Here is a 138,833-nt window from a genome sequence, read left to right as displayed (position 1 = left end):
TAGTTCTTTTTGTTGTAGTGAAGAACTGGAAACCAAGGGGGTAAATGTCAATTCTGGATAGAATGAACTGATAACAGAGTGAAGTGAGCAGAGCAGAAGAATCATTTATGGAAGGAGAGCAACAGTAGAAAGAAAAACAACCTTGAAAGACTTAAGAATGATGTTTGGGGCAGCTAGGTGGTGCAGTGGATAGAGCACCGGCCCTGGAGTCAGGAGGACCTGAGTTCAAATCCGGCCTCAGACATGTAACACTTACTAGCTGTGTGACCCTGGGCAAGTCACTTAACCCCAATTGCCTCACCAAAAAAAAAAAAAAAAAGAATGATGGTCAATGCCATGATCAGAATGCAAAGGAGTCTATGATGAAGCATGTTATTCACCTCCTGATCAGTGAGCCAGAAGGAGACATTCAGTTTTGCATTCATGGATTGACTTTACTTGCTAACCTTAGTGGATAGATAGCTAGACCAGACCTGGAGTCACGAAACCTAAGTTTGAATCCAGCCTCAGACACTTATAAACTATGTGACCCTAAGCAAGACTCTTCATCTCTGCCCACTGCAGTTTCCTCATCTGTCAAATGAGGATAATAATAGTACTCACCTCCCAGGATTATGGTGAGGATCAAATGAGGTTAAATTTGAAAGGGCTTTATAAACCTTAAAGTGCTATACAAAGGTTATTATATTACCTTTTCCCCTTTTTATTGAGGAAGGGATTTGGTAGTGAGGAAGGACCTAGCAATAATAATGACCCCCAAAGTGAGAAAAGACACAAGAGAATTACTGAAGCATCTTTAAAAAATTGCACAGAAGGGTATTCCTACATTCCAGGCTTTGCAATACCATGAGCTATAGTTCCTCTGCCCTGATTAAAGACCTTATTTTTCCTAAAAAAAAAAATTGCACAGAAGGGAACACAAAGAAATTTAGAGAAAAACACAGATGAAGAGGTCAGCTTAGAAAGTCACATTTTGAATTTATTATATATTGAGCAGATATGGGCTTATTAATTTCACAATCCACCCTCATATTACTAGGCTTGTTCCCCCCAGGGCAAGGCTGCTGTTCTGCCTTATGTGCCTTTTAATTATTAATGAGCCGGAACTTAGTGTTCTTATACATCTCTCATTCTGGCTACTTTTGTTTTTAATTTTTAAATTTTAATTTATTTATCTTATTTTTTTCTGACTACATTTGAATGAGGATGAACATTCTGGGATACTGAGTTGGGAAGGGGGACACCCCAAGAACCCTGAGGGGCATTCTAATGCTATCATTCTCAGCCCAGATCCAGTGTGTTCCCTTTTATTGTGACTAGTTAACATTCCCCTAATATCATTTGACCCTTGCTTAGTGCTCAATATAATTTTGACCAGTTGATACCTACTCTATATCATTGATAGCCAATTAATATCAATTAGCTTTGACAAAGGTACTTTTAATGACAATTCAGTTTAATATGGCAAGAACTGAAGTGCAAAAATGTCCCCCTGAACTAGGATACACTCGTGCCTTTTCACTTTAGTCCCTGGGCAGTGTGTGATCACATGAAAAGTGGTTGCTGCAAAACATTCCTTCTACCTAGTTTACTGTGTGTGCAGCATAGCCAATGATAAATGAGCAAAACAGGGAGAATTAGCGATAACTATCTCTAATTGGGGTGGGGGGCAGCCAGGTGGTGTAGTGGGTAGAGCACCAGGCCTGGAGTCAGGAAGTTCTGAGTTCAAATGCAACCTCAGACACTAGCTGTGTGACCTTAGGCAAGTCACTTAACACTTAGTTGCCTCAGGAAATGGCAAACCATGCCAGTATCTTTGCCAAGAAAAACCCCATGGACCCCTTTTAAAAAATGATGAAACTGAGGTTTGGTTGACTTATCAGCATCACCAGGTTAGTGGCAGTGCCTAAACTCAGTCCTAGTGTCCCAACTCTAGTACCAGAACTCCATGGAGTCCATGGGGTCCATGGGGTCATGATGAGTCAGACATGACAAAATAACAATAGCATCTCTAATTGGGCAGAATGTTTCCTCTATTTCCCTTTTCATTCAAATTCCATGTTAATAAAACATTGAAGTGATTATGCAGTGAAAGTCTAGATATTTGTGCTGAAGGAAGAGACCTGGGGGAATGGATTAGCACAAAGATGTGGGGGGCTGGAGCAAAAATATAAATTTCACATTTTTATATTTTATCTGTATTTTATCTTATTTTATCTCAGGACTCAGGGCAGCAAGGAGTTAAAACATGCTTCTGAACTGAAAGGGCGAAAGCTGTAACTATCTCTTATGTGAAGAACAGCTCAGGTATTTGCTAACTTGAATATGTTCTAGGAGCCAATGGAGATGTTCAAGCTCACGTTTAAAAAACAAAAATGGCCAGGCATCCTTGGGGCATATGGGGATGAGCAATTCCAGTAGAATGCCACCTGTTGGCTAAAGCAGACATTGTACTCTCAGTTCATTCATATTCCTCTGCTAGAGCCCCAAGTGAACACATACCACGTGTGAGTGCTTGTCACATATAAAATGAAGTGGCTTGGATGGTTTTGAGAGTCCTTTTCAACACTAAGTGTAGGATGTTTGATCAGATCTGTTTATTAGGAAGATTAATGTGGCAGTGTTAAGTAGGACAATTTGGAGAATTCTAAGCTTTATCATGCCCTGCTGCTTCCCTACAAGCTGATTTTTAAAAGCCCAAAAGGACCTGCCTTCATTGCTGGTGGTGGTGGTAGTAGTAGTAGTAGTAGTAATATCTGACATTTATGTAATGTTGAAAGGTTTATAAAGTGCTTTATATAGATATAGATACAGATGATAGATTATTTCATTTAACCCTCACAACATCCTTATGAGGTATAACTAACTAGGCATTTTTTAGTAAATGAAATTATTTTTAAATTTTATGAATATATTGGATTTTCAAGAGTCTGATATTTTGTTGATGGGAACCAAGAGAGCCCTCAGTCAATTTCCCTAAAATAAATTGTACTAAAGGCCATTTTCTTGAAAACAATTTGCCTAAAACACCAAATATTGATGCTGGGAATGTGAACTTTATTTCTCTGGAAATGGGCAGCAATTAAAGGATATTAGATTTTGAATAAGAAGGCCTAGGGGGCAGCTAGGTGGCACAGTGGATAAAGCACCAGCCCTGGATTAAGGAGGACTTGAGTTCAGCTTCAGCCTCAGACACTTGACACTAGCTGTGTGACCCTGGGCAAGTCACTTAACCCTCATTACGCCGCAAAAAAAAAAAATTGAAATGCACGTACACACACAAAAAAAGAAAGAAGGCCTGCCACTTAATCACTACCAGTTTGACCTTAGTTAAGTCATTTGCCTTTTCTGGGAGGGACTTAGTTTCCTCCACCATAAAATAAGGGAGTTGGGTTAGCTGGTTCTCATGTCCCTTCCACTGCTAAATCTATGATTCTGTGGTTAGATCTTTGTCTTAGGAAGATTAATCTGGCAGTATTATATAGAAGGGATCAGAGAGGGGGAAAAACAGGAGAAAACAGTTGGATTATTGTGGTAGTTTAGTGGAGATGTTATAGGGTCATGGCAAAGGTGGGCGTTGGTGAGGATGGAGAAGTGGCACAGGTGAGATACTATAGAAACAGGAAGAAGTTAAGAGTTCTGGTACTGGGTGCAGCTAGATGGCACAGTGGATAAAGCACTGGCCCTGGATTCAGGAGGACCTGAGTTCAAATACAGCCTCAGACCCCTGACACTAGCTATGTGACCCTGGGCAAGTCACTTAACCCTCATTGCCCCACCAAAATTTTTTTTTTTAATTTTAAAAAATTAAAAAAAAAAGAGTTCTGGTACTAGAGTTGGGGCACTAGGACTGAGTTTAGGCGCTGCTACTAACCTGGTGATGCTGATAAGTCAACCAAACCTCAGTTTCATCATTTTTTAAAAGGGGAAAAATAATAACAATAACAATGCACTACCTACTTCACAGTTAATTTGTTTTACTTATTTATGTATTTATTCAATCATCCATTAATTAATTAATGAAATTTTTGGTGAGGGAAATGCTTTTTAAGGCTTTACAATGCTTTATAAATGTGGTTTGTTATTATTAGAATGGACTGGATTTAACTGTTTGGAGTCATCTTTTCAGCTAGGTGGCACAGTGAATAGAGTAGTAGGCTTAGGGTCAAGAAGACCTGAGTTAAATTTTGACCTCAGCCACTTATTACCTATATGACCCTGGGCAAGTCACTTAACCTTGCTCTGCCTTACTTTCCACAACTGTAAATAATAACAACACCTACCTTGCATGGTTGTTGTGAGGATCAAATGCGATAATATTTATAAAACCCTTAAAAGAATGCCTGGCACATACTAAGCACTTACATAAATGCTTATCACCTTTATTTCATTCCCACCTTTTGCTAATTCCTATTGAGCTCAATAGTCTCTTGTCCAATCAGTTAATGAAAAAGCATTTATTAAGCACCTTCTATGTGTTTGGCACTCTGTATCTTTTTAATAGGCATTAAGCTTGTATAGCTTTCCATTTGTCCTCTTCTTCCCTCCCTGTGTGTACACACTTTCTGCTTTTCTTATGTTATGCTCTCCTGTTCATATTTTCACTAGTAGGAATGCAGAATCAGAATATACATTTATACTGCCATTCTTTTTTTCTTTCTTTCTTTCTTTTTTTTTTTTTTTTAGGCAATGGGGGTTAAGTAACTTGCCCAGAGTCACACAGCTACTAAGTGTCAAGTGTCTGAGGCTGGATTTGAACCCAGGTACTCCCGAATCCAGGGCCGGTGCTTTAACCACTGCGCCATCTAGCTACTGTCTTTGCTGCCATTCTTAAGCATTTGTGCCTTAATATTAAGGATTAACAACATCATGGCATCATAGATTTAGAATTGGATTAGACCATAAGATTTTTTTTGGACTTGCACACTTGAAATGTCACAGAATCACAAAAGCTCAGAATTGGAGGGAAAAACAACCTGAAACCATACCTGAACAGGAATCTTTTCCATAACAGTGGTCATTTGGTTTCCTCTTAACAATCTGAAGTGAGGGAAGAGGCACTAAAAAGATCATGACCAGCAAGAATGTTAGACCAAATCAGATAAGATGAAATTGAATAAGGATTAATGTAAAGTCACATTTGGCTACCAAAAAAAATCAATTTCACAAGTGCAAAATGGGGAAGATGGCAGTTTTTCTGAAAAAGATCTTGGACTTTTAGTGCACTGCAAGATCAATATGAATCAACAGTAATATGTCACCCAAAAAAAGTCAATGTGATTTTAGACTAAAGAAGAAGGGGCAGCTGGGTGGTCTAGTAGTTAGAATACCAAGTTTGGAGTCAGGAAGACTCAGATTTCTGAGTACAAATCTGGCCTCAGACCCTTACTAGCTGTGTGACTCTGGCAAGTCACTTAACCCTGTTTGCCTCAGTTTCCTCATTTGTAAAATGAACTGACGAAGGAAATGGCAAACCACTCCAGTATCTTTGCCAAGAAAACTCCAAATGGGGTCAAGAAGAGTCAGATACAGCTAAAACGAATGACAAGAGAAAAAAGGCATAGTGCTTAAGATTAGAGAGGTGATGGTCCCACTCTGTACTCTGCTCTGGTCAGACCACATTTTAGACTATTATGTTCAGTACTGGGCATCGCATTTTAAAGAGGCTATTGATAATCAGGAAAGCATCCAGAGACATTGTCTTCAATGTTGAAAAGTCTTGAGTTCATGTCATATTGGGATTGGTTAAAGAAACTGGGGAGTGGGGGCAGCTAGGTGGCACAGTAGATAGAGCACTGGCCTTGGAGTCAGGAGTACCTGAGTTCAAATCCGGCCTAAGACACTTAACACTTACTAGCTGTGTGACCCTGGGCAAGTCACTTAACCCCAATTGCCTCACTAAAAAAAAAAAACAAAACAAAGAAAATGGGGAGTTTGGAGAAGAGAAAACTTGGGCTTGGGGAGGGGGAGATCAGAGATGTCTGCAAGGATCTGAAGTTCTCTTTTGTGGAAGAGGGATCAGACACAGAAGGTAGAAATAGGACTAATGGATTGAAGTTGTAAAAGCAAAAGTTTAGGTTTGATGTAGAGGAAAAAAACTTGCCTGTGTTTAGAGATAATCCAAAGTGGAATGACCCGTTTTGGAAAATAGAATTTTCCTTCACTGGAGATCTTTGAACAGAGGCTGAAGTGAGCATTTGTGGATTTCATTGAGATCTTCATTCAGGTACAGGGTAGGTTGAATGGCAGACAATGTCCCTTTCAGCTCCTAAATTCTGTGGTTCTGTGAAAATTCACCTCTTGAGCAAGCCAATTTCAGTTCTCACTTTATTTATTATTTATTTATTTTTATTTTTTAATATTTGAAATTTTATTTTCCAAATTTCATGTAAAATACAAATTTTGACATCAATTAAAAAAAACAACTTTGTGTTCCAAATTCTTTTTCTCCCTACCCTCCCTCCCAAGAACTCAAGCAATTCAATATAAGTAATACATGAACAGTCATGCAAAAATTTCCACATTAGCCAGGTTGTGAAAGAAAACAGACAAAAACAAAACTTCAGATAAAGGAACTAACAAAAATTATGCCATAACTTCTCTCTCTGTAGATGGATTGCATTTTTCATAAGACCTTCAGAGTTGTCTTGGATCATTGCATTGCTGAAAATAACCAAATAATTCACAGCAGATCATCTCACAATATTGCTGTTATTTTGTATACAGTACATTTCACTTTGCATCAGCTCATGCAGGTCCTTTCAGGTCTTTCTGATAGCATTCTGCTCACCATTTTTTTTATAATAAACTACATTTATATAGTACTTTTAAAGAGAGATTTCCTTATAATAAACCCATTAGGTTTATTATTGCAACAACAGTGATAGATAACATTTATAAAGTACTTATACTTGACAAAGAATTTTCTTCACCATAGCCCAGCAAAGTAAGTACCATATGTTTTACCATCATCATCAATCAATCATCACCCATCAATCCTCATCATCCTCAGACAATCCTCATTATTGTCAATCAATCTTCATCTTCTTCATTCAATCTTCATCAATCAGTCCTCCTCATCAATCAATCCTCATCTTCAATCATCATCTTACATTACTCTTGCCTCTGCTTCAAAATTTTTTCACAATGACTATGGTTAACTGTTTCCCTCCATCCTATTCCCTTCCCATGATATTTACTCTATTTTCTGTCTTCTTTTACCCTATCCCTCCTCAAGTGTTTTGCTTCTGACTGCACCTCCCCTGCTCTGCCCTCCCTTCTTTCACCCCTCCCTCCTTATCCCCTTCCCCTCTTACTTTCCTTCAGGGTTAGATAGATTACTTCACCCAATTGTGTGTGTATGTTATTCCCTCCTTGAGCCAACTCTGATGAGATTAAGGTCTTTGAGCCAATTCTGATGAGTGTAAGGCTCATTCACTACCCCATTCCTCCCCCATCTCTTTCTCCCCACTCCATAAACTCTTTCCTGCTTCTTTCATGTGAGATTTCACCCCATTCTACCTCTCCTCTTCCCCCTCCCCCAGTGCAATCATCTCCCCCCTCAATTTTACCCTAAAGAAGTCATCATGGGGCAGTTAGGTGACACAGTGGACCAAGTACCCACCCTGGACCCAAGAAGACCCAAGTCCAAATCTGGTCTCAGACACAAGACACTCACCAACCCCTCGACCCCAGGCATGCCACTCAACCCTAACCACCCCCACACAAAGATAAACAAAAAATAAATGCTTTACAGATAGCATCCCTTCATAATCAATTCCCATCTGTGCCCTCTGTCTAAATTTATTCCTATCATCTGCCCTAATACTCAGAAAGCTCATGTGAGTTAGATGTATCATCTTCCCATGTAGGAATGTAAACAGTTTAACCTTTTAACATCCCCCATGATTTCCTTTTCCTGCTTACCTTTTTATGCTTCTCTAGGATCTTGCATTTGGAAGTCAAATTTTCTATTCAGTTCAGGTCTTTTCATCACAAATACCTGAAAGTCCTCTTTTTCATTGAAGCCCTATTTTTTACCCTGAAAAGATTATATGCAGTTTTGCTGGGTAGGTGATTTTTGCTTATAATTCCAATTCCTTTGCCCTCTCAAATATCATATTCCATGCCCTCTGATCCTTTAATGTAGAAGCTGCTAGATCCTGTGCTATCCTGACTGTGGCTCCACAGTACTTGAATTGTTTCTTTCTGGCTGCTTACAATATTTTCTTGACCTGGAAGCTCTGGAATTTGGCTATAATATTCCTGGAAGTTTTCTTTTTTGGATCTCTTTCAGGAGGTGATTGGTGGATCCTTTCAATTTCTATTTTACCTTTTGCTTCTAGAATATCAGGGCAATATTCCCTGACAATCTCTTGGAAGATGATGTCTAAGCTCTTATTTTGATCATGGTTTTCAGGTAGTCCAATAATTTTCAAATTATCTCTCCTGGATCTATTTTCCAGGTCGGCAGTTTTCCCCAGAAGATATTTCACATTGACCTCTATTTTTTATGCATTTGGATTTGCTTTATGGAGTCTTGGTTTCTCATGAAGTCACTATCTTCCATTTATTGAATCTTAATTCTCAGGCAATTATTTTCTTCAGAGAGCTTTTCCATTTGGCTTTTCAAGCTGTTGACTTTTTTCTCATGATTTTCCTGTATCACTCTATTTTTTTCCTCTACCTCTCTTACTTTAATTTCAAAGTCCTTTTTGAGCACCTCAATGGCCTGAGACTAATTCATATTTTTCTTGGAAGCTTTGGATGTAGGAACCCTAATGTCTATCCTCTTCTGAGGGTGCACCTCAATCTTCCTTGTCACTAAAGAAACTTTCTTTGGTCCACATCTTTCTCTACTTTCTCATCTTGCACACCCATTTCTTGACTTCTAACTCCTTCTTAAAGTGGGGCCCTATTTCCAGGCTGCACTGTCCCAAGCTTCAGGGGATTCAAGGTGGTGCAATTTAAGGAGAAGCAGGTTCTCCACTCACTTGGACTGTACTTTGGTCTATAAACAATCCCAGCCCTACTTGCTAACTAAGCAGGCAACAAAAAGTTTCACTGGGTTAATAGCTCTGAAAAGCCTTGCACACCTCTCCCACCTGGGCCACCACTACTCAAGATTGGTTCCTGGTTCCCAGCAGCTGGAGTAGAACAACCAAATTCTACCTCAGCTCCAGCAGAAACCCCTGTAGTCTTCCACTCCTCCCCCCCCAACCATGGATAACTGTTCGGTCCTCTCACCAGACCATGAGCTTAGTTCCAGAAGATGCTGGCACAGCAGCTGATTCAGAAGCTCCAGGGGTAAATTTCTGTGGCGCAGCCTGCCTGGGGTTGGATCTGTGTTGTTGCAACCATGTGGTTGGGCTCCACTCCACCCCAGTATGGCAGACCCCTCCTGCCAAACTTCTAAGCTGTCTTTGGCTGGAAAATGATCTTAGCCTGTCCTTTTGTGGGTTCTGCTGCTCCAGGAATTGTTTTATGACTTTGTTTGGAGTTTTTTGGAGTAATTGTGTCAGGAGCTCTGAGCACTTACTCCCATTTCACTTCTAGGTCAGTTACAGTTGATTTTTTCCTCACATGAAACCTAAATGTACCTTTAATAGACTCTATTTTCCATCCACATAGACCTACTGGCTATTCTCTGAACACCATATTCCATCTCCCTTCTCAGCTCCTTTGCATCCTCTGTATCTATACTCCCTGGCCTCTTTCAAGATTCACCTCTGACAACGAACCTTTCCTAATGGCCAGCCCTGATTTTGAATGCTTTCTCCTCAAATTATCTTGTACTGCCAGTTTACATGGTTTCTCTCTCAAAAGAATATAAGCTTTTTGATGGCAGAGACTTTTTTTTCATTTTTGTTTCCTCAGTAGGTAGTAGAACACTTTCAACACAGAAGGTGCTTAAAATTCTTGTTATATTGAATCAGATTCTATAACTTTCATCCAGTTCCCCTAGTTATAATCTCAGAATTTCAGAGGTGGAAGAGAACTCACCTGGTCCAACCCATAACTGAAAAGGAATTCCCTGTATTATATAACTTTTTTTTTTTTTTTGCAGGGCAATGAGGGTTAAGTGTCAAGTGTCTGAGACCAGATTTGTACTCAGGTCCTCCTTAATCTAAGGCTGGTTCTTTATCCACTGCCCCTTACAATATAATTTAATAAGTGGTAATTGCTTGAAGATCACCTTTGAAGGGAGAACCCACTTTCTTGAGGCAGCACACCCCACTTTTGGATAACTGTTAGGAAATTATACCATATACCATATACCAAACAAATTTGCCTCTTTGCAACTTCTACTCATCACTCCTAGTATAGAAGAACAGATGTTTCACAAAAGGATTCGTATTTATTCCTCAAGTGAACCACACAAGAAGTCCTGTGAGTTAAAGTAGAGCAAAAACGTTTCCTGTTGTACCAACATGTAACTTGAAGCAATAAGAGTTTAAATAATTTCTCCAAGATCACAGTAAGCTGCAGTTAGGATTTGAACTCAGATCTTTTGACTTTTAATCTAATACTTTTTCATCATAATATATCTGCTAAGTTCTGGCCTGTGGCAAAGCAGGACAGATCCAGTTCCTTTCCCACATGGCAGCTGTCTTTGAGTATTTGAAATGCGCTCATACCCTTGTCTAAGTTTTTTCATCTCCAGAGCTAACATTCCCAGGCCTTTCAGCTCTTTGAATAACATAGTCTCTAGGTCCCTTGGCAAACTAACTCCTCTGTTCCAGTTTTTCAATGTCATTCTTACTATGACTTTTAGAGCATACTTTTGGGGGTGGGGCGGGGCAATGAAGGTTAAGTGACTTGCCCAGGGTCATACAACTAGTAAGTGAGTGTCTGAGGTTGGATTTAAACTCAGGTCCTCCTGAATCCAAGGCCAGGGCTTTATCCACTGTGCCACCTAGCTGCCCCCAAAAACTATATTCACTTGTTTACTAGAATACTTCAGCAAGGACTAGTTATCTATTTGTTTGTTTGTTTGTTTGGGTTTTTTTGGTGGGGCAATGAGGGTTAAGTGACTTGCCCACAGTCACACAGCTAGAAAGTATCAAGTGTCTGAGGCTGAATTTGAACTCAAGTCCTCCTGAATCCAGGACCATTGCTTTATACACTGAGCCACCTAGCTGCCCCTCAATGTCATTCTTAAAATGTCATGGTCAAGGGGCAGCTAGGTGGTGCAGTGGATAGAGCACTGGCCCTGGAGTCAGGAGGACCTGAGTTCGGGTCCAACTTCAGACACTTAACACTTACTAGCTGTGTGACCCTGGGCAAGTCACTTGACCCCAATTGCCTCACTAAAAAAAAATGTCATGGTCAAACTAAATGCCATATTACAGATGTGGTCTGAATGGATCATATGACAACAGGTCTATTACCTTTCTCATTGTGGAACTTCTGAATTTTGTTGTAGCCTAAGATTGCCTGACTTTTTTTTTTTTTTTTTTTGCTCTTAACTCATTGATTTTGCAGTCCACAGATGTCTCTTTTTCATACAAACTAACCATTCCTCATCTATTTTTGTACTTGGTAAGTTGATGTTTTGAGTCCAGGTGTAGAACTTTCTATTTATTCTTATTACATTTCGTTTTATTTGATTTAGGGTTATTGTTCTAGTCTGGCAAAATCTTTTGGAATCCTAACTTATCTGACATCTTAGTTGTCCACTTCGGTTTTGTGACACTTGCAAATTTGATAAGTATTCTATTTATGCCTTCATCCAGATCACTGATTATAATAATTTTTAACAGCAGAGTACCAAGGACAGCCCTGGGATTCTCCATTAGAGAATTCCCTCTAAGCAGAAATTGATTCCTTAATGGTTACTCTTTCTATCTGGTCATTCAATCAGGTCCTAATCAGTCTAATTGTATTATGACACTATTCTCTAGTTGATCCATAAAGATAATGGAAAAGACCTCTTTGGGTGCATACCTGGAATCTTGGTACACTATTTTTGCATATTTCCTTGACCTCCCAGTCAAAACAGGTCAAATAGTTAAAAAAGAAATGAGATTCATCTGGCTTGACCTCATTTTAACAGTCATAAGGCCTCTTAATTGACATCATTTCTCTTTCTAAATGTTTGCAGTTCAGTTCTTTAATAATGTTCTAGAATTTTTCTAGGAATCAGACTCAAGTTTCTGGCCTTTTATTTATAGACATTATTCTCATTAGAAAAAAAACAAGAAGTCTGTGGGGCAATGGGGGTTAAGTGACTTGCCCAGGGTCACACAGCTAGTAAGTGTCCAGTGTCTGAGGTCGGATTTGAACTCAGGTCCTCCTGAATCCAGGGCTGGTGCTTTATCTACTACACCACTGAGCTGCCCCCAACTTTAATTTTTAATAAGCATATTAGTTATAAAGCAAAATGCTATCAGGTCCCAGAATTGGGTAAAATGTTGGAGGAGGGCAGAGAGGGGATGAATCACGGAAAGATTAATAGAGGAGGAGGTGGCATTTGAGTTGTGATTTAAAGAGATAAAAAGGAGATTCCAGTCTCTGGAAACACCATGAACAAAAACAGAGGTGTTGGGTTGGTTTCATGGACAGAGTCTTTCCATTTGGCCAGAGTCTAGAGCATGTAGAGAGAAGTAATATGAGAGAAGGCTAGAAGGTGAATGACAGAAAATGGGCAAGCTTCAGTAGGGTGTGCTTGTTCAGTTGGCCTGTGGTATCATGTGAACTTCTTACTACTACTCCAGTGGACCCACTGTGAGCCAACCTCTTTCATTAGTGACAGTGAAGAACATGAATCATTTCTGTAGCAGATGTCAGTGAGGAGGATGTCTCTAAATGAGAATCTAAAGCTCTTGTAAACTTGCTCAAGTAGTTATGTTGGAACTAAAAGACAGCAGAGCCTCCCTAGTTCTGACAAAAGGAATTACAAAAAGAATTGGGAGGGAGAGAGAGGGAAGGGTTAAAAAAAGGGGGGGTTTAAGACAAGTAAGCAAAGGACTGACTTTGTAGAGGTACCCAATGATCTCTCTGTTTAATGAATTGATAAGAATGGTTTGTGGTTTAAGTATTAGAAATACTTAATAGGTGGCATAGTAGATAAAGTACTGGCCCTGGAGTCAGGAGGACTTGAGTTCAAATCCAGCGTCTGACACTAGCAATGTGACCCTGGGCAAGTCACTTAACCTTGATTGTCTCCCCCTCCCTGCCCCCCAATACAAATAAGGTATAATAGAGTATTATCAATAGACCTGATTTAAAGTCTCGGCTCTGATGCTTACCAGCTGATGACCTTGGGCAAATCAGTTTCTTCATGTATCAAATAAGGTCAGTAGATCCTACTTCACAAGGTTGTTAATAGTATTTAGATATAGAAAGGGATCTGCTAGTTATCAACCAGTCTAACCCACTCATTTTATAGACATAGAAACCAAGGCTCATGGAAGTTAAAGGACTTTCCCAAGGTCACATAATCTTGCAAGAAATTAAATCTTTGTCCTCTGATACCAAAATCCATTGCTCCCCGCCCCATCCTGTATACCACATTGCAATCAACCTAATGTATGTGGAGTGCTTTGTAACTCTGCACTGTTAGCCAAATGTAATTTATTATGATTATAATTTCCAAAATGCTTTAAAATTGTCCTCTCAAGCATTTTGTACATTGCCATTATATTAATTTGTACTGTCTTTTAATAGTCCTGCTCCAATGCTTCATCATGGCTTAGAGGTGACTGGGTTTTTCTCGGCTATGCCATGCAATATAAAAGCTCAGATATACAAGATCTAGGTGGAAAGGCTTCAAGTAGCAGTCTGTTGCTGGGCTTGTTATTCAATTCAGAAAGATTTGGTCACTAACAGGTTGACCACCATGTGAAGAATTTTTATTTTTAAAATTTTACTACAGCAGCTCTTGAAGATAGTCTAAGTCTAGAAGGGGTTTCAATTAGCACTGATGGGAGGGATACTCAAGGTGATAAAATCCCCAATCATTTAAGTATCCCAGTGAGTTGTCATTATTATTCAAAGATACCTATATTTATATCATTAAGCCCTTTACAGGTTACAAAGTATTTCCTTTTTTCTTCCTACCCAATTCTCAAAGATTGTTATCTTTTTTTTTTTTTTTTACCAAGACTCAGACAGGTAAAATGCCCAAGGCTACCTCACAATAACATGATGATGCAAATTAAGAAATGTCCTTTTGAAGTTAAGCAATAAAACAAAATTAACTTTCATTTTGCTGCCCACCTTTTTACAATTTGATATCAAACACATCACAATTTCTTTTTTTTCTCCTCAAATAGGACATTACTCTTAGCATTTTTCAAATTCTACAAGAGATACATTAGAAAAGTCCCAAAACAAACAAACAAAACAAACAAAAAGCCCCCCAGAAAAGGCTAAAAACAAGTGCGGAGGCAGACAGTAATGGACAAGGACTCACTCAGAAGATAAGACACCCACTCTTTGCGTGACTTTGTAGAAGATGTTTCTTATCCTCTGGTTTTCTATATCCTCACTTGAAAAATGAAAAAGGTGAGCTAAATGATCTCTAAGCCCTTTCCAACTCTATGATTCTAAATTCAGAGACTGTCTACTTGATCTCCTTTCATCCTTTCTTCTTCCCTACCCCTTCTTTGTAGTTCTAGATTACCCCCCCCCCCATGCCACTACCACCACTCTGGTGCAGGCCCTCATCACCTCAAGTCTGGACTATTGCAATAATAGCCTGTTGGTGGGTCTGTCTGCCACGATTCTCTGCAATCCATCTTTGATTCTGCTGCCTAAAGTGAAGGTTTGACCATGTCACTCTGATGCTCAACAAAACTCCAATAGCTCCCTATCACCTCCAGGATCAAATACAAAATTTGGTATCAAATGTCCTTCATAGTCTACTCCCTCTCTTTCTCTCTCTCTTTTTTTTTTGTGGGGCAACGAAGTGTTAAATGACTTGCCCAGGGTCACACAGCCAGTAAAGGTCAAATGTATGAAGCTGGATTTGAACGCAGATCCTCCTGAATCCTGGGCTGGTACTTCATCCACTGTGCCACCTAGCTGCTCCCATAATCTACTCTCAACCTCCCACCTTTCCAGTTTTTTTTTTTGTTGTTTTTTTTTACACTTTGTTGCTGACATTCAGTTGTGTCCAATTCTTTGTGATCCCATGGACCATATTGTCCTTGGGGTTTTCTTGGCAAACATACTGGGGTTATTTGCCATTTCCTTCTCTAGCAGATTAAAGCAAACAGAGATTAAGTGATTTGCCTAAGGTCACATAGCTAGTGAGTGTTTGAGGCTGGATTTGAACTCAGGTCCCCCTGACTCCAGGCCCAGCACTTTATCCACTGGGCTATCTAGCTGCCTCTCCTTTTACACCTTCAATGTATTCTTTGATACAGTGATACTGGCTTTGTCACCATTCCATGGACAAGACAATCTATCTCTGCCTACTGACTTCCCTTGCCTTCTTTCAAATTCCCATTAAAATCCCATTTTCTCCAAGAAGTCTTTTCCAGTCCCTCAATTTTCCATGCTTTCCTTCTGTTAATTATTTCCTATTTGTCCTGTTTATAGCTTGTTTGTACATATTTGTTACCTGTTGTCTCCCTCATTAGGTTGCAAGTTCCTTCAGTGCTTAGCATAGTGCTTGCAGCATAGTATTCACTTAAATGTTGATTGACTAGCTTGCTTTGTTTGATCTACAGTAGGCTACATACCTTTTCCGTCATTATTTCCCCATGGATATGACAGCATCAGTCTTTGAAGTACTATATAATTCTTGGAGGGAAACATTAAATCAATATATATTATTGATTGTGATTCTAAGACATTGCTAAATACTTAATTCTCCAGTAGGTTCAAGGATATTCTAGAAGACTCTAGACTAGTCCCATTTCTTTGTGGGATTACTTGAATAATAACTAGCATTTATATAGTGCTTTAAGGTTGGCAAAACATTTTACAAATATTATCTCATTGATGCTCACAATGCCACTGTACTATTATTATTATCCCCATTTACAAATGAGAAAACAGGCTGAGAGACAGTGACTTGGTGACACAGAAAGTGTTTGAGACTGGATTTAAACTTAGGTGTTTCTGTTTCCAATTCCAGTACTCTATCCACTGTTTTACCTGGTTATACTTTTTGCCCTGTTTGGAAAGCTGGTAGATAGTAAGGCATAATAGATAGCCAGACCTGGGGTGAAATCCCACCTCTGTCACATATTGATAGTGTGACCCTGGATAAGTCAATTCTTCTGTATTATTGTTCACTCATTTTCAGTTGTGTCCAACTCTTTGTGACCCCATTTGGGGTTTTCTTGGCAAAGATGCTGGAGTGGTTTGCCACTTCCTCCTCCAGCTCATTTTACAGTTGAGGAAACTGAGGTAAATAGGGTCAAGTGAATTGCCCAGGATCACATAGCAAGTATGAGCCTAAGGCCAGATTTGAACTCAGAAATCTGAGTCTGACCACAGGTCTGGCCTTCTATGTACCATGGTGCCACCTAGCAGCCCCAATTAACTTCTACTTGCTACTAGTCTACATTAGGAATTTTCTCACCCCTGGAGTTCACTATACTAGTGAAATCCCAATTCTCCTATTCAAAAGTGTAGTAGAAGCAATGGTTTTACTTAAGTCTAGAGGTTAACCTCACTCCACCTCATATCACCTGGATTGTCACTCTCTGCTTAGGGGTGGCAACCCATTCCTGTTTCCCAGTGTGTGGTGTGGTGAAAAGAGCACTAGCGCTCTCCCACTAACTCTCTGTGAGACCCCCCTAAGTAAGCCACTTCACCTTCTGGGCTTCAGTTTCTTCATTCTTATAAAAGGAAAATAGATTGCCAAAGGACTACTTCCTTCTAATGATCTATGATGGGGGTGGGTGAGGAGGGTTTCTTAGATTACTGTTACTTTTTGTTTTTCATTAATAGTTTAAAATTAATGTTTTTTTTTCATTGCTTCAAAACATCTTCTTCATACCACCATTCTGGAAAAAAAAAAGAAATACAAAAGCCTCTTAACAAATAGAAGTAGTAAAATAAAACAAATGTCCACATTGACAACTTCCAAAAATGTCTTATTCTGCATACTAGTGCATCTTCAACCTGTCATGAGCATGGGAACATTCTACATCATTGGTCTTTGGAATCATGGTTATTCATATCACTGATCAAGGTTCTTAAGTCTTTCAGAATTGTTCACTTTTACAATACTGAGGTACAGTATAAATTGTTTTCTTGGTTTTGTTTACTTCACTCTGCATCAGTTCATACAAGTCTTCTCAGACTTCTCTGAAACCAAAACTTCATTTCTTACAGCACAACACTATTTCATTACATTTATTATAACAGTAGTATATTTACTCTATTTAGATTCTGCTTCTTCCCAGATATGAGAATTTTATCCTATGGCTTTTGTTAAATAGACTAAAATAATTTATATTTGTTATAGATTAGCCCAACATGTCAACATAGCCCCAGACTGTTATACAATTAATATAGTCTCTGTTTATTCAATTTAGTCAGCATTTAAACACCTACTTTGTACAAGGTATATTACACCAACCTTTTTCCTTTCACTTTGCAACACAAATGTTGCATTGTCAATAAACGTTTATTAAATGCCTACTATGTTCCAGGGACTGTGGTAAGCAAGTCAAGAGTTTCACCTTTTTTCAAATCTTAAAACTGATGAATTTTGAGAGTATTCTTTAAGGGTATTCTACTCTTTAAAATGACTAAAAGCTCATGAGCCCCCATCAGTACATTAATGTTTAATGTTCAGACAATAGACAATTCAATCAAAGCAAAGGCTTTGAAGATGACATAAGAAGAACTGTACCTACAAAGCATTCCCCCATAAATGGGGAAGGGGGGGAAGGGTATACACAAATACACAGTGTCAATGTGAAGAGCTGCATAACTTTAAGTACATTGTTAGTGAAGCAAAGATATAAGGAACACAAGGTGGTCAAGGTAATTTAGTCAAGTATTGCAAGGCTCCTAATATCATCATCATCCTGCTCCCTTAATGTGTTTCAGCTTGGCAGTTTGCTCAGCTGGGCTCCCTGGACCTGATCTTTCTCCTGTCTGTCAGAGCTAATTCACTCTTTTTAAAAAATTTAAATTTAAATTTTTTTATTCATTGTTATTTTTTGCTAATTCACTCTTGAATTCATGGTTACATCTCCTCTTTACTACTTTTTAAGGGCCACCAAGGGTATAGCAAAGCTTCAGCCAGCCAATAGCAGACTGCTAATTCAATTAGGGAGAATTTGTGCCTTACATTTTCATTCCTCTGTGGCAAAATTCATGTATCTATCTAAGGAATATGGAGACTAAAACAGGGCTTTTGAGGTGGGTAGTCTATTGACATTATATCATGGGGACAGTTAACTTTGTAAAACACAGATGTCACTTCTATTTCCCTGATTAGTCTTTCTTTAAAATTCTAGGTAACCGATTACATAACTGATCACACTCAAGCACGTCTCAATCCTGTGTATATGCTTTTAACTGAAAACTGCTGTGAGAACTGTTCTCCCTTCCTTTCTTGCCCCACCCTTCTGACCCACTCACGTTCTTCTTTGTCGAGAAAGTATTTAATTTTTTATAAGCCTGAGTCATGGAGAGGATGGAAGAGGAACAGCTCTAGAAAGATGAATTGGAACCGAGCTTGCAAAAGTAAAATCCAGTTTCAAGTTGCATTAAAATGTGGCGCTCCAATTTCTTACCCCTTTTTCGTCTCCCCGCGCCTTACCCCCTTTTAGTATCCCTTGTTCCCGCCCCTTCTCTTCCCCCCTTCTCTTCCCCCCCCCCCGCCCCAGCCCCCGCCCCCGCCCCATTCCCATTCCCATTCCCATTCTCTCAGGGTTCCTCCACAGCATCTTACTCTGATTCAGCCATGCCAGTCTTCCCTTGCTCAGACCCGCCTGGCATCCTTTCGCCTGGCTCTCTCTCCTTTTCAGTCCCTCCTCTTCCTTCCCCCTCCCCTCCCCCTCCCCCGCCCGCGGGCGCCGGGCGGTCCTCAGCCGAGCCAGGAATCTGGCCAGCCCCCTGGCCAGCGGCGCTTTAGGCTTCAGCCTCTGGTGCCCTTCCCAAATCCTAATCGTCACCGCCCCCAGAAGCCAATGAGCTCGGGCCGGCTCACGCAGATATACACACGAGATAGTTTCCCCCCTTTTCTTTTCAGTCGCTTTAAAAAGCAAACGCTGTCCCGATTCCGAACGATTTGGAGTCTTGTCCTCTCCACGACTAGTCTTCCTCTCCCTCCTCCCTGGCGCGCTTGGCGCAAGCAGCTCCGCTCTTTGCAGGGGCCTCTCCTCCCTGAACCTCTGAGTTCCCGAAGCCTTGCCTCCCAGCCTGCCCAAGCCCCGGAGTGCGTCCCAGATACCCGCTCCGTGTCTCCGTCCAGCCGCTTCGCCGTGCCCCATCTCCTCGCTCTCCGCAGCGCTTGGCATCTTCCTCTTTGGGGCTGACCATGCCTACCCGCGGTTTAGGGGCTGCGCTGCTGCCCTTACTCCTGCTGCTGCTGCTGCCCCCAGTGCCCGGCGCCGCCCAGCTCTCCAGGAGCCGCTACGAGGCTAGCTCCATGGTCTGCCCGGAGCGCTGCGATCGCGCGCGCTGCCCCCCGTCGCCGGACGACTGCGAAGGCGGCAGCGTTCTGGACGCCTGCGGCTGCTGCCAGGTGTGCGGTGCCAAGGAGGGCGAGGGGTGCGGCGGGGGCGCGGGAGGCGAGGGCCCGTGCGGCGAGGGACTCCAGTGCGTGGTGCCCTTCGGGGTAGCGGCTTCGGCCACAGTAAGGAGACGCGCCCAGTCCGGGCTGTGCGTCTGTGCCAGCAGCGAGCCGGTGTGCGGCAGCGACGCCAAGACCTACGGAAACCTGTGCCAGCTGAAGGCAGCGAGCCGGCGTTCCGAGAAACTCGGGCAGCCTCCAGTCATCGTCATCCAGCGGGGCGCCTGTGGCCAAGGTGAGCACACGTCGGCCGACTCAGAGGAGGACCTACAGTGAGGAAGTAGGGGAGGGGAGACCTGCCTTCTTGTCGCCCCCTGTGGGGTTGGTCACCTGTGCTGTGTGAGGTTCCTGTTTGGGACCTTCGTGACCCTTTTATAGAAACTCAGGATTTGAGGCACTTATTTTCGTGGGATTTGCATATGCAGTTCAGTTTTCTTGGCTTTACAAATGAAGAAACTGAGACCCAGAGTGTGACTTGGTATAAAGGTACATAAATGTCAGAGTTTAGATTCAAACTCTGGTTCTCTGACTCCAGATCCAAGGCTCTTTCTTGCCTCTTCTTTATTATCAACTTACATTTGCATGGCACTTTACAGTTTCCCCAGGCCCCTTCTTACCTGTTATCTTATTTGGCAACCACGTTGGGAGGGTTCTAAGTCTCAGATGAGACTTCGAATTCCTGTGACTTGTCCCCTACAGTTTAGTGTAGAAGGCAGTACTAGACCCCAAATATCTGCTTCGGACTCCTAATGGAATGCTTTTCATCATTACTGAAAGGGAGCAGAAGCGTTAACTTTTGAATTGGTGCCTTGGCAGCCTATGCCAACCTCGGAGGCATCACCCTGGTACAGGGTAATGAGGAATGAAAGGAGATCAATGGGGCAGGCTCATGGAGGAATGTGGAGGGTAAAAGAACAATTAGAATTCCCATGTTTTCATTCAAAACGTTCCGCGCTCCAAAATTGAGCTCATTTTGATGGGGACACCAACTTGATAGTTGTAACAGTTTAACTGTAGAATCACTGTGTGCTTTTTTTGTTGTTTTGTTTTTATTACTTCTAAGTACCCAAAAAAGAAAAGGAAAAAAAAATAAACTGCTAATTTGAATGAGGGTTTCTGGTTTAGAATTGCAGATGTATGGAGAATTATGGAGAAGGGGTAGATTTGACTCCTTGTCTTCCGCCCCATTTTCAAAGCAATTTGAAACAAAACTTGGAGAAGAGATGTGGGGGTCTTTTAAGAATGGGGTGAGAAGGGAATTTGAGAAGAAAAAGAGTTTAGTTTCCAGGTGGCCCCTTAACATGAAGTGTTTCTTAGGGGTGGGGGGAGGATGTAAAGAAACCTCATGGAAAAAAAAAATCCCTAAGCAGCATAGAGCTGGCAAGCCCTCCCCTGAAACCAGATGTTTCTAAATGAATAAAACCTGCCAGTTTGAGTACAGTTTGGCAAGGACCTTCTTACTGTCACCTGGAGCCAGATTTGCTTGTATCAACTGTCAAGAAAGGGGGAGAGGAAAAGGAAAACCGAAGAGGAATTTGTCCAAATTTTCTTTTTAGGAACATAGATTGGTAGGGTAAATCAGAAATATTTTAACAGTGTGACATACTTGAGAAATCATCTTGAGATTGGGTTTTTGGACTTAAATCACTTCATAAGTGAGTGTAAACAGTTCTTGCCCTCAGGGAGTTTACAGTCTTGGGGAGCTAAGATGGACTCACATGAAAGAGCAACCCACCAATTTAGTGGGTAAACCAGTAGGGAATGGGTGGTACAGAAATTAAATACAATAGGAGTTTAGATGAGGGAGAGATCACTGGGGAGGGGGGGGAGTCAAAAGAGCGGTGGATTTGAAATCTGAAGACTAGGCTTCAATTCTTAGTTTTGAGCCTCAGTTTCTTAATTATAATAATAAAGATTTCTGTAGTTCTTTAAGATTTGCTCTCTAAGGTCTCTTCTACCATCACAAATCTATTTTAGGGGGAGAGTTTAGCTGAACTAGAAGGGAAGAAAAAAAAGGAAGGACTTTCCAGAGGCAAGGAACAGCATGGACAGAGGACTTTAAGTGGGAACTACAGTGAGTAGACTAGTTCAGTTGAGCAGAAAGTGCTGAGTTACATGGGGATAATTCATGAGACTTGAGTCTGGAAAGGTCTGCAGTTTGGATTGTGGATAGCCTTGAATTCCTGGCCAAGTAAAGACATTGGACTTCATCCTGTAGGCAGCAGGGAGTTATCAAAGATTTTTGAGCTGGGGAGTGACATAATGAAAGAGATGTTAAGGATGAATCTGGCAAAATACACAGAAGGGCTAGGGGTGGGGCGGTGGGGGGGGGGGCTTGGTAGGACCTGTGACCAGTCTGAAGGAAATAATAATAGTCTGAGTGTGAGGCAAATTTTTAAAAAGATATTTTTAGAGAGCAAGCCAACTGTCACTGTTTGTATTTTAACTGCTCAAAGGCCGTAGGAGTCTCAAGGTAACAACAGCAGTCAAGCTATTTCTAATTTATCCTCAGCTGGGAGTATTCACTTAACAAGCTTTGGAATTCACCAAGTTATTAACACTTGGAAGTAGAGAGCAGCCACTTGGTGACCTAATTGCCTTAGACAAACACTGGAGTTCTCTTCTGCCTGCAGCTTTGGAAAAGAGGTGTTACAGAGAGGCTGGAGAAGTGTGGGAGAGTCAGAAAGACTTAGAAGCCCCAGGTAGTTGTTGTCTAGACTTTAAGTTCCACAGAGGCAAGGATGTGTCTGCTGTCTCATATAGGCAGGAAGACAGGCAGGCATAGCCTGTTAATCGGTGAGATAAAACAGGAGATAATTGCTTCTCCAGGAGTAATGTGATAAGTGTACAGTCAGGCATCCCATTTGAGCTGGGCCTGGTTATCAAGTGGTAATTAGAGGTGTTCTTATGAAGTGATATTGATCAGGGCACTGTCATGCTGGGAATGTACTGAGAACAACAGTAATGACTGGTATTCATGTAGTGTTTTAAGGTTGGTGAAACATGACATACATTCTGGTGTTTGATCCTCTCAAAATTCAGGCAAAGTGGGCTTTGTTGATATTCACATAGTTTATTGATATTGAAGGTAGATTTTGAACCCAGTTTGTCTCAAACCCCCATCCAGTGCTCTTTCTCACTGGAGAATTGCTGCAGGGCCTGGCAAAATGTGTTCTACTTAGTCATTTAGTGGAAGCAACAAGATGATAGTGGAAAGGGGCTGGGACTTGGCATCAGAAGACTGGGGTTTGATTCCCAACCTTGCCAGGAATTCAGTTTGTAATCTTGGGGAAAAGTCACCTAGTCTTTCCTAGCCTTTTTTTTTTCTCATCAGTTAAAATGGGGATTAAAAATATCTTTGCTGGGGCAGCTAGGTGGCACAGTGGATAGAGCACCAGCCCTGGAGTCAGGAGTACCTGAGTTCAAATCCAGCCTCAGACACTTAACACTTACTAGCTGTGTGACCCTGGGCAAGTCACTTAACTCTAATTGCCTCACTAAAAAAAAACACCTTTGCTGCCTCCCTCACAGGGTTGTGAGGACCAAATGGGACATAAAATGTCAAGGGCTTTGTCACCACAAAATGCCAAACAAGTGTAAGCTTTATTATTAATTATTATGATAATTACCAAATTTCAGTAATTCTGGGAGATCAAAAAGAATTTTTTTCATTGGTTTTGGTACTCCCAGTCTTGCTATAATTTAGTAAATGATCTCTGAGAGTTCTTATAGCTAAAACAATTTATCACCTTGGGGTCAACCTATTGCTCAACTTTTCTTATAACTCACTGCCTTCTGGATTGCCCTGTGATCCAGTGAAATTGACTCCTTGCTGGACTTCAAACAGTATACTCCATCTCCCGAGTCCAGGAATTTTCACTGAATGTCCCCTTTGACTGGAATTCTCTCCCTTTGCATCTCAGTTTCCTGGTTTCTTTCAAGTCTGAGCTAAAATCCAAATTCTAACAAGAACTTTTCCCCAGTCTCTGTCTTTTTGGTGAGGCAATTAGGGTTAAGTGACTTGCCCAGTGTCACACAGCTAGTAAGTGTCAAGTGTCTGAGGCCGGAATTGAACTCATGTCCTCCTGAATCCAGAGCCAGTGCTCTATCCACTGTGCCACCTACTTGCCCCTCCCCAGTCTCTGTTAATGCTAGTGTCTCCTCTATAAGATGATCCCTAATTTATTCTGTCTGTATATATCTATATATCTTTGTAGATAGTGGTTTGCATGCTGTCTCCTCTATTAGACTGTGAGCTTCATGAGAACAGACTTTATTTTACCTTTCTTTGTATCATTAGCGCTTATTACAGTGCTGGGCACATGACAGGCATTTAATCAATGCTTATTGAGTTGACTCTGAATTTAGCTAGGTCAATCTCCCTGGCTTCTCCCTGGCTCCCTGGTAGGTGCTGTGAGAATTTATGCCCTGCTGGCATTGCCTTCGGGAAAGTTCAGGGTCACCTCCTTACCACAATGAGCCATCAGAGGAGGGCTTTAGTGAAGGATCATTGCTATTATTCTTAAAGGTTTGTTGAATGAGTCTGTTCCCCAGGTGATAGTAGCTGGAAGTAAACATATTGTAAAACCAGGAGAACTTCTCCTTACTTTTGAGATCAGCAGAAGAGCATTTATTAAGTGCCTACTATACTCCAGGCACTGTGGTAAGTGTTGGGGGATATAAAGAAAAGCACCCCCCCCCCAAACACCACACATAGTCCCTGCTATCAAGGATTAGTATAAAGCTTTGTCTTTCTTGTTTTCCTGTGTGTGGGCAAGTTTTGGTTTACTCTTAAAGGGAGAAGATAGTAAAGGCCACCCTTAATTTTTCCTTTACTATATTCTAAAAGGAATCAAAAAGAAAGGAGAGAAGAAGGAAAATATGAATCTAAATGTGAGAGACACACGGGGTGAAAAAGAAGGGAATAATGGGATAAGGAGGGTCTGAGATTTTGAACTGGAATTTGGAGCACCCAGGATAGATGATGAGTAGTGGGAAGAGAATTTCAGAGGAAATGATTCAGTTTAGTCTCTGGGTGCATAACTCATTGGGAAGAGCAGCCATGGTTGAAAGTATTCCGGAAAAAAGTAGAAGTATTGACCTTTTGGGGGGAATAGATTGTCCTGATCCATACACCTTAATGGACCCTCCTGTCTGTTGCTCAGTCTCAATATTAGAATTTTATAAATTAGTAATGGGCTTGAAAAAACCCCATCAAGTGACATCTACTTTGTTGCTTTCAAAATAGCTACATAAGTGCTCAAAATAACTATGTATTCAATAAGCATCATGAGCTAATTGTGGTCAGAACTAGTGGCAGAGCCAGGAATTGTGGGCTCGTTGACTCCTTTTTAGATTTATGTGATCCTAGACACCTCTGGGCTGCGAATTTGGTAAGTAAATTTTCCATGAGCTTATATTTCAAATGAATAAATAACTTTGATGCCCATGCTTGGTATTTTTTGTTTTTGGTGTGATATATAGTCTTGGTGGTGACTGGGATTTCTCTGAGGACTGATAAATAACAAGTTGGAATATTGACTGAAAAGTTGGGTCGTATGATAGAATTTCCAATATACTAGAAATAGTTTACTTCTGATGCTTTTCTTCTTCTTTCTTCTTCTTCTTCTTCTTCTTCTTCTTCTTCTTCTTCTTCTTCTTCTTCTTCTTCTTCTTCTTCTTCTTCTTCTTCTTCTTCTTCACAATTGGGGTTAAGTTACTTGCCCAAGGTCACACAGCTAGTGTTAAGTGTCTGAGGCTGGATTTGAACTCAGGTCCTCCTGACTCCAGGGCCAGTGCTCTATCCACTGCGCCACCTAGCGGCCCCGATGCTTTACTTCTGAGCAAACCTGCGATGTACTGATGAGGAATCATAGACTGACTCTCTCAAAGTGGCACATATCACCTAGATTGTGAGGAGCAGAGACCAGATTTGAACCCAGGTCTACTAATTATATCCAATATTCTGTCCATCATATCATGATATTTCTGTGTTATGGACTGAATTAAGTTTTTCTCCCCTCATTCAAACAGCTAGGTGGTGCAGTGGATAGAGTTCCAGGCCTAGAATCAGGAAGACCTGAGCTCAAATCTGACCTCAGACACTTACCACTTGTGTGATCCTGGGCAAGTCACTTAACCCTGTTTTCCTCAATTTCCTTATCTGTAAAATGAGCTAGAGAAGGAAATGGCAAACCACATCAGTATCTTTGCCAAGAAAACCACAAATGGAGTAACAAAGTATCAGACATGATTGAACAACAAAACCAAATTCAAATTACATATACATGTAATAAGATATAAATGTAAATGTTATAGATTTGTATAGATGCATATATAATATTGTCTTTATATTAATTACATTGCATTCTATCATACAGGTCACATGTTTATGTTTTGGGGAGGGGACAGGATCTAGTGAATAGAGAACTGGTCTTCATATCAGGAAGATCACATAGTGGCTGTATGACCGTAGGCAACTCTCTTAGACTTTAAATTGCAGGGAAGATGGCAGCAGGCATGGGTAGAAGCAGTTTTCTAGTCTAGGCGTTCTTTATGCTAATAAGATCCCAAGTCCAGTCCTAATCCCTATATTTTATAATTATCAATTTGTTTTGTTTTGTTTTGGGGGGGCAATGAGGGTTAAGTGACTTGCACAGGGGCACATAGCTAGTAAGTATCAAGTGTCTGAGGCTAGATTTAAACTCAGTCCCCCGGAATCCAGGGCTGGTACTTTATTCACTGCACCACCTAGCTGCCCCTAATCCCTATATTTTAGTGTTGTTGATGGTTGAAATAACATTCAACTTTGAGTGAATATGACTCATTTTCTGCCTGATTATGTTTTAAAAGATTCTTTGCTGGCAAGATAATTTTTGATTGACATTGAAGGTTCTATTATGCCCCATGTGTTATGGTGACCATATTTTCCAAAACACAGTCTGGACACATGGTCTGATTAAAGGATATTCCTTTTGGAAGGCCTCATTTAGAAGTACAGCGTATTTTCTTGGCATTGGGACTCTGTCTAAGAAATTTGGGTACTCCCTGTTTACAATAACAGGTTGGGAAGAGGACTGTAGCAGAAAAAACATTGGAGTGAAGTCAGGAGACATGAATCTCAAACCTATTTCTGCTAATTCCTAACTACATGGCCTTGGACAAGTCATTTCATCTTGATGAGCCCCTGCAGTTTACTTATCTATGGCATGGGACTAGATGGACTAAACACTACCTATGATTTATTCTAGCTGGAATGCTAAATTATTCTGAATCAGGATTCCAATTAAACAGACATGAATGGGACATGAATGAGAGGGAGAAATTCCCTTTTGGGTGGTGAATTGTGCTTTCTCTCCAATCAGAAATTGCTTTGCCTCCTGGGCCAGTTTCTCCAAAACTCTCTTTGCAGCTTCCTTCCTTGGTAATTAGTAAGATGTGGGTAACTTCTCCCTAAGTGAGTTGCTGGGGTAGTGCTGAAGTCTGACAGATCAGGGCTATTTGAGGAATATTTGAGATATTGAAACTATTTCTCTTTTTTATATTGATTGATTGATTGTTTTTTGTTTGTTTTTAATTTCTTTTTGAAACTTTCTTGTTGTTGTTGTTTTTTAGTGAGGCAATTGGAGTTAAGTATTAAGTGTCTGAGGCCAGATTTGAACTCAGGTATTCCTGACTCCAGGGCTGGTGCTCTATCCACTGCACCATCTAGCTGCCCCCTGAAACTATTTCTTAAAGAATCTTCCCTCCCCCTGACTCTTTATAGACAGTTCTGGGAGTTCAGATCTATTATGTTGATTAATAAAGATATATGACCAAGGCAGCCTTTGGAAACAGACAGGACCACCCTGTCAATTTAAGGTAACTGAAATTAGCTGTAGAACACAGTTATTTAAAAAAAGTAATCTCTTATTATAGAGTTCTAAATCAGGGGTTTGAGAATCTTTCTTTCTTTCTTTCTTTCTTTCTTTCTTTCTTTCTTTCTTTCTTTCTTTCTTTCTTTCTTTCTTTCTTTCTTTCTTTCTTTCTTTCTTTCTTTCTTTCTTTCTTTCTTTCTTTTCCTTCCTTCCTTCCTCCCTTCCCTCCTTCCTTCCTTCCTTCCCTCCCTCCTTTCTTCCCAATTTAAAAATTCTATTTATAAATTAAACTCATTTAGTTCTTATGTGCATATGCATACCACATTCCAGAACATATTTTCTTTTATATTGAATAATAGGACAGGGGGTTTACTCAAAGGTGGCTGGGGGTGGGGGGGTGGGGATGCAGACCAGAAAATGTCAGGAAATCTTGCCTTATGGTTCATGGGAGAACACAGAAATCAACATGAAGTCATAAGAATCATGATTCACTGGCGGTCTCCAGTTTACTGTTGGAGTCTCTGGCAATTTCCAAGTTTTACAATCATTAATTCCACAAGCATTTATTAAGCACCCACTGTTGTGACAGGCACTGTGCTAGGTGCTGGGGAGACAAATGCAAAGAATGAAATAATCCCTCCTCTGAAGGAATGATAATAACACTAATGATTTTTGGCCTTTATATAGCACTTAGATCTTTTCAAAACATTTGATAAATAGGATCTGAATTGATCCTCACAGTGACCCTGTAAAGTAGCTGTTATTATCATCCCCATTTTACAGATGAAGAAATTGAGGCTGAGTTAACATGGCTAGCATGTGTCTGAGATAGGATATGAACTCAAATCTTCCTGAGTCCAAGTCCAACACTCTCTGCTGTACCACCAGGCTGCCTATGAGGAACCTACATTCTAACCATAACTGATCAATGTGTCTTGTTTGGTCAGGACTTTGTGCATAATTTTTTGAGTTTGGGTAGCCCCTTTTCGCTTGGGCAACAAGGTTGTGTAGAGAAAACAGTGATCTGTTTATAATAAACTTCCTTTTCAGTTTTGTCATGAGGCTCATTGCATGGGGGAAGATATGATGTGAACTTCATTTTTCTAATATCCTCCAAGAGCTGAGTCATTTTTGTTCCATGTAAATTGGAGAACTTTCGGTAGGCTGCCAGTATATTAAATGGCTAATCAATTCGCAGTGGGGGAGGGGAGGTGATGCTTACAGAAATTCCTGCCAATTTTGATCCAACTGGAAAATGACTGCCATCTGGAGACCGTAGGAGTAGGCAGTAACATTCACCATTTCTTGGCAGCCAGGGAACCCCAAAGAGGACATCCTTATTCTATCACATCTCCCCAGTAGTAGATTCCCCTTGGCAAGGTGTGACAATAAGATGGGCAACATATGTGGTACCCTGTTGAGACTCCTACCGTGAAGCATATGTGAATCAAAAGGTTAAATTATAAAATTTTCCTGTTCTTGATGTGTCTGTCTTAGTGTCCTTGTTTTTTTTTCCTTCTTGATAGCATGAGGTTTAATAGCCCTTGATAGCTCTTTGCTTTGTTGATGTGTTCTTAGCTTGTCTCTCTTACAGATGTCCAACCTGTACAAAAGTCATATTAGAATTAACCAAGGTCATCCAAAAAGAGCCCTCCTCTCAAAAAAATTTATAATTCACTTATTACTGAGTAGCATGCTATAGAGTTTAGGACTCGGGAAATCTGGGATCCAATTTTAGCCTGGCTGACTTTGAGCAAGTCACTGTATTATGAGAGATTTGAATAAGAGAATCTCTAAGGTCCCTTTTTAGCTCCAAAGACCTGTGATCCAATGAAAAGTCCCTTCATTTGACAATAAGCTTTTGGTCGAGAATAAGTAGGGCCAAAGCCACAGACTTGTCAGCAAAAGAAGGAAGAGCATCATAGACATTATTTAGGAAGTTCCAACCTCAAAGTCCCTGAAGCTGTTTGCCTAGTGAGGGCTATGATTTTCCATGCAGCCTTTTTTTTTTTTTTTTTTTTTTTTAAAAGGAGCTGAAACAGCTTTTAAAAACTTTCTTGACCTGAAAGATTTGTAAAAAGCTACTGGTCTATGGGCCAACTCTGCCTTCCCTTCCCCCTCACCAAAAAAGTTCTAAGCACCAAAAAATGTCACTGAGCCGTAATTACAGTGTTAGGCTGGAGAAGAACAATCAGTACAGGAATTATAATGAATGTAATAAAGTTAGTGAATCAGGGCAGAAATGTTTCAAGTTCTACAACCTCATCAGCCTTTCTTTGGGACAAAATGACCAAGTTCTTCAGTCACTGAAAGCCGTGATGACTAATAAGAAAGCGGTCCTAAACTGCAGCAACTGGGAATAGGCTAAAAGTCACTCCACACTCAGTTTTTAAGTCATCTTCTCCAGTTTACAAGTCTTTCCAGTTAGTGGTTATTCTTGACTTGGGAAAGACAAAGTATGGTATGGTGATCTGCGGTAGTAAAAAGGCAAATCTTAACTGAATGATGCTTTGAAGAAGGGTAGGGTTTGAATAGAATCAGAGAGTGTTTAAGCTGGAAGGGATTCTTAAAGTCATTTAATCCCATCCCTTCATTTTACATTTGGGGATACTGAGGCCCAGAGAGTGCCTTGCCCAAGACTACACAAAACTAGTGAGTGGTGATGGTTGTTTGCCCTTTGTTTTTGAAGAGGACTAATGACATCATGAGTGATGTCTTGAATTACACATGAGTCGGATTTAAGTGAGGCAGAGTGGGCACAAAGTCATCAACCTTACTGTTTCTTCCAGAGTCATCAAAGTCCAGTGTCAGTCATGCCGTGAGTGGTAGAGGCAGGGGGAGAGCATATGTTTCATGGCTTCCTGTCTCCCATGGTTCCTTCTGTTACAACAATGCAGGCATAAGCTTATTCCAAACAAACTTTTACTAAATTCGATGGAAGAATATAGGACAACAGTTGTTTGTTTTATTTCCTCCCCCTTCTTTCCTTCTTGCATCATCTTTTCCCCCTGGGGCAATGAGGGTTAAGTGACTTGCCCAGGGTCATACAGCTAGCAAGTGTCAAGTGTCTGGGGCTGGATTTGAACTCAGGTCCTCCTGAATTCAGGGCCAGTGCTTTGTCCACTGCTCCACCTAGCTGCCCCCAAGACTTTTCAAGGAAGATAATGAATGTAGCATTAAAATGAGAATATTTTAGAGAAATGGGAATTATGCATCAGGTAGATAAAAATAACTGTTCTTTCACAATTTGTTAAATCACTGAATATTAGTGATGAATGAGAACTTCAACATTTTCTAAGCCAATTTATTTTAAATATTTGGAAACTAATGCCCAGAGAGGAGAAGCAACTTGCCTATGGTCACGCTAAGCATTAGAGTGTGACCTTGTGTGACTCCAGGCAAATCACTTAACTTCTATTTGCTTCAGTTTTCTCAACTATAAAATAGGGCTAATAACAGAACCTACCTCTCAGGATTGTTGTGAGGATCAAATAAGATTTGTAAAGCACTTAGCACAATGCTTGACACCTAGTAGGTGCTATGTAAGTGGTGATACCCTTCCCTTACTCTTTTTTTTTTTTTGCGGGGCAATGAGGGTTAAGTGACTTGCCCAAGGTCACACAGCTAGTGTCAAGTGTCTAAGACTGGATTTGAACTCAGGTTCTCCAGAATCCAGGGCCAGTGCTTTATCCACTGTGCCACCTAGCTGCACCCCCTTCCCTTACTCTTAGTGGCCGAACAGGTACTAGAATCCAGACCTTCTGACCCCTATTAGACTAAGAAGGTTGCTTCTGCTGCACCACCCTGGTTGTAATTGTTCCTGAGCTGATAACTTGAGCCAGAAATTATTTCTGGCATCTGCCTGCCTTTTGCTAATTTCCTCTTTCATTTTTTCTTCCCCAGAACCTCACTTTATTCCTTTCTAAATCTGTGTTTTCGGGGCAGCTAGGTGGCTCAGTGGATAAAGCACCGGCCCTGGATTCAGGAGTACCTGAGTTCAAATCTGGCCTCAGACACTTGACACTTACTAGCTGTGTGACCCTGGGCAAGTCACTTAACCCCCATTTCCGTGAAAAAAAAAAAACCACAGCAAACCCCCCCCCCCCCCAAAAACTAAATCTGTGTTTTCTTTGTCCTGAGAATATCTTATCAGTCAAACCATTCTCCTTCCACCTGTACCTCTCCTTAGCTTTGTACTAACTGGAGAGGCAGCATTGTGGGTGCAGGGATTAGGGGCAAATGACCCGGAGTTATCATTTACTGCCTTGGTGACCTTTAGCAAGTTCCTTTAGTCCCATAGCCTGTGCTTCCTCATTTGTAAAATTAATAGTTTGGATTAGATCAAGGGTTCCAAACATTTTCTTTTGTCTTAGACCCCTTTGAACATTTGGGGAACTCTTCTCAGAATAATTTTTAAATGCATAAAATAAAATGCACAAGATCAAAAAGGAAACCAATTATATATATATATTTTAGTGAGGCAATTGGGGTTAAGTGACTTGCCCAGGGTCACACAGCTAGTAAGTGTTAAGTGTCTGAGGCTGGATTTGAACTCAGGTCCTTCTGACTCCAGGGCTGGTGCTCTATCCACTGTGCCACCTAGCTGCCCCTCATATATATATATATATTTTAAAAAGACATAATTTATTTCTCATAAAAGTTCTCAGACCCCCTGAAATCTATCCACAAACCTTTGGATTAGCCAGCTCAGAAGCCTGTGCTTCTGCTATGTATAAGGCATTAATGTGAGAACTGGGCATTTTCCAGCATCACCCAGTTCTCATTATATGCCATTCTTCACAGCACACCCTGCTCTTCCTAGTTTCTCCCAACCCCACTTGATCTGGACCTCGTTCCTTCACACAAGTCACTGATCCTTACTTCATCCAATCCCCTTGAGCAACTGATGTCTCTGGAGTTTCAGACATCCGGGCCACTTTGCCTAAGGAAAAAGAATTCCAGAGGGAGGCTGAATGATTTTGGCAGAGCAGTCTCACAACAAGGAGTAGCCAGAGCAGGAAGACTGCTTAGCTGAGAAATCTGGGAAGGTCAGGAACTGAGCCAGATGCTTATCAAGGGGAAAGTTGATAGTGTTTTTGTGAACTGAGCTTTCAGCTGTTTCCCTGAAGATAATAATAGATACATCATGTTTGACTTTTGGTGGAGATTTTTTAAGTTTATGGGCAGACTTGATTTGAAAACTTTAAAAAATATTAACTAGGTCAGAAAAGACTGTTAGATCAAAAACCAGCAACCCCCATCAAATGCCTCCAATCACCCCAATGAGAAGGATATTGGAAGAGGGCCTGACTTTAATTCTGGCTCTTGTTCTGTCCAAGTCTCTGTGACTTTGGGCAAGTGTGTTAATATCTCTTAGCCTCAGTTCTTTCCTCTGTGACTTGGGGATAATGGCACCTACTCTATCTACCTCTCAGGATTGTTGTGTGGATCAATTGTAATCTCTGCAAACCCTTTTGGAATCATAGACTGACGATTCAAGTTAGACAGTATGGTAACATGCCTTTGGGTATTTAAGCATCAAGGTAATGAATAAAACTGAATGAATGAAAAAGCATTTATTTATGTACTCTGGGCAGGAACTGTGCTTAGGGCTGGGGATACAAATAGAACTAGTGTGATGGTCCTTGCTCCCAAGGACGTTACACTTAAACTTGGGGGAGACATAAGATAAGAGATAAGATAAAAGAAAGCTCAGCTGTATGGAGGCTGGTAAGTCCAAAGACAGGGTGGTTGGCAAGACCTAGCACTCTATAGTTTACATAAGTATGTCACATGAGGGTGAGCCAGGCCAGCTGACCTGAAGGCAAAAAGTCCTGGTGGTCCTCCATCTGACTGGAGCAAGAAGAATGGGTCACTCCCATTTCATTTGTTTGATTTGTTTGTGGAAAAGAGGCTGTTAATCTACTTTCTTATTGGCCTGGGAGAAATAACTAAAAAAAGGCAGTTTGGAAGGGAGGAAACTTTGGACCCAGAGGTCCCTCATTATTTTCTGAACCCCAATATTACAGCGAGCCACCCAATTAACTTTCCCCATATTAAATTTGGCCCCTATACTTGCAAGAAGTCAAGCAGTCTAAATAGGTTCTGGGTGACTACGGGAAGAGATGAGGGAAAAGCACCCACTTTGTGGCTGGGAAAGTCAAGGCACTAAAAAAATAGATTTGAACTGTGGCTCTGACACTGGTGTGTAGAGGTTTGTTCTCTGTCTGCCCACATTGCCGCTAGTTATATTGATTCCAAGCTTTATTCTCAGTCTTTTCTGCTGAGCTTTTTAGGTCCTATTTCAGCTGCCTCATGTTCTTCTTTGTTTAAAGTTTGGGCAGAGTCCCAAATAAAGTATTCTCTTACATCACCAAGTAAATGAGAGAGGGATTCACAGTCAAGTCCTATAGCTTGGCATGTGGCACATTTCCCTCTCAGTAAGTGTGCTAAGCTGTCGGTGTGACAGGATCAGAGAGAAAGGGGCATCCAGTACCACTTGGAGAGCTTAATAGGGGTGGAAATAGAGACCACTTTTCTCTCCTCTCTTTTCCCTTTAAGCCATTGTATAGGGGTTACCAAAACCCCCTCCAAACAGCAAACAAACAAGTCACCTTCAATTTCCTTCTGACCAAAGTGGGTCGTAGGTAGGACCAGAACAGAGTGGTCATCTTCAGCTTAGTTTGAAAGATCTGGCTAAAGGCTACTGCTGAGAGAACTTTCCCTTCAATTCCAGACATGTATTAAATATTTCTTATGTGCTGAAAGGTATCTTTCCCCCTTGATCCTTTAATGCTTGGATTCGTGGCCTTTGGCATGAGGAGAGCAGGGCTCTTTCAGTACTTGACCCACATCTTTGGAATTCTCCAGCTATTGTCCTAGGTGAAACATTCCTGCCTGGTCCAGAGGCCCTGTTTTGGCCATTCCCTCCCCAGCTCCCCAGCTCCCCACCCCCAATTACCATGCAGCACTGATTAGGATGGAGGCTGGTTTCCTGGACTCACTTCTGTTTTTGTTTCTTTCCCTGCCCCAGACTGTTTTGGGGCCAGACTTTGAATTGCAGCCATTTTTTTTTTACCAGTTTCCTTGGAATTTACGTCGTGGGGCGGACGGATCGCAGCCACTCTAGTTAAAAATGAGGCAGAATGAGTCTTGTGGGATGTATCTATTGACCCGTTATTTCTGTAGCACATCGGATGAGTATTCCCCGCCCCGCTCCTTTTCCCAGAACAGGAGTTTTTGCACAGAGCACAATGCTGTCCGCACTTCACACCTCATTATTTCCAGTGACAAATTTAAATCTATTTCTTCTTTGAGTCCCAGACTCTGTTTCCTGAGATGTGACCCATAGGGAGAGGGTGGTCAAAGCTCACAGGAGGAGGAGTTCTAGGCCAAACAACAGGTTCTATGTGCATCCAAGTCATTCATTTCTCCCAAAATAGCCCATTTTAAATGTGACTTTCCTGGTTCATCATTTTCTCTTCCTCCCCCTCCCCTCATCCGATCTGGCTTTCTCTCCTTTGGCTTCTCACAATAATTCTTGTATTTAAGCACGGAATCCCACAAAACAGGCTTTTCTTTTAGTAAACATCATCTTTGCTCTCACTGAATATGCCCCATTGCTTCTCTCTACCAGCTGCACAGTTATCTTATAAAAGGGGCTAGTGTCAGGTTGAAGTTAACATTCTAACCACTGTCCCTATTGTTCATGCATAGCCTAACTTCCTCCTAGCTGCCTGACCTCTGACCGCCTGCTTTGCATCCAGGAGGTCCATCTGCACCTCCACCTCTCCTCAGCTCCTTTCTTCATTCCCAGTTTCTCTTCCCTTCTCTCTCCTTTCCTCTTCTCCATTTCTCTCCTGTTTTCTTCATCCTCATCCCTTTTTATCCTCTGTAGTTCAAGCCTTAGTCTACTAGTGACACAGGCATTTCTTTGACCTATTAGGTCTAAGAAGGTTTCAGATCTATAGTTTGGTTCTATTTCTTGGCTTTCCCAGTCACAAAGGGGGTGCTTTTCCCTCATCCCCTCCCGTAGTCACCCAGGACACATTTAGGCTTCTTGATGGCTCACAATGCCAAGGGGAGGCATTATGGTTTAGTGAGAAGTGGAGTGAGCTTTGAATCAGGAAATCTGAGTCCTCATAGTAAGGTAATCAATGATGGTAGTAATAATAGGTAATAATAGGTAGTAATCAATGATGGTGTTGAACAAACTAACTTGTGAGAAACCCCAGGAAGTTATATCCCTCAGAACCGAAGTTTTCTGTAAACCAAGCAGGTTGAATTAGAGGATCTGAGACCTTGAGAATGACTGAATGGTAGAACTGGGAGGAACCTAAAAGACCAGCTCATTTAGGGGCGAGAAACCTGAGGTCCAGTCAAGGAAGGTCAGAGAGCCAGGAAGTGGCAGGGTTGGGACAAGAGTCCTCTTTTTTTGACGCCAAGTCCAGTGCTTTCTGGACTCTTTCTACTATACCACATTGTTTAGTGAATCTCTGTTGAATGAATGAACTGAGGACAAAGATGGCCTGTTTACAAGCCCGGTGTAATGGAAAGAACACTAGACTTGGAGTCTAGAGGCCTTGGAATTCTAGTCTCAGGCTTGCCACTTGCTCTATGACTTTCAAAAAACCATTTTAGCTTCAAAAACTTTGGGTTTCTCATCAGCATAGTGGGGTTAATAATATATGCACTGTACTGCCTGTGTCTCACAGGGCCATTATATAAATTAGACAATACATACATTTATGTAATGCGTTGCAACTATAAAACCATTAACTTGAATTATATTCCTGGAAGAGTTGTAGAATATACTATCAAAGGGATAGTTAATGGACATCTAGAGATAGAAATGCTAATTATAAAAGGGGCAGCTAGGTGTTGCAGTGGATAGAGTGCTGGGCCTGGAGTCGGGAATATTCCTCTTCCTGAGTTCAAATCTGGCCTCAAGATACCAGCTGTGTGACCCATGGCAAGTCACTTCATCTTGTTTGCCTCATCTGTAAAATGGAGAAGGAAATGGCAAACCACTCTGGTATCTCTGCCAGAAAAACCCTCAAATGGGGTTACAAAGAGTTGGACGTGACTGAAATGACCAAACAACAATCATAAAAGAGCCGCCATGAAGAACTGGTCACACAAGCCTAATCTTTTATTTTTTTTTGATGGGTAAGCCTCAGGAGTACAGTAGAATTTAAAGAGATTTTAGCAAAGCACTTGACAAGTCTTTCATGCTCTGTATTTGGGGAAAAAGTTGAGATAGAGGCTAGATCAGAGGTTCTTAACTTTAAGGTCTTTTTGTGTGTGTGTGTGGGGGGGCAATGAGAGTTAAGTGACTTGCCCAGGGTCACACAGCTAGTAAGTGACAAGTGTCTGAGGTTGGATTTGAACTCAGGTCCTCCTGAATCCAGGGCTGATGCTTTATCTACTGTGCCACCTAGCTGCCCGGTAACTTCAAGGTCTTTTAGAAAATATTTAGATAACTATATTGTAATATGACTAGTTTGGTTTGTATTTTATCTTGTGCATGTAAAACAATGTTCCAAGTTCCACAGGGTACCTAGACTTCATCCGACTGCCGGAAGAGTCCATAATACCTCAAAGAGGTTAAGAACCCTGGGCTAGGTGATAGCATAGTTTGGTGGAACTGGTTGGATAACCCAGACCCAAAGTGTAGTCATTAATGGTTTGACATCAATTTAGAACTAAGTTGCTAAGTGAGTGCCCCAGAAATATGTCATTGATCCTGTAATGTTTAAAATTTTTATTACTGAATTGGCTAGAGGTATGTATTCCATGCTTATAAACTTGCGGATGACATGAAGCTAGGAGAGATAGGTAAGCTTGTGTTGGGTGACACAATCAATCACAAATCCCCAAAGATCTCAAAAAGCTAGAATGTTGGGTCAAATATGATATAATGAAATTTAATAAGAATAAACTATTTATAAAAAGTAGGGAAGGCATGGTGAAAGAGGAGTTATTTTGAAGAAGATCTGAGTGACTTAGTGGACTCCAAGTTCTATATGTCCTGTAGTGTGATATAACAACTAAAGCTAAATCTATTGAAATTGGGTCCCACTGAGGGAGGCATAGTGCCCTGGACTAGTTCTCTGTACTTGCCTTCATTAGACCACATCTGATGTATTGTTTCTAGTTTTAGGTACCATATTTTAAGAAAGACATTCACAAGTGGGAGAATTTCTAGAGATGGGAAGCCAGGATTGTCAAGAATCCTGAAGTCACAGCCACGTGAGGAGGATTTGTTAAAAAACAAACTGGTTACATTTCACCTGAAGGACCAAAGACTTGAGGATAGATAATCTCTCTTTTCAATTTTTTTTTTTGGTGGGGCAATGTAGGTTAAGTGACTTGCCCAGGGTCACACAGCTAGTAAATGTTAAGTGTCTGAGGCCGGATTTGAACTCAGGTACTCCTGAATCCAGGGCCAGTGCTTTATCCACTGTGCCACCTAGCTGCCCCACTTTTCAATTGTTTTAAGGGCTATCATATGGAAAAGTGTTAGTCATGTCTAACTTCAGAAAGCACAAGTATAGGAGAAATAGATAGGGGCAGTTTCTGGCTCCATATGAGGAAAAAAAATCCTTTGGAGCTCTCCAGAGTGGGCTGCCACAGGAGATAGGTGAGTCTCTTCTCAGTGGAGGTCTTAATGTAAGAACTATAAGTAGTTAGAGAAGATATGGATAGAGAAGATTCTTGTTTAGGTATGAACTGGACTAGGTAGATGGTCTCTGACTTATCTTCTAACTCTTAGAGTCTCTGATTAATAATAATAATAATAATAATAATAATAATAATAATAATAATAATAAAATGATGATAACTAGGGGCAGCTAGGTGGCACAGTGGATAAAGCACCGGCCCTGGAGTCAGGACCTGAGTTCAAATCTTGCCTCAGACACATGATACTTACTAGCTGTGTGACCCTGGGCAAGTCACTTAACCCTCATTGCCCTGCAAAAAAAAATGACAATAACTAGCATTTACATGGTACTTTACATATGTTAACTCATTTGGTCGTACAAGAACCCTGTAAGATAGATGCTATTATTATTCCCATTTTACACATTAGGAAACTGAGGTACAGAGAGATCAAGTGACTAGGCCAGGGTCACACAACCATTGAGTGTGTGGGGTAGACTTCACACTCAGGTCTGGGCCTGAACTAGTACAGTTGTGTGAATAGAGAAGGGGATGACTGTGAGGAATGAGAAAAAACACTGGATTTAGCAGCAAAGAAATCATCAGTGGCCTTGGAGAAGGCAAGTTTAATAAACTGGAATGGACAGAAGCCCAAATGGAAGGGGAGAAGAGAAATGAGTGGGAGGTGGTTAAATGGAGTAAAGGAGTGTGGCCAGATTTTTTGCTGTTTGGCTGTGAAAGGAAGGAGAGATATCGGACAAGAGCCAGAGGGGATACTAGGGTCAAGGGAAAGGCTTCTTTTTCTTCCTTTTTAAGAAAAGATTAGGGAGACCCAGACATGTTTAAGAACTGGAAAAGAATTCAGTGGATAAAATGAGGTTAAAAATTAGGTCCCCACAGGGAGAGGGGATCTGGGATTGAGTGCAGGTTGAAATTGAATTGTCCACAGTAAACATTCCTTCAGATGTCTGCCACACTTAGGGAGTGCATAGGCCACCCTAGATTTCCCAGATGGTTCCCTGTGACATGTCGAGCAATTCAAATGGAGTGCTACCCTCTCTAGGACAAGCAAGTACTTTTAAAAGAAATCAAAGAAACTGAGGGCCCAAAACAGTGTGGGATTTCCAAGAAGGAATGAAAACTTCAGGTGATTGCTTGGGACTTTTAGACCTAGGGGTTGTTAACTTTTTTGGCAGTTTAGAGAAGCCTATGGACTCCTCAGAATAATGTTAATAGGATTACAAAGTGAAAACATCCTTTTTAAGGACAAGCTATCTGGACCCATCAGAATAAAGTTTGACATTTTTTATAACTCAATAATATTTTATTTCATTCGTACATCACTTTATGTATGTTCCCCAACTGATGGGCAACTGCTTTAGTTCTCATTCTTTTTTTTTTTTTTAAACTGGGCAATGAGGGTTTAGTGACTTGCCCAGGGTCACATGGCTAGTAAGTGTCGTGTCTGAGGCTGAATTTGAACTCAGGTCCTCCTGAGTCCAGGGCTGGTGCTTTATCCACTGTGCCACCTTTAGTTCTCACTCTGCCACAGAACAGTACTGCTCAAACTAATTTGCTTCACATGGAGACCTTTCTTTTATCTTTCACCTTGAAAAAGTTCACTATCTTTGGGGAAGGAAGGGAATATTCATTTCTATAGTGCTTACTATGTGCCAGGCACTGTGCATTTATCACTTTTACAAATGTCTCATTTGATCCTCATCAACCCTGTGAAGGAGGCGCTATTATTATCAACCCCATTTTACAGTTGAGGAAATTGAGGCAAAAAGAGGCGAAGTGACTTCCCAGGGTCACCTGGCTAATGTTTGAGGTCAGATTCAAAGTCAGGTCTTCTTGACACCAGGGCCAGCAATCTCTTCCTTGGGACAGGGACGCCTCTTCTTTCAGTCAAACAAATCTTTTTTTTTTCCCTCAGAACAAAGCTTTTTAAACTGTCGGGGTAGCAAAAATTTGGTTGTAAATGTTTGATTTGTATACCTGCTTTATATATCTTTCTACCCGAGGACATGTAGGAATTTCTTGGGTGAAAAGGGGTTGTGAGTAAAAAAATTTTAAGAAGTCCTGTTCTAGGAATTGCTATTGAAATGCAAATGTTATTAGTTAGCTTAGTGATATTGTGAAGAGATGGAGAATTAAAAGAATTAGTATGTTAGGAATGATCGTGACATAGTTGAAAGCACTGGATTAGGAGATTTGGGTTTTAGTACTGATGTTGAAACTACTTAGAACTGGAACCAACCAGTCAATCAATAAATTTATTAACTGCCTGTTATGTATCAGGCACTGTGCTAAATTCTGGAGATACAAAAAGAGGCAAAATATAATCTCTGCCCTGACAGAGCCTACAGTCTAATAAATGAGAAAGCCATTTTACTTTAGGGCTTCCCTCTCTTCTTCATCTGTAAAATGAAGGGGTTGGACTAGATTATTACTAAAATACTTATTCTGAAATCCAATTATGGGCTAGACCCTACTAATGGAGGCCAGCTAGTCTAGATCAGGGGAAGATGGCAGAGTGGCACCAAGATCTTGAAATAGAAAGGAAGGGGCGGGATTTGAAAAGAAGAGGTAGAGGAGCAAGATCCAAGATGGTGACTCAAAAGTGCATAGAGTAGCATCACCCAAGGATCGAAGTCTGTGTCCTAGCCTGGGAAAAGTAGGTGGTGGGAAGTCAGGATTTCATGGGGTTGGTGCCAGGGATACCAGGTGGGTTGGTCAGGGAACAGGCTATGATGTCAAAGTGGTTTGGATCAGAAGCTAAAAGAGTGGACTTGGGACCCAAACAGGAAAGAACCTTGAGGGAGTCTTGAGTGATGACAGGGAGCAACTGGCTATTTAGTACTTTTAAACCTGAGCAATCATCTGTGGCAGGAGTGATGTGACAGAGCTTTGAACCCCAGGTAAGAACACCGTATCTGTTTTTCAACTTTCTATTGCCAGTAACCCAGATTCCTTCAAAAGCCATCCATTGGGGGTGTAATGGAAAGCAATATAAAAACAAGTCAGCAGGAGTGGGAAAAGACAGACAATACAGATTTTTAAACATCCTCCCTAAAAATGTTGAGGGGGGTAGATAGGTGGAACAGTGGATGGAGTACCGGGGGCCTGTAGTCAGGATTATCTTCCTGAGTTCAAATCTGGCCTCAGACACTTACTAGCTATGTGACCTTGGGCAAATAACTTAACCCCATTTGACTCAGTTTCCTCAGTTATAAAATGAGCTGGAGAAGGTAAGGCAAACCACTCCAGTATCTTTGCTAAGAAAACCCCGCATGGAGAGTCAAACATGATTGAAAAAGACTGAACAACAACAAAAAGGTTGAGTACTTAGAAATATCTGTGGGCTAGGCAATTAAGAGATAATTGACAATTTAGAGAGCAGTTTCATGCTAGTGAGGTAAGAGTCTACTATGTAAAGCTGGGGAAGTGAGTAAAAAGAGATGATGGGGAGACAAGGATTATAGATGGCTTTTTTTTTTTTTGCAGGGCAATGAGGGTTAAGTGACTGACCCAGGGTCACACAGCTAGTAAGTGTCAAGTGTCTGAGGTCAGATTTGAACTCGGGTCCTCCTGAATCCAGGGCCAGTGCTTTATCCACCGTGTCATCTAGCTTTGCTCAAAGACTACCCCCGCCTTGGGGCAATGAAGGTTAAGTGACTTGCCCAGGGTCACACAGCTAGTTAGTGTCAAGTGTCTGACGATGGATTTGAACTTAGGTCCTTCTGAGTCCAGGGCCAGTGCTTTTATCCGCTGTACCACCTAGATGCCCCCTATAGATGGCTTTTTAAAAGGAGTCTGTGACTGTAAAAGGGAAGATTGATTGGGATAGAGGTAGGGTCTGCTAAGTGTTTTTTTAATGATGTTGAGACCTGGGCAAGTTAGTAGGAAGCAGAGGAATAAATAGTTAAAGACGATGATTATAGAGGGAGGGGACAATTTAGGGGTTGATATGCCTAAAGGAATAGGAGAGAATGGGATCAGGGGAAAGCAGAGAGGGATATAATCAGACAGAAATATACTTTTTTTTTTTTCACGTGGCAATGGGGATTAAGTGACTTGCCCAGAGTCACACAGCTAGTAAGTGTCAAGTGTCTGAGGCCGGACTTGAACTCAGGAACTCCTGAATCCAGGGCCGGTGCTTTATCCACTGTGCCACCTAGCTGCCTCCCAGACAGAAATATAAAGCACCAAATTGTCCCTCTTCCTTACTTCATGCTGCTCTTCCAACTCTTTACTTCATTCTGTAATACTTGCAAAGACTTGTTATTACATCAATGTGGGGACTTCCTCCACACTATAACAGATCATCTTCATAGGTTGCCTTGGCCAAAAATCTTTATTTGGAATCTGACCTTTTGTGGATATGTTCTAATCTGGAGGCCACCCTTCTTGCCTTGGAGTAAAAGTACAGTGTGTGTGTGTGTGTGTGTGTATGTGCATCTTTTATTTCTTCCAGAAGTACAAATTATTTCCTGATTGTCACACCACTGATTGCTTTTTCTTTATGTGCAGAATGCTTTGGGTCTCAGTCTTAATGTGAGTCAATTTAGAAGGGTAACAAAAATATTCCTCATAAAACTCCAGGGATAGGAGGCTCGTCCCTAGGATTGGCATTAATGAATTTATGTCATTGACTGATCATTTATAATGAAAAGAGAGAATCCTCAGTGCTTTCCTCAAAGTGAAAGCTAGCAATTAGTGAATTCAAAAGACTTAGACAATGTGGGAGGCTTCTCTTATGTTGGATCCTTTGAGCTCTCCCTAGCAGTGGGGAGTTTATAAATCAGTAACCATAAACATATGTTTATGTGGTACATGATGAGAGTTTTCCTTCTCCAGAATGTGACTTGTCTCAGTTGCTGCTGAATGTTTTGCCATAGAGAAAATCGTTAGATGCTTTCTATTAATAAGAATGACAACGCTCGTCTTTTTTCCTGGATTCGGAATCATCTTAGCTATGAATCATTTAATATTTTATCATCTCTTTGTTCTGTAGGTACTTACTGTGGCACCTTGCTGGATTCATGGTCTTACTGTTTCAGCTACTTCTTTCTTTGCTTTAGGTTGCAACCCATCTATACTTCATCCCAGTCTATGCATGTTCTTCGGTTAGAAATATTAAGATCTCCCCAATCTTCCTTTATGTTCCTCCAACAAGATACTTCATCTCCCAGGTCCACACCTTTTCACTTGTCTGTCCCCCATTCCTGTAATACTCTCCCCTCTGCCTCTAGGTTTCCCTCAATCTCAACTAAAATCTCACTTGCTATAGGAAGCCTTTTCCAGTCACTCTAATTGCTGACTCTGAAATTGCCTTCCATCTGCCTTATCTTATATTCATCCTGTATATGCATAGTTGTTTTCATGTTGTTTCCCTCCTTCTCCTCTGAGCTCCTTGAAGGAAGGTACTGTTTTTGCCATTCTTTGTGTCCCTGGCATATTACAAAGTGCTTGGAAAGTAGCAAGTGCTTGTCAACCAACCAACTGACACTAGAGTCCTTCTCTGTGGCTACCAGTGTGACACCTGGCCTGTCTAGCCATTGTCCCTCACGTTTTTTTTGGTGGGGCAATGATGGTTAAGTGACTTGCCCAGGGTCACACAGCTAGTTAAGTGTCAAGTGTCTGAGGCTGGATTTGAATTCAGGTCCTCCTGAATCCAGGGTGGGTGCTTTATCCACTGCGCCACTTGATTGCCCTTCTCCCTCACTTTTGCTACCTAGCCAGCACATTTCATTTTCAGATCATATGTTATCTTTATTGACTTTGATAGCATTTTTCACCTTCAGGTTGTAATGACACCACCTACTGGAGACTTGCTATAGGAAAGCTCCACCATGAGGAGAATGCCTCAGAGGGCAAGGCCATGCAGCTTTTCCTTGGCGTCAGGAAGTAACCTTTGCGCATGGGTACTGTCTATCAAGGCTACCAGCCAATCAACTTGAGGAGCCTCCCATTTTCTGGGAGGGGACAGGAAGGAGGAAGGAGGGCCTGCCTGGAGAAGTCTGTATCTTTTTGGTTCCTGACTTCATGGTGGTGGTGGTGGCAGCTGCAGGGGCAGAGGACTTCACAGGAAAATTGAGGAAAGATAGGATTGCCATGCTGTTGGAATTCTGCTCTCAATCTTTTTCTTTCTGTCTTTCAATAAACCCTTAAAAACCTAAACTCGTTTTATCAGTGATTTTAGTCAGTTTCCCTCAAAACTGGGGGAACAGATTAGAACCTACATTTAGAATCTTAAATTACACAAGGTTATCTAGGGACACTTAGTGATTTTGTGTGGTTTTGGAACATTCAGAAGATACAGCTTATGCCCTCCAGTTGAATGTTTCATTTATAATTACATGATGTGGTATTAGCTTGGTTCTAATCAAAAAGGCAGAGGAAAAATGAGGCTCTCTCTTCACAGAGATAACTTAATCACCAAAGTGTTCCTTTTTGGCCACCACATCCCTCTGTGTTTTTCTGTATTGGAAAGAGCAGGAACTGTTCTTCCTTTTTATATTTGTACTTCAGCACTTGGCACAGTGTTGGACACATAGTAAACTCTTAACAAATGCCTTTTCATTCATTTCTTCATGGAGGATTCCTTCTCCCTCCCTTTAAAAAAACACTAGGTTTCTACTGTCTTCATGGATGGAGAAGGTAAACTTTGTTTCTCTGCTTTAAAAACTACTCCAGTTACTAACACTTACAAGTTATGGTTGGAGCGCTCTTTAGGTCTGGTTATTTTTATTATTATGCTCTAAAACTAAGGTTCTTAACATTTTCTCTAATGTAGCCTACTTTCCTCTCTGCCTGCCCTGCACAGTCATGGGGAAACTAAAGGACTCTGCTTCAAAGTAATGTTTTTAAATGCATAAAATGATAAAATACATTATAAGGGAAACCAATGATATAGAAATGCAGTTATCCAAAGATTTTTTAAAAAGTTCACCAATTCATGACTAAGAATCTCTGATCCAAAGTAGTGATGATGATAGCTGCCATTTCATTTTCTGCTTTGCAGAATATTTTCTTGCACAACTCTATAAGATAGATGAGAAAAAGAAACTGGAGCTCAGGAAAGGTTACTTACTGACATACAAGTTGCTAGCAAATAAATAGTAGGGCCTGTTTAGGGACCCCGGTCTTCTGACTCCAGACACCCAACCACTGTTCTTTTCATCTTATCATAAATTGATAGTAATGGTAATGAAAGATAATTTTTCCTGTACACAAGGGGAGGAAGGCATCATAAGTATTTTTTTTTTAGCCCAGAGCAAATAGAAATACATCTGCCATGCTGCTTCCCTATAAAAGACATTGGCAACCTAGGCAAAGTGCTTAAAGGCAGGGCAAGAGACGGTGTGGGCTGCCAAAGTGACTTTCTGAAGGCACACGGTCTGATTATGCAATACTCCAACTCAATAAACTCCAGGTTCCCTGTTACCTCTGAGTCAAATACAAACCCTTATGCTTTTTAAAGCCTTTAACAACTCAATTCCAACCTACATTTTTAGCCTGTCTCCCCTTTTTGTTCTTACTAGTCTATTCAAATCAGCCTTCTTCTTTTTTTTTTTGTGGGTCAATGAGGGTTAAGTGACTTGCCCAGGGTCACACAGTTAGTTAAGTGTCAAGTGTCTGAGGCTAGATTTGAACTCGGGTCCTCTTGAATCCAGGGCCTATGCTTTACTTCTTTTTGTTTATCACCCACGCAGAGCAGGCCATCTCTGGCTCTGTCCCTTCCTTTGTCCAGGTTGCCTCCGATGCCTGGAAGGTGCTTATTCCTCTTAGAATCTCTAGTTTCTTTCAAATCACAGCACAAGAGCTACCTTCTGTATGAGGCAGGGTTATAGTTCTGGCATGGTTATCTATCCTTGTGGAGATGCCTGCTAGGTGGCTGGAATGACAAGACTGAAAATTTTTTTTTGGGGGGGTGCTCAGGGCTAAAGATAAGGACACAAGAGTCAGTTGTGTAGAGGTGATCCTTGAAGCCCTCTCCATTCACCACCCCTGAACCCCTAGCATGGGCTCAGACACAGGATACCACAATTCTTTTGACACAGTTTGCCAAAGGGAAAACAACCAACAGAACACCCAAACCCACACAAGACATGCATCCAGGGTGCCCTGACATGCCTCCAAGCCACGTCTGACTTGCTCCTTTGTTCTCTCCACCCAGGTCTTTCTGTAGACCCCAGAATTGGAGTGGCCGCCTTTGTCCAAAGATACTGCAATGGCATTCACTCTGTCTGCTTCCCTTAACTCCTGGAACCATGGGCAGAGAAGCCAGTGTGAGCTGAGCTGCCTCAGCTGAGCTGCCTCACCTCAGCTGCTCTCTGGAGTCAGGACATGGTGGTGGAAAGCTTGCCAGGGCAGTTTCCAGTGCCTGGTTCCCTTTCTTCTTTCCTACCTCCAAGCCTTGCCCTGTTCCTCCTCGCCTCCCCCCACCCCCCACACTGTCCAGACCCAAGATGAGGAAACTGAAGTCTGGAGACATTAATTGACTCGTCTTCCTCTTCAGCTTTAGGAAGTTTATTTTAGACAAACACTTATGAGTTCAGTCACCATCACTCTGAGCCCCCAGTTAGGAAAATTCCTAGCATGTAGGCAGAGGTTGGGCTTTCTGCCTAACTTTGCATTTCTATCTATCTCTAGTTCATCCCTAGCCTCTTTGTGGTTAAGGGAAGATTCAATTTACTGGAAACACTGGAGCAATGAAACAGCCAATTCTGGTGTAGTGTCTGTGGATAGACAGACACTAGCAAGGGAAGATGAGGAAAGAGGAGACCTTCTCTTGGACCCTAGCCTGGGTCCTGGGATTGGAGATTCTGGTAGAGCCAGTGATCTTCTTTGATATCTCCCTTCTCTGCCACATCCCAGTCCTATGTTTTTGCTCCTTAAAGGTGTGCCAGAAAGTCACAAGCTCTAACTTCTTTCATTCCTCCTCCTCCTTCTAGCTAACTTCATAGAGTTAGGACCCATACAGGACCCAGAGGAAATATCCAAATCCTCCAGCTTGTTGGAATTTAGACTTCCTTTCTCTTCATCCAATGGCTTTCAGAGTCTTCTTTCACATTTAATTTAAGGTCATTTCATTGATTGATATGTATTCTCACCTTACAGTTAAGTTATCAGAGCTAAAATGAAGGGGGTGGGGAGGGAATTGCTTTCAACCCCACCCTTAAACACATAAGCATTGTCCATGGAGTAGCCATCAAACACCACAAATGACATCGTTTCTGTAAAAAAGCCTTTTCCCTTCATTCCAAATGATTTCCAAATAAGTCAAACTGCTTCGACCTTGTATTTTGTTATTAATTTTGTTTGGTCCTGAAAAGTCAGTAAATTTCCTTTTCTCAGTTCATTGACATTATGCTTTATCATCTGCTTGATAATGCCTCTGCCAATTTTTAGCAGCTGCCATATTCAGTTGTTTTTTTTTTAAATTTATGGTTAGGCCATTGAAAGTTTTATCATTTAGACTTTTTGTTGTGTTTCACTATTATTCCTTTTGGTTATAATTTAACATTATCATGCTCAATATGGAATTATACACAGAACTGTGCTGATCCAGTTCAAACAGGTTCTTGAGAGCTGGTCATTAAATGTTCATTTATGCCTCAGAAATCATCAAATGCTACAAATCAGGTCTTCATTCATTCATTCATTCACTCTCTTTTGATTTTCTAGACTTAAGAAAGTGATGGAGAAAATGCTAAAAATTCAGATTAAACTTAAAAGTGTATCCTGGGTACATTCCCGCCCATCCCCCAAAAGTTGGTTGTTTAACATTTACCAGCATATGCATGCATCATATCCTGTAAGGAGGTGGAGTGGAAGATAAATACAGGAGTAGAATCTTAGGGTGTTAGACTTGTCTTTAACCTTAGAGATCATCTAGTCCCAACTCCATGAGGAAAATGAGAACCACATTTTGGCTTGGGGTACTTACTGACCTTCTTAGGGAATTAGGAGCTGAGCTTAGCTAAGACTGGAGAGCCCATACTGGCTCTCCAATTACGGCTACATTTCCCAGTTAGAGTTAATTTAATGGATTTGGGTTAGGGTAGCAAGGGGGAACTGTGGATAGAACATTGGCCTTGGAGCTCTGAGTTAAAATAAATGCTTGTTAAACAGAAAAAGGGCAGCTATGTGGCACAGTGGATAGAGTGCTGTACCTGGAATCAGGAAGACTCAGATTTCTGAGTTAAAATCTAGCCTCAGACACTTACTAGCAGTGTGACTCTGGGCAAGTCACTTAATCCTGTTTGCCTCAGTTTCCTCATCTGTAGAATGAGCTGGAGAAGGAAATGGCAAACCATTCCAGTATCTTTGCCAAGAAAACCCCAAATGGGGTCATGAAAAGTCGGACAATACTAATCAACTAAACAACAATAACAATAAATGGATTCGGAGTAGTGAGTAGTGGGGAGTTGAGGAATCACCTCAGTTTGAAATAAAGCTCTTATGTATGCTTCTGGAAACATGTTCCAGGCTATTTTCTTTTTCTTTCTTTCTTTTTTTTTTTGGTGAGGCAATTGGGGTTAAGTGACTTGCCCAGGGTCACACAGCTAGTAAGTGTTAAGTGTCTGAGACTGGATTTGAACTCAGGACCTCCTGAATCCAGGGCCAGTGCTCTATCCACTGCACCACCTACCTGCCCCTATAAGGAATGAAAAACTCCTTTGAAACTATCATTTGTGTGTGAGAATTTCCATCCAATGTTGTGTCTTTTTTTTTTTTTTTTGCGGGGCAATGGGGTTTAAGTGACTTGCCCAGGGTCACACAGCTAGTAAGTGTTAAGTGTCTGAGGCTGGATTTGAACTCAGGTCCTCCTGAATCCAGGGCCGGTGCTTTATCCACTGAGCCACCTAGCCACCTCCAGGCTATTTTCTTATTGCTATGTCCCTTCCAACTATGAATTCTACAAACTTAAGAATTCCCTTCTGCCCTGCACTCCCGCACCAGTCTTTTTGTCCCCTATGTTGGATTCTAGTGTGGCAGTTTTACAAGTGTTAATATGGAAACACACACACACACACACACACACACACACAATGTGAAGTGTTTTAACTCATTCCTCAGGCAGAGAGGTCTGGATGTTGGAAGGAAGTGGTTATTGTAGATGTCTATCACAGAATTCCCCAAACCCTAGACCTCTGCTAGCCTTCTTTGGCCTTAGTGGATGGAGTTAAACCTTCTTCCCTCTTTTCCCTAAGGAAACAGAGCCTAAGTAAGCATCTAATGTACTTGCTTACAAATTTCTCTGGTGTAATGTTTTTCAAAGCTTGTGTACAGAAGGAATATTTCCATTCCCTTTATTTATATTGCCCTCCAACAGGCGAACCTAAGCAGCTTGCAGATGGGATAAATGGAAATACCTGGAAACAGAGACAGAGAGGAAATCGAGTCAGTCACAAGGAGCAAATGTGGTAGAATTGCTGGTTTCCTGCGGCTCATTCATCTTCCTCTTTCTATTTCATCTGGCTAATGAATTGTGAGCAGCAGGGGACCAGAAGTCAGGAAACTTGCATGACCTTGGCTAAATCTCTCACTGTTCCCAGCCTCTTTTCCCATCTTTAAAATGGGAGCAAAAATATTCACTCTGCCTATATTTCAGTGGTCTTTGAAATGTAAAGTCAGCTAATGTGAAGTACTTTGAAAGGATAAAAAGTATCACTTTGATTTTAAATGCTTATATTAATTAAACTTTTTTTGTAGAACTTACCTTTCATGTTTTTTTTTCCCCTTGGTTGGGTGTCGGGGGGAGGAGATGAGGAATATACTTTTCAAAAAGGGACTTTCAAAAGTAAAACAAAAAATCGATCCCCACATCTCTACTAGCCAAAGCTGTGAAAAAGAGACCTGTTTTTGTTCATAAAGTCAGGCAAGTGTTGTCTTGCTGAGGGAAGGTAAACTAAAAGGAGATAGCACTTGGGCTCCTGAGAGATGCTGGAGATGGCTCTTTCCCCAAAGCAAGGAAGATGGATGCTGTGGACTCAGGCCACAGAGCTTTCCACAAAGACTCTTTGAGGAAACAATTCCCTACAAATGTTGCTCTGTTGCTGGAAGGAACTACTGATGTGCAGCTGGGATGACTCAGCAGCATTCCCAGATGTCCAGAAGTTTTGTAGGTATTTCAGCAGTTCACTTCATAGCTGCTCACAGCACAGCAGTAGGAGCAGTGATATGTGGGTGATTGAAATGCATCTAGTAGCAGAACAGCCTACCCTTTCCTCTCTCACCTGAATTAAAGTGATTGTGAAATTAAGAGGCTCCCTGGGAGGTAGGTAGGTGTCTTTCTGTAGTAAGATGAAAATGTGGGGTCCTGAGGCAGCTAGGTGGAGCAATGGATAAAGCACTGGCCCTGGATTCAGGAGGACCTGAGTTTAAATCTGACGTCAGACACTTGATACTAGCTGTGTGACCCTGGGCAAGTCACTTAACCCTCATTGCCCTGCAACAACAACAAAAAAAAAAAAAAAGAAAGAAAAAAAGAAAACGTGGGGTCTTTAGCACCTTTTTCAAATTTTAATTTATTTTTTCCCCCTGATTTTTCTTTGTTCTTTAGTTGTGTCTGATTCTTTGTGCGCCCCATTTGTGGTTTTCTTGGCAAAGATACTAGAGTGGTTTGTCATTTCCTTCTCTAACTCATTTTACAGACAAGTAAACTGAGGCAAACAGGGTTAAGTGACTTGCTCAGGATCACACAGCTAGTAAGTGTCTAAGGCCAGATTTAAACTCAGAAATCTGAGTCTTCCTGATTCCAGGTACAGCACTCTATCCACTGTGCCACATAGCTGCCCTTTTTCTGTTTAACAAGCATTTATTTTCTTTCTCTTCCTTTCTCCTCTTCTCACAATGACCCACTAACAAAAGAAAAAAAAAGGGAAGCTTTTGTAACAAATATGCATAGTCAAACAAAACAAATCCAATCCTTAGTATTTTAAAATATTTAGGGACAAACTGTGAAGACTCCACCCTCCTTACCTTCTCTCTCTCAATTTTCTTGATCAGTTTTCAATTGATTATAATCCTTTTCACAGAAATTTATAATAAAGTGAACGCTGTAGTGATTTGTAGTGGGCAATGAGACAAGGCCCCTTCAATGGTGTCTGGTGTGTTGATTTTCCCAAGGGGCAGAACCACAGAGCTCCAAAGGGCTCTTTTAGAGAAAGCTGAGGAAAAAAAAGCCAGGGTGGATGAGATGGGGTGGGTACAGAGACAGTAATAACCAGTTTGTGTTAAGTCAGAGGTCCAGGGAATAGACTGAGTGAAGGGTCTTAAGAGTCCAAGTGAGATAAAGAAGAATCCAGAATGTATTGATCAGGTCTAGAAGAGCTACTATCAAAGCCTAGAGGGATCGATGGAGAAAACAAAACAATGTCTAAGGGACATCAGTAACTTGAGAAAAAAACCCAGTGCCATTTCTTTTAAAAAAAATACCTTTTTGTTGATATAGTTGGGTTTTTTATATCACCATAGTTTCCTCCAGTATCTCTCTCTTCCCCCTTTCAGAGAATCATCTCATGTAACAAAAAGTATTTTTTAAAGACAAAACTCCCCAAAAAACAAAAAAAAGAAAGGGAAAAAACCCAGTAAATAGAAAAAGTTCAAAACCCTGCAATGTCTGTATCACCCGTGGACAGAAGTCCATGGGGGTACACTGGAGTGCTGAAGGGAAAATGATGTGACTCTTGCAAAGACCAAATTGGGGGCAGGGGAGCATTAAAGGCAATAATAGAATAAAAGTAGAAGCTTGCGGTTAGATAAAATGGCAGGTCTGGGGTTGAAATTTGCTATTTGTAGGCAAGTTACTTAGCCTCACTGGGCCTCCATTTCTAGTTCTAAATCTATGATCTTAGAGATTTCCAATTAAATTAGATCAAACAAACAGTAAGGGACAAGATGCTGCTTGGGGTACTCAAGACAAAAGAAGAGAGACACTCCCTATCTTTAAGGATTTTCTATTTTGCTGGCCAATAGATTGAGATTTATTTGTATGACTTGGTGGGATGTATAATAAACAGAAAGCATTAGGAGTTTGAGAGAAGAGGTATATAATTATGTTTATTATTGTAGAAGGAGTGATATATAATACTAAACATTCTCATTTTAGAGATGAGAAAATTGAAACTCAAGAGCTTAACTAATGGAAACGGCAGTGCCTACATATATGTTTATATGAGTGTAATGCATAGTATACACATATTATGTATAACATATATAATAATAGCTAAAATTTATGTAGTGGTTTAATGTTTGAAAAGCAATTTACAAACATTAACTCAAATGACAGCCCTGGGAGGTAGGTGCTATTTTATCCACATTTTACAGATGAAGGAAGTGAGGCAGGCAGAAATTAAGTGACTTACACAGGGTCATACATCTAGGATGAAACTGGATTTGAGCTTGAGTCTTCCTGATTTCAGGTCTAGTGGTCTGTCCAACGTGCCACTTAACTGCCTGGGTGTGAATGTATACAAACACATATATAGTTTCTGGCTTGAATTAATAATTTGCTTTTTTTTTTGTCTGTATGGAGATAGTCTGGGTTAAGTGACTTGCCCAAGTGTCTGAGATCAGATTTGAACTCTGGTCTTCTGGACTCCAGGGCCAGCACTCTATCCACTGTGCCACCTAGCTACCCCAATTTACTTATTTTCTATAAAGCATACATCATCTTCTTGGAATCATATCAGAAGCATCACTGGCTTCCACCAGCCTTCTGCTTATTTCTAGCTTATTTCTTTTCAGTGGTCGGAGGGAGTGGGTGAGGATAGGGGCCACAACAGGTGTTTTGTTTTGCCCAAGGGAGACAACAAAAATTTGAAAGTTACAGGAAGCACCAAGGAGAGTAGATGGTCATAACTGTAGGTGACAGTTGCTTGTGGGAACCCCAGGAATCACATTCTTGTGGAGAAATGATAGAGAAGAAAGAAGCCAGGAACAGCAGTTAAATTGAATAGATTTTGTTACTGTATCAGAGTAGGATTCATTCCTCGAGAGCTGGAAAGGAACCTATTTCTGTTAAGAAGATTCTTCGGGGTATTGTGCTTAGAAGTACAAAAGATTTTTTTCCCCTCTTTGGGAATTTCAAAGACCTCAGCTGGTATTTTTGGCTGCTTATATATAACCCTTGTCTTGGGGCAGCCAAAGCACAGAGTTGTTATGTGTGTCTCTTTCCATTTCTGTTCCCAGGGCAGGAAGATCCCAACAGCTTGCGCCATAAATACAATTTTATCGCAGATGTCGTGGAGAAGATTGCTCCTGCCGTGGTTCACATCGAATTGTTTCGCAAGTATAGCGAGCATTGCATTTTTTATATTTCCACAGGGGCTTCCATTCAACACACACACTTCAGTTAAGAGAAGGTTATAACTGAGTTACTTTTGAGATAAGTGAAATACTTAAACTGTCATGACACATCCATTATATATACACGCATATATGTACGTGTATAAATATATTATACATGTATACACATATACATATCCTTAAAGGAAGACAGATAAGGGTTTTTCAACGAGGAACCTTTCCTATGTGATCTATCTAAAAAGACCCATTGTGAGGGCAGTTAGGTGGCACAGCGGATAGAGCACCAGCCCTGGATTCAGGAGGACCTGAATTCAAATCCGGTCTCAGACACTTGACACTTACTAGCTGTGTGACCTTGGGCAAGCCACTTAACCCCAATTGCCTCACCAAAAAAAAAAAAAAAAGAAAGAAAGAAAAGAAAATGACCCACTGTTCTAGATTTTTTTTCCTGATAAATTTCAAATATTTTCATCCCTGGAAATGTCCCTATAGCTTTTATCACATGAGATTTTGCTTTGATACATTAAAACACTGGCATAAAATTAGGTTGCTAGATGTCGAAATATTTAAAGTCACAATTATAGGAAATGTGTTGAAGGGCTAAGAAGTTCATGTGTTGGGTGGTGTGCTTTAAGGCTTTGTGGGTATAGCTGTTTGCTCTGTGTTGCAGGCTCCCGTTTTCTAAGAGAGAAATCCCAGTGGCCAGTGGATCTGGATTCATTGTGTCTGAAGATGGCCTGATTGTTACCAATGCCCATGTAGTTACCAATAAGCATCGGGTTAAAGTAGAGTTGAAGAATGGGGCGACTTATGAAGCCAAAATCAAGGATGTTGATGAAAAGACAGACATTGCATTAATTAAAATTGACTACCAGGTGAGTCACCTAACCTGTATCAGGCACATAATGCCTTTCTTTTGAAAAAGGGAGGTGAAGAGGTTTGCGGAAGGGGCTTTCTGCTGTCTTGCTGGTGACATTGCCCACAGCGCCCCTTTTCACAATTCTATATGAATTGTTTAATGAGCTGCCACGCTCAAGAAAGTCATCAGTTGCTGGCCAATTTGCTTTGGTGGGTTGGTCATTGGGCAGCAGACTTGGTGCATTTCTCAGACCATCCTCGAAGCCTTTCTAGCTTGGTCAAACCTCTGCTAGTTCGCACTTCGCTGCCGTAGCTCTTTTGAATTCAGGGTTGTCTCCATCTCACAATGAGTTATTGGTTTAGTACCCTGGTATAGCTGGAGTTTCTGAAAACCATTGTAAGGTCTATTAGTTTACAGACATTGGCAAATGAGGTATCTAGCTTTGCAATCAGGTTACGTGAAAGCCAGCTATTTTTATTATAGTCGAAATCCCCTTGTAATCTTATTTAACTGTTGATTTGTTTAGTAGACTTTAATCAGCCCCTGCCTTGAAGGATCACAAATTCTGAATTGGTGGAGTCCATCTTGCGGAATAAGCAGAAAGAACAGTGACTTGGTGATCAGGAGACCTAGGTTCCCAACTCTAAGTCTTCCGCTGTCCTTTCTAGGACTCAGTTTCTTCATCTGTAGAATGAGGAATTTGGACTGGATGACCTTCCAGCTCTGTCAGGCTGGGGTTCTGTGACATGATGTGTTTGTGGCATGCTTGTGTATCCAGAGAAAGTATGTGCAGGTCTGGGTTCTGTATCAAATGAGAAATTAGGCACTTGATAGTAATAGCATTTATATAGTATCTACTATACTGTACTAAATACTTCACAAATATTTTCTCATTTGATCATAACAACCCTATTATTATCCTTGTTTCACAGTTGAGGAAACTGAGGTTAAATGACTTGCCCAAGGTCACAAAGCTAGTGTCTGAAGCAGCATTTGAGAGTAAGTCTTCCAATCCCAAAGGACTAATGATGAAACATACTATCCACCTCCAAAGAACTGATATTGATTGAACACAGAGTGAAGCATGCTATTTTTCACTTTCGCTTTTTTCTTTTATTCATTTTCTTATACAAAATGACTAATATGTTAATTAATGTTTTACGTAATTGCACATGTATAAACCCATACTTAATTGCTTACCACCTCAGGGAGGGGGGAGAAGAGGGAGGGAGGGAGGGATGAAATTTGGAACTTAAAACTATAAATAAAAATGTTTATTATTAAAAAAAAGTAAGTCTTCCTGACTCCAGGAAAGATGGAGATCACTGCCCAGGGAAATTATAGTCAGAGGTTAGTAAGGGGCTCTAAAAGCCCATCCTTCTACTTGTATTCAGACTTACCCTGGATATAGCAGCAGTCGTGTCTAAAACATTCAGGAGTATGCAGGCCTTTTTAGTCTTTGCTGTAAAAAATGATATTGGAAAGATTTCCCTCTAGAAATGACATAATGGGCTGTGTTTTTTCAAAAGTTAAAATCCTACTTGAATTATGTATCTTTTAAAAAAGAATATTTCATTTTTCCCAAATGCATGTAAAACAGTTTTTAACATTCATTAAAATTTTTTTGAGTTCCAAATTCTCTCCTTGCCTCCCTCCCTTTTCCTCTTCCAGAGAGCACAAGCAACTTGACATAGGTTATACATATGTAATCATACAAAATGTATTACTACATTAGTCATGTTCTGAAAGAAAAAAGAGACCAAAAAAAAAAAAAACAAACCCCATGAAAAAAGGATGCTTTGATCTGCATTCAGACTCTCTCAGTTTTTTCCTCTGGAAGTGGATAGCATTTTTCATTATGACTCCTTTGGAATTGTCTTGGATCATTGTATTCCTGAGAAGAGCTAAGTCATCGAATCGTGTATCTTGAGTTTTTTGTTGTATTTACCTTAAAGAACTGTATAGATGTGAACTGCTGTTATTTGTAAATGTTGCTGTTTCAGCAGATTGGCAAGAGACACGCATATTATGCCCAGTTTTTAAAAAGAAACAGAAACGTGTCTCAAGCAGATTCATTCTTTCTGTCATTTTCTTACCACTAGAGTGGGATAGTGATCTGGCTGGCATAGGCCCATAGATGCCTCTCAGCAAAAGCAAACTGCCTGTGAAGTTGCTTCTAATTAGTGGGGAGATTATCACCCCATATAATCTATATTTTGTACATGTTGTATCTCCCTGGATGGAATGTCAGATTCTTAAAAACAGGAATGCTTTAAATTTTATTCTTGTGTTCTGCAGAGCCTGGAACATAGCAGGAATATATAAATGTTTGTTGATTGAGTGGGTGGCAATAATTTGTAGTAACACTGATAGATAGCATTCATATTAGACCTGAAGACTTTCAAAGTAATTTTCATATATTATCTCATTCAATCCTCCCTACCATGCAAGACAGGTAATATGATCACCCCCATTCTAAAGATGAGGAAGCTAGGACTGAGGGAGGTCAAGTAAATTATCCTAGGTAGTTAGGTGGCACAGTGGATAGAGCGCCTGGCCTGAAGTCACGAATACTCATCTTCTTGAGTTCAAATCGGGTCTTAGACACTTATTAGCTATGTGACCCTGGGCAAGTCACTTAACCCTGTTTGCCTCTGTTTGCTCATCTGTAAGATGAGCTAGAGAAGAACATGACAAATCAATATCTTTGCCAAGAAAACCCCAAATGGCATCATGAAGAATTGGACATGATGGCAAATGACTGAACAAAAAAGTATCCGAGGCTAGATTTGAACTCATGCTTTCCTGTTTAAGGCCAATACTTTATCTGTCAGGTTGTCACTGATTAGTTTTGATTAGCATTGATGTATTTTCTGCTTCTTCCCATCATGGGGAAATAAAATACTGGCCTTTACTCATCTGGTTTTGGGTCATTAAAGATGGTTGTTAGTGGGAGCAGATATCATACTAAATTGTTAAGCATCTATCTTATTGATTTCTTTCTACTTAATCAGAATTAGATTAAGAATCACTTTTTTTGTGAGGAGGGGTCCCCATCTGTGATTACATTGGTGGTGGCAAATTCCTGTGAAGACCACCCCTATTGCAACTGTTTTTCTAATATACATGTGTATGTGCTTAATATATAATATAGTATACATATATACTCATATATTAGTATATGCATATGTATATGTGTCTATATATATCATATATAGACACACACACACATATATTATATTTACGCTTAAAGATTGTCAGAGGCACTAAGAGGTGAAGTGACTTGCCTAGGATCACACAGCCATTATGTGTCAAAAGTAAAACTTGATTCCAATCTTTCTGACTCCAAGGCAGAGTTTTCTGTGCAAGGCACCATGATGCCTCTCAAGAACTGGTCAGTCCTGATAGTCCCAGAGCATCCAGATCTAGAATACCATCTTTAAAATATTAATTAACATTTTTATTAAATCTGTTTTATGTGCATTCTATTAGGCTCTGAGGAAGGAAGGTGGTAGTTTCAGTCAACCAATCTATAAGCATTTATTAATTCCTAACTAGTATGAGGCCCTGTATGAAATTCTGGGGAGAGGGAGAGATTAAATAATCTATCATCTTCCTATTAGTCTTCTCATATCTTTTTTTTTTTTTTAGTGAGGCGATTGGGGTTAAGTGACTTGCCCAGGGTCACATAGCTACTAAGTGTTAAGTGTCTGAGGCTGGATTTGAACTCAGGTCCTCCTGACTCCAGGGCTGGTGTTGTATCCACTGCTCCACCTAGCTGCCCCCATATCTTTTTTTTTTAATTTTTTTTAGTGAGGCAATTGGGGTTAAGTGACTTGCCCAAGATCACACAGCTAGTAAGTGTTAAGTGTCTGAGGCTGGATTTGAACTCAGGTCCTCCTGACTCCAGGGCTGGTGCTCTATCCACTGTGCCACCTAGCTGCCCCCATATCTTTTTTTTTTTTTTTTTGCGGGGTAATGGGGGTTAAGTGACTTGCCCAGGGTCACACAGCTAGTAAGTGTCAAGTGTCTGAGGCCGGATTTGAACTCAGGTATTCCTGAATCCAGGGCCGGTGCTTTATCCACTGTGCTATCTAGCCGCCCCCGCCCCCATATCTTTTTAAAAAAGTGTTTATATTATAAACATTTACAGATTATTCCCACTTCCTGAGAGATTTCTTGTAACAAAGAAAATAGCTGAATAAAATTAATAATACATGATCTAATGTTAATAATAATAATGATAATTATAATGACCTTGTCTGAAAGAGCATAGAACATTTAACATCCTACTTCTTTATTAAAAAAATGACTGGAGGAGCAGCTAGGTGGCACAGTGGATAGAGCACCACCCCTGGATTCAGGAGGACCTGAGTTCAAATCCAGCCTCAGATACTTGACACTTACTAGCTGTGTGACCCTGGGCAAGTCACTTAACCCTCATTGCCCTGCAAAACAAAAACAAAAACAAAAAACAACCCAAAAACCCCTAGAAATCTATTTTCTCTCTCTCCCACTCCATTGTGGGGGAAAATCCCAAGTTTCTCATGACACAAATGCATAGCCAAACAAAACAAATTCCTCTGGTGGCTTTATTCAAATATCTATCTCTATCTCTCTATCTGTATATCTCATTTTGTACCCTAAAATCGTCACTTCTCTATAATGGATAGGATGTTTTATTATCTTCTCCATCTTGCCATTCATCCTTTTTTTTTTTTACCATAGTCATCTCCACTGCTAATCCATCTGCAATATTGTACACTATTTAAAATATTTTTGTACAATATTAAAAAGTGAGATGAGAAAAACTCTTCATGTAACCTCTTCATCCACTTTAGTTCTTAGTTAATTAGAATTTATAAAGCAACTACTATGTGCCTGACACTGTATTGGATGTTAGAGATACAAAGACAAATGGAGAAAGTCTTTCCCCTTAAGGAGCTCTCACTCCGTCAGGGGGAGCTAATACATGCCTCCCCGCCCCCACTCATATACACAAAATGAATCTAAGGTAGAAGTAGAGGGTGTGTGGTCCGAGCAGCTGCAGGGCTATGGAAGGGCTTCATGTAGGAGATGGAACTTTAGCTGAATCCTGCAGAAATAGAGGCATTCTCAGAGGCGGAGGTGAGGAGGGAGTGCATTCTATGGAGATGGAATGTCATGTCTGAAGAAGTGGGATGATTGGGCTGGAATGTAGGACTAAAGGGGAGGGATGCCTAATAAGCCTTGGAAAGGTGGGTTGGAGCCAGATTTTGAGGGGCTTTAGATGCCAGACATTCTTCCAGAGTCGGCCCAAACTCGGATGGAGCGTCTTTGAAACTCACTTAGAATGGATTCTAGGAGAATATTAGTGTGAGGTTTGCTCTGTAGGTCAAGGCATTGTGTTTTGTGGTTGCTGGGTGATAGTCAAGACCCCCATGATATGTTATGGTGACAGAGAGTGGCCGGCAGTGATGGATTTAATCCCTAGGCAATGGTGAGAGTTTTAGGAGAATCTCCCCACCCCGTCACTTGATAATGTACCTTGGAAGCTGGCCTTATGGTGTTTGGGATGAAGTAAAGATCAGAGAGTGAGTGTATTGAAGTTGGAAAAGTCAGTGTTTGGTTTGAGTGGTTGTAGGAGCAGAAAGATGGATTAGTTAGTGAGGAAACTCTGGGGGTGGCCAGTTAATGGGAGGGTTGAGTGACTATTCGTGGGAGTTGGAGAGGGATTACATGTCTATGGGTTTGATGAGGATCCCTGTGTAATTTGGTGGGAGTGTGTTTTGTGACTTTGTGTACCCCTGGAGCTGATTGTGTATTCAGAATGTGAATACACATACTGTAGGTATGTGGAAAGAGCGGCTTCTGACAGCAGGGGCATGTGCCTCCTGCTTATGTAATGGGTCAGAGAGGCTATTTGACCCAAGGTATTGATCCCAATCGTCCTAGTACTGGGACGGTGAGGCAGCAGAATGGATAGAGCACTGGGCTTGGAATCAGGAAGACTCCTCTTGCTGAGTTTGAATCTGATCTCAGGCATTTAATAACTGTGTGACCCATGGTAAATCATTTAATCGTGTTTGCCTCAGTTTCCTCATCTGTAAAATGAGCCAGAGAAATGGCAAGCCACTCTAGTATCTCTGCCAAGAAAACCCCCCAAAATGGGTTGCAAAGAGTCAGACATGACTAGAACAACTAAATAACAACAAAATTGATCCCAATACAATGATAACTTTATTTTTGAAGAAATGATCACAAAATACTGGTAGATGGTGTATATCTGATTGGCACAGTTCTGAGCACCTACTAGTCTCTGTATGTGAAAAGAGAGTGCTTGGTGGGGAAAGGATGAAAAATGCATGGATTTAGACAGTGAACATGAGAGTGTTTGTGAGAGGACCCATGTCCCGTGGAATTTTCTTGATGGGTTTGAAATTATTTCACATTATTTGTGGGACATGAGATCCCACCTTGATAAATAGGGATTGAGACCATACCCGTGACTTCGCTTCGTCTACCAAGTCAAGTCAACTTGAATTATGAAATGTGACTGCCTCTTTCAGTAACGGCATACAAAACAAACATAAGCAAAAGCCATGTCTGCAGTGCTGGGAATCCCTCAAGTCTTATCATCTCAAACTGTCACCTTGGCATATAAACTACTCTCCTGGGCAAGAGTAACGGAATTCAATTCAGCAACATTTTAAGTGCCTACTTTGTATAAGACTCAGCATTGGGGACTGGGATTACACAGAAGGAAATGGGAGCTAGTCTCAATAAACTTACATTCTATTGGGAAGGATAAAGCATATATACAGAGAAACAACAAAAAAAGTCATATTAGAAGGGATACAGCACCCTCACCTGGGGGAAAACAAGAAAGGCTTCCCATAGGAAGTGGCAGTGGCATTTAAGGTGGACCTTGAAGGGTCCAGGGTTTCTGGGAGGAAGAGATGATGAGGAGACACTGCATGCTGGGGCTTAGAGACAAGAGTTGGCTGGTCATGTTCAGGGAAAAGCTGGCAAATAGGCCTGTTTGACTGATGCCTAAGCGTGGGGAGGGGAATAATAGGAAATAAATGAAAAGATGGGTGGGAGCTAGATTTTGGAGGGCTTTAAATGTCAGGCTGAGGAGTTGGCATTTTTTCCAAGGAAGCAGGTCACCAGGGATGATTTCTGAGTAGGTTAGTGACATGGTCAGTCCCATGTATTTGGAAGCTATGTTTTAAGGATGGGTCAGAGAGGGGAGAGATCCCAAGTCTGGAGACCCGTTGGGAGGCTGTTTGTTGCACTAGTGCTAGGCAATAGGTGATGAGGGCCTGAAGTAATTTATCAGTCACTAGAAAAACAAATCCAGTGTATGTCCTTATTGATACCTGTTTTAACATCTCATTTCTGGAAAGTGAGCAAGCCTGTTTAGGAAGACACTGTTTATTCCAAAGGACCAGAAAAAATGATGCTGTAAATATGGTTTGCTTCACTTATCCAAGCTAACCACATCCTGTAAATCTAACCTGTGTGGTTGGTTGCAGATCAGTTTTTTTTTCAGTCTCCCTTCCCAGATGCATGAAGTAAGCAGTGTTTTTTTTAAATTAGCAGTATGTTTATGAACATACATGCAATCTACTTATTATAGGTCTTGTCCATTAAGAAATGTCTTTTCTGTATCTCTAGTGAGTTCCCTAACACTGTAGGCATCATAGGTAGTATCTTGACAACCACTTGCCAGGAATATTGTAGAGGAAATTTCCAAGTGGGAAGGAGTTAAAACTAAAATCAATCAAACAAATATTTATTAAGCACATACTAAGATTCAAAGACCAAAAAAGAAGCAAAATGATTCCTGCTTTTAAGGATTTTACTGTCTAGTCAGGGAGACAACATGCACATCCATGGGTGTGCACAAAAGAGACACCAGGTAATGGCTTTACACACCCCCTCCAGGTCAGTATTCTACTAATCTGGATTCTATTCTTGGGGCTGCTTGCTATGTGTTGGAGGGGGGAGACTTTTTCCAGTTTGAGGCCCAAGTGAAAACTCGATCCTGGTGTCTGCCCTGGCATGTTCTGAGAGGGCTTAGAAGAGCCCAGCCAGATGAGGCTTCATGTCATATTTCCGACCTGCCTCTTGCTACCCATAAATGTTTAGTCATTCCAGCAGCAGGCACGCTATTGACATGTGCTTCTGGTCCAAAAAAAAGGGTGCCTAAAATAATGTGGCTTTTCCAAATGGGATAGGAAATGAAAGAGGATATAGGCACCTACACAAAGGGCTACTTTCCACTGACTAAACTGATTTTCTGCTGATAGTGGTTGGGGGTAGGAAGGCCAAAAGACCTCATCCAGACTATTCCTTTTGTTCTCTTGCTTTGGTAATAGAATTTTCTTGATGGGCTTGATATTATTTCACATTCTTTGTGGGAAGTGAAACCCCACCTTGAGAAATAGGGATTGAGACCATACCTGTGACTTTACTTCCTCTACCAAGTCAAGTCAATACCTTCTCTGTCAGTTACAGTGTGAGAGAATTGCCAAGAGCAAGGTTCCAGAACCTAATATGTGTCAGAGGCAAGATTTGAACACAGCTCTTTCTGGCTTCCAGATCTGTCCATTATGCCACAGTACTCCATTAATAAATACAAGCATAAATGTATAGTGAGATGGACTATGCCAAATGGAAGATGGTGAATTGAGTAGGATTGTTTGGGTATTATCCTATTTAACAAACAATAAAAACAGATGAATTGTCTAGGGTGGCCCAAAAGCTAATAAATGATTGCTACTCTTGCTGTTCAGTCATGTCCAACTCTTTGTGGAGTTTTCTTGGCAGAGATACTGGAGTGGTTGGCCATTTCCTTCTCCAGCTCATTTTATAAATGAGGAAACCTAGACAAAACAGGGTTAAGTGACTTGTACAGGGTCACACAGCTAGTAAATATCTGAGGCTTGATTTGAACTCAGAACTTTCCTGACTCTAGGCCTGGTACTCTATCTACTGTCACCCAGCTGCCCAAGAAATGATTATACTCAGCAAAGAAATGTCTAGGGTAGATAAGGAGATTCACTTCTAAATCGTGCCCTGTGATGTGAGAAGCTGAGTCGAGGGACCCCTTAATATCAGCCAATTATTCAATAGTCAGTCAACAAGCTTTTATTAAGCATCTACTATATGTCAGGCACTGTGCTAAGTGCTGGGAATACACAGAAAGACCAAAACCAATGCCTGATCTCAAGGAGTTCCCGGTCTAGTGGGGGAGAATTAAGGATCATATGAACAGTAATGAGCCAAAAGTGGAAACTACAACATAGAGAAAACTCTTACTGGAAGACGGGGTCTGGATGATTGATGTGCTCTTCCCAGTTCCTCTCTCCTCCATTTCATTTATGCACACTGCGCTTCCAACAACTCCTCTTTGAGTTAGAGATGCATGATTGATCTTTATCACTGTGTGTGTGTGTTTGTGTGCGTGTGCATGTGTGCACCCACACTTTCCTATCTTGTCCTGTACTAATTTTTCTAAGCCCAAGTATCTGAGAAGAAGCTAATCTTTTGAAGCTGTTTACACTTGAGACTGATGTTCCGTTGCTGTCTGTCTTGTCTGGACTTGTGGAAGGAAACAGGATGTGTTTAAGCTCCTTCTGCTCGCCTTTAGTCACAGAATAGTCACCTTCCTCTCTTGGGCTAGGACGCGTCATTGACTGTGTGGAGCCAAGTCCTGCCTCAGGATACAAAACACATGCCCCTCTCATGCATCAGCGGACATGGATCCCGGGGCAGGATTTTGCCTAACTTTGAGAACTTGAGCTGCAGGAAGCAGAGACAGCATTTCTGGTGTGCATGTCAACATTTTAATGGGCAGCAGCTTTGAGAGCAAACAAGTTCATCTTCAAATACGCCTGCTTCCAAATGTGCCTAACAGGAACCACTTGTGGAATTGGCAGTTTATTAGCATTCATTCAAAGTCTTCCAGTGGAGAGCTTTCTTTTTGTTGTTGTTGTTGTTGTTGGTGGTGGTGGTGGTGGTAAGCCATTCAGGAGAGATTAAAAAAGTTGGAAAATGTGTTCCAAATGAACGGAGAGGCATTGTCCCCCCAGGGATGTAGTTCTGAAGTTCTAGGCAAGTTGTGAAGGAGATAGGGGGGGAAATTTAGTGCAGGGGTTTATAACCTTTTTTTTCATCATTGTTTCTCTGGGCTTTAAGTAAGCCTTCCTGCATCCCCTGTTCAAAACTAAAAGGAATAAATTCTAGATTTTGTTATCTATATGAACAAAAGAAACCTTCCAGTATCCCTATTTTATATGAAAGGAAATAAATTCTAGGGTTACCACACACATGAACACAAGATAAACCTTCTTCTACACCCATTCAATATGAAAGGAAATCAGTTTTAGAGTTTACCATGCATATGCATGTAAGAAATACAATAGAGATCAATTTTAATAGGGTATTGTAGTTATTTACCAAGTATTCCCTGTGCCTCCTTGACAAACTTCTCATACCCAATTGGAGGGAGGAGAGAGAATAATATGTACCTTCAGGTTGGGAACCAATGAGTTAGTGTAATTAGGATGGATTGTCTTACTCTGACTCAATGATTTACTAGGTGTTGGCTCCACTCAATTTTATTAAGTAATGTTGCTTTTAGGTAGGGAGCGGGTGCCCCATAAACGTTCTTCCCCTTTACCCTTGGAATGCATACCTCCTCAAGGACTCCATTGGACTTTCTAAACTCATCCATTTTAGAGGAGGAATTCTCAGGGCTGGTCTGCTTTAAACTTGGCAGTATCCAATCCAACCCCCTTGATTTTCAGAAGGGGAAACTGAGGTGCAGAGATGTGGAGACTCCCTCAAGGTCACACATTGAGAGAGGGGTAGATACTGGATTAGAACCATGGATTTCTGACTCTCATCCTGGTGTTCTTTCCATTACATGGCAGTCTTGAGGACTGATCAATGAGGTGGCTTTGCCCAGAAGTGCAACAAGATTCTTGGTGTTTGGTGGTTCCATGGCTCCCACAGGGTGGTGTAGTTTCCTGTGGGTATTCTGCCCAGGTGCCATCTCTGAGGAGATTAACGTTTGGAAAAGAGCTGGATTGAGACATGTGTACTTTTCTCTTGGTGCACATAAACCATGTCCCCTCCAGGTCCAGTGCCACCCGTAGTCTTGATTGAAGTGGCTGCTGAGAGGTAACCTCCGAGATGGAGTGTGGTAGGTTTTCAAAGGGTTGTCTCACTGCTGAGTCTACTGGCAGCAAAAATGTAGGTTGCCTCACCCAGGCACCGAATGTTGTGGGAGAAAAAGGAAAGTGAGTAAGGAAGGAGGAACAAAGAAAATCAAGGTAGATGAGAAGAAATGGAGGAACCTCTGCTATTTGACTTTATTGAAACAAATTATGTTTGTTAAATGGACTGGAGATGACTTATGACTAGTGCTCACCAATGAGAGTGGCTGTTAGGATTGACCCTCTGGAGAGATCACTAATGGTGCATATTGGCATGGGAGAAGGGGGAATGTGTTAATTTAAAGGGCTGAATTAGGATTTTCAGGGTATTGCTTATAATTATAACAACAATCTGGTAGATGGTACCTTAACCTTTCCCTGTAAATATGATTGAGCCATGTGGGGAGTAGGGAAACAATAATGACTGGACCCTCAAACTGAACAATCCAGAAGGCACCAGTAAATTCAGGCCCTCCCACCCTGAAATTTCAGATAGCATTCCTTTAACCTTTGCACTCACAAGGAAAATGTCTCTAGCCCCTCTGCTGAGTTTAACTGAAGTGAGAATCCTAAGGAAATTTGGCTTCTTATAGTGCCTTTCTAACTTCCCCTAAAGGAAATGCTTATTTCAGGTACGCTTATGGACATTAAATCATCCTCAGTTGCTCCTGTCTGCAAAGCACCAAATCTCCTGGTGCATTCATTGGTTAGGAAACACTTGGGCTTTAAACTACTCCATGATTTCACTGGTGTGGACACCCCCTTCTCTAATGCAGCTTACAACTTCTCTGGGTCTCTCATCTTGTGTGATTTTACTGCATGTGTTTTTGTAAATACTAGGGAGGATCTGCCCCATACTGGAGGGTTACTTTGGGGCATATGTACCAATGCAACACTACAGCATTCTGTTTTGTTTTGTCTTGTGTTTTTTTTTCCCCTTTTTTGGCAGGGCAATGAGGGTTAAGTGATTTGCCCAGGGTCACATAGCTAGTAAATGTCAAGTGCCTGAAAGTGGATTTGAACTCAGGTCCTACTAAATCCAGGGATAGTACTCTATCCACTGTGCCACCTAGCTGTCCCCTCTTATACCACTTCTTGAGGGATAGTTATTACCGGAAATATATGCTGGGGTCTTTCTGTTGCAATTTGGATCACTTATGTGCAGTAGCTAGAGTGTTAGGCCTGTAGTTAGGAAGACCTGAGTTCAAATCCAGTCTCAGACACTTAGTAGCTGTGTGACCTGTGACAAGTCACAGGCAACCTTTTTTTTAAGCTTCAGTTTCTTCATTTGTAAAATGGGGATAACAACAACAACAACAATAATAATAATACCTAAAACTCAGGGTTCTTGTGAGGATAAAATGAGATATTTGTGAAGGAGTTTGAAAACTTTAAAGCACTATATGAATTCTAAGTATTATTGTGATTGTGATTTTCAGCATACTGTTGAAACAGGTCTTGTTGAATCATTCTGTTGATGACCTAGGCGATTCTTGGATCTTTTTTGAGATGAGAATTCATTCATTCATTCATTCAATATTTGTTATATACATATGCAAAGCATTGAGAGGGCTACAAGGCTGAAGAAGACCAAATTCCCATCCCCATAAATATCTGGAATAACACTTAGAGGAGAATGGTGTAGACGAGATATCACTAGGAAATTGTATTCTGGAAAAAGAATTAGATTTGTTCTTCTTGGCCACAGAAGGCAGCAGGTAGGTAAATATTGGCTCACTACGAAGAAAAACTTCCTAACAATTAAGAGTTGTCTGTAAATGGAAAGTGCTGCCTCAGGGAGTAGTGAGTACTCCAGTCTTGGAAGTCTTCAAGTGGAGACTGAATGACTCTGTCAGGGGGCAGGAATTTGCTGAACTGAGGTCCTTTCTAACTAGACAAATTGATGATGAATTTTCCATGAAGAGAACGGCCTTGCTGTTGCCCAAGGGGCCATTCGCTCTTAAACCAGGCTCTCTACTCGTGTGTGGGCTTGTTCTTCCTGCTAGATGAGGGGAGGGAGGCCGGTGGTGATGGTGTTGCTTGCTCAGAAGCCCAGAGCTGTTGGTAGATATGGAAGGCCGACTGGAAGAAAGAGAGCAGTGCAGATGGATGGATGGATTGAAAACTGGGTGATGGTGTTTGGTTAAGTGTGACTCATCTAACAGCACACAGCACCGTCAGACTCCTCCTTCCTGAATTTTATTTTCAAAAGGAACTGATCAAGACGGGGAAGGGGGATGCACGCAGGAAATTATTTCTTAGTAGATTTCTAAAATCCATTGACATGTAATGGAAACATTTATATTCAGATCTGCTTCCCAGCTTCTCTAGAGTTGGTCAGGCAGGAACAAGAAGATGCTTTTCAGCAGGTTGCTTCTAACTGTTTTTGTTTTGGGTCTGTGTTTCTTGCCTTTTGACAATTCTTTCTCATTCCCTTATCTCATTTCATTTTCATTTTTAATCTCCCATGAGTTTTGCATGCCGTCTCTGTTATTCTTTGGAAACAGCTCCTAGTCAGTGATATTGTGAGTTGTTCAGCTCTTCCAAGGCCTGGATCTCCTGCAGTTATGGGCTTCAGAAAACTGTGCAGATGGAGTTGGGTTTCTTAGCATTTTTAGGGGGAGGGAATCAATATTTCATTAGATAATGTAAATCCAGACAGAGAGCAGAGGTGAAAACAGCTTTCAATGCTCTGAATAAGCCATTTGTCCAGAAGGTATAGGTTAACAAGGACTTGTTGGGGAGGGTTCTGAATGCAGTTTCTTTTGGAATGTGAAAATATTACAGTTCTCCTAAACTATCAAGACTGGAAACCCTCTTGTGTTCTCTGGCACCATTTAAATAACTTTGTTGATTATTAAAGGACATTCTTTGGCCATATTTCTTAATATGGTAATGCCTATTTTTCTCTTCCTCTCAGGCACCCTCTACTATCCAGTAAGATAAAATAAGGCCATTATTTATGGTTATGGCAAAGCTGTTCGAAGGAACTAGTAGAATTGCTATGTTGTAATAAAACCCTGATTTGTGTATTCTGCCCCCTGACCCTGGCCTCCAGAATGCCTCCTGTTCCTTTTCCTCTTCCATCAAGAATGATCATTTTATGTTGCTTTTCATAATCAACCCTGCTCTTGACTGGTGATAGATTCAGGCCACATCCTTTATGAGATTGCCTCACCAAGAGAGAAGATTTAGTCCTTCCTCCCAACTCTCCCTAATAGACATGAAAGTACTCTTTGTGAATCCTTTGACCATTTGAAAATAATTGTCTGTAACATGTAAAAATGGATTGGAAATTCACATCATGTAGGGCACTGGTGTGTATTTGGTGGAATTGGGTTTTTCTTCTTTTCCCTCTCTCTATCCCCTTTGTCAAACCCATTGCTTTGGACGAATTCCAGCCAAAGTCCAAATATTTTGAGACTAGGTTGTCACAGATCTCCAGGATCATAATAGTATTTATACTTAGGCAGTGTTTTCAGTTTCACATTGAGTTTTCTTCATTATAACCCTGGGAAGACAGGTAGCATGAAAATTATGAGCCCAATTTTATAGATAAGGCAACTGAGGCTCACATCCAAATATGTATCTCACGTCTTGCTTCTGATCCATCACCTCTTTGTCCAGAATTGGGCAGCACACTGCATCATCAGCTCTCTTGCATTGTGGTGGCTCATGTCGTTGGTCAGAGTTCTGAAATCTATTAAAATTGTTTTTATTTATAATTTTGTGGTCATTATGTTAATTGTTTTTCTGGTTCTGCTCTTTTTACTCGGCATCAATACATACAAGTCTTCCCAGGTTTTTTTTTTTTTTTTTTTAGTGAGGCAATTGGGGTTAAGTGACTTGCCCAGGGTCATACAGCTAGTAAGTGTTAAGTGTCTGAGGCTGGATTTGAACTCAGGTACTCCTGAATCCAGGGCCGGTGCTTTAACCACTGCGCCATCTAGCTGCCCCCTCTTCCCAGGTTTTTATGCCATCCATTTCACCTTTTTTTAAGAATACAATAGTATTGAATTATTTTCATATGCAATAATTTTTCAGCTATTTTACAATTTCTGGCACCCCCTTAATTTTCAGTTCTATCATATTCACATTTCTTTTTCTTTTTTGAGGGAGATGGGTGGGGCAATGATGGTTAAGTGACTCGCCCAGGGTCACACAGCTAGTAAGTGTCAATTGTCTGAGGTCACATTTGAATTCAGGTCCTCCTGAATCCAGGGCCGGTGCTTTATCTATTGCACCACCTAGCTGCCGCCCGCCCCCCCCCCACACTCTTAAGTTGGAATTCATCATATTTATGCGGGAGCTCACTGAAGACACTCAAAGGGCTTTAGCCCTACTGTAATTCTCAACTCCTCCTCCTTCACACTCCCTGCTCTCCCTAATATTTCACATTCTTTATCTCCCTTCCTCTATTCCTTTCCTATTTCTTCCCCCTCCTGCTTCCCTCTCTCTTCTCTCTCTGAAGAGAGGCCCAACTGACAAGACTGCCTCAGTGAGGGTGTTTAGTCTGAAGAAGAAAAGATTTAGAAGCGAGGCATGGTATCTGTCTTCAAGTGTTTGAAGGGCTTTCCTGTAGAAAGAGGGATCACACTTATTTTGTTTTGTCTCAGAGGGCAAAGGAGGAAGCACTGCAGATGGGCAGATTTGGGTCGACTAGAGGGAAAAACTTCCTGACAATTAGAACTGTCCGAAAGGAGGAAGATAGTTCACCTTACAAGGCAGCGGGGTCATCCCCACGCCAGGTCAATGTTTGCTGGAGATTTTGGTAATGGTGTTCTTGCTCAGGTTGTACTGGCTGGCCTCAGAAGTCCCTTCTAGCCCTGAGGCTTTTTGACTGGAGCATCACATCAGTAAAAAGAATGACGTTGAAGGGCTAATGTGTGGTGACAGACAAATGGTTTGGCTTTCTGTAAGTGTACATTTTTCCTTGTCTGAATGCCACAAAATATATACAGTCACTGGCTGTTAAGGTTTTATTTAGGAATATTTACATTTTATAGTTGAAACAGTAACAAGAAGGAACAATTTCAAATGCTAAGTCTTTCCCTCTGCTGCCCCCTCCTACACCACCACCATATTTTGGCATTTTAACAGGCCTGTAAGCATTTCTTCTTGGAATTTAAGGAGGAGACAAGCATTGCCAGAGCTTGTAGTCTGTGAATTGAGGGTCAGTTTCAGTCAGTCAGAATTTTTTTTCCCCTTCGGCACTCATTAAAAAAACAAAAAAACAACAAAACAAAACTTTCCTAAGGCATGTGTGCACAAACATGACTATATTATTTTGTCCATGGTATAAGCAGTTTTCTTTGTATATTTTTTTTAATTTAAAGAAAATGAAAGGCTAGCATAACTATTTCCAGAAGACATATTGAGTCACGCAGATAAACTGCAGCCAACTTGTGTAACTTTAGCCTTTGAAGCAAGCGTTAACCAACACAGGGCCCAGCTGGAAAACTGGGAACACTGAAAATGCAGGGCGACAGCCAACAGCTGGATGGGGTGCCTCCTTCCCCAGTGACCAAATGCAGATTCAGCAACAGCAGGGTTTTTTGTGACATAGGAGGACTTAGCATGAAAAAAAGTGACTTCAATTAGTGAAGGAAGACTTTGCCGGTTTTCCCCGTTGGCTGTTGGCTTACTCATTTTTCCATTTCCGTTTCCTTCTCTAGAACCTGGGCAGTGGAAGTTATCAGGGAAAGGTTCCATGAAGGGTAATAGGGAGGACTTGTAGGAATCCGAGTAAATTGAATTCTCGAAACATTATTCATCCCAGTAGGGGCTGAAATACTAATTGGTCCGTTGTACGATGTGGTCACCTCAGTTGATTTATTCATTTAATCAGTGGCTGCTGGATTTGGGGCAAATCTCCTCTTATCTCTTGAGGCTTCAGAAGTTGCTAGGGATCTTACTATGTTTGGGGAGTTGTACAAAAACATCGTTACTTTAAGACCTTTGATCCTACTTGAAATGCATTTAGATAAGGTCCCAAACGCATCATTTGTTAGGTTGTGCTAATGTGGCCAGATCTAGCTAAAGTATCCCCTGAAAGGTTTCTTTGGGGATAGGAGAGGATGAAGTCCTTGGGGCTAGGACCATGAACTTATAATACACTCATAGAGAGTTGGAAGAGACCTTACAGATTATCTAGTTCTACAACCTCATCGGCCCAGATTGAGAGATTTATCCAAGGCTGCAAATTCAGTGTTCCTGATTCCCAGCTGAAAGCTTTTTTCACTGTCATGTTCCTATAAAATTGGAGATGTTTTTTATGTTTCTGTTACTCTTCTCCAGCCTTCCCCACTCATAGCTGTAGCTTTATGAGTATCTTAGAGTAAGGGATAGGAGGAGGTATTGGATTTGTGATTTTATTGGCTTAAGAATTATCTAGGTGAAGAAATTACATTCTCTCTACTAATGCAGGTTGGTACTTTCACTGCAATTTATAGTCTTAGAGAATTGCCTAGAAGACTGAGAAGTTAAATGACTTGCCCAGGGCCACATAGCCCATATATGTCAGAATATACCCAGGTATTCCTTGTTAACCACTTCTCTCCTTGGAGCCATATTGCCTCTCTCCTACTTGCTTAGAGTAAACCTACATTTATTGTTTGTTTGTTTGTTTGTTTTTGGGTTTTTTTTGGCGGGGCAATGGGGGTTAAGTGACTTGCCCAGGGTCACACAGCTGGTAAGTTTCAAGTGTCTGAGGCCAGATTTGAACTCAGGTACTCCTGAATCCAGGGCCAGCGCTTTAACCACTGCACCATCTAGCTGCCCCCAGAGTAAACCTACATTTAAGTATTTCGTTGGGCCTATCTGACTTCAGTTGAAAGCTATGGAGAACAGGTTTTGGTATGTGCATAGAACAAATCCCCCTTAGTATCTGGAAGTAGAAATCATATTTTATTCTCTTCCCATTTACATTAAATCTGTCAGCTGTTCATGCTTCCCCAAAATCACTCAATCATCCCTCTCAGATCCCATCTTAGTTGTTATTAAACACGATATACAGTTATTAAGATATATATTGTTTCTGGGCAAAAGTTACCTTCATGTTAATGTTTATCTCTGAATTCACATGTAGATCCCTCTGTCCTTTATCTTTAGCCATAATCTTCCTTTATAATTTCATTTCCCTATTCTCTTTTCTAGGTCAACTCTAATAACCAGTCCTGAGTCCTTAGATTATAAAGGTTCTTAATGTAGGCTCTGTGAACTTAAAAAAAATCAATAACTGTGTTTTAATATAATTGGTTTCCTTTGTACTTCTGTTTTATTTTATGCATTTAAAAGCGTTATTCTGAGGAAGGTTCCATAGACTGCCAAAGATCATCCAGGCTTTATTTTAGAAATAAGTCACATCTCTGACCAAGAAAGGATCAGGAAGGGTAGCTTTCACAGCTTCCACTAAGCCACCAGGTACATTTTTAAGACTTTGTGTTTCTGGATCACAACCTGTTCTTGCCGAGAAGCTGGACCACTGTCACCCTCAGTCAATTTAAACCCTTGGCCACCATTGAATTCATAGGATCATAGAATCATAGATTTGGGAGGAATTTCACTGGCCACCTTGTCTAACCTATATATGAGCAAGAATGTCCTCTATAAGATGCCTGGTCAACCAGCCATTGGTTTAAGAGCCCTAGCCTTTAAGAAAGCCCTTGGGGTCCATCTGCATGGTAGACCTGCTGGTTCCTCTCTTTGACTGCTTGGAAGCTATCAGAGAGCATGATGAAGGTTAGTCACTCACCAATTTTTGATACAGTGTCAAAGGTCAAAAAAAAGAAAGAAAGAAAAAAGAAAATAACACTGGCTCTTAAGGAGCTTGAGAATAATATGGGTAGGTGAGACCAAAATTCAGCCACAGGATTTCTTAGTTTCAGAGGGCTTCTGAAACATTGATCTACTTGGTGGAATCATCCTTACAGAAATCTGTAGGGTCAGAGAAAGGGCAATATTTTTTTTCTAGGCTCCCAGCCTATATTTGTATACCCGGGCCTCTGCAGAGCCTTTGATCAAACCCACAGCCTTCAAACCCAAATCCTCACCTTCTCCCAGGTAACACTGAGTTGTCACTGCTTTCCATCAGCAACACATGGTTCCAACTGGCTGATCCTGTAATTCTACAGAGTATTTTCACATACTTCTTGATGGTATGGCCAGGGTCCATACCAGTCAGATACTACAGAGAGCAGCTATAATTACAACAAGAGAAGAATGATTGTAGAGTGAACCGATAATTTTCAGGAGAAAATTTTCAAGAAGAAGAGAGCAAGCAATAAAAGCCATTGGGGGCAGCTGAGTGGATAAAGCACTGGCCTTGGATTCAGAAGGACCTGAGTTCAAATCTGGCCTCAGACACTTGACATGTACTAGCTGTGTGACCCTGGGCAAGTCACTTAACCCTCATTGCCCCCACCAACAAAAACAACCAAACCAAACCAAAACAAAACATACTTGTTCCAAAGGAGCCTTGTTATTGGAAATTTTAAGTTTTAAATAACAGTTAGTGTTTGTGTCATCCTGTAAACTCTTTCAGAACAACTTCATGCTATTTCATCTTATTCTTGCAGCCATCTGCTGTAGAGTTATGTTCATTTTGTCTACTTGATGGATAAAGATAATGGGGATATTGTTAGGACCCCTTGACGGTGACATAGCTAAGCCTCAGAAAATGAGTAGGAAAGGCCAGAAGGAGTTGTCAAGAAGGTAGTAGAGGGTCATCATTGACAAGCTTTTGGTGTATTCTATCCCTAAGATCGTAAGTAGCTTATTGTTGTTGTCGTGTCTGACTCTGTGTGATCCCATGGGCTTCTTGGCAAAGATACTGGTATGGTTTGCCATTTTCTTCTCCAGTGGATTAAGGCAAACAGAGGTTAAAATAGAAAAGCCCATTATGTTTTCTGGGGGCACACACAACCTAGGAATATAGGGGAAAAGGCTTCTGGGTATCCAGGCTTTCCTGATATGCATCAATTCTTGCTCTTCCTGTTTCCAAAATGTGGAGTTCAACTATGGTTTAAATGAGCCAGACTAAATGATGGCCCAGAAACTTGGATTCTCCCTGCTTTTATCTGTTGGGAAAGATGACCTGAAGAGTAGGAAAGAGAGTAGTACCTTTCTTTGTCGAAGAGTAGGAAAGAGAGTAGTACCTTTCTTTGTCACAGTTCTTGCCTTAACACCCCACTTCTCCCCTCCTCTGACTTCCTGATTGTGGTAATAGACTCAGATTGGGCAAATGAACTGCCCCAAGTTATTTCATTTGGTCAGTCAGATTTCTCTAACTTCTTACCTCCCCAGCTGCCTTTTCTTAACTAGAATCTCAGGTTGATTTTCCTTCATTGATTGAATAAATATTTCCTAGTTAGATTAAGGTAAAGAGAAAAGTAGAGAGAACATACTGGGTAGAAACCCTGATGATTCTTTAAGATGCTGGGAATCACTAGGCAAATAGTAACTTAGACAGATACTGTGGGCCAGTGCTCTTGTTCCTAGGCATTATCTTACCAATGATATGGTCTAATTCTCTTTGTATCTTCCATTGCTCAGACAAACTCTATCTCTGCTTCAAGGCAATGATGCCAGTGATAGTTGTTATTGGTTCTGGTCTTGTGTGTGTGTGTGTGTGTGTGTGCTTGAGGGAAAGAATGAGAATGATTTGGGGGGATTGTTCTTAATGTATGCAATTAGAAAGCTGTAGTTTGATTACTTCCAATTTTTAAAATAAAAAAAATTCAATACAGTCCATTAAAACACTGTCACTGTTACTAATATCTTGGCATAAGATTGATTTCTTAGCTATAACTAACATTTGCTTATTATCATTGGAAATCACCAGAAAGATACGGTTATGCCTACTGTCTTGGTAATATCTGCATTTTTATTTCTTCACCCTCTTGGCAGAGTAGTGTTGTTTTTTTTTTTTTTTTTTAGTTTTAAGTCTCAGTCCACTCAAGACCCCTTTTGTGTATTGAAACCATTAAGAAAATCTGAATCAATGATCTGTGAGATACTTTGCTTGGTTTATTTAGATATGTGTGGAATGTTTTATCCATTCTCTTCAGACCCTTTTCCTTTGTCCCTATTAAAATGCGAATGAATATGATTTGTGAAAAATGAATGGAAAATTAAATTGCATAAAACTTCCTGTGTTAACGATTTCTCTGGCCAAATGTAAGCCAAGTGTTGGTGAGACTGTCTGAGTTACTATATATCCTTATAGGGCCTCTTCCTTTCTAATTATTTCGTTATGTGAGACATAGCCTTCATAGTTGACCTTTTCCCCTTTTTTGATGAGAGCCACTTCATATTAACTCTGCTGACTTGACTTCCTTTGCTTCTAAAACCTATGTTTTCTCTTCCCTTCAAATGCTTGAGGTAACTGGCTATGAATCTTATAGAGGGTAATCAACATGGCTGTTTAAGTAGTTTTGGTACTTTCTTATTCTTATCCTCAGAAATTAAAAAAAAATGATCCACAATATTAGGATATGACTTTATGATTTCTTTCTTTCCTTCCTTCCTTCCTTCCTTCTTTCTTTCTTTCTTTCTTTCTTTCTTTCTTTCTTTCTTTCTTTCTTTCTTTCTTTCTTTCTTTCTTTCTTTCTTTCTTTCTTTCTTTCTTTCTTCCTTCCTTCCTTCCTTCCTTCCTTCCTTCCTTCCTTCCTTCCTTCCTTCCTTCCTTCCTTCCTTCCTTCCTTCCTTCCTTCCTTCCTTCCTTCCTTCCTTCCTTCCTTCCTTCCTTCCTTCCTTCCTTCCTTCCTTCCTTCCTTCCTTCCTTCCTTCCTTCCTTCCTTCCTTCCTCCCTTCCTTCCTCCCTTCCTTCCTTCCTCCCTTCCTTCCTCCCTTCTTTCCCTTCTTTTCTTCTTGGCAATGAGGGTTAAGTGACTTGCCCAGGATCACAGAGCTAGTAAGTGTCAAGTGTCTGAGTTCGGATTTGAACTCAGGTCCTCCTGAATCTAGGGCCGGTGCTTTAACCACTGTGCCATCTAGCTGCCCCCGACTTTATGATTTCTAAAACATTAACACTGTGGCGAATAAAATTAAATGAGGTCCCCTATAATTGTTCCAAGTGTAAGGAAAATTAACAGGGGTTTATCATATATTTGCTACTTAGAAATTAGAGGCTACTTAGAAATTAGGGGCATTAAACATTTATTAAAGCATATTAAATATTAGTAAAAAGAGTGCACATGGCTCAGAAAGATAGGAAAGCCTACATACCTAGGATAGAGGGGAAAGAGATGGAGAAGAAAGAACATGCCAAGAGAGTGAGAGACCTCTCTTCAGGGCTTTTTAACCTGTCTCAGGTAGAGGTGAGTCACTCCACCTTGATCATGGCTAATTGGCTGGTAACATTCAAGTCCATTGATTGACATGACTTGAAGGTGGTCTTAAATTAGTTAACTTCCTTTAGATAGTTAGGAAGGTCGATTTACATTTCCTTTGAAATTCTCCTGACTGTGGGCTGGCCCTGCAAAAACAGCCATTTCCTCTGTGTGTGTGTGTGTGTGTGTGTGTGTGCTTTCTATGAGTCCTCAAAACCCCATTATTTTCTCACAACATGTACATTTTTTCATTTGATCCTTGCAACAACCTTGTGAGTTAGGGAGGGCATAAATCATTATATTCATTTTACAGATGAGGAAACTGAGGCTTAATGAGGTTATGACTTCATTCTAGAACTTCTAAGTGCAATGCTTTCTTTCTACTATGTACTCACTGTCTGGGGAAACAATTAGTAAGTTTCTTTTTAACCGGGACATTGGATAGAAGTACTCAATTGTATATCATTTTTTGTTTGTTTGTTTGTTTTTGGTGAGGCAGTTGGGGTTGAGTGACTTGCCCAGGGTCACACAGCCAGTAAGTGTTAAGTGTCTGAGGCAGGATTTGAACTCAGGTCCTCCTGACTCCAGGGCTGGTGCTCTATCCATTGCGCCACCTAGCTGCCCCTATTGTATATCATTTATAAGGAAGCAGTCTCTGGTAGGATAGTGGTCAGTAACTACAACCCACACAACCCAGTCCTACCTAAGATTTTTCTGCATTCTACTCTCTGAGTCCCACATCCCAGCACTGTTGGAGGTGACAGGCACCCTAAACCTACTGCTCTCACCAGCTATTAGGTGCACTTATTTCCTTTCTTTCTTTTTTTTTTTTTTGCGTGGGGCAATGGGGGTTAAGTGACTTGCCCAGGGTCACACAGCTAGTAAGTGTCAAGTGTCTGAGGCCGGATTTGAACTCAGGTACTCCTGACTCCAGGGCCGGTGCTTAATCCACTGCGCCACCTAGCCGTCCCCCACTTATTTCCTTTCATATGACAGTGGTGGGAACTCCATATCATTGAAGAAACTCTATGCAGTTGAAGGAGAATTGTCCCCAGCACAGGGGCACAGGTTCCAAATCCAACTGGACACTCCCTACCTGTGTTATCTTGGGAAAGTCACTTAATCTCCCTAGGCCTTAGTTTTCTCCTGTAAAATGAAAGGGTTAGAATTGATTGAGGGTTATTCAATTTTTTTTTCATCATGGATCTCTCTTTCCTGCTTTGGTGGTCTGGTGAAGCCCATGGACCCTTTTTCAGAATAATGCTTTTAAGTGCTTAAAATAAAATGCATAAGATCACAAAGGAAACCAGTTGCATGTTTTTTTTTTAACAATTAGAGTGAAATAAATACAATACAAACCATTTACAATGAAATAAATGTGTAATTTCCCCCCCCCCCCGCCCCCATCCAAGTTCATGGACTCTTTAAAATCTATATCTGTGGACTCTAGGTTACAAACTCTTGGACGAGATGGCCTCTGAGGTCTCTAATAATCCTAGACCTACTATTTTAGGTTCCTATGAGCTGCCTGAGATTGTTTATTTATGTAGATGGTATTAAGTTTAAGGAGTAATCCACGGATATATTGTTGATACCTTTTAGGAATTTATAGGCTGGGAGATGGCTCTGCTGTATGCTGCTCTGGAGAGAACATCCAGACGTTGGAACAAAACCAAATCTCAGTACAGAAATAGAGTCTAAGTGATTTTATGCTTCCAGGGTAGGAGCCAAAATTTTGCATGTAATTGCACTCACTATCCATATCGACATTTCATTCTTTTTTTAAAAAAAATTTTCCCCACTGAATAAAACATGTGTCTAGACATTTGCTGGAAAAAAATGCTAATTTCTCAAATAACAGTTTGGCTAGTTTATATATTATTGCCTTAAGCAGACAGGCCTGAGGTGAGGATTAAGACTAGAAAAGACCCTGGCTTTTATCCAATAGAGATGGATCCCAACACCATTGCTAGAGTCCTGCACATGCTACTTAACTAGGGCCAAGTTGGCCCCATAGTGGGCTATTACCTGGTGTAGTGGCCAACATAGATGCTGGCATCATCATCTTTCCCTCATTCTACGATGTCTTCAAGCCTGTAATGGGTTTTAAGGAAGAGAGGCGGATGATTCTGACACTTCCTTCACTTAATTCTTCTACTCCTATGGAAATAGACTAAATAGTTTTCATGTTAAAGGAACTGGCCCTGATCTCTCTCCATTGGCATAGGTTTGGATCAATGGTCTTTCTCAACTTGTTTGTGTGAGGATATTAGTTTGTAAGTTTTTATTCAGTTTGACAATATTAACTGACCAAACGCTATATGCCTAATACTGTATGAGTTGCTATATGAGAGCCAACTGTTACATCTTTAGTGTGAACATTACACTTTAGAAATCAGCAAATACCATAAATCAGGATTTGGTTTATGGTTTCATTGATTGTGTCTAGACTTAAGATACTGATGAAGAAAATGTTAATGCAGATTAAACTGAAAAGTGTGTCATGCATACTTTTAAAAGGCTGGTTGTTAACTATTTACCAGCACAATCTTGGTTGTAATACTAAAATGGATTTGGCAAATCATCAGTGTTTTTAATGATGAAGGAAAAAATTCATCCATACCTGCCCTTCCTGTATAACTTTTGGTTATGTCTTCCCATTAATTTGTCATACAGAATCCTCCCAGTGGTGGATTTCCTTTTATTCTCTTGATATTATGTGGACAGCAATGGAGCACATAAGAGTGTCCATTGGTCAGCTCTTGCCTTTGAGAAGCATTGTAAAAACTTTACTCAAGGACATATACCTGCAGAAGAGCAAGGTGGAATAATGGAGAGTAGGGGATAAAAGATGTATAGCCTGAATACTACCCTAGTATCTTTAATATATTTAGAGAACCTCTGGCATATTGGGTAGTTAGCTATTTAATGTTTGGTTAAATAATCCTTTTTATTGGGGTGAATGCTCCCTTCACTAGTTCAGACTACCACCTATCCATGCCTTTTATCCTGTGCAGGTCTTACTCTTGCTGTAAATTCTCTACAGAAGGAGTATAATTCCAAAACATTTTTACATACATGCTTTATTTAGAGAGACAGTGCAGAGTGGAGGGAAGAGCATTGTCCTCTGGAGTAAGGATCTCAATAATGATTATAACAGGGATCATAGCCAAGATTTATAGAGCTCTAATGTTTGCAGACCATTGTAGGTCCATCATTTCATTTGATTCTCCTGATAACTTTATGAGGTAGGTGCCATTATTTTCATTTCTATTTTATAGATAAGGAAAATGAGGCGGGGAGATTGAATGATATGGGAAGGGCAGGCAAGGAGGTAGGATTCCAGCTCGCATCTCCCTGACTCCAAGTCCAGAGCTCTCTCCACCTTACCACCTAACTGTGTCACCATCCCTGATCTGTAGCTGGAGCTCAGGGCTTGCTGTTATGTCTACCATCACTTCTCAAATCTTTGCTCTGAAAGGAGTGGTTCATTGCTGATGGTTGGAATCTGCTGCTCCTCTTCCCTTCATCCCCTAACTCCTAAAAGTTTCTAGCCACCTTTACTTTCCAGCCAGTCTCAGGCCCTCAAAACCCAGTGGCTTACTGAGGAGGGCTCATTCCAAGAAGCAGGAGGCTGTGCACACATTTACAAGTCCTCTATCTAACAAAGTGCTGCACTGACTCCTAACCTGCTGTGATTGCTGGAGAAAGTCATTCCTTGGCAGGAGTTACTGGCCCCCGTCCATTGTAAATATTCAGTTTTAAGAAATCTCTGGAGTGCCATTGGACTCGAATGATCTTCAAGAGCACATCAGACTATGTAGGGAATGTTGTGTGTGCTTGCACTTCTGGGGAGGTGGGAAGTACCCAGATGGCAATTTCTCTCTGTTGGGAAGGAACATGTTGTATAAACTTGGGATTTTCATTGATGAACCCCCGGCTGACATTGGGAGCATTCCATGGGTATTGGTTCATTGAGCATTCTTGGCAGTCATTCCATGGGTAATGGTTCTCACCCATTTTTTCTGTTCTGAATGTAGAGTAGGCAACACAGTGTGGTGAAAAAACCAACCCCCAACGATACTGGGTTTGTTAGTGAAGGGGACCTGGGTTTGAATTGCCTGCCCCCTACTCACTCACTACCTATTTGACTTTTGGCCAATGCACTTGACCTGTACGTCCTTCACTTTCCTCATCTGTAGAATGAGGAAAGTCCTTCCAGCTCTAACTCCTGTGATCTCCTGTGGAAGTTAATCCTCCTACTTCTCCAGCAGTTTTTATTCCTTGAATTTATTGTTTTTCTCCATGTCCTTCCCTTCCCTTCCCTTCCCTATTGTGTCCTTTGTTATGCCTTTCTTTTGATTAACCATATCCGCAGTGCTTAGCCCAGTGCCTGGCATGTCATAGGAGCTTTTTGGATTATTCCTTTCCCCCAGCTACCTCTCTGGGGGTTGGCCTTCTTGCCCAGCTTTTGCTGGGGCTAGGAGATCAGTCTTTTTTTCTGAGGTCGATGAGCGTAGAACAGACATTTGCTGAGCGCCAGTTGGCCTAAAGGTCTGGGACAAACCTCCCCCTTTTGGAAAACATCTTTATTCAGGCAGCTGCTTGATTTAATTAACTGAGTAAAGAGTGAAATCACTCAGGAGACTTTGGCTCAGGACCGGGGACAAGGATGAAGTTGTCCTCAGGTGTTCTTGTGCTCTCCTCTTAAGGCTGCAGCATATTCTCTTCTGTCAGGGAGAATTGATACTCGCTTCCCTCCTTAAAATAAGCAATAAACTCAGATTGTGGGGGAATGGTTTTATTTTGTCCTGTTTCACACGTAAAAATAGTTATTTGTAGGTCACGGATATGTCTTGCCTTTATGGAGATATTTAGCAGAGTCCCAGGTCCTTTGGTGGGTCAGCCATCCCAGACTGGGGAGTAGCAAAATCAGACATTATTTGGATACTTTATACAACTATCTCCACTGTGGTGTTGTCAATAAAGGGAGAAAACTAGAAAATCCCACCACTTTTTTTCCTTTTTCTTTTTTTAGGTCTTATCTGTAAGTAAGTTGGGACCCAAATTGGGGTAGGGGAACAGCTAGTGATTTGGGCCCCTTTTCTGCTCAACTATGCAATGATTTTCTTTGAGAAGGAGAAAAAGTAAACTAGTTTGACATTGGCTATGAGCTTAATCATCTCAAGCCCAGTTGAATTCACCCAATAGCACAGAGTGATGTTATTAATAAGGGTATGATTCTATCACTTGGCACCTTTGCCAGACAGACACCTGAAACAGTGAGACTTTATTCATGTTCTCATCACTTGCCTTGATCGCTGATGGATGATGGATAAATGGTTAGGGGACTGGGATTTGGGAAACCCTAACAAGCTCTAAATCTGCCTTTCCCCCCAGGGGTAGAGTCTGATGATTCCTTGTTCCATGCTTAATCACAAATCCCTCTTGCTCACTTTTCCTTGACAAAGATGTGAAATCCATTGTCTTTTTGCCTTGTCTCCTTAAATCTCCCCTGGCCCTGAAACAACCTTAGCAAGTGTGTATTAATCATTTCAAGATGCTATCAGAAACAGAAATGCACTATAGCCCTTAGACATTTTCCTTGGCAGGCAGAATACAAATATTCATGTGTTTTATAATAGCCTATGATTTATTGGGTACATCTTGTGGAAAAGGAAGTTGGATCCCCCTAGGATTGTGTACCTCTCCTGGAAAACATAGGGAATATGGTTACCATTTGCAACTGCCAGAAATGCCTAGTATGGATGGACCCAGTGGCCTGCCACCCGCTCTGTGCAGCATGATATCTAGGAGTGTGGTCCTTGGGTAGCGTGCCTTGTTTTTAGAGGAAATGCATTTGCTGTTTTATAAAAAGAAAAATGATTGTTTACAGGGAAAGCTGCCAGTCCTCCTTCTTGGTCGATCCTCAGAACTGAGGCCTGGAGAGTTTGTGGTTGCAATTGGAAGTCCATTTTCACTTCAAAATACAGTGACTACTGGGATCGTTAGTACCACCCAGCGAGGAGGGAAAGAACTAGGGCTCCGGAATTCAGACATGGACTACATTCAGACAGACGCCATCATCAATGTAAGTGTTGGTTCTTGTTCTCCTGATCCTGGGTAAGCCAGTGGGGCCTGAGTTTGTTAGGATGACATTGCTTTTTTTGGGGAAAAAAAGGAGGGGGTGGGGGAAGGATTAGGAGTTCAGAGTACCTGCTCTTGAATCTTGGGTTCAAATCCCAACTCTTCTACTTATTTACTTGTGTGACACTGGGCAAATCACTCCAGTTCAAGGGGTGTGTCATGGATCCTTTTGACAATTTGTTGAAGCCTGTGCATCTCTTCTCAGAATAAGATTTTTAAAGAATAACATAAAATAGGATTACAAAGGTAAATAATTATATTGTTATCAAAATGTTAAAAAAACAAAACAAAACAAAATCCTGAAAGATCTTGAGTTAAGAACCCCTGCTCAGGTTCCTCATCTATATAATGAAGAAATTAAGCTAGTTTTCTTCTAATATTTCTCACAATTCAAAATTTATAAGGTGAAATCAATCATTTTAGGAAATGGTTAAGTTTATCAACATTTTTTTTAAACCTTTGAAGAAGTCACCAAGGGCATTCAGCGTAGACCATCAGTTGAACTGTAAAGTTGTTTATTTAAAAGTGACCACATCATTTACTAGTTATGGGCAGATTTCATCTTGTGGAATCTTCCTGGTCTTTGATGGCAAGGGTTCGAATGTATATAACACTTTAAATTGTTAAAGCAAGAGCACTTTTCACATGATCAATCTTTTTGAGGTAGAGCAAGTATTACAGATAAGGAAAATGAGTCTTGCAGAAGTGAAGTGGCTTGCCCAGGGTCATACTGCTGGTTAGTGTTGGAACAAATACAACAACAATAAAGTCTGACAGAGAACTTTATGGATATTATCCCCTTTGGTTCTTACAATGTCCTCATGAGACTCAGCTCGAAACAGTTTGGTGGAATGAAGAGAGAGGTACCTTGGAATTAGTAAGTAAGTTAGTAAAGGGTAAATTCCCAACACTGACACATACTGACTCTCTGTCTTGGGGCAAGTCATATAACTTCCCAGTGCCTCCAAAGAACTTTCCAAGACTTTAAGCTGCAGAGAAGAAATGCTGACCTGCACTGATATTTCTTCTCCAAGAACTCCCTATATCAAAGAAATCACAAGTCTAGTCCTACCCGCCCTCAACAAAGACAAAACACCCCCAAAGTGCCTTGACATAACCCTGTGAAGAAGGTCCTACAAATATTATTTCCTCCATTTGACAGATAAGGAAACTGAGGCACAGAGAGTTTAAGAAAGTTTCTTATGGTTCTTTAACTAGTGTCACAGGCTCAGTTTGAACTAAAGTCTACCTACTTCCAAGACCTGCTTTTCCCACTAAATACCATGTTAACTCACAAACTCAGGTATCCCCTCACTCAAAGTCTATTGTACTTTTTAGGAAGACTTTAGCCCTTCAATACTCCTCAGAGTTCCTCCCAAATAATTGGTAATGTTATTTTTACAGCATTCTGGAGAGAGGCCAAAGTAACCCCCATTTTTGCCAGTTACTGGCAAGTTCTGAACCTCCTGGAGGCAGTTTTCTTTTATTTTTTCCTCCAAAATGTGATCACTCTTTTCCTAATAGACACAGCATGAAGCTTTGACCCAACCTATTAGACTTGTCTTGCTAGAATGAGGCCAGAGACTTTCGTGTGTTTTTTTCCAAGCAAACTTTAAGAAATCATATTTTCCCCCTTCAAATGTCTCCTTGTAGGATTGGTTTTCTGAAAGCCATTTTTCATTTTGGACCAATTTCTAAGAAACACGACGCACTCTTAGGCACTCTTAATTTCTAACCAGCAGGCTCTATTCCCAAGCTTTCCTGACATCAGGGTTGTTGAGACATGAAGTCATGGAAATAAAATGGAGCCAGGTTAACTCTGTGCTCCCACGGCAGGGCAAAGGTAAAACAAATGAGTGCTCTTCACATTTTAAATAAAGTAGCATCTTATTTCCTTCTAGAAAGTGGGGAAAAATTGTGTTTGTTACTTCATTGGGTAGACTCTTGAACTTTGTTAGTTTTCAAAAGTGACCTGAACCTTTCCATTTTCTTTCAGCTAGGAGTTAGATGATTGACAAGGTCTAAGTCTCAGGAAAGCACCATAGCTCATATTTGAGCCAAGTCAGTAATGAATCTGGGTTTTGTACACTGAAAACTACCAGGCTCCAGATGCATAGGGCAGACTGTGAGTGTGTTGACGGAAGTAATCCTAATCCTTTAATTTTTGTTTATTTCAGTATGGAAACTCGGGAGGCCCCTTAGTAAACCTGGTAAGTCTTTTTAAAAAAATATTAATTTTATAATTTTGTTTAGCACTTGATAAACATTCTTTTTTTTTTTTAAAGTAATGAGATTTGCCAAAGAAGTTTGTGAAATTTCAGTTAGTAGGAACTCTGTGAGCATACTTGGTCCTGACTGTTTGTTGGTCATTATGAATTGACACAGACAGCTAGGTGATGCGGTTGGGATAATCTGAAATCAAATCTCAGATGTTTATTAGTTCTGTGACCCTGGGCAAGTCACTTAATCTCTCTTTGCCTCTGTTAGTCCATTTTATGAATGGAAATAACAGTCGTCCTTACCGTCTAGAGGCAGGTTGAGAGGACAAAACAGATATCTATAAAGCACTTTGCAAAATTTAAAGTACTATGCAATTGCTAGCTATCATTATTACTAAATTCTCTGGACAAATCACCACTACTTTATTCCTTCAACAAACATTTATTGAGTGCTTATGGTATACAGAACATTGTGCTAGGCAATAGACTGATATAGAATTTAGATGATACATGCTCTCATGTCTCATGGAACTTACAATCTTGGAGGGGGATATGATAAAATGGCAATAAGTATAAAATATTACACAGTGATGTATATCATATTTTACATGACGTTACATAAGAAGCACACTGCTGTAATGGATAGAAAACCTGCCTAAAAGCTAGGAAGAGTTGGGTTTGAATTTAACTTCTGACATTGTACTATATGACCTTGAGCAAGTCACTTAACCTCTGTCTGCCTCAATGTCCTCATCTGTAAAATGGGGATAAAAATAGCACCCACCTCCCAGGGTGGTTGTGTGCATCAAATGAGATGCTATTTATAAAGCACCTAGCACATTTCCTGGCACACAGTGATTGCTTTGAGTTGTTTCTCTAGAAGTTGTGATAGATCTGAAGTCACTGTCCACACACACTCTTGTGCTCAGTGACCCTGAAGACCAGGAACTGAAGCTAGGACTGAAGCCCATGGAAAAGAATCACAGAATTTCAGAGTTAGAAGGGACGTCTCTGATAAGCTTGGCCACAGGTGTCAGACACATGGCCCGCAGACTGCAGACTGTATTCCTGCCCACAACACCCCTGAGTGTGGCATAGCCAGATTAAAATGTAATTGAGAAATGCTTAATGAAATAAATAAAAACATAATAGAACTCAGATAATGTTAATATGTGGTTTTCTAGGTCAAACTGTGGCCCACAGGGATCTTTACATACAGTCTAGTGGCCCTCATTTCTATTTGAGTTTGATACCAATGATCTTGGACATCCTTTACCTGACAAAGAATTTTCTCTATTCTGTACCTGACAAGGAGGCCTTGAGCCTTTGTTGTCAGACCTCCAGGTAGGAGAAAATCAATACCTCTCAAGAAAGTTCATTCTTCTTTTGGAGAGCTCTTAAGTCAAGTCAACAAGCATTTATTAAATACCTACTATGTACCATGTGCAGGGGCAGCTAGGTGACACAGTGGATAGAGTGCTGGGTCTGGAGTTAGGAAGACTCATCTTCTTCGGTTCAAATGTGGCCTCAGATACTTCCGAGCTCTGTGACCGTGGGCAAGTCACTTAACCCTCTTTGCCTCAATTTCCTTTTCTATAAAATGATCTAGAAAGAAAATGACAAATCACTCCAGTATCTTTGTCAAGAAAACCCCAAATGGTGTCACGGACATGACTGAAAAATGACTGAAAAACCTCATGCACTCTGCTAAGTACTAGGGATACAATGAAAGGCAAAAAGCCAGACTTTGCCCCTAAGGAACTCTGTACTGTTAGGAAGTTTTCCCTTAATATAGAGCCAGCCAGTTTGTCTCTTTGCAACATCTCCCCATTGCTGTTATATCTTGCCTTCTTTTCTGCAATGGAACAAGCCTATTCCCTTATTGATATGACTCCTAAAAAGATATGTCTTTTCTTCTTCTTCTTCTTCTTCGTTAATTCTTTTTCTTTTCCTTTTTTTTTCGGGGCAATGAGGGCTAAGTGACTTGCCCAGGGTCACACAGCTAGGAAATGTAAATGGCTGAGGTCAGATTTAAACTCAGGTCCTCCTGAATCCAGGGCCAGAGCTTTATCCACTGTGCCACCTAGCTGTCCCCCATTCATTCTTTCACTTGATCCTCCTAGGATGACATTGAAGCCTTTCACCAATCCTGATTGACCTTTTCTGGACATTCCTTAGTTTAGGATTAACCTCTCTAAAATTTGTAAAGCTAACAAGTCCACATGGATTAAAACTATAACCCTGGTCTCATCCATGAGTTAATTGGCCTCAGATAAGGAATTAATTGTCCAAGGACCCAGAGAAATCTCAAATGTCCATAAGTCTTTATGACCAAAGGTGATTGAATGTTAAATCTGGAATGGATTTTAGAGATCACATGGTTTAATTACCTTTTTTTGTTGTTGTTGTTGTGAGGCAGTTGGAGTTAAGTGACTTGCCCAGGGTTACACAGCTAGTAAGTGTTAAGTGTCTGAGGTCGGATTTGAACTCAGGTCCTCCTGACTCCAGGGCCAGTGCTCTATCCACTGTGCCACCTAGCTGCCCCTTAATTACCTCTTTTTAAAAAGGGAATGGAGGTCCAGAGAGGTTTGTCTCTAATCTGAAGTCGCAGCATAACATAAGTGAATAATGGAACCAGGACTAGATAGAGTCTAGTTTTCTAACTCCTAATTTACTGTTGTTTTTTTTTTCCCCAGTATTTTAAAGACCTTAAGTTCCCTTATGGAATTTCCATTTTAAAAACAAAAGTTTGCCAATTGTGGTTTCTGAAGTTAGCAGTTTGCCTTTGTAACCCCATGTCTGAAAAACATTAATCAATTTAGTGGCATATCTCCTGCCCCTCCATTGGGGAAAAATGAAGAAAAACTATTGTAATAAATATGTATAGTTAAGCAAAATACATTTCTCTCACTCTGTCAAGGAGGTGGGTGGCAAGCAGTCTTCAATATCATCCTCTGCAATCATGGTTGGCCATCATTGGTCATCTTTATGGTTGGATAGAGTTCTTAAATCTTTTAAAGTTTTTTGTCTTTGTGATATTATTGTATCAACCTTGCTTCTGGTTCTGCAAAGACAAGACTGCAAATCTCTGACCTCAAGGAACTTACATTCTAACAGAGAGATAACATGGACACATTGAAGCATATAAAAACATAGACGCAGGGCAGCTAGGTGGCGCAGTGGATAAAGCACCGACCCTAGATTCAGGAGGACCTGAGTTCAAATCCGGCCTCAGACACTTGACACTTACTAGCTGTGTGACCCTGGGTAAGTCACTTAACCCTCATTGCCTCACCAAAAAAAAAAAACCAACAAACCAACATATACACACACAAACATATCTGAATTAAATAAATTATATTTTTATGGGGGTACCAGTTGGGAGGAAGCAGTGGAGCATTTAAGGTGCAATAAAGGAGGTGCCCCTAGAACCGAACTGTTTAGGAAACTAGGAATTCTAAGAAGTGGAAGTGAAATGAGAGTATATTCCAGGCACTGAGGACCCTGAGCAAAGGCCAAGGAGATAGATGTCAGAATGTGTATGAGGAACAGCAAGAAGGCCAGGTAGAGTACATGAAAGGGAATGATGTATAAGTCTGGAAAAGTAGGTTGGAGGCAGGTCATGAAAAGATTTTAAGTGCTTAACGAGCATGTGTATTTGACCCTAGGAGTAATAGGGAGCCATTGAAGTTTATTGAACAAGGGAGTGGTAAAATCAGGTATGTGCTTTAGGAATATCACTTTTTTAGTCATGTGGAGGATGGATTGATGGGTGGAAAAACTCAAGGTACGCAGACAAATTAGGAGGCTATTATAGTCTAGTCAAGAAGTGATAAGAGCCTAAACAAAGTGGTGGACATGTGAATGCAATCTAGGGGATGGATACAAGAGATGTTGTGGAAACCGAAATGGATGTGGTAACTGGCTATTCGGGAAAAGGGAGGGTAAAAACTAAAGGTTGTGAAACTGGATGAACAGTATATTGGGAAACCTTCCTCAGAAATAGAGATGTTCAGCACCTGCCCTCTTACCTTTCTGGTCTTCTTACACCTGATTCCCCAACACATACTCTTTGATCCAGTGACACTGATCTCCTGGCTGTTCCACAACCAAGACACTCCATTTCTAGGCTCTGGGCATTTTCTCTGGCCGTCCAGGAAAACACTCCCACCTCTTCAACTACTGACCTCCTGGGCTTCCTTTAAACCCCAAATAAAATCCCACTTTCTACAGGAAGTCTTCCTTAATACCTCTTATTTCAAGTGCCCTCTCTTAATTATGTCCTATTTATATAGCTTGCTTTGTACATATTTGTTTCCATGTTGTCTTCCTGTTAGATTGTAAGCTCCTTCAGGGTAGAGGCTGTCTTTTGCCTCTTTTTGTTTCCCCAGTGCTTAGAACAGTACCTGGCTTGTAGTAAGCACTTAATAAATATTTATTGAATGAATGAATGAATGAATGAAAAAGTGGTGAGTTTTGGGGAAAATATAATGAGTTAATGTTTGGAGATATTGAATCTGAGAGTCCTATAGTTCATCCAGTTTGAAATGTCCAAAAGGTAATTGGTTATGTGGGACTGGACTTCAGAAAAGAAAGGGAGGTACCATTTAATATGTTGGAGTTATAAATCAATAGTTGAATTACTTCCTTCTATTTAACTTCTGCCAGCCAGAACTGACCTAATACATTCTTTGAGGTTACTAGCAACAATTTTCCATTTTCTCTTTTTTTTTAAAAAAGTACATTTAGTAAACTACTTATTTTTCTATTTCAGGATGGTGAAGTGATTGGAATTAATACTTTGAAAGTGACAGCTGGGATCTCCTTTGCAATCCCATCTGATAAAATTAAGAAGTTCTTAACTGAGTCCCATGACAGACAGGCTAAAGGTATGATATCAGCAAGACACTCTTGGAGAGCCAATGTAGAGCCTGAGGTCAGAGCCCCAGCCTCCCTTGCATGAATCACAGTTGTTGTCAACATCATGGTACCTTTCACATACACTGTTGCCCAACCTCTTAGTAAACCCTGTAGAACCCTCTGGACCTAACTTCAAAACAGAGAATATGGTGCCAGGGCACTGACCTGTTCTCTGTGAACAACTAACCAGGATTGTTTTATATTTTACCTTTTGCTTTCATAGGAAAAGCTGTCACCAAGAAGAAATACATTGGAATTCGAATGATGTCACTTACATCTAGGTGAATAAACAGGCTTTTGTTTTATTTTATTTTATTTTTAAATAACACTGAGAGTTAACTTCAAAGTTCACGGTGGTATCCCTGAATGCCAGTGAAACTTTGTCTGAATTTCCCTAAATGTGTAAGACTGATGATGATATATCATATAATAATAATAATAATTCACATTTATGTAGCACTTTGAACTTTTACCAGCTACTTCCTTCACAATAAGCCTGTATGGTAGGTGGTACAAATAGTATTAACCCCATTTATACAGATGAGGAAACTGAGGCACCAGAAGGTTACATGACATCTCTATAACCAGAAGTATCAGCACCAGTTCTCAAATAAAGTTCTGATTTCAAAACCCACTGCTCTTTCCATGACCTCATGTTGTCTAATATTCTAAAAGCATTTCTTTAAAATGGGATCTTTTCCATAGTGAGAGCACATTCATTGTTCAATGGGAATTGTCACAAAGCTGCTCTTAAGAATCTCAGGGCTTCTCAGTATCACATTCAAATAAGGACATCTTAGCAGTGAGATGAGGGACCAGAAATGCTTGGCCAGGTGTTTAAACTGGCTCTCATATTTTTGTGACTTATTCTTTCAGCCAAAAGAATTTTGCCTCATCCTTTAAAAGCCAGAACTATATAGCAGTTCGGTTTTCCCTGATTTTTGTTCTCTCTTGTTAATTGCATTGAAACATACATCCCTGGAAAACTCAGAACACAGTTTTTCTCACTCCAAGCAGAATGCTTTGCCTTTCAGATATTAAGTTTTGCAGAGTGAAGTATGTGGGAGTTTATTTGTAGGAATGTTAGATCAAGCACATTATTATGTGGTTGAAATGACTAGTGGTTCTCCCTTCCCCCCTATCTCTACCCCTATCTTGATCAATTTCATTTTAATTTTTACATATCATGACAGGTTCATAAAAAAACTTTATGGAGAAAGCTGGTGTATTACCACAAGGGATGGGTCTCCTTATTATTGCTTGATAATCAAGAGCATTGGCTAAAGCTATGATAGGTTTTATTAAGGGCTTAGTTATACATGGCAGCACATTTCATACCATTTCCTAGAGGTTTAGTGATTTTTCAAGGACTATACATGGTGAGTATTTTTTTTTGGAGGGAGAGTAGCTCACTGATGGAGGGAGAGGTTGCATTTGGGAATATTAAAAGTAAAATAGTTTGCACTTCAGATCAAAACCCTAATGGTTGTAGAATCTCTATTTTGTAATCTACCAAAGCATTTTTTAAAAAATAAAGGTTAAATATATAGTCCCATTTAGGGCTCTAACCTAGCAAGCTGAGTAGGTATATTCTCTTCAGATATAATAATAATAATAATAATAATAATAATAATAATAATAATAATAATAATAATAATAATATAACAACCCACAGCCACAATGTGCCTTAAGATTTATAAAGTAGACTGAATTGAAATCTTCACAAGGATTAATATGGATGAGGTGTTTTCTTCCTCCACAGTAAAGCTAAAGAGCTGAAGGATCGTCATCGAGACTTCCCTGATGTTCTTTCTGGAGCTTATATCATAGAAGTAATTCCAGACACTCCAGCTGAAGCGTAAGTTAGAATTTCCCCCTTCAATATCCTGCCTCTCCCCATGACTGCCCTGTCAGCAAAGCTCCTTACAGATAGACAGTTAGCACAAGGGGTTGTTGTTTAACTTGTAACAAAAGTATGAGATCTCTGGTCTCTTCCTGCCATGGGATCTGGCTTAGGATGAGGCTTGACTTGAGCTGCTTCAGGCAGAGAAGAGGAAGGAGGCCCCCTGTTCTCTAAAGGAATGACTTAACTTTTCTAACAGATGTGTAGGAATGCATTATGAGTATGTGATGGATCTATGATTGTGTCAGCATGGGGAGGTCCCCCATCTCAGAATTCCTTCCACCAAAGCAGCTTGAAATTCCATCTATTACTTATAAGATTAAATCCTAGGGAATCGCCTGAAAAGCAATTGATTATGTGAGTTGTCGAAGATCATATGGTTAGTAAATTTCAGAGGTGGAATTTGAACTCAGGTCTTCCTGACTCCAGATCACTCTCTATCATGACATGCCTTCTCTATAATGGATATACACGATTAAATTATTTGAGAATTTCTGGGGTGAAGTTGGAGGGGGAAAAGAAATTCATTTTTAAGGTTCACATGAAAAGTAGTGGCTTATCTGACAACCAACAAATACCGTATCTCTAAGAAAAGTGGTATTGGTAATGACCTGTGCTGATGGTGACAAAAATGAAGAGCTGTCAAATTGTGTTAAAGTTAGAGGTGTATTGTGAAAGCAAAAGGTGTGTTGGTATAGTGGAAAGAATACTGGATTTGGGGTCAGAAAACCTGGGCTAAAACCCTCCCTTCCCAATTTAACACCATCATGACACTGGGTAAATTGGGACATCAGTTTCTACATCTCTAAAAACAAGGGGCTAAAATAAGATAATACCCAACATTCCATGTAGCACTAAAGGCTAAGATCTCATAACACTGAGCAAATTGTTTAACCTTTCTTTGCCTTACTTTGATCATCTGTAAAATGAGGATAGCAATTACTTGTGCCACTAACCCCACAGGGTTATTGTGGGTAAATGGGTTCATAAAGGGCTATATGAATGTGTGCTGCTGTTTTTTTTCTAGAGATATAGTTTTCCTAGTATGGTTGGAAGTGGGCCTATAGTTATTTCACCCTGTTAGAAATTACTTGGGCTGAAATAAATTTGTCATGCTTATACCAGCCTTGTAAATTATTACCTCCTTTGTATAAAACCTACTATTTAGCATTAGCCAGAAGAGTTCCAGGAGGCATTTCAACAATGGCAATGATAGATGGTTTTATATTTATTTCCTTTGGAATTTTTAGGGTACTTACTACCATGAAGTATTGGGGATGAATTCTTACCACTCCCCTCTCCCCAATCCTATGTACTAGCCTTGTGGGTTCTGGTCTATACTTTTCTTGTGAGGATGAGGAGAAAGAGACCTAGAGAGGACCTGGGTTTCTACCTGGCAGGTTCCCAGAATTCATCCTGCCCAGTACAGGGAATGGAAAGAATGCTAGACTTTGGAGCTGGGAAGACTGAGCTGGAGGCCTAACTTGAACATTTACTAGCTGTTTGACATTGGGCAAATCTTTTTGAGTGTCCATTTCCTCATCTCCAATAGAATGGTGTTGGATTAGCTCATCTCTATGATCCCATCCTGATCTAAATCTTTTGATTTTTTCCATCCCCTTCAGTAGCACCCCCAGTGGTCAGTGTAGAGGGCTCAAATGGAAGCAATGCAATGAACTATACACTCATCTTTCTTCTTTTCTGTTGCAGTGGAGGCCTCAAAGAAAACGATGTGATAATTAGCATAAATGGAAAATCTGTGGTCTCTGCCAATGATGTAAGTGATGTCATTAAAAAGGAAAGTACCCTGAACATGGTTGTCCGTAGAGGCAACGAAGACATTATGATCACAGTGATTCCTGAAGAAATCGATCCTTAGTTAGAAACACGAGCTGGATTCCGTGTTTTCTCTGAAGCCATTCCCAATCGACTGCTTATAATGACTCTGTGCTGGTACAGGAAACATTATTAGACTTTTTGACCAACATTTTGCTTGTTCAGCAGAACAGCAGTGGCCAACAAAATAACTTTTAATAGGTTTAAGGCAAAACAAATGTAATGTTACAGATACTCAGACAATAATTATTTCCTTCTGTATCTTATGTACACAGCATTTTTCTCTTCTGCCAACTTCGTCTGTTCCTGCTTAGAGGGTCAGCATTTGTTTCTTTCTTTCTGCTGAGTCTTCATCTTAGCCTGACTAATGAAACTGATCAAATAGCCAGGAAGAAGGATGCCAAGTGGATTTCATAATGGCATTCGGAGAGCTGGTTGGAAACATACCACTGCAAGGAGAGTTCGACAGTTGGAGATTGGGAGTGGGTGAATGCTGGCTTATGAACAGAATTTAGGCAGCTTCCTTTCAGAAGCCATGACCCATTGGGAGTACTATGGCCTTTGAGTTAGAGCTATTAAAATACTTGTACATATTTTCTTCCCTGTGTCATTTATTTATCAACAGATGGATAGATTCTTTCTGAAATGGTTGTTATTGATGCTCATCTCATCAAACTACATCTGTACACATAAAGCTGAACTCTTAGGCTTTCATAGCAACTAACTTAAGTCATCTTGTGTCAGAGACGGATTGCACTAAATGGCCTCTTATCAATCAATCAGGGAACATTTATTAAGTGCTTACTATGTGCCAGGCACTGTGCTAAGCACTGGGGATATGGAAAGAGACAAAAGACAATCCCTGTCCTCAAGGAACTTACAATCTAATGGAGACAATATACAAACAGATATATACAAAGCAAGCTATATCCAGGATAAATAGGGAATAATTAGCATAGGGAAGGCACCAGAATTAAGAGATATTAAGATGTATTGATTCTACAAATGCAATAGTCACCATCTGAAACTTGTGGGACCAGAGCTCATCAAATTAAGAACATCCTGTCATTCTTCAAAGGGTCAAGAAGTTGGGGGGGGAGCAAAGCATACCCAAAAGGCAAGTGCGGAACACAAACAAGGCATCCTTCATGTTCTCTCAAATATAAGGTCTCCAAAAGTTGATTATAACGGCCAAGGTGAGACTCAGGGTAACAACAGAGAACTCAGTTCAGTTAAGTGAGAATCTTGAGGCAAGTAAGAGAAAATAAAAAGCTTGGCAAAGTCTTGGACTCTCCAGGGTGTCCAAGCAGTTGATAGTAACTCTGACTCAGTAAAAGTTTTTCAAGGGTCTGGAAAATCAACTTTTGAAAAATGACTGTTGCAAAACCCTAACTGACCTTTGAGGTTCCAGTTCTAATATTCTGGGTGACCTCATGAAAGTTACTAAGCTTCTCCAGCATTGCAAAATCCTAGGCTGCAAATTACCCAGACCCAGCCTAAGTCTTTGTGGTATGGCCCCGAAAGAGAAAAAAATGATTCTTTATGCCAAGAAAAGAGACTCAAGCCTGCTTTATTTTGAGCAGTCAGAACTTGGACAAAGCAGTGCAGGACTCCCTCAAAAATGCCTGCTTTGACCCTTTGCTGTTTAGACCTGTCTGGGTTAATGTTTATTTGCTAAAATAGCTTCTGAAAGACTCTTCCTAATCATGAACACCAAACTGATAAAGCTAAACTAAAGACATGTCATTGGTTTCATCCAAAATACTCACTCTCCATGAATGTTAAATTTGGTGAAATGCAATAGGGGATCGATCAGCCAGTTTATGAGCCTGCCATGCATGCTAGGTAGTTTATCTATTAAAAGATGACTATCCTATCTAGCAAAGAAGTATCGGGGAGTCTAGGATGGTCCTAAAAGGGCTCTATTCGTGAAAGTTGATGGTGGTAGTGACTGACTTTTCCTTCTTTGCTCTTTGCATGTGCATCTTTTAAAATTCAGTTAATATCTCATGACAGCAATAGTGGGGCTACACCCAATAACAATGCCTTCGGGGCTCCAGTCTCGAAGAAATTGGCATCTGCTCTTGTTTTTCTGGGAGGTCTCGTGTCCTAGAGAATGGCTACAGGTGCTGGGAGCCTGGCTTCTGTTTGTGTCAAAGTTGTATTTATAAATACATCTTGGAGTCCAAGTGTGCCTCTATTCAACTTATTGTTCTCTGAGCATTTGATGAACCATGGAGGAAACTGCTTTGGTAGATGGTGAGGCCGAGTGCTTTGTCAACACCCAATAGAATCTCATAGTAGGAATTGTGGGAGCAGGGCTAGGACACTGAATTAAAATGCTGTCTGGCAAAAGTTGAGAGGTACTAAAGTTTGTTTTTTAAAAATTTCCCCCCAGTTCTACACTTAACTCACCCTTTACCCTTTCTTTCTTTTTCTTTCCTTCCTTCCTTCCTTCCTTCCTTCCTTCCTTCCTTCCTTCCTTCCTTCCTTCCTTCCTTCCTTCCTTCCTTCCTTCCTTCCTTCCTTCCTTCCTTCCTTCCTTCCTTCCTTCCTTCCTTCCTTCCTTCCTTCCTTCCTTCCTTCCTTCCTTCCTTCCTTCCTCCCTCCCTCCCTCCCTCCTTCCTTCCTTTTCTCTCTCTCTCTCTCTCTCTCTCTCACACACACACACACACACACACACACATTTGAGTGTTTGTCCTTTAGCGTCTCTTCCCTACTCCACCCTATCTGTAGCTTGGTGCAATATTTCCATATAGACTGTGAAGTTGCTAAGGGAATACACTTTCCAGGGTTATTCTCTTTGTCCCGTGAATTCTAGCAAACTGGAGATTCTCCTACCACACCGGACAAATTGGCTTTTGATAGAGCTCCCATGCCAGGATTTCTCCCTCTACGTGCTCTGTGCCACGATGCAAATGTTTGCAAGTTGTTTTGATTAGAAAACTTTCTGTTCCTACCACATAGCTACAATATTGCAGACCTTGATTTTATTTTAAACTTCTGGGGACCTTCATGGTCTACCTCCCTCTGTCCCTCCCTCCATTTAAAAATATTTGCTTTTGTCAGGTTTTCCTTTATCTGCTTGACTGTTGTAGCAAGACTTTGGCTTTTCAGAATCTCCAGATTGTTTTCCAACTATGCCCTGGCCTCTCAGATGATTCTCCTTTCTCTTTCGAAGCCCAGTTGGCGGAAGGACGACTTTTATTCTACTCCCTTCCCTGGCTTGCCTTGTGTGTATCCGCTCTCGCTTCAACTGTGCGGCAACAAGCTTTTCAAGATACTTCCTCCCACTTCTGTTAAAACTTATTTTCCAGCCTTTGCAACATAATGAGCAATGCCAGTTACCAGAGCACTTACCTTGGGTGCTGACTGGTCTCTGCCAATAAATTTGTAATTCTTGATTTATGTAAAGTCTTGCAAAATACTCCTTTTAAATTCAGAACCATGGTTGGAAAAGGGCTGTCCCAGTTTTAGAGGTAGAAACATTACTTATCCAGACTTGCAGCGTGGTCTTAGTAAGCCCCTATTTCTTTTTGGTTTGGCTTTTCCCCTTGAAAAGTGGTGAGGAGACCCGTGTCTGATAGGTGTGAGGTTCTTATTTAGGGACTAACGGACTGCTCTCAATGTTTGAGACTTGAAAAAGGATGTAAGTTGTCCAGATCGTTGGTTCTCAAGCACAGCCAAAGCCATCAGGAGTGCTTAGCCTAAATTGGCACATGGCGCTGAGGTGAATGCCAAGGTTGAATGAGGCTGCTGCATTGCTTTGGAATGTTTCTGGAAGAATGCTACAGTGATGCAAGATACAAAATGCCCTATGGCCCCCAGGCCGGCTTGGGAGCAAGTCCTTTGTGGGAGTGTCCATTTTGGGTTTTAGTCCGACTCATTTACAACAGTTTCATTATAGTCTGCATAGTTCTGAAGACAGCATCAGTCTGAGAAACTTCTTCAAAATCTTCTCTATCAACACAGACTAGGAGGGTATCTATAGACCAGCTTGCATCCATTAGATCTTTATAGGGGAATAGTGTAATGCCTAGGGATTGTGAAACACTGTACTCATTTGAGCTTTAAAAGAGAGGAAGTGGGGCAACTAGGTGGCGCAGTGGATAAAGCACTGGCCCTGGATTCAGGAGGACCTGAGTTCAAATCTGACCTCAGACACTTGACACTTACTAGCTGTGTGACCCTGGGCAAGTCACTTAACCCCAATTGCCTCACCAAAAAAAAAATAATAATAAAAGAGAGGAAGCTCTCTGTGCATTTCTTCATCTGCAAAACACAGTTTTGAACTAAATGGTTTCAGGCAGATAGATGGCACAGTAAATATTCAGACAGTCCTGAGTTCAAATCCTGCCTCAGAAACTGGCTCTGTGACTTGGCAAGTTATTTAACTTGTCTTAGCCTCAGTTTTCTATTCTGTAAAATGGGGTGGTGGTGTTTGGAGTAAATGACCTTAGGCTCCTTTCAGCTCTAGATATAGGATCTTACCTGTGTGACCTTAAGAAAAGCTCTCTGGGTTTCAATGCCCTCATCTTTCCAATAAAGAATTGGGGCTAGGCGATTATGCTATCTTATCGCTCCCATTGTCTGTCATTTGCCTTACTGAAGTGTTTACAGGGTAATATGTGGCCTTCCAACAATCATTATTGGATTCCCACATTATTATCATGGGATAATGCATCAATAGAGTTGGAAGGGACCGTAGAAGCCATCAAGTCCAATCCCCTCATGCAGTCAAGCAAACTGAGGTGCACAGGGAGGTTAAATCACTCACCCAAGTCCTTATAAACAGTGTTCATGAGAGATAAGATTTGAACCCAGGTCTTCTATCTGTTGAGCCAGTGCAAAAGTTCTAGTCAAAAAAATTTTTTTTCCCCTGGATGGTTCAACTAAGCTCCCCCTTTTCTATTCATCATGGACTATTTGTAGACTTGGCTCCATGTCCAAAGTTTACATTTTGAGACTGACTCTGGGATCAGGAAACTTCTGATACAAATTATCTTCACTCAATGTTATCCTCAGCAATAGCCACCGCCACATGATAGTAGCACTTCTCTTGGATTTCCATGGATTGTTCATGAGCATTTGTCCAAGCAAAGTTAGCGAAGCTGAGACCCTTCCCCTCTAGGGGGATGAACTCTGTTACTGCTCTTCTCTGAGAAGAGAACTCTGTTCTCTCTGGGAATTTTATATATATATATATATATATATATATATATATATATATATATATACACACACACACACATATATACATATATATATACATATATATGTATATATATGTCATATGTCTTATATAATTATATATATGTAAATGATCTTTTGCCCCTAATGAATTTGCTGGAAATATAGATACTAAGATATTCTGCCTTCCCACATCGTGTTTCTTTCATAATCTTCTAGTTAGGAGGGTTAAGGGAAGGAAGTCTAGCTGAGGAAAGGGGGAAAGGGTGGTCCTAAACTGTCATGGGCCCTCTACTCTGGTTTTCTATTTGCAATTACTTGAATAAAAATAAATTAAATTTTATTTTTTGGAAAAAAAGAAAAGGAAGATTTAACCAGTTCTTTTTAAAGTCTCTTAAGAATGTTCAGGGCAGGGGCAGCTAGGTGGCATAGTGGATAAAGCATTGGCCCTGGATTCAGGAGGATCTAAGTTCAAATCCAGCCTCAGACACTTGACACTAGCTGTGTGACACTAGGCCAGTCACTTAACCCCGATTGCCTCACCAAAAAAAAAAAAAAAAGACAAAAGAAGAATGTTCAGGGAATAGTAATAATGAACAAAATGCCTTTGCCACAACCCCAAAGAGCACAGACTCATGGAATCTCACAGAGACTCATGAATGGGTATAATCTCATGCCAAAGAATAGACTCCCTTTTGTGCCAGGAACCTATTATATTAAGAATAAGTGCAGTGGATAGAGCACCGGCCCTGGATTCAGGAGTACCTGAGTTCAAATCCGGCCTCAGACACTTAACACTTACTAGCTGTGTGACCCTGGGCAAGTCACTTAACCGCAATTGCCTTACTAAAAAAAAAAAAAAGAATAAGGAGTTCATTAGGACATTTTATTAGAGTGGCCATTCATGTCATTTTGATACCATGTCATATTATTGCCTAAAGCTTCATAACATTATTTCCCCTAAAAATGTACAAGAAAAAGTTCTGAGTTCCCATGTATTGAATGTGGAGAATTTTGTAACACTCCACAATCCTACCCCTCCACACCCCAGATTAACTGAAACAAGGCAATGGTGTTGCAATAGCAGAGCTGGGAATCATTATACCAGAAACTAGAGAAGTGATTGTGTTCACTGATGCTTGGGAGGGGAATAAGCTGAAGTTGCAGGAACTTCAGAACATTATAAGACTAAGCTTTTTGAGGGCAGGGACAATAACTTATTGGCCTTTATACTACCTCCAGAACCCAGCATAGTGCAGTTCAGTTAGTAAGTGCTTAATAATAATGTGCTGAATTGATTTGTTTGTGCATTTTCGCCTGAACCTAGCATAGCACTTTGTATGGAATTTCGTGTGGGACTAGCGGTTCATTGGTTTCTGCACTTATCATTTAAATTTAATTCAGGAATATGAGAAACAAACACGAAGGAAATATGCGGAGTGTGAACAGATGTCTTCATAAAGATTGGAAGTAGGGGCAGCTAGGTGGTGCAGTGGATAGAGCACCGGCCCTGGATTCAGGAGGACCTGAGTTCAAATCCGACCTCAGATACTTGACACTTACTAGCTGTGTGACCCTGGGCAAGTCACTTAACCCCAATTGCCACACACACACACACACACACACACACACACACACACAGAGATTGGAAGTAATTGGAAATAAAGATAAGACAATTAAGTGGAAACTGGTTGGTTTTCTTGAATCTAGACAAAAGGCTGATTGGAGCAAGTATTTTAGGCCAAATGTGGGAAGGAAAGTATTTGAGACTAAAGATCAGATCTAAGGAGGATCTAAGTATTAATAAGGGCTATAGTCTCAGATTCTATAACCCTAGAAAACATTTTAAAAATTATTGCATTAAATAATAAAGTGGGAAATCTCACACCTTAGTTCTTCCTGATAGAGTAGAAAAAGTATTGAATTTTGAGTAAAGTCCCTGGATTCAAATCCAGGTCTCCTCCTTATTGGCTATGTGACTTTGGGCAAGGTGCATAACCTCTCTGGGCCTCAGTTTTTCATTTGTGAAAATGATTTTGGATTTAGATGGCCTCTAAGGTCCCTTTCAGCTCCAAACCTATTATCCTATGCTATTCATCATGCCAATTATATATATATATATGTGTGTGTGTGTGTGTGTGTGTGTGTGTGTGTGTAAAACACCAAACAAATTAGTCCATCATAGGTATGGGTACTTGGTAGACATGTGGGAACAGATCTGAGATGACCCCCATTGTACAGCACAGTCCCCAAGCCCCTAGAGCTCTCAGAGTAGAGGTAAAAGTGATTGGTATAGAACTGCAAGGAACCCAAGATGGCAGCCATGTATGAAGGGAGAGTGATGGGGAAGAGAATGCTGGGTTTGATATGTATGGACTAGCATTCTAGCTTCTGAAAGAGGCATGGGGTATGGTACTGATGCATTCTATAATATGCTTTCTGTAAATTATCATAACACAGAATCTTGGAGTTGGAAGGAACCAGAGAGGCTATCTGGTTCAATCCCTTCCTATGTATGTATGTTTTTTTCTTCTGCCAAGTCCCTAAGAAGTGGTTATCTCCAATAACAGAGAACTCACTATTTCATTTCATTGCTGGACAACTTGGATTCTCGTGGAGATGCATAGCTGATGATGAAGAAAGTGGATGTTTAAAGGAACACTCTTATGCATTCACTAATTTATTGGACAAACATTGACCAAGCATCAAATATTGTATGTTGTAGGCTGGTGGGGGTCAGAGTTGGAGTGCCAGACCAACAGTGGAATTCAGTAGGTGAACAAGAATTTTTTTTTTTTAATAAAGCACTTAACTGTGTCAGGTACTGTGCTAGATGGTGGGGATGCAAGGAAAGGCTGAAACAGTCCATTTTTTTCATGAATTTACAATCCTGGCTTTGCATGCTATGGTTTAGGTGTGGCAGAGCTATTCTGGTGTTTTGTTGTTGTTGTTGGTTTTTTTTTTCCCTCAGGCAATGAGGATTAAGTGACTTGCCCAGAGTCACACAGCTAGATGGCAGAGCTATTCTAAAGAGCTTTCAGTTCATCACCTCTATATTCCAAAGTGATTTTTCTTTCTTTAATCAATCAGATATTTATTCAGCCCCTGCTATGAACCAGACCCCATGTCCTTTTTGAAGGAACTAGACAATTATAAAATAATAATATTACATCAAATAGTAATTCGAGTTTAAATACCCCATGAAATACTATAGATTTTATCCCTGTTTTATAGATGAGGAAGCAGGCTTTCAAAAGTTGTGATTTGTTCATGGTCTCTCAGTGACTGTCAAAGGCAAGATTTGAATCCAGGCTGTCCTGATTCCAAGTCTGATCCTCTCTCTCTGCTGTGCTGCTTTTTGTAAATTATCAGGGCATCCCTTGTCTGATGAGAATTTGCTCACATCAAATTGAATTCGAAGCACACTTTCCTAAAACTATTAATAATACCTTATGTTTGTATAGTTCTTTCTTTGAAAACATTTCGAGATACAGATTCTCATTTAATTCTCACAATAGCTCTGAGAAGGAGTCAGGTCACTACTTTGCCAGGAGTCAGGCAGTTAGTTCTTTGAATGGATGCTGTGGGTGCCCCTGACCTGGGCATGGCTATAACTGGAGCAATTCAAACAGAAGGTCCTAAGTATACAAGACAATCCCACCCTTACATGGGGAACTTAACGAAATGCATTGCTTTGAGCATAGCTTGTATAAAGTTTGTTGAGTGCCAAGAAATTGTACCAATTTTTGAAATCAAATCATACCTCATGCTGGAAAAACACTGTCAGATGAATGAATGTTGCATGGCACAAAGTGTTTGAGCAGACACCAGACTTTCCCGGGCATCTGCCATGGCTCGGCAGCATTTATGGGGCTTGGAAAGGCCAAGACACTTATCTGTTTATTAATGGAAATGTTGATTCACTAGAGGCACTGGGCTAAGAAGGAAAACTGGGGTTGTGCTTGAACCTAAGGAAGTCCCACTTGCTCCCTGGTTTGTGGATCAAAATGAGGGTGGAGCAGGCAAGAAGGAAAATCCATTTGTGCTGCTAAGTAATTGCTTTATTTAGGACATTTTAAAGAAGTTTACTCAATCTAGCCCTGTTGGGAAGCAAGAGCAAATCAAACAACAATGAGTTTTAAGTTTTCTTTTTTGGAAAGATAATCAAGACAAACTAGTTTTTTAATTGAGTCTTCTTTATCTTACCTAGAACATAGTAACAGGTGAGCCAATTTGATGTGTAGCGGGAGTGCTAGTAATGGATGATTTTTTTTTTTTTTTTTTGCTGGGCAATGAGGGTTAAGTGACTTGCCCAGGGTCACACAGCTAGTAAGTGTCAAGTGCCTGAGGCCGGCTTTGAACTCAGGTACTCCTAAATCCAGGGCCCATGCTTTATCCAATGAGCCACCTAGCTGCCCCCGAGTCTTCTTTATCTTAAATACTCCTACTTACATAATGTTAGAACTGAAAGAGACCTTAGATATTGTGCAGTCCAACCTCCTGGTTTAAAAGAAGAGGGCAATGATACTCAGAGAGGGGAATTTACTTGACCACAGTCAGTGACAGAATCAGGCTTTGAGCCCAAATGTCCTGCTTTCAAGGTGTTCCTTCCATTATATTATGTTTCCTCTACATGTTGGCATGGAGGCTTTTTATGGTTTATTTTTAGTTTTGTGGTGGGCTTTTGTTTTCATACTGTAATCATTTCCCTTTAAGCCCCACCCAAAATAGAACCCTTCTTTGTAACAAAAACATTTCATCTAAACCAGATGACAGAATGGACTTCTCTCTGATAGTGTTCACATTCCACATTCATATTCCCACCACCTTACTGGGCAGTCCTCAGGCCGAGGACTGAGCTGGTTCAGTAGAAGTCATCAGAATCCATTTTTTAAAAATAAATGCTATCTTTATGTTATAGTCATGTATCACATTGTTCTCTTGGCCCTACTCTTGTCTAAATTCATATAAATCTTCCATTCAAATCATGGAATCCTTGCGAAATTCCTCTTAGTGTCTTTCCTTGGTGCTTCTTGTTTATTCTTGGTGTGTCTCTTGACATGAGTTCAGATCCTGCCTCAGTTTCTTCACCTAAAAAATGGAATAAAAATAGCGCTTACCTCCCAGGGCTATTTTGAGTATCAAATGAAATTATATATATACATGCATACACAATATACATATGTGTGTATATATACTTATATATACATATATAGTATATTATATATAAAGATAAATACATATATAAACAGACATATCACTTTATAAGCCTTAAAAGGCTATGTAAATGTTAGTTATTATCATAGGATCATGAATATAGACCTGAAAGAGACCTTAGAGGAAATCTTTCCAACTCTCATTTTACAGATGAGAACAGTGAGGCCCAGAAAGGTTAAATACCCTGCCAAAATTCAGAACCATTGGGTAAATCACTTCTCTTCAGTCATCCATAGGCTTCTCTCATATAAAACGAGGGGTTTGGATCAGATCTCAAAAAACTCCTCCAGTAGTGTCTGAGGACTTCGTTCATAAATGGCATTCTATGATGGTCTATGCATCTATCCAGGGATGTGCTGGTGATAACTGTTTTGCAGCTGGTCCTTCGGGTCAAAAATGTATATGTGGCACACTTCAAAGTTAAATATGCATCGTTAACATTTTTTCCCATTACTTTCTAAAATCTAGACAATCAATAAAACAATCATTCAGGCCCTGGTTTGTAGCAGCTGCTGATTTCTGAGGTGTAAACACTCACACTGAACATTTAACAATCAGCTCTTGTGAGTTGGCATAAATCGGCTCCAGTACATCCCTGTATATATATACAGCCCAATCTGTTTATCTTTATTCTGGTTACAAATCCAAGAAGGACATTCTAATGGCCACCAAAAGGGGAAGGAGAAAGAGAGTTCTCTAGGGAAGCACAGAGAATCACAGAATAACAGAACTGTATAGCCGGAAGGGACCTTAGTGGCCATCTCATTCAATCTACACCCAAGAACTGATCCCCAGTATGATGTACGTAAGAAGTGGTCATTTAGGCTTTCTTTGAAAGCCTTCAGTGGAGGAGAGCCTACTACCCTCTTTGGTCATCTCTCTTTGTTATTTTTTCCTGATATCAAACCCAAATTCCCCACTTTGCCACTTCCACTCATTGCTTCCTGTTCTGTCTTCTAGAGCCAAAGATAATAGACATCCCCTTTTTCACCTAACAGCCCTTCAGACACTTGTATTAAGACACTTGTAGCAACTAACTTTTCCTTTTCAAAATGTTCATTAATTTTCTCTTTAAAGATTAGTTTTATAGTTTCCCCAGGAATCAAAGTAAAAATCACTAGCCTCTAATTTACAGGTGCCATTTTCCTTCCTTTTTTTTTTCTTTTCAAATCAGGACAAAATATGACCTTTTCCAATTCTGCACTGCCTACCCAATTCTCCATATTTAAAATATTGCCTGTTGTGCCTCAGCAATCACATACCTCAGGTTTTCAGCACATGGTTTGCATGGGTTTGGGGATGTAAATTCATCCAATGAAACAAAGGCCTTTCTTATTATCTTAATACTTAACTTTGTAGTCAGAGGACCTAGGTTTAAATACTGACTGTGCCATTTGGGACATCTGTGACCTCTGGCAAATCATTAGCCTTTCTAGTACTCAGTGTGCTCATCTGTAAAATGGATAAGTTGGATTCAGTTACTTCTATCCCTTACAACTTTAAATAGATGATCCTATAAACTCCCTATTAGTACTTTTTCTTCTATCATTTCCAGGGAGAGGTTATTTTTTCACAGTGGAGAAAACAAGCAAAATAAAAATTCAGTATTTTTCCTGTTGTCAGTTTTCAGATCCTGAGCAGTGATCTTCTCACTTCTTTAAACTTCCTTCCTTCCCAGATAAAACTTTTTTTTTTTTTGCATGGGGCAATGAGGGTTAAGTGACTTGTGCAGGGTCACACAGCTAATAAATGTCAAATGTCTGAGGCTGGTTTTGAACTCAGGTCCTCCTGAATCCAGGGCTGGTGCTTTATCTACTGTGCCACCTAGCTGCATCCCCTATAAAGCTTTTTAAAACCATTATGTTCTCCTTAGCATTCTTTGCCAGCCTTGGCTCATTCTAAGCTTTAGTATTTTTCCCCCAGTTAAAAAAATATTATTTATTTTGTAACACTTTTTTCTTTTCAAGTTTTGAGTTCCAGATTCTCTCCTTCCCTCCTATTCCTCCTCCACCCACTGAGAAAGCAAACAAGATGATTAAGCATGAGTATTTTTTATATTCTTTACAGTAATGTGTCATATTCTTATAATCATTCTCATTTCTCTGCCCTTGCTTCCATTTTCTACATATGTATTATTAAAAAATTTAAGCTGGAGGATGAATTCTCTGATAATTCGCAACAGTCTTGTCAGACAACTCCTCTTTTTCCTTCTGACCAGAACTGGTGAATACACACACACACATAATATATATATATATATACACATAGGTATACAGATATATACACACATACATATGTAATTACACACATATGTATTCTATGTTTATATGGGCATTTTCTCTTCCTCCCCAATTCTTTTAAAACCCCCTTTGATTAGTTTTGCAAGACAACAGGTAAATACATTCTCTTCATCCATTTTTAAGGGCACTCAACCTTTGGCTAAGAGCTTGTCTGTTCAAACTGTGTTCCAGAAATCCAAATCCCATTCTCAGACACCATCTTCTTAGTCAGTTGTTTACTTCCTAAATCACTTTTTCTTTTCTGCATTTTGCTTTCAATGACTGGCAATGAGGAAACCAAGACCTGTACTCCTGTGTTCTTCAGTTTCTTGCCCAAGACTTTTGTAATCTTTGGCAAAACTTCGTAGTTTTCTTCTGACAGTATCCCTTTTGCCTGTGTGAATAACTAGAACTGGACAGTAGGCATCCATTTTGCCAAATCTTGGAAGGTTTTCTATTGTGTCTTGGATAAGGACCCGTGGTGGATTACAGATCTTTCTATTCTTACTATCAGGGTGACAAATGGTTCTTTCTTTATCTATCAACAGTATTCTTTCCTAGTTCTCTTCAGAGCTGTCTGACCACTCTTTCTCAGCTTCCTCTGCTGGATTTTTTCCAAGTCATGACTGACTCGGGTGTCCTCCAAGACTCTGTCCTAGGCACTTTTACCTTCTCCCTCTGTACTATTTTCCTTGGTGACCTTATCAGCTCCCATGGATTCAATCATCATCTCTATGCAGATGATTCTTTGTCCTATTTATCCAGCCTTCACCTCTCTCCTCACCTCTAGTCTTGCATCTCTAATTGCCTTTTAGGCATCTTGAACTGGATATCCTATAGACATCTTAAACTCACATCCAAAATTGAACTTACGATTTTTCTCCTCAAACCTTGACAACCTCCTAACTTTGCTATTAAGATCAAAAGCATCATCCTCCTCCCACTCACCCAGGTTTGCTACCTAGGGATCATCCTTGATTCCTCACCTCCCATATACAGACTGTTGCTAAGTCTTGTTGATTCTACCTTCGCAACATTTTTATAAATGGTCCCTTTTCTCCTCTGACATTGCCATGACACAGGTGCAGGCTCTCATGCTGGACTATTGCAATAACTGCTGTTCGACGTCCCTCTTTCAAGTCTCTTCCCACTTCCGTCCAATCCCCACTCAGTTATTTAAAAGGATCTTCCTAAAGCTCAGGTCTGACTGTTTAACTCTACATTCCTTTCCCTGCCATTCAATAAATTCCCTGCCATTCCATAAACGACTCCCTTTTACCTCCAGGAACATATTAAATCTTCTATTTGACTTTTACAGTTGTTTATAACATGTCCCCTTCCTGCCTTTCAAGTCTTATACCTTTCTCCCTTCCATGTACTTGGTGATCCAGTGATACTGGCTTCTTTTCTTCTGGCATGAAACATTGCATTCTTCAACTATACTCACATTGACTGACCACCATGCCAGAAATTCTCTCCTTTATCACCTTCACTTCCCAGCTTCCTTCAAGTATCACCTAAATCCCCATCCTCTGCAACAAGCCTGTCCTATTCTCCTATAACAATAGTATGGATAGATAGATATTAGATTAGATATAGGTATAATTATATATCGTTATACATATACATACACACATATATGTATGTGTGTATATGTATCTATGTATATCTCCCTTGGAGATTACTTCAAATCTATCTTCTGTGTATCTTGTTTCTTCATAGATGTTTTTATATTGTCTTCTCATTAGTTTATAAGCTCCTTGAAGTCGGGGACTTTTAAAAAACCTTTCTTTGTATCCCTATAACTTAAAGCAGTGCCTAGCACATAGTAGGGTCCTTAATAAATGTTTGGCTGACTTGACTTAACTGAGTCAACTAATATTCTCTTCTTCCTTCACTCCTACTAGACGATTTCTCCCCAATAACCTTTGTAGCTTGACTTTGTTATTCTTTAAAAGATCACAGTAGCTAGTTCTCCTCAGGGAACCTAATTCTCTACTCTGCAGGAAGAGTCTCATTTTTTTTCTTTTTAGCTTCCACTATTCAATTGTCCTTTTTCTTTCTTTTGCCTGTGTGGTATTTTTTTACCCTTCAAGGTCCTGACAAGCTCAACTTTCTTCTCTATTTCTTTAGGTCTCTTTTTCCTTCACTGAAGCCCCTAGTTCATTTTTTTTTTTTTAATTTGAGGAAAATTTTATTGTTCCTGTTTCACTTGAGTATGGAGAGTTAGTCCTTGGATTTTTTCACCTCCTCTTTTAGAAACAAGACCACCTGAGTTTTGGAAAAGAGCTAGTAGTTGCTTGTCTATGGAAGAAATACAAACATAGAATACCCATGGCAGATCACTGCAAAGTCTACCCTGCTCTCCAAACAGATTGTGATTTTCAGCTTTATTCTTTGATCTACTTGTGAATGTTTACATCTTAGGTCTTAAGAACCTCCTTGAGATCATTACAACTTTTTAGTACCTCTTAAAGACTTATTTCTTTTTAAAACTGTTCAGCCACACCCTACTTCCTTTCCCTTTTCTCACTAACCCCTTATTTGTTCCATCAATTTGTTTTACTTATCAGTTTATTTTGTTTACCTTGCCTCATCAACTCCATTGCCTTTTCCTTGAATCCTTTTCTTCAGGTCTTTACTCTTTAATTTTCTTCCTTCAGATCAAGCCCTTCCCTTCCTTTGGTTTTAGCTAGTCTCCTTTAGTTTATCATCGAATTCTTCCAAATTTCTCCTACTCCAAATTCAATCTCTTGAAACTCTAACCCCTAAAAACCACTGTCATAATTTCTTTCTCCTCATTCATTTTAAATCCTTTGCTCACAGAAACTCAGAATGGAATAGAGGCCTGGAGATTATTCTCCCATCTTACCTCCCCACCCAATTAAATCTGTTCTTCAGAAATACAAACCCTTCTAAATCACCTTCACAATTTGTCTGCTTTTTATTCAACTCAAGAAATTTTCTGTTCTCTCTCTCCTTCTCCTACCCCTTTCTTCTCTAGATCTGGAAATAGAGCAGGGCTCACAGAACTTACTTAGAGAATAAAATGTATTTTTGTACCTAACTGTGTGTGTGTATATTTTTGCTTCTCTTGTTCAGTTCAGATGAGAATGAGGTTCAAGTATAAGCTGTCTCCTTTCCTCCTTATTTTTATAGATGACTATACTCTGACTCTGTGAGAAATTTTTTCCCTAACTTTCCTTTCCTTTAGCCTCCTCTCCCAATGTTTTCCTCTTCTCCTCTCTTTCCATTTTTTTTTTTTAGTGAGGCAATTGGGGTTAAGTGACTTGCCCAGAGTCACACAGCTAGTAAGTGTTGTGTCTGAGGCTGGATTTGAACTCAGGTACTCCTGACTCCAGGGCCAGTGCTCTATCCACTGCGCCATCTAGCTGCCCCCTCCATTCTTTTCTTAAGATCACCAAGACAGAACCACTCCCAAGCCTTGTCTAATTGGATTCCCTCTATTATTTTTGATGATTATAGGATTCAAAGGGGACTTGTGTATCTATATTTGAGTAAGCAGTTTAACCTTGTGCAGTCCTTTATCACTGTTCATTCATGTTTATCATTTTTTGTTTCCCTTCACTCCTGTGTCTGTACTTCAAAGTTTCTATGCAGCTTTGGTCCAAGAATTCTTGGAAATCCTCTATTTCATAAAAAACCCATTTCCGGGGCAGCTAGGTGTCGCAGTGGATAAAGCACCTGCCCTGGATTCAGGAGTACCTGAGTTCAAAGCTGGCCTCAGACACCTGACACTTACTAGCTGTGTGACCCTGGGTAAGTCACTTAACCCTCGTTACCCCACAAAAAAAAACAAAGAAAAAAAACCCATTTCCCCCAATCCTGTATCATTATACTTAGTTTTGCTGGATAAGTTATTCTTGGTGGTAAGATCATGTCCTTTGCTTTTTGGAATATTGTATTCCAGGTTCTCCACTCCTTTATGATCATAGCTGCTAAATCATGTGTGATCCTGACTATGATTCTTGGTACTTGAATTTTTTCTTTCTTTCTGGCTGCTTGCAGAATTTTTTTCTTTGCTCCAGAAGCTCTGGAATCTGACTCCAGGTAATAATGTTCCTGGAGATTTTCATTTTGAGTTGTTTTTTTCCTAAGAGGTGACCAGCAGAAGCTTTCTAATTTCCTTTCCCTTCCCTTATTTGTCCTCTCAATTCTAAGCAATTTGGGCAATATTCTTTTAATATTTCTTTTCTTTTCTTCTTTTCTTTCTTTTTTTTTTGCTGGGCAATGAGGGTTAAGTGACTTGCCCAGGGTCACACAGCTAGTGTCAAGTGTCTGAGGCTGGATTTGAACTCAGGTCATCCTGAATCCACGGCCAGCGCTTTATCCACTGTGCCACCTAGCTGCCCCTTAATATTTCTTGAAATATCATGTCTATTATATTTGACAGGGAGATTGTTGCTGAGGCAAGGTTTTGTACATCTTATGCCAAGCTATTAATTGCTTTTCCAATTATTCCTTCCATTGCTCTAATTTCTTTTCCATTTGAAATTAACTCTTTTTAAAACTTTTGCTTTGGTGGTGCAGTGGATAAGACACCGGCCCTGGATTCAGGAGGACCTGAGTTCAAATCTGGCTTAGACACTTAACACTTACTAGCTGTATGACCCTGGGCAAGTAACTTAACCCTCATTGCCCTGCAAAATAAAAACAAAAAAAACTAAAATGAAACTAAAAAACCCTGCAAAAACCAAAAACCAAAAACAAAAGTCTTGCTTTATCTCTACCAGGAATTCTAGTTGAATATTTGCCCAGGCTATGTTTTTCTCTGAGGCACTACTTGTAGATATTTTGGAGTCATTCTTTTCTTTTGGATTGGTGTCTTGAGCTTCTCTGTCCCTATAATAGCTCATTATGGTAGGGTCCTCCCTTCCCCCTCCACCCCCCCTCCCCCCATCCTTTCAGCCTACTTCCTGACTTTGTACTTTATGTTAGGGACTTTTTGCTTTATATAGTGTTCTATGACACTTTTGGAGGGAAAGTCTGGGCTTTGGGAGTATTAAGTATTGTGTTATTCTAGGATCCCAAGCATTGACTAAGTATTTACAGGCTGTAGAGTAATCTGATTCAGGACAAAGTCTGATTTCTCTGTCTCCCACCTATCTTCCCTGTCTGAGTTCTACAAATTCTTGATCTGTGTTTTGGATTTAACAAGAGTAGACTGATGCTAGATTAAGCTTTTATCAGCCAGCTAGAAAGCTCTGTTGAGAAGGGCAGAACTGTAGGCCTTAATTTGGTCTGGGATTGCTACCTTGGTTATTAATTTGCAAGCTAAGATAGATGCTGGAAATGAGACCCTTGTTCCTTGCATAAGTTCTGAGCCACACTGTTGCTGCTGCAGCTGTTTGCTTTTGAACTTCTTACTTTATTGGTACACTCTCCAGGGTCTTCTTATCTGAGAATGTCACCCACATGCACAGGTCCCCTTCTCAGTCTGCCCTTGATAGTGGGTGACAAAGCTGCCAGTTTGCACCTGTCCCTGTTGCTATGCTTTAATATGGGTCTTGTAGAGTCCTGGTTTGGGTCTGGGACCTCTTGTTCTAGTGCGTAGCCTTTCCCTGGGTGTTGAGCTCCTGGCTCAGTTCTAGTCCCAGTGACCATAGATCTTCTTGTCTGTCTCTCTATGTATACCAATATGGTCTGGACAAGTGTCTCATTGTGACTTTTTCTGGATTGTCTCATCAAGGTTTGATACATTTTCTATATCTGTTTAGAGGAGTTTTGTAGCGGAAAATTCCACTGTAGTAGCTCCTACCATGCTTATGTCTTGGCTCTGCCTCCCACGATATAGATTTTTGTCCTCAGTTTTTAATAAAAGGAAGACAAAGCCCTTGAAAGAGAAAGATGACATAGTTGAGAGCAGGGACTATTTTCTATTTTGTCTTTGGATTTGCAGTGCCTAATCTGATGAATCATTCCTTGAATTCTTGTGAATTCTCTTCTAACAGAGAGATTGCCTGACTTTTTTCCTTGAAAAACTTTTTTCTTTTGTTCAGACCTAGAATTTCATTGCTTAGGGGAGCCTCTAGTGTGGAAGCTGCCTCCTCAGGTGCCGGTGGAAACTTATAGTCTTAGAAAGTTGCCTGGGGGCACTAAAAGGGTAAATAGCTTACTCATGCCATCATCATCACTAGCGGCAGCATTTATACAGTGTTTTAATGTTTGAAAACTGCATTTCTCATGTATATAAGAGATCTTCCTGACTTCAAGGTCTGCCAACTATCCATTATACCTTGAACATACAGTAGGCGATTGATAAATGCGTGTTTGATTGGATGAATGGTGGTTTATTTGTGACAGGAATGAATGTGTCCTAAGCTGATGGGGAAGTTATTGGGTCAAGAAAGTTAGGATTCAGCATCTGTATTTAATAAATTTAATTTAATTAATAAATTTATTTTATCAAACATTTAAAAATATTCTCCATTTTATATAACCTGTTTTCAAAAATATAAAGTGCTGCTAAAATCCTTCAAATAATATTATATTTGTATTATTTGAAAGATATATAGCAACATTAATTAGTGATATTAGTATATATTTTCTTTCTCTACTTCATCTCTCCCTGATCTCCCCTGATCTCCCTGATTAGGACTATATTTGTATTATTTGAAGGATTTTAGAAGCACTTTATATTTTTGAAAACAGGTTATATAGAATGGAGAATATTTTTGTTTTTATTTTTTTTTGTTTTTGTTTTTGTTTTTTAGTGAGGCAATTGGGGTTAAGTGACTTGCCCAGGGTCACACAGCTAGTGAGTGTTAAGTGTCTGAGGCCGGCTTTGAACTCAGGTCCTCCTGATTCCAGGGCCGGTGCTCTATCCACTGTTCCATCTAGCTGCCCCCCAAAACTGCATTTTTTTTTTTTAGTGAGGCAATTGGGGTTAAGTGACTTGCCCAGGGTCACACAGCTAGTGAGTGTTAAGTGTCTGGGGCCAGATTTGAACTCAGGTACTCCTGATTCCAGGGCCGGTACTCTATCCACTGCGCCAACTAGCTGCCCCTGGAGAATATTTTTAAATGGTTGATAAAATAAATTTATTAATCCTTGTGGCCAGGTTTTTTAAAAAAAAATCCTTTTGGGAAATCATCTGGGACTTGCTAAACTCTCCAAATGCCTTTTTTTGTGTGTGTGAGGCAATTGGGGCTAAGTGACTTGCCCAGGGTCACACAGCTAGTTAAGTGTTAAGTGTCTGAGGCCGGATTTGAACTCAGGTACTCCTGACTCCAGGGTGCTCGATCCACTGCGCCACCCAGCTGCCTTTCCAAATGCCTTTTACATTTTTTTCAAAGAATAAGAGTAAGCTTTAAGTCCAACACAACTACTATTTTGTTTCTTTTCTTTTCTTTTTTTTTGGGGGGGGGCAATGGGGGTTAAGTGACTTGCCCAGGGTCACACAGCTAGTAAGTGTTAAGTGTCTGAGGCCGGATTTGAACCTCAGGTACTCCTGAATCCAGGGCCGGTGCTTTATCCACTGTGCCACCTAGCTGCCCCAGTTCTTTTCTAACCATTGAATTTCTTTCTTCTGGCTGTGGGTATGTGGGTTGTTAATGAATATTAGTTTTGAAATATTTTATTGGTTTATGTCAAAAGCAAAAGGCATAGTGGAAAGATTGTTGGCTCATGAGATCTTAGATTGAGTTAGATTGAGTCTATCATGGGTTGTATCATCTTAGCCAAGTCACACTTCCCTCTCTGAGCATCATTTAAATCCTCTATAAAATAAAGGTTTTGGATGTGATGACTTCTAACACACCTTCCACCTTTAATATATAAAAAACAAGAGCATATCATACACATATACACGTGAGTATTTATTTTATTGTCCATTAGCTAATGAACTGGCATAATAAAAGTCAGGAAGGAGTCCTTTATAGTTGTTTATCCTGCTATTGCTGCTGGCTAGTTGGCAATTGCTGGCCAGATGAAGAAAGTTTCAAATCTTTATTGAACACTGAGACCTAATATAGAACATGAGAACATTAAGAATGTGGGGAGGTCAAGTTAACCAAAGGCTCTCTCTGTTTACACAATATAGACTGCCACTGTTTAAAGTTGGACTGTTCGCTGTGTATAAAAATCCAGGTCAAGGACACTCAGGCTTAACCTACACCTGCGCATATCTACTTAATGGAAGCCCCTAAAGACAATATCTCTCTTTACCCTTTCATTTCTGTGTTCTGAAATTCGATCCAGTGCTACTGATGGGCACCTTTGGCTCAGGTTTCTGCTAGTGGTCTTTTCCTCCTCAATTTATCTTGTATTTCATTATGTTTTTATATGTTGTATCACCCCTGAGGGCAGTGATTGTTTTTCCTTTTTGTCTTTGTATTCCAGTGGTTTTTTTTTTTTTCCATATAGTATCATACAATGATAGATGTATTGCTGGTAGGAGCTTTTTGAGGTCATCTAACCCAACCCTCTTATTTTATAGGTGATGAAGTTTAGGCCCAAAGAGCTGAAGTGAATTGCCCAAAGACATATGAATAGCAAACAGAAGAGCTAGGATTTTTTTTTTTGTGTATGTGTGAGGCAATTGGGGTTAAATGACTTGCCCAGGGTCACACAGCTATTAAGCGTTAAGTGTCTGAGGCCAGATTTGAACTCAGGTATTCCTGAATCCAGAGCTGGTGCTCTATCTACTGTGCCACCTAGCTGCCCCAAGAGCTAGGATTTTAACCTAGCTTCTCTGACTTCAGAACTTGTTGAATTGAATTAAATTGAGAAGTACAGTGGAAAGTGTGTGTGTGTGTGTGTGTGTGTGTATTAGTGAAAAGTACTTGGTTGCACTAATTAGTTTTGTGTCCTTGACAAATCATTTGGACCTCATATTCATTTTCTGCAAAATGAGGGGGTTGGATTAATGATCCCTACTAATCAATAAATGAATAAATAAACATTTATTCAACACCTACTATGTACCAGGCACTGTGATAATTGTTGGGGATACAAAAAGAGGCAAAAGACATTCCCTTCCCTCAGGGAGCTTACAATCTAATAAGAGAGACAACATGCAAACAAATAAAAATGAAGCAAGCTATGTACAGGATAAATAGGAAATATTTAAAAATCGGAAGGCACTAGAATTAAAAGGGGGTTGGAAAAACTTCCTGTAGAAGTTGGGACTTGAGTTAAGACTTAAAGGAAGTCATGAGGGGCAGCTAGATGGCACAGTGGATAGAGCACCGGCCCTGGAGTCAGGAGTACCTGAGTTCAAATCTGGACTCAGACACTTAACACTTACTAGCTGTGTGACCCTGGGCAAGTCCCTTAACCCCAATTGCCTCACTAAAAACAAACAAACAAACAATAAAGGAAGTCATGAAGGTGAGTAGTTGGAGTTGAAAAATGAGAACATTTCAGGCTTGGGGGACAGCAAAAGAAAATGCCTGGAGCCAATAAATGGAGTGGAGTGTCTTTTTGGTGAAATAGCCAGGAAACCAGTGTCAGTGGATCAAAGGGTATGCGATGGGGTGTAAGGTGTAAGAAGACTAGAAAGGTACAAAAGTGGTAGAGTAGATTATGAAAGGCTTTGAATGCCAAACAACATTTTGTATTTGCTCCTGGAGGCAACAGGAAATTACTGAAGTTTATTGAGCGGGGAGGGTGACATGATTGGACCTGTGTTTTTCATTTTAGTGGCTGAATGGAAAATGGATTGGAGTGTGAAGAGATTTGATACAAGCACACTCACTAGAAGGCTATTGCAGTTACATAGGAGGGAGGAGATAATGGCCTGTATTTGATTAGACAGTGTCAGAGGAGAGAAGGGGGGCCATTTGAGAGGTGGAGCAAAAATGAAATCTGCAGACCTTGGCAGCAGTTTGGACACGGGGGATGAGAGACAGGGAGGAGTCCGGGATGACTCCCAAGTTGTGAGCTTGAGGGACTGGGAGGATGGTGTTGCCCTTTACAATAACAGGGAAAGGGGCAGCTAGGTGGCGCAGTGGATAGAGCACCGGCCCTGGAGTCAGGAGTACCTGAGTTCAAATCTGGACTCAGACACTTAACACTTACTAGCTGTGTGACCCTGGGCAAGTCCCTTAACCCCAATTGCCTCACTAAAAAAAAACAAACAAAAAAACCCAATAACAACGAAGATGAGAAGGGGGTTGGGTTTAGAGGGAAATATTTTCTGATTTTAGTTTCTCCTGCATACATTAGACTTTCTTTTTCTTTTTCTAGGGCAATGAGGGTTAAATGACTTATCCAGGGTCACACAGCTAGTACGTGTCAAGTGTCTGAGGTTGGATTTGAACTCAGGTCCTCTGAATCCAGGTCTGGTGCTTTATCCACTGCGCCACCTAGCTGCCCCCTAGGCTTTCATTTTCAGAGTGCATAATCTTAACAAGAATTCATAGAATTACATGTCTACAGAAAAGGATAGCCTTTAGCAAAATTATGCCCTCCACAAAGCTTGTCTTCAATCCTCCATGTCCCTTTGTTGTGCCTGGGTTCCCCTTCTGTGATGTTACCTTCTACTCCTATATACTCCACCCAGTGACTTTAACCCCTCTATCAAAACCTGTTCCCTTCAATCTCTGATAGTCATTTATACTTTAGTATGAAAGTAAGTCCCCAAGTCACTTCTTCAAGTTGCATTTGTTTTTGTAAGCCCTCTATCTAATTGGTGCCATGAGAGCCTTTACAGGCACTTTGGGAAGAGGGGCACCTTTTGGGACAGAAAAGCTCTCCAGGTGATCATTATTACCATGGCTAATAGAGTCAGTGCTAGAGAATAGGAGACTTGCAAATTAGGTGAAAAATTTTTGCTTCAGTTTAGTCTCAGGGAGAACCATAACTATCATGGTGAAATAGTTTTCTTTTTCTTATCTGAAAACTAAACTATGTAACCCAAGTGTTTTTCTTTTGGCCTTAGATTCTGGAAAGATTAGAGCCAAATTCATTGCCCAAATGTGGTAATCAACTTAAATCAGAAGACTGAATGCATCTGCTCCTTTAGCTGAAGCCACATGCTGCCTCTGTTTATTGAATGGACTTGGGAAAGTCACCTGAGCCTTAATTTCTTCCTCTGTAAAAATGAGGATAATACCTGCCTTATCTATTTCACAAGGTGGGTTGGGAGGACTGAATAAGATAAAGTATACAAAAGTACTTGTAGTCCTCTTCACTGGCTCATCAGGTCAGGAGGGAGGGATAAACATTCTCCTGGCTCTCCATTGATAATTCCAGGTGACTCCTCTGTTACCTTCCCTCAATCACCTTTTTGTGGTAGGAACAATATTTACCAGAGGCTCCTGCTGTGTAAATTAGGCTGGTTCTTGTCCTAAAAGACAAGAAATGTTCTCAACATGAGGTTGGTTGAGGGGGCTAATGTTTAAGTTATGTAACCATTGATGGGACTTCCTGGGCACATAATGACATAAAAGAGACCATATCACATGGAGTCAGAGTCAGTTTCTAAAATGCATTGGAGAAGGAAATGGCAAACCACTCTAGCATCTCTGCCAAGAAAACCCTTTCAGACTTGGTAGATGTTCCCTGCTTGAGTCACCAGGTCCTCCCCTGTTCAACAAGCTCATTTCTTGGGGGGGGGGGGCACATCTATGTGAACCAATGCTATATCTTTCGTCAGTATCTTTTCCATGCAATGGTTAAGTAAGCTTCCTATTGGGTTTTTTTGTTTTGTTTTGTTTTTGTGGGGTAGTGGGGGTTAAGTGACTTGCCCAGGGTCACACAGCTAGTAAGTGTCAAGTGTCTGAGGCCGGATTTAAACTCAGGAACTCCTGAATCCAAGGGCCGGTGCTTTATCCGCTGTGCCACCTAGCCGCCCCCGCTTTCTCTTGTTAACTTGAATTACTTACAATAATGTTTCCTTTTATTCCAATCTAGAACTTCAGTTAACAACCTGGTCTGAGTTAAGTTCAGATTATTACTTTTTCCTTTTTTGAGATCCAAATGTTCCCATCTCAAAACCCTCTCCCCATCCTGATTGCTCTCACCTACTGACTTCTAGGTCATTTTCTTAACTTTCTTAATGATTTCGGTATGTGGTTTATAGCCTTCCTCTCTGTCATATCTTCCATTATCCTTGGGAGCTTTGATATTCATGTTGACAACCTTAACAAAATTCTTATCCTACTCAACTCCAATGACTTCCTTCAGACATATCCTTACCTTATATCCCACTATCTCTTAGAATTTTACCTCAGTCTTCAGCTACCATTTCCTCTCCTACCTTCTATTTCATATCCAGTCACTAGGTGCTATTGATTCCATTAGTGCTACATCTCTCCAATCCACCCTCTCCCGTCTATTTCCATAGCTAACATAGTACAAGGTAAGTGTTACCACTCACCTGGATGACTACAATAACCATCTCATTTTATCCATTCTCTATCTCTCCAATCTATCCTTTATAATCCCAGAATAATCTTTTGTATATTAAAATCTAGTCTCTTTTGTATATTAAAATCTAGTCATGTCACTCCTTTCCTCAAAAATCTTTCATAGCTCCCTGTTGTCTTCCAAGTAAAGTTCAACCTACTGACTTGACTTTCAAGTCCTTTCCTAACCTATTGTGGACTTTTCCTGCATGCTCTTATAATCTCCGTTTGAGGTGCTCTATGCTCTAGCCAAACTAGGCAACCTTCTGCTTCCCTTTGTCCCTCTCTACACTCTCTGCTGTTGTGTCTCTCTTTGTGCAGATGGTTTTTTATGCTTGAAATGTCCACCCTCTGCCTTCCTATTTGTTTAATACCTACTCATCCTTTAAAACCCAACTCAAATGCCACTTCCTCAGTGAAACTTTTCCTGATTTTCCTTCAATAATTTTTGCTCTCATGTTGCTCTTTGTTCTCATTAAAGCACAAATCTAGAGCTAAACCATCTAGTTCAACCTTCTCATTTTACAGTCAAGAAAACAGTAAAACTACAAGAGGTTAAAGAATTAACCCAAGATCACACAATCATCAGAGACTGGATGTAAACTCTTGCTCAGTGAATAGAGAGTTGGGCCTGGAGTCAGGAAGACCTGACTTCAAATGTGGTCTTAGACACTTCCTAGTTGTATGACCCTGGGCAAGTTACTTAACACTGTCTCAGTTTCTAAAATGAGTTGGAGAAGGGGATGGGAAACCACTCTAGTATTTCTGCCAAGAAAACCCAAAATAGGGTCATGAAGTGTCAGACATAACTGAAAATGATTGACCGAATAACAAAACTCCTATTCAAGGACTAGAGATCTTTTTATTGTACCTTTAGTACAATATTGCATCTTATACTTATGGCTTTGTTGTTTTATCTACATTTTCTATCTCCTTAGGGTCTACCATAGTGCTCCGTATCCAAAAGACATTTGATAAATGTTCATAGTGTTCTATTATGAATTGTAGATACAATCTGAGAATGTAAGCTATTGTGGTCATTACTCTGTGTGTGTACTTTGCAAAGGACACTGGTTATACAAATGTAAAGGTGTATTATTTTAGGTCTGTTCTCTCGTTAAAGTTGGCAGCTGTGACCTCAATAAAATGTTCCCTTTGTACTCTTTTTATTAGCCTGTTTCAGTTACTTCCTTAGGAATGTTGACACCCATTGGGGATTTATGAATTCCTTCAGTTTTATTATGTCTCCAAGGGGAACAGTTGTTGCTCATAGTTAGCCTCTACAAACTACAAGAATGTTTCCTGGTGAGGGAAGGACAACACCAAAACAATACTCACTGGTATTAGGCACCACTTTTCCAAATCACAATTGGTAAAGAATGGCAGAGAATTGTGATTACCTAGGACCAGTATTAATGACCATCTGCATGAATGTTTCAGTAATCAAGTATTTAAAAGAGAAAAGTTGGTGGAAGAAACTTGTAAAATGAACTTTTCCTTAGCTCTATTGAGAACAGAAACAGTTCAGAGTGGGTCTAAGGTGGCAGCTTCCCAGCAGTGGAATGGTGCAGGGTTGCTATGGAAATGCTTTCCCGATTTGGACACTGGGCATTTCCTCTGGCCTGGTCATAACCCCAATTTTAGTTTATTGTGGTGGAAAGTAACAATCAAATAATGTGACAGTGCTCCTGGCCCAGCAGAAGGGTCAGAGATGGTTTATGTTGGGATGGGAGATATACTGTATATCTACCTCTCTTGAGATCATTGTATTGGCATCAAAAAAGACATTGTATACATTTTATCTGATTTTCAAATGACTATCCATATTCTTTTTTTTTTTTTTTTGCAGGCAACAGAGGTAAAGTGACTTGCCCACGGTCACACAGCTAGTAAGCGTCAAGTGTCTGAGGCCGGATTTGAACTCAGGTACTCCTGAATCCAGGGCCGGTGCTTAACCACTGCGCCATCTAGCTGCCCCGACTATCCATATTCTATATCATTGTAATATCTCATCTTTCATGTTTTCCTATAAGGTTTAAAGCAAGCAGCCATAAAATGGAAATGGTCTCTCCAATGTAGTCAGATACTACAGAGAGCAGCTATAATTACAAGAGAAGAATGATTGTAGAGTGGACAGATAATTTTCAGGAGATAATATTCAAGAAGAAGAGAGCAAGCAATAAAAGCCATTGGGGGCAGCTAGGTGGCTGAGTGGATAAAGCACTGGCCTTGGATTCAGGAGGACCTGACACTAGCTGTGTGACCCTGGGCAAGTCACTTAACCCTCATTACCCTGCCCCCCCCCAAAGCCATCAAATTAAAAATTTACATACAAATAAACAAAATATGATAATAAACAAGGTGAACCAGAGAGTCATGAAGGTAGGGATTCTTTTTGTCTTTGTATGTCCAGATGCTTAATAATTGTTTAACTTAACTGACTTTGTTGTTGAATTTCAGCAGCAAATTTGACCTCATAGGTAAGACTTGGTGGAGTGGGACTCACAGCTAGAATGTATCTTTGAAAACATTTGCAAAAAAAAAAATTATAGAGGCTCTTTTTTTGTAGTGGAAAAAACCCTGGAAACTTGGGGGGGGGTTCCCATCAATTGGGTAGTGGCTCAATAAATTATGCTATTAACAGGCTTTTCTTTAAAGTTTGATTTATATTTCAGTTCCAAATCCTCTCCCTCCTTCCAATGCCTCCTCTACCCATTGAGAAGACAAGACATATGATATCCATTATAGAAATATAGTCAAGTAAAACATATTTCTGCATTATATGCTAAATTAATATAAAGGACAATCATCACATTACAAAAAATGATGAAAGGGATTGTGTCAGAGAAAACTGGTGAGATTTTTGTGATCCACAATGAAGTGAGGAATCCGGGAGAAAAGTTTATTCAATAGCAGCAATATTGTAAAGATAAACAACTTTGAATGACTTGAGGACTCTGGTCAATAAATGTAATTACCAAGCATGATTCCAGAAGACCAATGTTGCAGAAGTATGACAGAGAGGTGAGACTCAATATACAGATTGAGACATTCATTTTTACATGACCAAAATGGGAATTTCTTTTGCCTTACTATGGATAATTCTTACAAGTGTTTTATTATTACTTTTTTTTAGTGGGAGAAGAAAAATAGGGAGAGAAAATAAATGCTTGTTAATTGAAATAAAATAAAAATGAAATTAAAAAAAACTACATAAAGGAGGCTCTTAAGAATAACATTATAACATAGCATCTTACATAATAACATTTAATGTATTTTATTGCTATCTTTCATTTTTATATCACCTTCATTTCCTATTGTATCTCATCAACCCCTCCCCAAAAGCCATCTTTTATAACAATGAATAAAAAAGAAAAAGTAGAGTAACAAAGCTTCCAACACATCAGACAAATCTAATAGCATAAGCAGTGATCCATATCCATAGTCCCTCACCTCTGCAAAGAAGGAGAGAGTATTTTTCAGGAACATATTTGATTATTATAGTTTCATGGAAATCAGTTCAATTGTTTTGTTGGTTGTTAGGCTTTCCATTATATTGTTATTGATATTATATGCACATATACATATATATACTGTAAAATTATTAACTATAATCTAGTCTGAACACTTTATAAGTGGGCTATATGAAAAATTATAACTTTAGAAAAATTATAATTGGGCCGTAAGTCCCATCTGGGTCATCATTCAAATGTAAGAATATTTTTATTAACTTGGGGGGTGGGGACTAATCTTACTGGAGGACTAATCTGATTTCAGGACCAATCTGGGGACTTTTGACTGGCTGGCTATCTGACTGCTATTAATTTAATATGGGTCGTTTATGAAGTTCTACTCTGCTCTGCTCCCAAATTGATAAGCAAAAGATTAAGAAGCCTCTTAATTAAATAATCAAAGCAGGATTTATTTATAAAAATCAATGTAAACGATGAAAGTTAAGAAATGTAAATTATACAACCTGTCTGCTTTTAATAGAATAAGGGCTGTTGCCACCTCTTGCCTTAGGGTATGCTCCAGCTTTCTCCAACTTTCACTCCACTCCAACTTTCACTGAAAAGCCCCTTAGCATCCTCACCTCTGTTGCCACCCCCAGCGTCTCTAGTGTCTCTGTATCATAGCCCTTTCTTCGCTTTCTCCAACCTCCTGTATCATCCGCCCCTGTTCTCTTAATCTTCTGGCCTCCTCTTTCACTGCTCTCCTAGTCCTCCGGTGTTTCCCCTTCACTGTCTCGCTAGCTCTACCTCCGTCTCTGTCAGCCCCCTTTTTATTAATCTTCTCTCCCAGGTGAAAACCAGGCTTGCTGTCCCCAGTGCCGGCTGAGCCGTGCTCCCCAGACCGAGCTGGGGGCTGGGTGAAGCAAACCCCAGCATCTCTGAGGGTTTTCCTGCACCTCTTCACTGTGCCCACCGGTTTGTTGTGCCTGAGGTTTATCCTACATAGAGCTTAGCCCAGCTCAGAGGCCCGGCCCCCCCCCCTCCCCCAGCCCAAGCTGAAGCAGATGGGGAGGGGCCCTAGCTCCTTTTACACAGAAAAAGTCCCTGAGGACCTAAGGCTTTTTAATCTCAGCCCAAAGGCAGGGTCCCCAAATCAAAATAAATTTCCACAATACATACATACATAAACACACATATAATTTTTCTGGTTCTGTTTACTTTACTTTGCATCATTTCATATGTCTTTCTTTCTCTGTATTCTTAGTATTCATTTTTTACAGCCCAGTAATATTCCATTACATTCTTGTAACCAAAATCTATTTAACCATTCTCCAGTACTGATATTGATAAAATTACAGATTTATTAAAGTATTGAAAAAAGTATTCTCTATCTTGGACTAGAAAATGTTTTTTTTTTGTTTTGTTTGTTTTTGTTTTTTTTTTTTTGGCGGGGCAATTGGGATTAAGTGACTTGCCCAGGGTCACACAGCTAGTAAGTGTCAAGTGTCTGAGGCCGGATTTGAATTCAGGTCCTCCTGAATCCAGGGTTGGTGCTCTATCCACTGCATCACCTAGCTGCTCCCCCCCCCTTTTTTTTTAACAGTTAAGGTTAGTATGAAATATAAACTCCAAATAGGTGATGCATCTGATTTGTTTTCAGTTCTTTAATACTATAAAAATACTTCTACAAATATTTTGACGAATATAGGACCTTAATTTTTATCATGGATCTCATTGGAAGCATATGCCTAGCAGTGGGGTTTCTGGATTAAAAGTTATGAGCATTTTAGTCACTTTAAAAAAGCATAATTTTAAATTGCTTTCCAGAATCATTGGACTGATTCACAATTCTGTCAGTAGCATATAAGTGTATCTGATTTTCCATGACCCTGTCAACACTGAGTATTCCCAGCTTTAGTCATCTTTATTTATTTTCTATGTGTGAAGTGAGACTTTAGATTTCTTTTGATTTGCATTTCTCTTACATAGTAGAGGTTGGTGAATAGGGAGAAGGGAAGTCCCTATGTGACAGAGGCTAGAGAGGTTGCTTCTGGAAGGGTCTCACTTTTGCTTGTTGGTTATACAGCCAATCAACAATGCATCTCTTAATAACAAGATTAGCAGACCTGAACTAGTCATAGAATATTTGCATATTCTTTAATTCAAGGAGCAAGATACATCCATTAAATGTTATCATGACTTTCCAGAAGCAAGCTCCCCAGGCTCCTATATAGGGAATTTTCTCTTGCATCTGTTCACCAGATCCTTTTTCCCTCCCATTCCAATACATTCATTATTAGTTATCTGAAGTATTTTCATATGGTCAGTAGTAATTTACAATTCTTTTGTGAATTATACATTCATATCCTTTGAGTACTTATCCATTGGGGAATGGCTTTTGCTCTTATAAATTTGTGTTAGTTAGAACTCTATCTATATCATCTATATTATAGCTATACCTACACCTACTTCTACCTCTACCTCTACCTCTACCTCTGCCTCTGTCTCTGTCTCTGTCTGTCTGTCTGTCTGTCTGTCTGTCTGTCTGTCTGTCTGTCTGTCTGTCTCTGTTTTCTTTTACAGGGCAATAAGGGTTAAGTGACTTACCCAGGATCACACAGCTAGTAAGTGTCAAGTGTCTGAGGCTGGATTTGAACTCAGGTCCTCCTGAATCCAGGTCTGGTGCCTTATCCTCCCTATATATATTTTTGAGGGGCAATGGGGGTTAAGTGACTTGCCCAGGGTCACACAGCTAGTAAGTGTCAAGTGTCTGAGGCCGGATTTGAACTCAGGTACTCCTGAATCCAGGGCCGGTGTTCTATCCACTGCGCCACCTAGCCACCCCCTCCCTATATATTTTTAATATCAGGCCATTAGCAGAGATATTTTATGCTAATATTTTCCCCAGTCTATTACTTTCCTTCTTATACTAGTATTGATTTTGTCTACGCAAAAGTAAAAATTTAAATTATTTAAAAAACACCTTAGTATTTAAAAATAATAGCCAGCATTTACATAATACCTTAAGGTTTGCAAAGTACTTTAAACATGGTGTCTCATTTGATCCTTACATGAACTGGGGGGAGGTAGGTGCTATTATTATCCCTATTTTTCATATGAGGAAACTGAAGTTGAGAGAAGACTTAAGTTACCCAACATCATATAGTTAGTAAGTATCTGAGATAGGATTTGAACTCATATCTTCCTCATTTCTAGTCTAACACTCTACTTCCTGTTCTACTGAACTTCTTTTTGTTCTATTTCCCCCAATGAACAAACTTTGTTCATTGGAAAAACTCATAATTCTTATTTGTTTTCTGCCCCTTCCCCACTGGAAAAACCCTAATATTCTTATAACAAATATGCATAGAAAATAAAATTAAATCCCCACATTGCCCTTGTATAGAAATGTATTTTCCATTTCCCATATTTAGTCTATCACCTTTCTTTCAGGAGATGAGTTGAATTCTTCATCATAATTCTCTGGTCTCATGGGAAGTCAATTAATTGATGTGAGTTCTTAAGTCTTCTGAAGTTTGTTTTTAAATTGTTCTTCTGCTTCTCCCCATTTTACTTGGCATCACTTTATACAGATCTTCACAGGTTCCTCTAAAAATCTATCTCTTTAATCATTTTATAAGGCACTATAGTATTCAGTTACATTAATATAGCATAATTTGTTGAGCTATTCCCTAATTGATGGGTGCCCTCTTAGTCTCCAATTCCTTGTCACCACAAAAAGAGCTGCTATGCATAATTGTTGTATAGATGTATTCTTTTCCTCTTGCTTTGATTTATTTGGGGTATAGGTATAGTAGCAGTATCTCTAGGTCAAAGGGTATACATTATTTAGTAATTTTGGGAGATAAATTCCAAATAATGAAAGTGCTTGTTTTATTTCATAAATTAAAAACAATAAAATAAAAACTCAAAAACCTGTTGTTCATTTTCATTTGCCCTCCATTAACCACTCTTATTTCTAACTTCTAAACATGTCTTTTGAAAATCAAAATAATTAATTTTGTTCCATGTAAATTCATATTAATCTCTTTAGACACTTTTCTCTTTTTTTCTAATTGGAATTATCAGAACTTAATTATTTAAAGCAACCTTGAAATGCTACTTCTTACTCATCAAATTAGCAAAGTTGACCAAAAAGGAAAATGACAAATATTAGAAGGAAACAGGTAGAGTAATGCATTTTGGTAGATCTGCAGAAAAAATTAAATGACTAATAAGATGAAACTCCAAATAAATGTGAAAATAGTAAGAGAATTATCAATGATTAAAGTCACCAAGCTTGGGCAAACTGTATTCCATGGTTGTGAAAGAATTGGTGGATGTAATTCTTGACCTGGCTGTCAGTAATCTTTGGAAATTCATGTAGAAAAAAATGTGGAGAATAAGAGTTGCTGTTGAGTTGGAAAAAAAAAAAAGAATAAATGCCTGAATTTTCAAAAAAAAAAAAAAAGAGAGAAGAAGGTAGAGCCTGAAAGTGATACATAAACTAGTAAGTGTGGCTTTAATTCATGACAAAATTCTAGAACATATCATTAATGGGATCGTGAGCACTTAGAAAGAGACATTGTGATCACTAACAGCAAACATTTCTCCAACACAAGCTGGTCATGCTAGACTGATCGCATTTCCTTCTTGGACAGGAGTATCTATCAGGATTGTAAAACAGGGCATTGTTGAAGATGTACATACCCGGATTTCAGTATGACATTTGAGCAAGATTGTCAAGTTAATACCTCTCTTGCCAAGATGGAGACATGTGGGAGTAGGTAGTTTGGAAACTGGTTGAGCAAATGGATTTTGAAGGTAGTTATGAAGGTGTAGTCACATAGGCAGGCGGTCATTCAATAAACATTATTAAGCACTTTGTTCCAATCACTGTACTTTGGATAAAGCACTGGCCCTGGATTCAGGAGGATCTGAATTCAAATATGGCCTCAGACACTTGACACTTACTAGCTGTGTGACCCTGGGAAAGTCACTTAACCCTCATTGCTCTGCAAAAAAAAAGAAAAGAAAAAAAAAGTTATGTCTGCATCATCTATGCACCATTTGGTCTTCTGCTGCTCTCACTGAGGATGTGTGGAACTTGCCTGAAATTTATATATCGTTGGACTAAAAGACCCAGACAGCAAAGCCTAAAATGGCATCCTCTGATTTAGCACATGTTATCAGGATGTGATTTTTGGTTACTGTATGATATAATTTACACATTCTGCTCTTTTGGTCTTTGGGATGGTCTGTATATGATTCCCAATTTCTCCTTTGCAATCTTATTTCCCACTATTTCCCCTGGTCATTTATAATTTTATTTAATATACTGACAAGAAGGGGGGGTTAGTGATTAGGGGAATCAGAATAAGATACAATGGTGACACAAAGAGAAAGAAGGGAGAAAATTCAGAAAGGAAAAAGAACAGGAAGAATGTGAGAACTAGCTTTATTTCCCTCTGTTGTTCAATTGTTTTTCACTTGTATCCAATTTCATGAAGCCATTTTTTTTTGGAAAAGATATTGGAGTGGTTCGCCACTTCTTCAGTTCATTTTACAGATGGGGCAACTGAGGCAAATAGTGTTTAAGTGACTTGCCCAGAGTTACACAGCTATTAAGTGTCTGGGGTGAGCTTTGAACTCATGAAGATGAATCTTCCTTACTCCAGGCCCAGAACTCTATCCACTGTGCCACCTAGCTTCCTACATCTGTAATACACCATTTGCCAAGAAGGAAAAATATTTTTCACCATCAGTATCCTCAAATAAAGACTGGTCATTGCAGAGTTCTGAGTTCTAATATTGTATAATGCTGTTTTCCTTTATATTATTGCAACAATCATGGACGTTTCTCTCCTGCTTCTATCTCGTTGGCCCTTCATCTTCTTAAGTCTACCTAATTTTCTCTAAATTCTTGGCATTTTTTTCTTCTGAAACAATAATATTCCATTATATTCATATACCATTATGTTCATATACCCCAGTTTATGGGCACCCAATTAAAAAAAAAAGTTTTTCTACCACAAAGAGTACTGTTGTGAATACTTTATTACATAAATAATCTTTCTGTTACTGAGCTCTTTAGAAATGTGCTTTTTGGGGATGTGTTTAGGATATAAACTTAGAAGTGGTATTGCTGGATCAAAGGGTATGCACAGTTTTATAGCCCTTTGGGTATAGTTCCAAATTGCTCTCCAGAATGGTTGTATCTTTTCACAACTCCACCAACAGTGGATTAGCATCCCAGCTTTCCCACATCCCCTCCAATACCCAATATTTTTTGTTTTGGTTATATTTGCCACTCTGATAGGTGTGAGATGATACCTCAGAGTTGTCTTAATTTTCATTTCTCTGATCAATAGTGATATAGAGCATTTTTCACATGATTAAAGATAGCTTTGATTTCTTTGTCTGAAAACTACCTGTTCAGATCCTTTGACCATTTGTCAATTGGGGAATGACTTGTATTTTTTATTTTATTTTATGGGGCAATGGGGGTTAAGTGACTTGCCCAGGGTCACACAGCTAGTAAGTGTCAAGTGTCTGAGGCAGAATTTGAACTCAGGTCCTCCTGAATCCAGGGCCAGTGCTTTATCCACTGCGCCACCTAGCCGCCCCCATGACTTGTATTTTTACAGATTTGATCCAGTTCTCTATATATTTGAGAAATGAGGCCTTTATTTGTTTCAAAAATTCTTTCCCAGTTTTCTGCTTCCCTTGTAATTTTGGTTACATTAGTTTTGTTTGTGCAAACCTTTTTAATTTTATATAATCAAAATGATCTATTTTACAATTTGTTTTACTCTCTCTATAATTTTTGGTCCTGAATTCTTCCTCTGCTCATACAAAATATTTATAGCAGCTCTTTTTGTGGTGGCTAAGAATTGAAAAGCAAAGGAATGCCTATCAATTGCTATCAATGGCTAAACAAGATGTGGCATATGATGATGATGGAATATTATTGTACTATAAGAAATGACAAACAAAATGATTTCAGAACAGCCTCGAAAGACTTGTTTGAACTGAAGTATAGTGAAGTAAACAGAACCAAGAGCACATTGTGCACAGAGACAGCAATATTGTTTGATGGAACTGTGAAAGACTTAACTGTTCTCAACAATACAATGATCCAAGACAAACCCAAAGGACAGACTGAAGCAAGCTATTTTTCACTTTCATCTTTCTTTTATTCAAGTTTTCTTATACAAAATGACTAATATGGTAATGGTTTACATAATTGTACATGCATAACTTATATCTGATTCTTTACTGCCTCAGGGAGAGGGGAGGGGAGGGGAGGGAGGGAAGGAGGGATAAAAATTGGAACCCAAAATGATAAATAAAAATATTTATGACTTTAAATAAATGAACAGATAAATACATTTTTAAAAAAAGAAAAAGAAAGAAAAAAGTTAGATTATGGGTAGAAAGTTATAATCAGTTCTTTATGAATTTTCTTGAATAGTTACAAATTATTTTCTGGAAAAACTGGACTAATTCACAACTTCACCAGCTCATTATCAATATGACTGACTTCCTACAACCCCAGCAACATTAATTATTTCCTTTTTTTAAAATTGTTTTTTGCCAGTTTGACAGCTGTGAGTTGAAATCTCAGTGTTGTTTTAATTTAAATATCTCTTATTGCTAATAATTTTGGGAAATCTTATGATTGTTAGTAATTTGCATTTATTCGTCTGCAAACTGCTTGTTCATAATTTTGGATCACTTATCTAGGAGGGAATGGCTTTTCCATATGCCTACTCTTCCATCTTCTCACAATATAAAAATATTTTACAAGAATAACCAACATAGGCATTGAAGGCACCCTTGATAAAATGCTTCAGGAAGAAGCCAAGGAGTCATTTGTAAACTATATTCTATAGTTGTGGCCATATAAGTTATAGAGAACACAAGCTCCATGAACTACTAGGCTTATTGTTTTTTTCTTTAAAAAGCATGTAATTTAGTAGCAAAATAATGTATTAAAGAGATGTGAAAATTATATACTACCATTCTTTGAAAGATGGAGCAAAAAGAGATGACTTTGTTAGACCTGCTGATTATTAATAATAAGCAAAGCATGAAATAAATCAGCAGATGAATACTCATTTTTATATAATAAAATATCCATAGCTGCACCCTTTTTGGTAGCAAAAACCTAGCAAGCAAATGGGTCTCATTGTTGGGAAATAGATGAACAAAATGTGGTAGGTGAATGTAATGGAAGATTGTTGGATCATAAAAAAAAATAGAAAAGAATAATTCTGAGAAATTTGGGAAGACTTGAATGGACAGTTGTAGAGTAAGGTGGACAAATGTAATAGACTAATTCCCTAGAGGTAACATCTCAGAGAAGAGTCTAATCAGAGGGATTTCTTGTAGTTTCTGAGACCCTCTGTTTGCATATGATAGTATATTAATGGCATCATTATGGAATTAGTGATCAGAACTGTATCACCTTAGCAGACAGGTGAGGGTAAGAGAATGCTCCAACTACTTCTTGGTGACTCAATTACATATTTTCAATTCAACTCTCTTATTTAACAAAATATTCTTCAGTGTACAGATTTAGCAGTGTGATATGAGATAGCTTAATGTAATGGGTAGGGTACAAGACGTAGAGTCAGGAAAATCTGGGATCAGATTCTACCTCTAACATTTCCTAGCTTTGTGACCCTGGGCAACTCATTTAACTTCACTGTATCTTCATTTCCTCATCTGCAAAATGAGGGGATTGGGCTAGATGAAATATAAAGTCTCTTGCAGATTTTTATGATTCTGTACAATGTAAATCTGAACTAATAAATGTTTTTAACCTTAATTTGCCTTTTAAGCTCTTATAAAATGTAATCTTAGACTTGAAGTGTCCTATTGCATGAAAAACATGTTGTTTGTTATTATTATTATGGTAAATGAAAGTCAGCATTTTATGGTATCTACAGCACCTTAACATGACTACAAGGTATTGATTTCCATAAATCAGAATTTATTGTTCAGCAAGTTCATTATATCATAATAATTGTGTGCCATCCTCAGGGTTAGGTAATCATATTCCTTTAGGAATTATATTGATCAGAAATGTGGAGGGATGGTGGACTTTGCTAATCTGTCGTTACCAGAGTAATCTGTAATAATGAAATGATGCCTTGTATAAAGTAATTTCCAATAGTGTGAAGGTGAGCTGAACAGAAATGCCCATGACTTAGGTGTTCAATAACATGTCACTGCAATAAAAGCAAATCAGGAACTTACTGATAAACTACTTTCATAATGTTTTTCAGTGGTTTTACCTTGTCTTTGATCAAACATGGTGAATAACTGGGACCTAAACATTTATTTACTCTCATTAGAGGAATGTACGAAGACATCAAGAAAGCTTGTGGACCCACTCAGAGCAAGACAGCTCCCCTCAAGTCCAGGACTGGAGAGTACATTACGGACAGAGTTAAGCAAATGGAAAGATGGGTAGAGCACTTTTCTGAGTTGTACACCATCAGAAATTCTATCACAGAATCAGCTTTAAACATCATGGAGTCCTTCCCTGTACTACAGGAGTTGGACAATGTACCCACACTTGAGGAACTTGAGAATGCAATTAGCTCCCTAAGATGTGGAAAAGCTCATGGTGTAGACGGTATCACAGCTGAATCGATCAAATGCTCTAAAAACGTTCTCTTAAAACCCCTGCATGAATTGTTGTGCCTATGTTGGAAAGAAGGTGAAGTGCCACTGGATATGCATGATGCCCGTATAGTTACTCCTTATAAGAACAGTGGAGACAGGAGTGACTGTAACAACTACAGAGGAATTTCACTTCTCAGCATCGTTGGGAAGATGTTTGCCAAGGTCATCTTGCTTAGACTGCGTAAGCTTGCCTACTGTGTCTACCCTGAATCGCAATGTGGCTTTCGAGCAGGGAGGTCAACTATTGATATGATTTTCTCGCTTTGCCAACTGCAAGAAAAGTGAAGAGAATAAAGAAAACCCCTCTTCATTGCCTTCATAGACCTGACCAAAGTATTTGATATAGTTAACAGAGAAGGTCTTTTCGAAATTCTCTCGACAATTGGTTGCCCTCCTAAACTCCTTAGCCTGATTTGCTCCTTTCATTGCAACATGCAGGGTGTCATACAGTTCAAAGGCGACACCTCTGAAGCATTCAGCATAAACAAAGGAGTCAAGCAAGGATGCGTGCTTGCTCCCACGCTGTTTGGAATTTTCTTCTCTATGCTGTTATGTCATGCTTTTGGTTCATCAACTGATGGCATCTATCTGTATTCCCAGTTGGATGGAGGCCTGTTCAACATTTCATGTCTGAGATCCAAAACCAGAGTGAGAGGTAGCACCCTTAGAGACCTGCTTTTCACCAATGATGCCACACTTGCCTGTCACTCAGAGTGTGAATTGCAGACCTTGATGGATTGCTTCTCCCAAGCTTGCACGGACTTTGACCTAACCATTAATCTTAAGAAGACGAAAGTCATGTGTCAGAGTGCTATGTCGCCTCCATTGATACACATCAGTAGCTACCAGTTGGATGTCGTAAGCCAATTCTCGTATCATGGCTCTATTGTCAGTAACAATTTGTCACTTGATTCTGAGATCAATCAGAGGATTGGGAAAGCTACTTCAAGCATGTCTAGGCTTGCCAAGTGTGTCTGGGAAAACAGCAAACTGACAAGACAAACCACATTTGCTGTCTATAGAGCATGAGTCCTGAGTACCTTACTGTATGGCAGCGAAACATGGACTACATACACTAGACAAGAGAAGAAGCTTAACGGTTTCCACATGTGCTGCCTTTGGCGCATCCTTGGCATATCTTGGTCAGATAGGATCACCAACACAGAAGTGCTCCAATGCGCGCAACTTCTGAGCATCTACACGCTACTGAAACAAAGGTGGCTGCGCAGGCTCGGTCATGTGCACCGCATGCAAGACGGGCACATTCCTAAAGACCCACTCTATAGTGAATTAGCCTCAGGCCAAAGACCTGCTGGACAGCCCTAGCTTCACTATAGAGGTGTATGCAAGCGAGACTTGAGGGATCTGGGAATAGACACCATCAGCTGGGAGGAGATGGCCAAGGACCGTGCCCGATGGAGTTCAGTACTCAGGAGCAGTTTGCGCGCAGCTGAGATGGGCCTCCAAGCTCTGGAGGAAGAAAAACGAATGAGACGTAGGAACCGAAGGGCAACAGAGAGTGCAGTTTTCCGATGTTCTTGTTGTGGCAGGAGCTGTGGCTCCCTTATTGGACTGCACAGCCACACTGTGGCCTGTGGCTCTTCAAGGCACTGATTCATGGTCATCCGTGACTGGCGGCAGCCTACTACTACTACTTTTATTAGGCTTGTTACTTCTATTGGATCTATTTACCTTACTCTACCACCATCCATTCAAGCCTTTCAAAATTCCTCTCAGTTTTTTTCCCCATTTTTTCTTAAGACCTAGCCATATTCCGTTACATTCATCCACCACATTTTCATCTATTTCCCAATTGATGTGCACCCACTTGCTTCATAGGTTTTTGCTATCAAAAAGAGTACAACTATGGATACAATATAATGGAACAAATATCAACTTCTTTGCTTGGCATTTATCTTTTTTTTGGCGGGGCAATGAGGGTTAAGTGATTTGCCCAGGGTCACACAGCTAGTAAGGGTCAAGTGGCTAAGGTCAGATTTGAACTCAGGTCCTCCTGAATCCAGGGCCAGTGCTTTATACACTGCACCATCTAGCTGCCCCCTCTGTTTGGCATTTAAAGCTCTTATAGGCTTCACCAGACTGCCAAAAGGGGCCATGAAATGAAAAGTATAAGAATCCATGAGAACTTCTCCTTATTAGATGATAATTGTTGAAGTCACCACCCCTGTTCCCCATTTTTAACCACTGTCCTGAAATGTGGGACTTTGTTATTTGTTTCACATGGGGCCTGCTTCTTTCATCATTAGCATCATACACAGCCAATTTAGGAGAGATTGAATGGGAGCTATTTATGCTTGTTTTGTATCATGGGAAATGCTTCCATAAGAGACAGGAGCTTCAATCATTGTTTGTCATTTCATATCTATGATTGGATTCCAGGTTCCATGAACCCAACCCCAGCACACACACCCTGTGTTACTATAAATGACATCTTTTGGGTTGCAAGGTTTTCCCTTTGAACAATTCTACATATTACTCCCCTTTTTGTTTTATTATGTGCTATTGATTCCTTTTATTTTTTACGTGACAGTCCTTTCCTGATTTTTGCCATCCCCAATTGGACCCACTTGGAAAAAAAAGAAAAAGCCTTTTAAAAAATAAGTGTGTATGCCCAAAGGGCAATCAGACTGCATACCATTTCATTCAGCAATACCACTACTAGGTTTATATCCCAAAGAGATCATAAAAAAGGGAAAAGGACCCTCCTGTACAAAAATATTTATAGCAGCTTTTTCTGTGGTGGCAAAGAAATGAAAATTGAGAGAATGCCCATCAACTGGAGAATGGCTGAATAAGTTGTGGTATATGATTGTAATGGAATACTATTGTGCTATAAGAAATGATGAGCAGATGGATTTCGGAAAAACCTGGAAAGACTTAAGTGGACTGATGATGAGTGAAGTGAGCAGAACCAGGAGAACATTATACACAGTAACAGCAACATTGTGTGGTGTTCAACCATGATAGACTTAGCTCTTCTCGGCAACACAATAATCCAAGACAATTCCAAAAGACTCATAATGGAAAGTGTTCTCCACATCCAAAAAAGGAAGTATGGACTCCAAATGCAGATCAAAGCTTACAATTTTCACTTTTTTTTCTTTTCATAGTTTTCCCTTCTTGTTCTGTTTCTTCTTTCACAACATAACTAATGGGGAAATAGTGGTAGCTCAGTGATACAGTGGATAGAGCACTGGCCCTGAAGTTGGGAGGACCTGACTTCAAATTTGACCTCAGACACTTACTAGTTATGTGACCGTGGACAAGTCACTTAGCCCCAGTTACTTTAAACATGGGGCCCATCTCCAGTTGTCCTGATATATATCTTGCTACTGGACCCAGATGGCTCTGAGGGAGAGAGCAACCTTGGTGACCTTGCACGGTTCTCTCTCACTTAAATCCTATCACTGCAACTCATGATATCACCCAGATGTCATTGTCTTCTTCCAGAATGAAGGACAAACAACGATGTGGAAATATGAAAAAAATTAAGTGTGTAAATTTTAAGTCTTTCAGAGTTGTTAATTTTTTAAAAGTATAATATTGCTATTATATTGTAAATTGCTTTCCTGGTTCTGTTCATTTCATTCTGTATCAGTATATATGTATGTATGTATGTATGTATATGCACACACATATACATATACACATATACACGCACACACGTACATGTACACGTATACACACACATACATCCATATACACATACATCTTCCAAGGTTTCTCTGTAACTGTTCCCTTTGTTGTTATAACACAATAGTATTCCACTTCATTTATATTCAATAATTCGTTCCACCATTTCCCAATTGTAAAGGATCAGTATAGAATAAGGACTATTTACTTTACAATTCTTTGCCACCACAAAAATAGCTGTTTCAAATATTTTTATATCAGGAGATCTTTTTCTTTTTCCTTTGATCTCTTAGGTATAACCCTGCTAATGATATTACTAGGTCAAAGGGTATTCAGTTTATTAATTTTTCAGACATAAATCCAAATTGATTTCCAGAATGGCTGGCTCAGCTCACAGCTCCACCAGCAGTACATTAATATTCCTGTTTTCTTACAATTCCAATGTTTGTCATTTTCCTTTTCTGTTAACTTTGATAAATTGATAGGGATGTGGTAGAACATCAGAGCTGGTTTAATTTATATTTTTCTAATTATTAGTGATTTGGACCATTTTATCATACTTTTATTTATTTATTTATTTATTTTATCTATCTATCTATCTATCTATCTATCTATCTATCTATCTATTTATTTTTAGTGAGGCAATTGGGCTTAAGCGACTTGCCCAGGCTCACACAGCTACTAAGTGTTAAGTGTCTGAGGCCGGATTTGAACTCCTGACTACAGGGCCAGTGCTCTATCCACCGTGCCACCTAGCTGCCCCATACTTTTATTTTTGAATTGGGCTTTCTGCTACCAGTCTAATCCTGCCTCCAATTAATCCTCTCTTCTACTGTTCTAGTAATTTCCCCAGCATATAACTATGATCATCTCAATTCATTCAAAAACCTTCAGTGTCTCATCATTTCCTATTGAATTAAATATAAACCTTTGAGTGGAATTCAAAGCCCTCTATAACCTAGTTCCTATTTATCTATCATAATATTCTTTAGGTGGTCTATATTTTGGTCAAACAACTATTCTCCATCTTCTCCATTTATTTTTCTCTTGTCCTTTCTTCTCTTTGCTCATATAAATACTAATGCCATTGTTGAAATGGATCTAGAGGTGAGGTCTCTAATAAAAGAGTTCCTATAAGTCTCCAACTATATGGAGATATATTATACAGGCCATTCACTACCACCTAGCAAAGCAAATAATGAACATAATAAATTTCTCTTGTTCAGGATGATGTCAAATTGTTTCCCTTTTTACTAAGGAAGTGGGTTTAATTATAGCAAAAGGGGATATATGAGGAAACCATCCTGCCTATAAAGACAGAGAGAAACTAAGCCAAGAGACAAAGTGATCTAGACCCCAGATAATTAAGAATCAAGAAAACATGAGACATTTCACTACTTTCCAAGTTGCCTTGATGAAGACAACTAGAGCGATTGAAGTAATACATTTTCCCATGCTTTTATGTAACTATTCCTCTTTGTACATATCTTGTAATTGTATTCTTTATACCAGAATATTCCTTTACCCAGTAGCTCTCAATGTATTCATTTTGTTTCAAGAGTAAATAAGTTAAGGAGATGACTGACTGAGTTCTTTGATGATAGTGTCTACACATGAAACAATCCAGTGTTTTATGATTTCCCTGATACTTAGATAGTAGGTGTAATTGTCTCTTTATTGCCTAAGCAAAGGGCACTAGATTAAAATTCTAAGCATCTGAGTTTTCAGTCACATTCTTCCTACTTCTACTTCCCTCAGTGGGCTGAGAGAAAGGCTAGCATGTTGGTTTATTTGCTTAGATGTTTTAAACCTTTTCGAATAAAGTTTCTAGTGTGAGGTAATGGAAAGAGTTCTGACCAGGAAGGGAGTTAGAAGATCTAAGTTCTCTCTAGTCCTGCCTTTGTCACTATTAGATATCAAACCTCCAGAAAGTTATTTTATCTCCCCGGGTCTGTTTCTTCACCTGAAAGATGGAGCTGGAAGAAAAGTTGTCTCAGATCTGTTCAAGGTTAAAAGCTTATGGCACTACTCTTGAGTTACTTAGGTATTGGCTAGAAGATGATAAAGCTAAAAAGAATAAAATGGAATCAACTTGTCATTAAATAATAATTGCTGGGAAAATAACATTCTGGGAGAAATTCAGTTTAGACCAACATTTCACACCATATTCTATAAGCACTACAAAAACAGATATAAATGGTCATATTATAAACAAATTAGAGGGGGAGAGATAGAGATATCTTTTGAAACTATGGGTAGAAGGATAATTCTTGACTAAATAAAGGGTAGAGATGACCATAAATGATAAAATGGACAATTTTTGTTTTTTTAAATTGCAAGATTTTTTTCCCCCCACAAATGATCATCAATGAAATTATAATTAGAAGGAAAACAGATACTTAGGAAAAATCTTTGCAGTACATTTCTCTGACAAAGGTCTGAATTGATTCAAATATACAAGAACGAGCATCATTTCCCAATTGATAAAACATTTAAGGATATGAATAAGTGATTCTCAAAAGAAATGAAAGCTACCAATAATTATGTGAAAAAATGCTATAAATCACTAGATACAAAGACTGACTGCAAATTAAAACTCTGAAGTTACACTCTGGAATTAGATTAGCAAAGATGACAAGAGAGGAAAATGACATTTGTGGAAGACCTGTTGGAAGACAAGCATGTTAATTCACTATTAATGAAACTGTGAAATGGTCCAATGATTCTAGAAAGAAATTTGGGACTCTACCTAAAAAGTCCCTAAACTCTACATACCCTTTGACCCAGTGATAGTCTTGGTCCCCACTGAATGACTTTCATCTCTCAATTAATTACAGGATGATTTCCTACTGGAAATCTTCCTTCTCCAAGAAACATGCTATGCATGAAATCTCTCTCTAGGAGAAGTACCTAAACTTTGAAACTCAGGACCTCTCAAATTTGGGATTATACACAAGGTAATCCCCAAAGCTGAAGAAGACAACCCTCAGTATCTTTCCTTGT

General features: G+C 40.0%; 1 protein-coding gene across 1 annotated transcript; it reads left to right on the top strand.

The window, feature by feature from the left end:
* Nucleotides 1-19,182: 19,182 nt before the first annotated feature.
* Nucleotides 19,183-94,558, top strand: HTRA1 (HtrA serine peptidase 1). The gene is made up of 9 exons (XM_043986675.1): nt 19,183-19,946; nt 53,434-53,533; nt 54,221-54,425; nt 82,843-83,037; nt 85,271-85,303; nt 90,087-90,201; nt 90,456-90,513; nt 91,995-92,090; nt 93,846-94,558. Exons 1-9 carry the CDS (start codon nt 19,457-19,459, stop codon nt 94,012-94,014), a joined length of 1,461 nt encoding a protein of 486 aa, XP_043842610.1. The 5' UTR covers nt 19,183-19,456; the 3' UTR covers nt 94,015-94,558.
* Nucleotides 94,559-138,833: the final 44,275 nt, after the last annotated feature.

The sequence above is a fragment of the Dromiciops gliroides genome, chromosome 2 (assembly GCF_019393635.1).
Source record: "Dromiciops gliroides isolate mDroGli1 chromosome 2, mDroGli1.pri, whole genome shotgun sequence".
NCBI classification, from domain to species: domain Eukaryota; kingdom Metazoa; phylum Chordata; class Mammalia; order Microbiotheria; family Microbiotheriidae; genus Dromiciops; species Dromiciops gliroides.
The sequence above is the reverse complement of the archived record's forward strand: the minus strand, read 5'-3'. Positions and strand labels throughout refer to the sequence as shown.

Coding starts and splice junctions, on each gene's coding strand:
- HTRA1 (XM_043986675.1), top strand. CDS start 19,457: ATGCCTACCCGCGGTTTAGGGGCTGCGCTGCTGCCCTTACTCCTGCTG. Junction 54,426..82,842: donor TAATTAAAATTGACTACCAG/GTGAGTCACCTA, acceptor GATTGTTTACAG/GGAAAGCTGCCAGTCCTCCT. Junction 83,038..85,270: donor AGACAGACGCCATCATCAAT/GTAAGTGTTGGT, acceptor TGTTTATTTCAG/TATGGAAACTCGGGAGGCCC.